The 144179-nt window shown below is 45.3% G+C and overlaps 1 protein-coding gene across 2 annotated transcripts; it reads right to left on the bottom strand.

Annotated features, from left to right (window-relative positions):
- Positions 1-53304: 53304 nt before the first annotated feature.
- Positions 53305-108499, bottom strand: LOC134911328 (uncharacterized). 2 transcript variants are annotated; one of them, XM_063919585.1, is made up of 4 exons: positions 108094-108499; positions 105315-105425; positions 61011-61223; positions 53305-54083 (listed from the first exon to the last, which is right to left on the bottom strand). In XM_063919585.1, exons 2-4 carry the CDS (start codon positions 105340-105342, stop codon positions 53395-53397), a joined length of 930 nt encoding a protein of 309 aa, XP_063775655.1. In that variant the 5' UTR covers positions 105343-105425; positions 108094-108499; the 3' UTR covers positions 53305-53394. The 2 variants fall into 2 exon arrangements, with proteins under 2 accessions (XP_063775655.1, XP_063775654.1); XM_063919584.1 differs by lacking the exons at positions 105315-105425; positions 108094-108499 and adding an exon at positions 61300-61994.
- Positions 108500-144179: the final 35680 nt, after the last annotated feature.

Genomic DNA, 144179 nt, shown 5'->3' with positions numbered 1-144179 from the left:
TGTCACAAGAAGACAATGAGCATCACTTCACAATGTCCAAAAACCTTTCTTTAGCACTGATTAGTGAAGCAGTTATCGCTAATTACTGGGCCTGCATAGGCCAGTTCCATGTTTTAAAAAGAAATGCAGAATGTTTTATGACAAACAACATATTAATGTAACATTTGACAAATATGTGCATACTATCCATTCAATCATCTTACTGTACAACTTGAATAATAGCAGAAGAAACAAAATAGAATTTTTGCTATTCCCTGGATTTTTCTACCAAAAATTTTTTTTTATGTATCTGTTATATCATAATTTGAAATCAAACTGATTGGTATATCAAAAAACTCTTCCCTGAGATACATTTCATTTTCTTTCAGCCCAGGAAGCTAATGCTCAGAAAATAGAGTTGTGTAAGCACCACAGCTTCTCACATTGATACAAATAAAAAACCTTTACAGGAGTCTACAGATGAATCATGCATTGAGACTTTCAGAATTAATCATCGTGCGATGAATTATCCTCTTGAGAAGTTACACTAGCATGAACACTTTTCCAACTTGGTAACAAGTTATGTGATTATTTTTGAAGAGCTTCATTGGTTTATTACTAATCAACCCATTAAGACCTTATAATACGTAACCAAATTCAACCTTATAAGTATAATTCAACTAATGACACTTACACAACTTTAAAATAGCTTACAGATTAAAATAACCAGCTAACTAAAACTTACATATAACTGAAATAACGACATAGACACAGAACAGCTTGGATTAAAGATCACAGCTTTATATTCAATTATAAATTAACCTAAGTGGAAAGGTGGCAAGGAGACACCTGCAATCTTAGTTCTAGCTTTATTCGTTGTACCAAGCCCTAGGGGATAACTACAATGTCCCCCCTCTACTGACGCACTTAACATCACGACTCACCTCATCTACCGGGTACAGTCTGAACGCTCCCGTACTAGAAGCGCCCAGCCAGGTTACCCCGCACAGAGCAGGACAAGCTGGTCAAGTAAATTAGAGGGTAGGTGCCCCACAATGATCTCTTGCATCACAGGAAGCCACTGACATACAGCGTTCTCGCGCAACGCTGCGCCTCCCCTGAATGGAAAAAAGAAAGTATCAACAAAGCAGTGACAAACAAGATTTGGGGCGGCAGGGCAGGACTCCAAACAAAACCCCATCAAATGGCTGTCTGCAAAAACAGCCCCCTTAAATAACCTTCAATAAAAATTCACGCTCCCTAGAGTTCTAATTGGCTCAAACAAATGATTGACAACAAACATAACACAATTAAATCTGTCTAGTAACAAACGCTGTCACACTCAGCCATTGGCAACCAATCAGCATTGATGTAACATTTATCATTTGCATACTATAACAGTATACAGAGCAGCTGATTGGTTGCCATGGGCAACTTCTCTACTAGCTCACATCTCCACTTTTAGCACTGCTTAGTACAAGTCCCCCTTAGTAAACAGACCCCATAGACTTTACTTTAACTATTTAAACCTACCAATATATTTATCAGGTGGTAGCAATATTACCCAGTAACATTGGGAATAATGTGGCTAAATGCAAAGGGAAGGTTTATTTAAGAAGATACAATACAAGGGGATATGTACAGTATTCTGATGTTGGGATCTTTTTGGTAGCCTTTCATCCTGTCAATGCAATGTCTGTTTTTCCCCAGATATTGTACATATATGTATAGTCGCTCGCTAATCAATATACTGTAGCTATATATAGTGACTGACAAAGGTCAGGTAGGCAGAGGCCATACTTGCCTACCTGACCCTCTCCATGAGGGAGAAAATGCTCTGTTCCTGGACTTTCCTGGTAATGTATGATTGCCATCACCTGTGGTGAGCTAGTTAATTGATAAGAAAGGTGTTTCACCACAGGTGATGGCAATCATACATTACCAGAAAAGTCCAGGAACAGAGCATTTTCTCCCTCATGGAGAGGGTCAGGTAGGCAAGTATGGCAGAGGCTTACAGTGACATTTGTGTAAGAGATAAGCAAAAATATCAAGATTAAAAACTGTCAGGAATCGCCGCCAGAAGCAGTGCTGCTTACCTGCGTGCTGGTGTACTTTGCTGTGGAGGTCATGTGTGCTTCCATGATGTCCCTTCACAGTGATCCCAGCATGGCACGCTAATTCCAGTTCCAGCTCTCCACAGTGCTCAGCTTCCATTTCCCCAGCATTCGGGCCTACTTCCTCTACACCAGAGTTCCCTCCTAAACACTTGTAATCAGCTGACCCTCAGCTACGGGATCTGCAGGTGTCACATGACTCTGCACACCAATCTGCTGCTGTTCTCTGCTTTACCAATCCCTGGCCTAGCAGCAGTCATCTGTCCGGTTCCTCCTATCTCCGCTCTCAAGGGGGGATATAAGGATTGCAAAGATAGACTGCAAGAGCCTTAAACAACGTCGCTACACTGAGCTTCATCTCTAGACTTCAGACTCTGACGCTTGCAGCTTGTGGAAGTACTGTGTCTGACCATTGGTTCCAGTCTGATACACTCTGCCATCGGTTCCAGTCCAATACTCTCTGCCAGTGGTTTCAGTCTGATATTCTCTGCCATCAGTTCCAGTCCAATAACCTAACCATGGGTTCCAGTCCGATAATCTGACAATCGGTATCCAGTGCATCTAATGGTGCCATTGTTTTCTGTGCTCAGCTTCTACCATCGGTTCTGCTCTCGCCTAGTACCCTCAATACTCAAGTCACCAGAGATTCTCAGGTGTACAGTATGTACAGGGAAAGCCAGACAGAGGGCAACAACCTGCTCATCTCGTGCAGGGAAACCCAAATCAGGTTAGACTCCACACCTCTGCTCTGAGTATTCGCTAAATCCTGAGTACCTACCTGTGACCTCATCATCTAGCATTGATACCACTCTGCAACCTATCTGTTTCAGTTCCTTACTCTCCTGCTCATGCACAAGAGCCACCTGAAGCCTCCAAAGTTTCTCTTCTTTGTATTCACCATTGGCCCACTGAAGTCACAGCCATGAACACAAGACTGCATAGATCTCACAAAAACAAGTAAGGACAGGAAGGAATGGTGGTAAGGAAAATGAAAGTCTTCAATAGCAATTCAAGAAACAATAACATTAGCAGGCCAACAGCATTATAATGATATGGACAGGAGAGAAGCTATACGAGAGAAACCCAGTGAAATGTCCATGCTCAGTCACAGTCAATGATTGGTACCCTGAAGAACTGAGCACAGGATGCAAGGAAGGCAGGGCCAAAACAAGGATTTTTGTACCCCCACCCCAGTATCGCTACAGCAGCCTTTGCCCCTCCCCTCCAGGCATCTCCACAGCAGTCTGTGGCTCCCCCTATCCCATATCCCCCTTATATCTTGCAGCAGCAGCCTGTGTTTGTGTTACCCCTTTTCCCCACCACTTACCTGGATATTCTCCTTGCTTCTCTATAAGGCAGTGGCAGCTAAAGGGCCCCCACACGCTGTTCTTCAGCACGTGTGATATCATGACGTCACATGTGCAGCACAGATAGGGAAATTTTTTCATTGTGCCAGGTGATCCCAGTCCCTCTATACCTGTGTCCTACTGGTCAGTCCAGCAGCACAAGCATGGAGTCCAGTTACAATCACCGGACTGGATATTAGCTAAAGATGGGTTGGGGGAGCTTTGGTTTGGGCTCCTGTAATAGGGGGACCTGGGGATACTCACCCCCTGTGTCAGTGACGTAACTACCTAGGGTGCAGGGTGTGCAGCTGCTATGGAGATCAAGCTGCTTTCAGAGCCTGCTGCTCCCCCTGCACCCAGTCATGAGCGGCCTCCAAGGCCCACCACTCCCCCTTCACCCCCACCCACAGTAAGAACGATTGCCAATAGCACCCCCCTTCCCCGCAGGCTGCAGCCATGAGGAGGATGTAGAGGGGGGTATGGGGCCCCTTCCTGACCAGGCCCAAGTTCCTGGATGCCGGACCCATGATTCACGGTTGTTTAGGGGGCGGGGCCTAATTCCATGCATTGCCCGGCTCCATCAGAGACCTCTGCTGCCACCAGGGCAGGTAATGTATCTTCTTTCATTTAACATACATACTTATTTTTCAAAAGTTATTTCATGGAGATCAAGAGTGAAATCAATGCATCATGTGCTACTGAGGTAGTTCTTTTTTTTTAGTATTTCTTCCTGGAGTTTCTATATATATGGAAGCCAGAAAAATGGGAAAGTGTAAGGATCTGTGAAATTTGACAAAGGCCAAAGTGTGAAGGCTAGACGACTGGGTCAGAGCATCTCCAAAACAGCAGGTTTTGTGGGGTGATTTCCTGTATGTAGTGGTACACACCTACCAAAAGTGGTCCAATAAAGGACAAAGGTGAACCAGCGACAGGATCACCAAGGCTAGCCCGTTTGGTCCAATCCCTCAGAAGAGCTACTATAACACAAATTGGTGAAAATGTTAATGCTGGGCATGATAGAACAGTGTCAGAACATTGGCTTGTTGTGTAAGAGGCAGCATAGCAGCAGACTAGTCTGAGTGCCCATGCTGATTCCTGCCCACTGCCGAAAGCACCTACAATGGTCATGTGGATGTCATGTAGCAATGGAATGAGGTTGCCTAGTTTGATTAATAATTTTTTCTTACACATCATGTGGATAGCCGGGTTTATGTGCGCTGTTTACCTGAGGACGAGATGTCACCATGATGCACTTTAAGAAGAAGGCAAGCTGACGGAGACAGTGTGATGCTGTGGGCAATTTTCTGCTGAAAAACCTTCGGTCCTGGCATTCATGTCAATGTTACTTTGACACGTACCACCTACCTAAACATTGTTTCAGTCCAAGGGCGATATGTATGCATCATACTTTGGAGAGAGATAAAGTGGATTGAGATAAAGTACCAGCAAATCAGCTTTTAACTGACACTTTGCAGGCTCTGTTTGAAAAATGTCAGTTAGGAGCTGACTGGTTGGTATTCTTTCTCCCTCCACTTTATCTTTATCCATGGTTTTATATAACTCACTCGAAGTACACCCTTTCATACCAAAAGTATTCCCTGATAGCAGTTGTCTCTTTCAGCAGGATAATGCACCCTGTCCAACACTGCCTAAAATTGTTCAGGAATGTTTTGAAGAAAATTACAAAGAGTTCAAGGTGTTAACTTGGCTTCCAAATTCCCTGGATCTTTATCTGAATAAGCATCTGTAAATTGTGCTGTATCTCAATCCGGTTGAACATTTCTGGGATATGCTGGAAATATCCAAAATATGGGGGCGCCACCTTGCAACTTACAAGTTTTAAAGGATTATTATTATTATTATTATTACATTTAATTTATAAGGCCCCACAAGGGGTTTGCAGTGCCGTACACGTGGCACACATTACAATACAGGGAACACAGAATTTAACATTACAGTAACTAAAAAACTGAAACAGAGCACTGATACTAGTGATGTGCACCGGAAATTTTTCGGGTTTTGTGTTTTGGTTTTGGAGTCGGTTCCGCGGCCGTGTTTTGGATTCGGGTGTGTTTTGGATTCGGGTGTTTTTTTACAAAAAACCCTCAAAAACAGCTTAAATCATAGAATTTGGGGGTCATTTTGATCCCATAGTATTATTAACCTCAATAACCATAATTTCCACTCATTTCCAGTCTATTCTGAACACCTCACACCTCACAATATTATTTTTAGTCCTAAAATTTGCATAGAGGTCGCTGGATGGCTAAGCTAAGCGACCCAAGTGGCCGACACAAACACCTGGCCCAGCTAGGAGTGGCACTGCAGTGTCAGACAGGATGGCAGATTTAAAAAATAGTCCCCAAACAGCACATGATGCAAAGAAAAATAGAGGTGCAATGAGGTAGCTGTGTGACAAAGCTAAGCGACCCAAGTGGCCGACACAAACACCTGGCCCAGCTAGGAGTGGCACTGCAGTGTCAGACAGGATCGCAGATTTAAAAAATAGTCCCCAAACAGCATATGAGGCAAAGAAAAAAAGAGGTGCAATGAGGTAGCTGTGTGACTAAGCTAAGCGACCCAAGTGGCCGACACAAACACCTGGCCCATCTAGGAGTGGCACTGCAGTGTCAGACAGGATGGCAGATTTAAAAAATAGTCTCCAAACAGCACATGATGCAAAGAAAAAAAGAGGTGCAATGAGGTAGCTGTGTGACTAAGCTAAGCGACCCAAGTGGCCGACACAAACACCTGGCCCATCTAGGAGTGGCACTGCAGTGTCAGATAGGATGGCACTTAAAAAATAGTCCCCAAACACCACATGATGCAAAGAAAAAAAGAGGTGCACCAAGGTCGCTGGATGGCTAAGCTAAGCGACCCAAGTGGCCGACACAAACACCTGGCCCAGCTAGGAGTGGCACTGCAGTGTCAGACAGGATGGCAGATTTAAAAAATAGTCCCCAAACAGCACATGATGCAAAGAAAAATAGAGGTGCAATGAGGTAGCTGTGTGACAAAGCTAAGCGACCCAAGTGGCCGACACAAACACCTGGCCCATCTAGGAGTGGCACTGCAGTGTCAGACAGGATGGCAGATTTAAAAAATAGTCTCCAAACCGCACATGATGCAAAGAAAAAAAGAGGTGCAATGAGGTAGCTGTGTGAATAAGCTAAGCGACCCAAGTGGCCGACACAAACACCTGGCCCATCTAGGAGTGGCACTGCAGTGTCAGACAGGATGGCACTTAAAAAAATAGTCCCCAAACAGCACATGATGCAAAGAAAAAAAGAGGTGCACCAAGGTCGCTGGATGGCTAAGCTAAGCGACCCAAGTGGCCGACACAAACACCTGGCCCATCTAGGAGTGGCACTGCAGTTTTCTAGCGAGAGGATGAGTGCTTCCATCCTCATGTGAATCTGAACCACTAGCCATGAACATAGGCCAGGGCCTCAGCCGTTCCTTGCCACTCCGTGTCATAAATGGCATATTGGCAAGTTTACGCTTCTCATCAGACGCTTTTAATTTTGATTTTTGGGTCATTTTACTGAACTTTTGTAGTATACTTGACGACACAGAGGTAGAGCAGTGGACTACTGTACCGTACTGCTATATATATACTGGTGGTCAGCAAAATTCTGCACTGTCTTCCTACTATACATATTGCGCACAACTAAAATGCAGCACAGGTATGGATGCATAGTATACTTGACGACACAGAGGTAGAGCAGTGGACTACTGTACCGTACTGCTATATATATACTGGTGGTCACAGCAACATTCTGCACTGTCCCCTCCTACTATATACTGCGCTCAACTAAAATGCAGCACAGGTATGGATGCATAGTATACTTGACGACACAGAGGTAGGTAGAGCAGTGGACAACTGTACCGTACTGCTATATATATATACTGATGGTCACAGCAACATTCTGTACTGTTACCTCCTACTATATACTGCGCACGGGTTCACTACGGCTGGCCGGCGGTCGGGCTCCCGGCGACCAGCATCCCGGCGCCGGGAGCCCGACCGCCGGCTTACCGACAGCTTGGCGAGCGCAAATGAGCCCCTTGCGGGCTCGCTGCGCTCACCACGCTACGGGCACGGTGGCGCGCTACGCGCGCCACACTATTTTATTCTCCCTCTATGGGGGTCGTGGACCCCCACGAGGGAAAATAAGTGTCGGTATGCCGGCCGTCGGGCTCCCGGCGCCGGTATACTGAGTGCCGGGAGCCCGACCGCCGGCAAACAGAAGACCACCCCTGCGCACAACTAAAATGCAGCACAGGTATGGATGCATAGTATACTTGACGACACAGAGGGAGGTAGAGCAGTGGACTACTGTACCATACTGCTATATAATACTGGTGGTCAGCAAAATTCTGCACTGTCCTCCTACTATATACTACAATGCAGCACAGATATGGAGCGTTTTTCCGGCAGAGAACGTAGATATTTTCAGCACACTGAGCACAGATATTTGCAAGCACACTGAGCACAGATATTTGCAGCACACTGAGCAGATATTTGCAGCACACTGAACACAGAAACTGAGAGAACGCTGCACGTCCTCTCGCTATCATCTCCAATGCACAAGTGAAAATGGCGGCGACGCGCAGCTCCTTATATAGAATACGACAGCGGGATAATGACGTTCGGGCACGCTCGGGTTAACCGAGCAAGACGGGAGGATCTGAGGCTGTCTCGGAACCGTGTAAAATGGGTGAAGTTCGGGGGGGTTCGGATCCCGAGGAACCGAACCCGCTCATCACTACTGATAACAATTAGCGCCACAAATCTCAGTACACAGTACAGCTGAGATGTAAAGAAGCAAAGGAGTAATTGGCATGCTACTAGGGTTGGGCAGCCGTTAGAAGAGATGAACAGTTGAAGTGAGAGGAGATGTGGGTATAGGCAGTCACCAGTGGTGGAACCTAGCGAGCGGTGGGCCCAGGTGCGACAAAATGCTTTGGGCCCCCCCATCCCATCCAAGTCCACCACCTCACCCCTGGAGAGGATCTGGTGAGGGGGACCTGCTCAGGGCCAGAGAAATGGATACCTGGCAACAGTGCCGTCACTGTGTGCAAGAAATGTCATCGGAGCCCCCCCACCTCCATGAAAAATAGGGGCAGTGCGCGCCGTAGGCACGCAAAAAAATATAGGGGCATGGCTTTGTGGGGAAGGGGTATGGTCATAAAATAATACCACAGCGTCCCCTTTCTACACATAACGGCAGACAGCGTCCCCTTTTTACACATTACGGGAGACAGCGTCCCATTTTGTACACATTTCGGCAGACAGCGTCCCCTTTTTACACAGTACGGTAGACAGCGCCCCCCTTTTTACACATTACGGCAGACAGCGTCCCCTTTTTACACATTATGGCAGACAGCGTCCCCCTTTTTACACATAACGGCAGACAGCGACCCCCTTTTTACACATAACGGCAGACAGTGACCCCCTTTTTACACATAACGGCAGACAGTGACCCCCTTTTTACACATTACGGCAGACAGCGACCCCCTTTTTACACATAACGGCAGACAGCGACCCCTTTTTACACGTAATGGCAGACAGCGACCCCATTTTTACAGATAACGGCAGATAGTGACCCTTTTTACACATAACGGCAGACAGCGACCCCTTTTTACACATAATGGCAGACAGCGACCCCATTTTTACAGATAACGGCAGACAGCGACCCCTTTTTACACATAATGGCAGACAGCGACCCCATTTTTACAGATAACGGCAGATAGTGACCCTTTTTACACATTGAGGCAGAGAGAATAGAAAGAAAGAAAGAAAGAAAGAAAGAAAGAAAGAAAGAAAGAAAGAAAGAGAATTATACTTACAGTCTCCGCTGGCTCAGGCTCCTCGTGCAGCTTCTGGCAGATGATGATCCCGGGCAGGAGAGAAGGTGGAGGAGGGAGGTGGAGGAGGGAGCAGCAGCAGTGCTGTGTTATTGGTGGAGGCGCTGCTGCTGCTGTCCCTTTCTTTTCCCATTGGCTGTCCTCCGCCGCTGTGAATGCTGGGATGCGCATCCCAGCAGTCACAGCGGCGGAGGACAGCAGCGCCTCTACCAATTACAGTGTGCTGCTGCGGCTCCCTCCTCCACCTCCCTCCTCCTCCTTCACCCCCGGAGCTGCTGCTCCTCTCCTGTCCTCGGCGGCGGCTGTGTGCTGCGGGTGGCGGTTGCCCGCAGCTCACAGCGGCATGTAATGAGTCAGTTTGACTCATTACATGAAGCGCTGCTTTGGGCCCCTAGAAAGTGGCGGGCCCCAGTGCAACGCACTGGTTGCACTGGCGGTAGTTCCGCCACTGGCAGTCACTGAGTAGGAGATAGCTGTAATTGAAGTGCGATAGTAGAGTGCTGTGAGAACAGGAGGGAAGAGGGCCCTGTTCCAAGGAGCTTACAATCTAGGTGGGGGGGAGACAAAAAGGTGACATAAGGTGCAAGCAAGCAGAAGGTGGCCTGATAGCAGGCAGTAAGCGAGGCAGAGATATCCAACGCATGAGGTAGGAGGTTGCGAGAACGGCCTCAAGACTAGGTTATGCGAAAGGGTACGTTTTGATGAACAGGTGGGTTTTCAGTGCCCGTTAGAAGCTTTGCAAGGTCAGGAGAGTCTAATAAAGCATGGGAGCTCGTTCCAGTGAAGGAGGGCAGCACAGGCAAAATCTAAGATTTGTCCATTTGATGCAGTGACCAGGGAGGGTAGAGGAAAGGTGATAGTCAATGGCCAACTGGAAGGGGCAAGAGGGAGTATGTAGGAATATGATATTATAAATACAGTATAAGGAGCAATGGAGTTAGAGAGGGCCTTGTATGTAAGGGTGAGGTGTTTCAAGAAGATTGTGTAGGGAAATGGGAGCCAGTGCAGATTTTGTCAAAGGGAAGTGGCAGATGTAGAGTGGCAAGAGAGGAAGATAAGTCAGACTGCAGAGTTGAGAACAGATCAGAGAGTAGCAAGATGGGAGCATGGGAGGGCAGTTGGGAGAAGTGAATGTTGCAATAGTCGTGCCGTGAAATGATCAGTGGGGGAATAATAAGTTTAGTTGCACTCTGGGAGAGGAACGGCCTGATGTGAGTGATGTTGCTTAGCTGGTACCGACTGGATTGAGCAAGAGATTTAATGTGGGGGGCAAAGGAGAGGGTGGAGTCAAGAGTGATGTCCAAGCAGTGGAGTTGGGGAATGGGGATGGTGATGGTATTGTCAACAGTGAAAGAGGTATTGTTGGGGTGTGGAGACTCTGGATGGGAGAAAGATGATGAGTTCGGTGTTGTCCATGTTAAGCTTCATAGAGAGCTCAGATATCCAGGAGGAGATGGTGGAGATGTAGCTGGATACCTGAGAGAGGACAGAGGGGGAGAGGTCAGGAGAGGAGAGGTATATTTGTGTATCATTGGCATAAAGGTGGTATTGAAGGCCGAAGGAGCTTATGAGTGCACCCAGGGAGAAGAGAAGGGGGGCAATGAAAGAACCCTGGGGGACACCGATGGGGAGGATTGAAGGGGGTGAGGTAGAGCCAGAGGCAGACACAGAGAAGGAGTGGTTAGTGAGGTAGGAGGTGAACCAGACATGAACAGTGTTAGAGCCAATGGTCTGAAGGGTGCAAGGGAGGAAAGGATGATCCACAGCATCAAAGGCAGCAGAGAGGTCCAGGAGGATAAGCAGAGAGAAGTGGCCCCTGGATTTGGCCAAAATGACCAGTTCATTGGTGACTTTGACCAGGGCAGTTTCAGTGGAGTGGAGTGAGTGAAAGCCAGATTGAAGAGGCTCACAAATGGAGTTGTCAGAGAGGTAGCTGGTGAGATTGCTGTATACTAGCCACTCAAGATGAGGCGGTAACTAGCGAATGAGGAAGGGTCAAGTTTGGGTTTTTAAGAATAGATGAAACAAGAGCATGTTTGAATGGTGAGGGAATGATGCCAGTAGAGAGTGAGCGGTTGAAGGTGAGCAAGGTGGGAGCAAAGAGTGGGGGAGAGAAAGTGGAGGAGGCAGGATGGGAGGGGGTCCAGGGGGCAGGTGGAGAGGATAACATGAGGGAGTGGACTTCTGTCTGTGGTGGGGTGGAAGGAGCACAAGATGGGATGACTAGACAGAGCAGGTGGTGGGGGTGGCAGGGCTGCCAAGGGGAGATGGGAGGAGTTTTATGTTGGATTGCCTCAATATTGGAGGAGAAGAAGAAGGCAAAGTCAGTGGCTGTGAGGGAGGATGGGAGGAAGGAAGGGGTTGCAAAGGAGAGAGTTGAAAATATCAAAGAGGTGGCAGGGACTGAGAAGAGATGAGTGACTGGAAAAAGGATTGCTTGGCAAGGGAGAGGTAGAGCTTTATTAAGTGAAAATAAACTTGAAATGGAGGATGTCTGCCAGAGAGCGACATTTCCACCAGAGGCACTCAGCGGTGTGTGACTGTTTTTGTAGGAACAGGGTCATTTTGGAGTGCAAGGCATGGGGTTTAAAATGACAGAGGGGGACATAGGAGATAGGGGAAACAGAATCAAGTGCAAGATGAGAGTGGAGTTATAGAGGCTACCTGGTAGATAAAAGATAAAGGAGAGTATCGAGGGAGGATTGGATAGCAGGGTTGAGAGACCTGAGAGTCTTGGCGTAGGGAGGAGAGGAATAGATGAGAAGGTGAAAGAGAAAAGATGGTGGTCAAAGATGTGAAAGGGAGAGTTGAAGAAGTCAGATGGATCACACTAGTGTGTGAAAACAAAGTCAAGGGAGTGGCCGAGACAGTGAGTGAGGGTGTAGGTCCATTGAGAAAGACCAAAGGAGAGGGCAAAAAGATCAGTGAACACTGGTTAAGTGATGTCAATAAGGTGTTAAAGTTAAAGGATGGTAGAGGGGAGGTCAGAGGAGGGTAAGTGAGGATAGCAGGCAGCAAAGTTGTCGAGGAATGTGGAGGAGCGGCCAGGGGAGTGACCACCACACAGAGGTGAATTGGGTAGAAGAGGCAGATAGAGTGGACCTCAAAGGTGGAAAAAGTGGGGGTGCGTTCGGGTGGGATGACACAAAAGATGCAGTTCAAGGAGAGGAGGATGCCCACTCAGCCACTTTGGTGGTTGTCAGGTCTGAAAGAGTGAGTAAAGGAAGCCCCCATAGGAGAGGGCAGCATGGGAGGTGGAGTCAGATGAGGAGAGCCAGGTTTCGGTGAAAAATGGAGTGGGTGAAAAAAAAACCCAGTGTTTAAAGCAAGTGTACTAAAAGGATCTGTTGATAACGTCTTGGTGCCACAAAGCACAGGACACCCTCAGATGCCTTGCAGGGTTCATGTCGCGATGGTTCAGAGCTGTTTTTGTGGCACAAAGGGGACCTACACAATATTAGGCAAGTGGTTTTAATATTTTGACTGATGGGTATATATCCACACTGATGTAATCAGTTTGGCTGTATTTGGATTTGTGCGTTTTTTTCCACTTTCTGTGTTTCACATTGAGTTTCTTGTAACACCCTGAAGACAGGACTGAGCAGCCCAGAAACATTGGAGTCAGTGTATTATTCATAATTTATTTTATTTTTAAAACCTTGAAGAGCGCCATCGTCAACACTTTGCATAACTGCCTCAAGACATACTTTGTATAGAGATATATGCTGTATTGTTTCAGGCTTCATACAAGATGTTTTTTGAATGCCTTGGACAGCAGTGGACTGAGGGTTTTTTTCAGGTTTGTTAGAAAACCAAAACAGTAATCAATTGGGAAAAACCATGTTGCACTTCAGTAAGGGCAGATGTAACATGTGCAGAGAGGTTTAGATTTGGGTGGGTTATATTGTTTCTGTGCATGGTAAATACTGGCTGCTTAATTTGTGAACTGCAATTTAGACTTCAGTGTGAACACACCCCACCCAAATCTAACTCTCTCTGCACATGTTACATCTGCCCCACCTGCAGTGCAACATGGTTTTGCCCAAGTGCTAACTGTGTTTGTTTGCTAACAAACCTGAATAAGGTCGTGAGATAGAAGTATAGTATTGTTTACTTAAAACACTTAAAACACAGTACTCTTTTTTCTTTGGAAAAAGATGCCGTGCTCACCTAAAGTAACAAACTACTACAAGATCAATAGTATCTTACACACTATGGATAAGTGTTCAGATGCTTATTTTTTTCATTTCTGAAACTATTTTACTGATTTCTTCCTGTTTTTGGAACTAGTTACGTCCTATGGGGGTTGAGCTATACCACAGAAGGCAGCTTTTAGTGTGTGCTACTGTACACGGCTAATGATCATAGCAAAAAAAAAATTGTCTACAAAGGACACTGATCTTTATTGCGAACTTATACCATAAGGAGATGTATTGTTATTCATTTACTTGTGGGACAAGAAAGATTATCTGTTGGATTTGAGCAGTGAAAAGACGGATCCAGTATGATATCCTGGCTGTCAGGATCCCGGCAGTCAGGAGACCGATGCCAAAATCCTGGCAGCCAGAATACCAGCGGCAAGCGCAGCGTGTCTCCTTGCAGGTCGCAACAGGGTTATGTTCCCAGAAACAGACACAGCGGTTTGGCAAATCCGAATCCAAACCTTAAACCGGACGACGAATCAGAGCCAAATCCAAATCCAGAAAAAATGGTCCTCCACACATCTGTAATAAAAACTATGTAATAACAGTGGAAGTGAATAAAATCTTAATACAAGTAGAACTGATTTAGATCTACAGTATGAATATTGCAAATCATAGTGTTTAAATTATATCTTATACGATATAGCAGAACTAGATAAGCATCCTCTCATAACTATTATACAAATGTGTTGGGAGTTTCTTTTAAATGTTAACGTAATAATATTTATGATAAACATCACTTACTATGCAATGGTGCTTATATGGATGATTACTCCAAAAAGAAAAAAGGATGAAAAGTGCATTTTGCCAATGATGTTAATTGTTACAACTGTAATCGTATGTTAATGGGTTCCTGAATGATAACACAGTTTGGTACTATGAAATATGTATGAGATTCAACTTGAAATAGTATTGCAGCAAATAAGGGATAACATACTGTACAGTATGTCTACTTTGAGAGCGTTAACTTCGTTAGGAGGATAATAGGTTTAGAATAGACAGCATAATTGTAGTCTGATTCATTTTGCCTATAAAAGACATGAATGCATCAACATTTGCTTATTGAGATTGAATACACTATAGTACAAGTAGCTGCAGAGGCGGAACTACCATTGGTGCAGCAGGTGCATTGCATCAGGGCCCCTAAGGACTAAGGGGCCCACTGATGCCCAGACCAACAATGAGTTATCCCCTGCCCCATCCCCCCCCCCCCCCAGACAATTTTGAGCAATATCAGATGAATGGCCCGGTGAAGGAGTAGAGTGGGCCCCACTGCCTGAGGGACCTGCCCCTTACCTTAGGTAGGCAGAGTTGACCTTGTGTGTGCCAGCCTGGGAGAGGAGTCCTGCCACCTATCAGCGCTGAAGATCACAGCCACTTAAAGTACTACCTCTAATTAACAGACAGCTGTACATTATTTCTGATTTCCTGCTGAATGAAAGGCAACTTCCAACCGACGTAACTGGTACTGTCTGAGTCTGCCTGATCGAATGCCAAACTGAGGCAAGCACCAGAGAGCGGGGACCTGCCACAGACAGAGCAGAGGCCTCTGTGTTCCTGTCTCAATCAAGGTACATGCCCCCTGTTCTCTGCACTGCTTAGGACATTGTGCTTGTACCCCTGTCACCCACTGTCTCTACCTGTCACCAACTGCCTCTCCCCTGCATTCAGCTGTCACCCTCTGCCTCCCCTTGCCTTCCGTAGTCACCCTCTGCCGCCCCCTGCTTTATGGTGTCACCCTCTACCTCTCCCTGTCACCCACATGTTATGAACTTGCACCTGGGCCCACCACTCACAAGTTCCACCTCTGAGTAGCTGATAAACTAACTGTAACTTAGGGTTTGGCATAACTAAATTCAATTTGACCCACACCTACCATAACCCTTAATCAAACTGCTGAGTTCAGAAGCATATATGCAAAAGGAGGTGCCCGGCATGCTAGCTTACTTTTAACATCAGTTTTTCACAATCTCAGTAGCATCACCTGCTTTCATGTCTGCTCACTCATTAACACCACATCTGGTATTCGGTCAAACGGGCAACAGTAACCATGTCATCATTAAAAAGCTCAACACAACAATGTCAACATCAGAATTGTCTACATGATTGAAATTGTCGAAAGTTCACCAGGCCGACAGGCACAAACTGTCGACAGGTCCACAAAGCTGACATCTGCAGTGACACCATGACTTTCTGATGATGCTAACGGTTAGGGATAGGAGTAGGCTGCAGGGGGAGATTAGGGTAGGAAGCGGAGGTAGAGGGGGGGGGCGGGGGTAGGCACTAGGGAAAGGGTTAGAGGATAAGGTTAGTGGTAGGGGAGAAACACTCACTGGAACCCCTATTCTCAGACGCCTGAGAAATGATCCTCACGTGACTGCCTGGACCCGGAAGAGGACTCTGGAGCCACCATTGCTGCAGGGAGAAGGTAAGAGACCACTAAGCCACCAGGGACGGTTTGTCAACAGTTCATCACATTGACATATCATCCTTGTAGAGATAATGAATGTTGATATGGTCACTGTCAGCATGCTGAGATTCTCGGCATGTTGCAAGTTGACAGGTCGACCACACTGACATTCTCATGGTGACCTGAAGACTGTCCACAAGTCATAGCACACCCCCTCATCTACCATTTCTCCTGCTCATATGCTGCCACCTCTGTATTTCCCCACTTGCCTCACCTGCACTCACACTGCACAATTGCTGCTGCTTCGGCTGCAATTAATCACAAAATACAATAATTGAATAGTATTATTTAGATAAGTTAACTCCACATTGCTCATGAAATGATTTAAATTATGGTACATAGTGGGCATAATATAAGTACATTTTAGGAAATATCAGATAAATTCTATAGGCAAGGAAACTGCTTGAAAAATACTGCATAACATTGTCATTGTTTCGGTTGGTATTTATGTAGCTTCTAGTTACTGGCCCATCAAACTGACGTGACAACAGTAATGCCAGCTTCTAGGATCGCTGAGTTATTTTTTTATTAATATTATTATTATTATTATTAGTATGTATTATTATTCCTAACGGTCAACGGCATGCCCATGTGATATCTGTGTAGTAATGAAATATATAGGGCCTAGTAGAATAAAATGTACCCTAAAGTAGAGATAGAATATGACTTTATAACTAATATATCCAGGCTGTTCTATGATTTCTGTAATAATAATAATAATAATAATAATAATAATAATAAAAAGAGGATATAATTATATGATGGTGAGTAAGGGCCAGTTTTGCTATGGAGCGGTGTTTATTATTTTTTTTAAATGTTAATAAAGCTGTTGCTGTTCTTTCTCGGGGTACCAGAATTTATGATACCTAGCCAAATACTTATTTTACAAATAATTATTATAATAAATAACAGATTTTACAAATAATTATTAGCTGTATATCATATGTCCATTGGTTTTATTTTTTGTTCAAAACATTGCTGAAACATGCAGTTGGCTCAAAGGACAGATGAAGACATTAAATACATCTTAAGAAAATGCTGAAAATCACAATGAATTTGTGATGTCATTACTCAGGGTAATAACAACATTAACAGTCCCATTGATAAATCTGGGTAGGGGCCCTGTGATACTGCTTTAGCCTCCTGGGCCTCCAGTTCTGTTTTCTACAGAGCATAGGTGGGCCCTCTTCTTAGCATGTGTGGACCACTGCCTATTCATAAGTGACCAGCACTTTTGGCCTCTGTAAGTGGGGGGCCATGGAGAGAATGGGGTAACCTCTATTTGAGTAAATTTAATGGGTAAGTAATTTTATATATGGTTTATAAGGTACTTTTAATAGGGACTTTACTTAGTGGGATACACACAGAAATGTCCCACCCTGTTGAAGAACATACATCTGGTGGTAGTGGTAATCAGGCACAACTTATACATTCACTGGAACAGTGTCTGCATGTTCCGCTTCCATCTGTTTTAAAAATGTATTTCACTAAAGTAACTAAAAAAAAAATTCACACAGGTGACAAATGTAATAAGGACAGTTCAATGGGCCTAATTCAGACCTGATCGCAGCAGCAAATTTGTTAGCAAATGGGCAAAACCATGGGGGTGATTCAGACCTGATCGCATGCAGGCTTTTTTTGCAGTGCTACGATCAGGTAGTTGGCGCCTACAGAGGGAGAGGGTAGTTGATGTGCAGGGGTGCGAACACTTGTGCAGAGAGCTGCACAAACAAAAATTTGTGCAGTCTCTGCACAGCTCAGGACTTCAGAGCCGGCCTTAGGTATAGGCAAACTAGGCAAATGCCTAGGGCATTTGGTATGCTTAGGGGCACCAGCAGCTTCTGCTGATTAAAATGATATGCGGCATGCCTATATTCTGTGTGTATTCCTGGAAATCACTGTAATGTAGCATTTCATATGCAGATACAGCTGCAATCGCACACAGAATATAGGCATGCTGAATATAATTTTAATCAGCAGAAGCTGCTTGTGCATCCTAGCCACATAGTAATGCAAATAAGATGCATTTTCATAAACAAAAGGCGCCCGACATTAGCAGAGCTGCCAGCTGACTCATGCCAGGCATCTCTTGCAGAATTAGCGGCGGTGCTAGGGGGCACCAGCCAAAATCTTGCCTAGGGCATCATATTGGTTAGGGCCGGCTCTGCAGGACTTACTCAGCTGCTGCGATGATCTGGCCAGGAGCTGATGTCACGAATGCTCCCTCCAAACGGCTGGGCACGTCTGCGTTTTTCCGGACGCTCCCTAGAAACGGTCAGTTGATACCCACAAACGCCCTCTTCCTGTCAATCTTCTTGCGATTGCCGGTGCAAATGCTTTCTTCGTTAAATCTGTCACTGTCCGGCGATCCCCGTCGCCGGCAGCCGACTTGCCTGCGCGTTGCGGAGCATACGCATGCGCAGTTCAGACCCGATAGCACAGCTGCAAAAAAAGCTAGCTGCGATCGGGCCTGAATGACCCCCCATGTGCACTGCAGGGGAGGGGGGCAGATATAACATGTGCAGAGAGAGTTAGATTTGGGTGGGTTATATTGTTTCTGTGCAGGGTAAATACTGGCTGCTTTATTTTACACTGCAATTTAGATTTCAGTTTGAACACACCCCACTCAAATCTAACTCTCTCTGCGCATGTTATATCTGCCCCTCCTGCACAGCACATACGGGGTAATTCAGACCTGATTACTAGGGTGCGTTTTTTGAATTCCCTACGATCAGGTAGTCGCCGCATACAGGGAGAGGGGAAATTTGCTGTGCAGGTGTGCGATCGCATGTGCAGGAGAGCTGCACAGCCCAGGACTTACTCAGCTGCTGTGATGATCGGGGCCAGAGCTGATCTCATGAATCCTCCCACAAAACGTCGTTCCCTCCTGCGTTTTTCCAGACACTCCCTGAAAATGGTCAGTTGTCACGCACAAATGCCCTCTTCCTGTCAATCTTCTTGCGATCTCCAGTGCAATTGGATTTTTCGCACCATCCCGTTGCTTTCCGGTGCTCCCCGTTGCTGTGGACCATCGCGCCTGCGCATTAAGCTGCATACGCATGCGCAATTCAGAACTGATCGCCCACTGTGCGAAAACGCACAGCAGCAATCACGTCTGAATTAGCCCCATGGTCTTGCCCATTTGCTAACAAATTTGCTGCTGCGATCAGGTCTGAATTAGGCTCAATGTCCCCTCTCTCCCTCTTGACTAGTTGAAAACATAAATGAGACTCCATCAAGGAGTATTTTATGTAAAAATCAGTAGTATATAAAAGTTGTATGCCTAGTGATATTTCACACTCACTCCACCATGAGCATTCCATTCATACTTATCATCCAGCAAAATAGGAATTCTGGGGACAGTGCCAAAAGTTGTGACCAGAAGTATAAGGCCCGTTATTGTGGCCTCTTAGAACCATTTGACCTTCATGTATTTTTAAATGAGCAGCACTGGAGAGTGCGCAGAGTTGAGAGAGCAGAAAGGCCAGTCAACAGATGTTGACCCAAGTGAGGATACGGTCATTAGGTCTACAAGACTTAGGTCGACAGTCATTAGGTCAACCACTATTGGTCGACGTGCATTAGGTAGACATGGTCACTAGGTTGACATCGTCATTAGGTTGACATGGAAAAAAGTCGACATGCTTTTAAAAAATAATATTTTTAAAAAAACGTTTTCATACATTACTATTCACGTGGACTACGATTGGGAATTGTAACCTGTGCCGAGCGCAGTGGTAGCAGAGCGAGGCACCTTGCCTGAAGCATGGCGAGTGAAGCGAGACACGTGAGGGGACACTTTAAGAAGAAAACAAAAAAAAAAGTAAAAAAAACCTCCTGTTGACCTTTTTCCATGTCGACCTAGTACATGTCGGCCTAATAACCATGTCGACCTAGTGACCTTGTGGACCCAATGCATGTCGACCAATAATGGTCCACCTAATGACTGTCAACCTAACTCTTGTCGACCTGATGACCCATACCCAATAAGTGTGGTGGGGAGAAATAACTGGGGGCAATGGGAGAGAACCTGGTGATCAGGAGTACAATGATGGCAATGACAGAGAATCAGAGTATTGGGATAGATCCGAGGCTAAGAGCATGACTAACAAAGGTGGCAATGACACAGATATGAGAGTATTGGAGGGATCCGATGCTATGAGCATAAGTAACAATGATAGCAGAGACAGAGAATCAGAGTATTGGGAGAGATCCAAGGCTATGAGCACGAGGTACAATGATGGCAATGACAAAGATATGAGAGTAATGTGAGAGATCCGATGCTAAAAGCTGAGTAACAATGATAACAATGACAGCGAATAAGAGTTTTGGGAGAGATCCGAGGCTACGAGCATGAGTAACGTGGAAATGACAGAGATACAAGAGTAATGGGGAGAGCCGAGGCTATGAGCATAAGTAACAATGATGGCAAGGCAGGATGACTGGGGTAATGAGCGAGATTAGAAATTAATAATGAAAGCGATACAAGAAATAAAAGCAGTCTGAGTGCACACTAATCAGTCTGAGGGTGCACTAATAATCATTTGCATATCACCGAAAGGTCATATGCAAATATGGCCACACAGAAAACATTTGAATCACCTCCATAGAATTTAACAACATATTAGAACCACTTGGCCCATCTATAGTGTGTTTTATATTGCATTTTGGTTAGTAGCATGATCCCTGTATTGTTTATAGGGCCTTAACCAGGTTTGTTAGCAAACCAAAAAAAGCACACTAATGGGCAAACCATGTGCACTGCAGGTGGGACAGGTGTAACATGTGCAGAGAGATTAGATTTGGGTGGGGTGTGTTCTCAAAGTGAAATCTAAATTGCAGTGTAAATATAAAGCAGTCAGTATTTACCCTGCACAGAAACGGGTGTGGTTCGTTTTATCGACAGTATCTAGGTCGACAATGTTTAGGTCGACAGTCACTAGGTCGACATGGATGGAAGGTCGACAGGGTTTCTAGGTCGACATGTGCTAGGCCGACAGGTCTAAAGGTCGACATGAGGAAATTTTTTTTTTGTGTCGTTTTCTTCGTAAAGTGACGGGATCCCAAATTAGTGCACCGCGTCCCTTCGCATGGCTCGCTTCACTCGCCATGCTTCAGGCATGGTGCCTTCGCTCCGCTGCCGCTTCGCTCGGCACACTTTACCGTTCCAATCGTAGTCCACGTGGATCGTTAAGTATGAAAAAATCCCCCCCAAAAAAATTTGAAAAACTCATGTCGACCTTTAGACCTGTCGACCTAGCACATGTCGACCTAGAAACCCTGTCGACCTTCCATCCATGTCGACCTAGTGACTGTCGACCTATAGTGGTCGACCTAAACATTGTCGACCTAGACACTGTCGATCTTCAGACCGGATCCCCACAGAAACATTATAACCCACCCAAATCTAAATCTCTCTGCGCATGTTACATCTGCTCCACATACAGTGCAACATGCTTTTGCCATTTTATGTGCTTTTGGTTTACTAACAAACCTGAATAACCCCTATAGTCCCTACAATGCTTTTTCTATTGGACAAATATTAAGAGAATTTTCTCTACATAGAGGTCCTTGTATGGAATAGAGGTTACTAGAAAAGTCTCTGCGTTGTCGGATCAGAATAGTAAATGTTATATTTTATTGTAACACTTTGACATAAGAAATTGTCATTATAAATCAAGCCCATACAGGTTGAGTCTCCCTTATCCATAATGCTTGGGACCAGAAGTATTTTGGATATCGGATTTTTCCGTATTTTGGAATAATTGCATACCATATGAGAGATATCATGGCGATGGGACCTAAATCTAAGCACAGAATGCATTTATGTTACATATACACCTTTTACACACAGCCCGGAGGTCATTTTAGACAATATTTTTTATAACTTTGTGTAGTACACAAAGTGTGTCTACATTCACACAATTCATTTATGTTTCATATACACCTTATACACACAGCCTGAAGGTCATTTAATACAATATTTGTAATAACTTTGTGTATTAAACAAAGTTTGTGTACATTGAGCCATCAAAAAACAAAGGTTTCACTATCTCACTCTCACTCAAAAAAGTCTGTATTTCGGAATATTCCGTATTTCGGAATATTTGGATATGGGATACTCAACCTGTATTAGACAAACTGCACATGCAGGGTTTGTGGCACATTCATTTGTCCATTGCTCCACGCTGTTAGAGGACCACTTGCTCCTGTTTGCAGTGCACCCCAGGTTAAGAGATCCGTACAGTGACTCACTATGAACAAAAATGGAAACTCAGATGTATGCATCCAGATGTATGCCCCTCTGCGTGCAACTCAGGCCTTGTATGTGTCATAACACCTGTCGTTGATAGACACATACTTTATAAATCAATCAGACATAATGCTCTATTTATTTTACCAGAAGACTTGCAAATGCACTATAAATGTGGATCACCTATGTAGGTAAAAGGTAATTTTACAAAATAAAGAGAATGTAACCTCTATGATTACTTCTTTCCAATGACAGGCATGAGAAATGATCAGGAAAAGTCAAGAGCTTACATTTATGTTCAGTATATATTAGTGGTGGGCAACGATTGATTTTCTCAGATTAATCGCGTTGTTATTAGAGATGAGCGCCTGAAATTTTTCGGGTTTTGTGTTTTGGTTTTGGGTTCGGTTCCGCGGCCGTGTTTTGGGTTCGAACGCGTTTTGGCAAAACCTCACCGAATTATTTTTGTCGGATTCGGGTGTGTTTTGGATTCGGGTGTTTTTTTCAAAAAACCCTAAAAAACAGCTTAAATCATAGAATTTGGGGGTAATTTTGATCCCAAAGTATTATTAACCTCAAAAAACATAATTTACACTCATTTTCAGCCTATTCTGAACACATCACACCTCACAATATTATTTTTAGTCCTAAAATTTGCACCGAGGTCGCTGTGTGAGTAAGATAAGCGACCCTAGTGGCCGACACAAACACCGGGCCCATCTAGGAGTGGCACTGCAGTGTCACGCAGGATGTCCCTTCCAAAAAACCCTCCCCAAACAGCACATGACGCAAAGAAAAAAAGAGGCGCAATGAGGTAGCTGTGTGAGTAAGATTAGCGACCCTAGTGGCCGACACAAACACCGGGCCCATCTAGGAGTGGCACTGCAGTGTCACGCAGGATGGCCCTTCCAAAAAACCCTCCCCAAACAGCACATGACGCAAAGAAAAAAAGAGGCGCAATGAGGTAGCTGTGTGAGTAAGATTAGCGACCCTAGTGGCCGACACAAACACCGGGCCCATCTAGGAGTGGCACTGCAGTGTCACGCAGGATGGCCCTTCCAAAAAACCCTCCCCAAACAGCACATGACGCAAAGAAAAAAAGAGGCGCAATGAGGTAGCTGACTGTGTGAGTAAGATTAGCGACCCTAGTGGCCGACACAAACACCGGGCACATCTAGGAGTGGCACTGCAGTGTCACGCAGGATGTCCCTTCCAAAAAACCCTCCCCAAACAGCACATGACGCAAAGACAAAAAGAGGCGCAATGAGGTAGCTGTGTGAGTAAGATTAGCGACCCTAGTGGCCGACACAAACACCGGGCCCATCTAGGAGTGGCACTGCAGTGTCACGCAGGATGTCCCTTCCAAAAAACCCTCCCCAATCAGCACATGATGCAAAGAAAAAGAAAAGAAAAAAGAGGTGCAAGATGGAATTATCCTTGGGCCCTCCCACCCACCCTTATGTTGTATAAACAAAACAGGACATGCACACTTTAACCAACCCATCATTTCAGTGACAGGGTCTGCCACACGACTGTGACTGATATGACGGGTTGGTTTGGACCCCCCCCAAAAAAGAAGCAATTAATCTCTCCTTGCACAAACTGGCTCTACAGAGGCAAGATGTCCACCTCATCTTCACCCTCCGATATATCACCGTGTACATCCCCCTCCTCACAGATTATCAATTCGTCCCCACTGGAATCCACCATCTCAGCTCCCTGTGTACTTTGTGGAGGCAATTGCTGCTGGTCAATGTCTCCGCGGAGGAATTGATTATAATTCATTTTAATGAACATCATCTTCTCCACATTTTCTGGATGTAACCTCGTACGCCGATTGCTGACAAGGTGAGCGGCGGCACTAAACACTCTTTCGGAGTACACACTTGTGGGAGGGCAACTTAGGTAGAATAAAGCCAGTTTGTGCAAGGGCCTCCAAATTGCCTCTTTTTCCTGCCAGTATAAGTACGGACTGTGTGACGTGCCTACTTGGATGCGGTCACTCATATAATCCTCCACCATTCTATCAATGTTGAGAGAATCATATGCAGTGACAGTAGACGACATGTCCGTAATCGTTGTCAGGTCCTTCAGTCCGGACCAGATGTCAGCATCAGCAGTCGCTCCAGACTGCCCTGCATCACCGCCAGCGGGTGGGCTCGGAATTCTGAGCCTTTTCCTCGCACCCCCAGTTGCGGGAGAATGTGAAGGAGGAGATGTTGACAGGTCGCGTTCCGCTTGACTTGACAATTTTGTCACCAGCAGGTCTTTCAACCCCAGCAGACCTGTGTCTGCCGGAAAGAGAGATCCAAGGTAGGCTTTAAATCTAGGATCGAGCACGGTGGCCAAAATGTAGTGCTCTGATTTCAACAGATTGACCACCCGTGAATCCTTGTTAAGCGAATTAAGGGCTGCATCCACAAGTCCCACATGCCTAGCGGAATCGCTCCGTGTTAGCTCCTTCTTCAATGCCTCCAGCTTCTTCTGCAAAAGCCTGATGAGGGGAATGACCTGACTCAGGCTGGCAGTGTCTGAACTGACTTCACGTGTGGCAAGTTCAAAGGGCATCAGAACCTTGCACAACGTTGAAATCATTCTCCACTGCACTTGAGACAGGTGCATTCCATCTCCTATATCGTGCTCAATTGTATAGGCTTGAATGGCCTTTTGCTGCTCCTCCAACCTCTGAAGCATATAGAGGGTTGAATTCCACCTCGTTACCACTTCTTGCTTCAGATGATGGCAGGGCAGGTTCAGTAGTTTTTGGTGGTGCTCCAGTCTTCTGTACGTGGTGCCTGTACGCCGAAAGTGTCCCGCAATTTTTCTGGCCACCGACAGCATCTCTTGCACGCCCCTGTCGTTTTTTAAAAAATTCTGCACCACCAAATTCAAGGTATGTGCAAAACATGGGACGTGCTGGAATTTGCCCATATTTAATGCACACACAATATTGCTGGCGTTGTCCGATGCCACAAATCCACAGGAGAGTCCAATTGGGGTAAGCCATTCCGCGATGATCTTCCTCAGTTGCCGTAAGAGGTTTTCAGCTGTGTGCGTATTCTGGAAAGCGGTGATACAAAGCGTAGCCTGCCTAGGAAAGAGTTGGCGTTTGCGAGATGCTGCTACTGGTGCCGCCGCTGCTGTTCTTGCGGCGGGAGTCCATACATCTACCCAGTGGGCTGTCACAGTCATATAGTCCTGACCCTGCCCTGCTCCACTTGTCCACATGTCCGTGGTTAAGTGGACATTGGGTACAACTGCATTTTTTAGGACACTGGTGAGTCTTTTTCTGACGTCCGTGTACATTCTCGGTATCGCCTGCCTAGAGAAGTGGAACCTAGATGGTATTTGGTAACGGGGGCACACTGCCTCAATAAATTGTCTAGTTCCCTGTGAACTAACGGCGGATACCGGACGCACGTCTAACACCAACATAGTTGTCAAGGACTCAGTTATCCGCTTTGCAGTAGGATGACTGCTGTGATATTTCATCTTCCTCGCAAAGGACTGTTGAACAGTCAATTGCTTACTGGAAGTAGTACAAGTGGGCTTACGACTTCCCCTCTGGGATGACCATCGACTCCCAGCGGCAACAACAGCAGCGCCAGCAGCAGTAGGCGTTACACGCAAGGATGCATCGGAGGAATCCCAGGCTGGAAAGGACTCGTCAGACTTGCCAGTGACATGGCCTGCAGGACTATTGGCATTCCTGGGGAAGGAGGAAATTGACACTGAGGGAGTTGGTGGGGTGGTTTGCGTGAGCTTGGTTACAAGAGGAAGGGATTTACTGGTCAGTGGACTGCTTCCGCTGTCACCCAAAGTTTTTGAACTTGTCACTGACTTATTATGAATGCGCTGCAGGTGACGTATAAGGGAGGATGTTCCGAGGTGGTTAACGTCCTTACCCCTACTTATTACAGCTTGACAAAGGGAACACACGGCTTGACACCTGTTGTCCGCATTTCTGGTGAAATACCTCCACACCGAAGAGCTGATTTTTTTGGTATTTTCACCTGGCATGTCAACGGCCATATTCCTCCCACGGACAACAGGTGTCTCCCCGGGTGCCTGACTTAAACAAACCACCTCACCATCAGAATCCTCCTGGTCAATTTCCTCCCCAGCGCCAGCAACACCCATATCCTCCTCATCCTGGTGTACTTCAACACTGACATCTTCAATCTGACTATCAGGAACTGGACTGCGGGTGCTCCTTCCAGCACTTGCAGGGGGCATGCAAATAGTGGAAGGCGCATGCTCTTCACGTCCAGTGTTGGGAAGGTCAGGCATCGCAAACGACACAATTGGACTCTCCTTGTGGATTTGGGATTTCAAAGAACGCACAGTTCTTTGCGGTGCTTTTGCCAGCTTGAGTCTTTTCAGTTTTCTAGCGAGAGGCTGAGTGCTTCCATCCTCATGTGAAGCTGAACCACTAGCCATGAACATAGGCCAGGGCCTCAGCCGTTATTTGCCACTCCGTGTGGTAAATGGCATATTGGCAAGTTTACGCTTCTCCTCCGACAATTTTATTTTAGGTTTTGGAGTCCTTTTTTTTCTGATATTTGGTGTTTTGGATTTGACATGCTCTGTACTATGACATTGGGCATCGGCCTTGGCAGACGACGTTGCTGGCATTTCATCGTCTCGGCCATGACTAGTGGCAGCAGCTTCAGCACGAGGTGGAAGTGGATCTTGATCTTTCCCTAATTTTGGAACCTCAACTTTTTTGTTCTCCATATTTTATAGGCAGAACTAAAAGGCACCTCAGGTAAACAATGGAGATGGATGGATTGGATAGTTTACTAGTATACAATTATGGACGGACTGCCACGGTTAGGTGGTATAAAAAAACCACGGTTAGGTGGTATATATTATAATAATAATACAATTATGGATGGACGGACTGCCTGCCGACTGCCGACACAGAGGTAGCCACAGCCGTGAACTACCGCACTGTACACTGGTTGATAAAGAGATAGTAGTATACTCGTAACAACTAGTATGACACTATGACGACGGTATAAAGAATGGAAAAAAAACCACGGTTAGGTGGTATATATTATAATAATAATACAATTATGGATGGACGGACTGCCTGCCGACTGCCGACACAGAGGTAGCCACAGCCGTGAACTACCGCACTGTACACTGGTTGATAAAGAGATAGTAGTATACTCGTAACAACTAGTATGACACTATGACGACGGTATAAAGAATGCAAAAAAAACCACGGTTAGGTGGTATATATTATAATAATAATACAATTATGGATGGACGGACTGCCTGCCGACTGCCGACACAGAGGTAGCCACAGCCGTGAACTACCGCACTGTACACTGGTTGATAAAGAGATAGTAGTATACTCGTAACAACTAGTATGACACTATGACGACGGTATAAAGAATGGAAAAAAAACCACGGTTAGGTGGTATATATTATAATAATAATACAATTATGGATGGACGGACTGCCTGCCGACTGCCGACACAGAGGTAGCCACAGCCGTGAACTACCGCACTGTACACTGGTTGATAAAGAGATAGTAGTATACTCGTAACAACTAGTATGACACTATGACGACGGTATAAAGAATGCAAAAAAAACCACGGTTAGGTGGTATATATTATAATAATAATACAATTATGGATGGACGGACTGCCTGCCGACTGCCGACACAGAGGTAGCCACAGCCGTGAACTACCGCACTGTACACTGGTTGATAAAGAGATAGTAGTATACTCGTAACAACTAGTATGACACTATGACGACGGTATAAAGAATGGAAAAAAAACCACGGTTAGGTGGTATATATTATAATAATAATACAATTATGGATGGACGGACTGCCTGCCGACTGCCGACACAGAGGTAGCCACAGCCGTGAACTACCGCACTGTACACTGGTTGATAAAGAGATAGTAGTATACTCGTAACAATTAGGATGACACTATGACGGTATAAAGAATGAAAAAAAAACCACGGTTAGGTGGTAGGTAAATAATAATAAATAATACAATTCTGGTCGGACGGACTGCCTGCCGTGTGCCGACACAGAGGTAGCCACAGCCGTGAACTACCGCACTGTACACTGGTTGATAAAGAGATAGTAGTATACTCGTAACAATTAGGATGACACTATGACGGTATAAAGAATGAAAAAAAAACCACGGTTAGGTGGTAGGTATATAATAATAAATAATACAATTCTGGTCGGACGGACTGCCTGCCGTGTGCCGACACAGAGGTAGCCACAGCCGTGAACTACCGCACTGTACACTGGTTGATAAAGAGATAGTAGTATACTCGTAACAATTAGGATGACACTATGACGGTATAAAGAATGAAAAAAAAACCACGGTTAGGTGGTAGGTATATAATAATAAATAATACAATTCTGGTCGGACGGACTGCCTGCCGTGTGCCGACACAGAGGTAGCCACAGCCGTGAACTACCGCACTGTACACTGGTTGATAAAGAGATAGTAGTATACTCGTAACAATTAGGATGACACTATGACGGTATAAAGAATGAAAAAAAAACCACGGTTAGGTGGTAGGTATATAATAATAAATAATACAATTCTGGTCGGACGGACTGCCTGCCGTGTGCCGACACAGAGGTAGCCACAGCCGTGAACTACCGCACTGTACACTGGTTGATAAAGAGATAGTAGTATACTCGTAACAATTAGGATGACACTATGACGGTATAAAGAATGAAAAAAAAACCACGGTTAGGTGGTAGGTATATAATAATAAATAATACAATTCTGGTCGGACGGACTGCCTGCCGTGTGCCGACACAGAGGTAGCCACAGCCGTGAACTACCGCACTGTACACTGGTTGATAAAGAGATAGTAGTATACTCGTAACAATTAGGATGACACTATGACGGTATAAAGAATGAAAAAAAAACCACGGTTAGGTGGTAGGTATATAATAATAAATAATACAATTCTGGTCGGACGGACTGCCTGCCGTGTGCCGACACAGAGGTAGCCACAGCCGTGAACTACCGCACTGTACACTGGTTGATAAAGAGATAGTAGTATACTCGTAACAATTAGGATGACACTATGACGGTATAAAGAATGAAAAAAAAACCACGGTTAGGTGGTAGGTATATAATAATAAATAATACAATTCTGGTCGGACGGACTGCCTGCCGTGTGCCGACACAGAGGTAGCCACAGCCGTGAACTACCGCACTGTACACTGGTTGATAAAGAGATAGTAGTATACTCGTAACAATTAGGATGACACTATGACGGTATAAAGAATGAAAAAAAAACCACGGTTAGGTGGTAGGTATATAATAATAAATAATACAATTCTGGTCGGACGGACTGCCTGCCGTGTGCCGACACAGAGGTAGCCACAGCCGTGAACTACCGCACTGTACTGTGTCTGCTGCTAATATAGACTGGTTGATATTTAAAGAGATATTAGTAGTATACAACAATACTATACTGGTGGTCAGGCACTGGTCACCACTCCTGCAGCAAAAGTGTGCACTGTTAATTAATATAATTGTACTCCTGGCTCCTGCTAACAACCTGCAGTGCTCCCCAGTCTCCCCCACAATTAATTATAAGCTTTTAATTTATACATTGATGACTGTGCAGCACACTGGGCTGAGCTGAGTGCACACAGACTGAGTCACACTGTGTGACTGACTGTGCTGTGTATCGTTTTTTTTTTCAGGCAGAGAACGGATATAGCAGAGAGAACTGAACGGATATATTATATTAAATAAAAGTTAACTAGCAACTGCACTGGTCACTGACTGTGGTAAACTAACTCTGTCTGCGACTCTGCACAATTTCTCTCTATCTAATCTATCTATCTCTATTCTAATGGAGAGGACGCCAGACACGTCCTCTCCCTATCAATCTCAATGCACGAGTGAAAATGGCGGCGACGCGCGGCTCCTTATATAGAATCCGAGTCTCGCGATAGAATCCGAGCCTCGCGAGAATCCGACAGCGTCATGATGACGTTCGGGCGCGCTCGGGTTAACCGAGCAAGGCGGGAAGATCCGAGTCGCTCGGACCCGTGGAAAAAAAAGTGAAGTTCGTGCGGGTTCGGATTCAAAGAAACCGAACCCGCTCATCTCTAGTTGTTATGTGCAAGATTCAATATGAATTCAAAAGTAGTGTATTGCGCACATTTAGAGAGCGAGAGAGAGAAAAAAGAGAGAGAGGTACACATACATACATACATACATACATACATACATACAGCATGCAAGTGTTCTATTGTGCAAAACTGGATCAGGCTGTGTAGTGCATGGCTTTATAACTGCAAATAGGTATCACAAAACAAAGCCTTCCTTTATGTATAAACAGGAGTCTGTCTCAAAAGAAACACTGCCTCTTAGCTCCTATTCTTGAGGCAGGACCATGAACAGATTGTGAGCAATGAGTGCATACTGTACCTTAGCAAATGTCCACCTCCCTGTGCAGCTCCAGACTCGTCGGTCAGCTTGGTGAGTCCCATGTGCTGATTTTGCTAGCCGCTGCTTCCTCTCGTCTCCTCCATCTTGCTGGGCGCCAGCTGCTTGGTGAGTCCAGCATGGGGATGTAGATGCAGCCACTACAGCCGTGATAAATGCTGCGTTTTGCTTCTTCTGGTGTGGGCCAATCTCGGAGTCATGGAGACCGTGATAGCGCCGGCGGCATTTCAAATGTGCCGCCAGCCATGAGCCAATCGGATCTTGTCACCCAGCATCCAATCAGGAGCCACCGATACGGCCGCTCCTGATTGGCTGCCAGTCCTCAAGTTCCGATTGGCTCGCTGGCGGCCAGCAATACACTTGAAATGGCACCGGCGCTGTCACGGTCTCCATGGCTGCCCGCAGCTAACCACTGTATGCACCAACAGCTGGGAGGACGAAGAGAGCTGATTACATCTGCACAGTGCTAGAAGCGAGATCGCCACAATCGTCCCCCGCTGTATCCGCCAATGACTACAGGGAGATGGAGAGGAGCTGCATGTCTTCCCCAATGGCCGCCAAGCGTTAAAATAATTTTCGGAGTTAATTTGTTAATGCGTTAACGCGATATTAATGCGTTAACTTGCCCAGCCCTAGTATATATACTAGATTACCTTGTATCAACCTCAGTCTAAATTATTTTAAAACACCAACAATTAAACCTACCAGCAGTGGCGTAAGTTCGACCCAGATGCCTGGAGGCAAGATAAATATTGGTCCCGGTCCCCCTTGCATTTAGATACATATATGTAATGTATGTATGTATGTATGTATGTGTGCCTCCTTTGGTTCTTGTGGGTTACATACCAGAACCGGATCATGAAGAGATGTAGCCACTTACCATTCTGTGTATTTTAATCTCCATCTGTTTATTGTATATGTATTTTTTTATAATGATTCACTATTTTTCTGTTGTCATTTCTATATGTTTTAGTTTATGATTTTATTCATTTATCACTAGTCACTATCATGAAATATTTTGATGCTTTTGCACTGATGATATAATATTCATACACACTGCTATTATGTTGCTAGGAGTGTTGTTATAGTAACCAGCCCTGTGTTCCCCTTCTTTAGCTGGCCCCCGGCGCTGCCCCTGAGATGACGCCGCATCCGCTACACATCACCGGAAGTGCAGCGAAGTCCAGGACCGGCGTTTGGAGGCAGGCGTGAGGCAGTGGGATCTTGTAAGTATAAATCTGTTCACTGTTCTTCTCACTTGTTATCCTGATGATGGGGTATCATTCCCCGAAACTTTGACATGTTGCACTGATGTCTGTGCACTAAAGTTCACTTTTTCAGAAATCTTGGAATGCCGCCTTGCTCTTTTCTCGTTGTACATGGGGTTGCCGCACCCCAGGAAGGCACACAAGCAAGTATTGTAAAGGGGGTTCTGCTGCCCTGGAGGAGTGCCGGGTTGGAAATATTGTATGTATATATATATGTGTGTGTGTGTGTGTGTGTGTGTGTGTGTGTGTGTGTGTGTGTGTGTGTGTGTGTGTGTGTAAAAAATAGAAGTAATCAGCACCTAATAATGCCTAGAAAATGACGGTGGGGAGATAGAATGATATTTAGTGAAAAAAATAAATGGGACAAGCACTTATCTCAGATAGGAATCTTCGGTCCTCAGACCAATATCATCACAGTAATATGCAAAAGTAATTATAAGTAAGTATAATTTGAGTGATCACCTAGTGCATGCAGATATAATAGGCAGATATATGCCTAATGTACCAAATGTATACACCAAGACACCAGGTTGCTATAGGTGAGTTAATTGTGCTACTTGCAGCCATTTAATAGTGTGCAAATCTTTTAGACATCCGCATAACAACAAAGTATACGACATTAGACATATCCTCACTTGCAGAAGGCAGGCAGGTTGATCAGCCTGTGGGCAAACATTTTAAAGAAAAAGGTCACTCCCTATCCTCCCTGAAGTATTTCATGATAGCTCATGTTCCTGTTTCATTGCGTGGTGGTGACAGAACTAAACATCTGTTAATTAAGGAATCCAAGTAGATTATGAGACTGGGGACTATTTACCCCATGGGTCTCAATGAAATAATCAACTGGATAACTTATAATCAAGTCACCTCCAAATAGATTAGTGTGATTTTACTACATGTAACCACTTTAATTCATGTATTTGTTTTTCGTTTTGATTGTATTGTATTATTGATGTATCACCTCTGTTCCCCCTCATATAGATACCCTGGCACATGGACATGCGCGGTGATCAGCGCACCAGGAAGACGTGGTCCCGGTTAGGTGGAAACGCACACCAGTGTTCACCCTGACTACGGTTCCGTCTTCTAGTGGATGTGCATCACCGCAAGCAGCCAGCGACGGAATTCTTAATGAGGCTAGAGGTACAGGTGAGTATCGGTAAGGGTATTTAGGGTCTGTTTCTCACTGTTATTATTGTCTGTGGTCCTGAGGAAGGGGCTGTGTCCCCGAAAATGTTCAACAAATTTCTATGCTCAATACAGCATTTTTGTGATTTAAAGAGACTCTGAGTGCTGTTCCTTTTGGAGAGATATGGTAATTTTTGAACTGGGATACTGGAGCAGTTGTTTTTTTTATGTGTGAGTGCCGGCTGAATTGGAGTATTATGTGTGTGTGTGTGTGTGTGTGTGTGTGTGTGTGTGTGTGTGTGTGTGTGTGTGTAGTGTTCTGAATTTTTTTTTTTGCATGTACTGTATATATACATTTCATTGTCTTTTATTTTAAATCACACATTTCTTAGTAATTATACCCAGGATTAGAACCCATGACCTGTTACACTGACAGCAGACACTTTACTGATGGAGCCATTTGCTCCTGTACAGGAAGCATGAGAATTCTAACTCTAACTATATGAAGTTACATGAAATTGTCAGAGAAGTAACTTCATGTAGTTAGAATTCTCATATTAACTATACAGGAGCAACTAACTTCATCAGTAAGGTGTCTGCTTCCAGTTTAGTTTCTAATCCTGGGTATGACACTTGTAAAATGTGTTTCTACAGTATAATAAAAAAGGATGTGATGAGACTTCCGGTGGGCAGTGCATCATGGTGGCCGTGTTTTAAACCAGCTCCTGTTCTTCCACCGACAATCTACCTGCATCCACACATAATCTGGATTCAATCCCTGCATATTGCTCCCTTCTTGTATGGAGGAGAAGGTGTTTTTTCACCCAGACTAAAAACGGGAGAAATCGGAGCTACACATCCACCGGAGCCTGGCCTGTAAGATCTCAGGCTTCCCTGTGATTCCACGCTGTGGTGAGGCGCCATTACCAATACTATCACGGCCTCAGTACAACGAACTGTTGCACACCTGTCCCTCCTTACCTCAGCTGGAGGCCGGTGCCAGTGCTGTCCCAGAATCGGAGCTGCTGGAGAACGGGTAATAGGGGGTTGGCTGCGACCGCATGGCACTTCGGTCTACAACGCGACCACCGCGGAGAACTGCTGCAATTGGAAACTCATCCCCTTCTTTCGTGGAAGTCAGCAACTGACCGGAGAGTACGGTCTGACTGTCTCGGACCAGTGGAGAGGTCGTGGCTGGGACGGGGCTGCATGCTGGCGTGGGCAACGCTCGCACCCCGGATTGGTGAGAGACGGAGGTCGCGGCGAGGTTGGCTGGTGGCGCTGGCTGCACTCGCTCCACAAAGCGGACCACATCAATCTTGGCTTTGCTAGCTCTCCCCTGGGCAGCGGTAACAGAGGTCCGAGCCGTGTACTTGTTCGCCGAGGATCCACGAACAGACTCCTGCGAGTTAGTTGTCGGGCAGGGGTCGGTGTCCTGGGAGTGTTGCGCCAGGGACTGGACCGCATCCATTACTAGAGTGACCAGAGGACTTCCAGATGTCCTCATCTGCTGACTGGTGCAGGCTCGCACAACGAAACAAAAAATTTGGCAGAGAGATAGAGGCGCTCCTGGTGAGTGAAAAATACCTGCTGCCTCTCCCTTACACCACTGGATTAATCCCAAAAATAATCCAAAAAGATAGAGCTTAAAAAGAGAAAATGTGGGTGTAGGGAATTGGCGCTGGAAGGAAGGTGGGGGAATAAAGCTGATGGTTCAGCTGGGAGGTTATGGTTTAAAATGAGTAAGAGAAATACTTATCTGAATGATTTCTCGGTGGGTCTCTGGACCTTTGGGGGGAGATGTCTTTCCTCCAGGATCCGTGAGATCATACGTAGTGAAGGTATGGAAAAAACAAAGTGATATTTCAGGGATAGGTCCTCAAACAAGTGAAGGAAGAGTATATATGAATATATAGACGTTTTTGTGATAACTGATGAATAATGTTTTCAGGTGAGATATTCGTACCTCACATACACAAAGTGAGCGGGGTATACAGCATATAAAGGTTTCTTTTACATGCAAGTGGGTAGCATACCTAACTTACAATAAAGAGGGGTGACATATACATATCATGGTATCTTTGTATGTTGAGCTGCGTACCGGTACTCACTGAAAGATGCGTATTTCGTCTGCACATCAAGGTATCTTTATCCAAGGCGTGTTCTTATTAAAATACCCATAAATGTAAAAAAAGGGATTTATTGAATAAAAACAACAGGGTTTATACTTGTGAGGAGTATTGGCCACAAGGAAAGAAAGCTGCCAGACAGGGGAACTTGTAGGACCATCAAAAGAAGATCCACCAGGCCTGGTACCAATAGGACTGAATAAAAAATGTTATAAGTGAATCTAGATGGTCGTACCTTTCCCCAGTCGTACAGGCAATAATCCAAGTGACAAGGATCCTCTTTCCATCCAACGCGTTTCGAGATAACTCTCTTTTTCAAGGCTGGTTGTTCATTTCATAAGGTGCATATTTATACTGAATTCAAGGGTTCTCTGATTGCATCACTTCCGGTTCTGGACCTGACCGGAAGTGATGTAACGTCTTAAACTTATTCTTTTTTAATATATAAAAACCTCAATGGTTGGGGTCCCTGGTAATAGGGACTGTTTATCTAATAGATACTGGCAGTATAATCTGAATGTGTAAAAGAAACCTTTATATGCTGTATACCCCGCTCACTTTGTGTAAGTGAGGTACAAATATCTCACCTGAAAACATTATTCATCAGTTATCACAAAAACATCTATATATTCATATATACTCTTCCTTCACTTGTTTGAGGACCTATCCCTGAAATATCACTTTGTTTTTTCCATACCTTCACTACGTATGATCTCACGGATCCTGGAGGAAAGACATCTTCCCCCAAAGGTCCAGAGACCCACCGAGAAATCATTCAGATAAGTATTTCTCTTACTCATTTTAAACCATAACCTCCCAGCTGAACCATCAGCTTTATTCCCCCACCTTCCTTCCAGCGCCAATTCCCTACACCCACATTTTCTCTTTTTAAGCTCGCACAACGAAAGCCCAGAGGACTTCATCCCCTGTTATATCTGGTATTTGTCTCCACCCTACTAATTACCCTTCCCTCCCCTCCTAGTGTGCTCTCCTACCCTCTCAAACGCAAACTCCACCCCTTCTCTTCTTATCCATCCCTTCTTTCTTTCTGAACTCTTAGTGGTGATAAATCTCACTCCAAATCCAGAACTACACCAGCTGTCTCCTTAGTCTTGACAGCCGAGTTAAGGGACTTCACAGTTGAACATTATTTTTATTCTCATACACCCACTACTGGCACATCTGTGCTTTGCTCAACAACTTGATTAGTACCACAGCAAAACATTTTTATTTTGTATACTCTACAGTGGCTATATGCCTACTATATATTTTGTTCCACAGGAACAGGTATCTCTGGATATTCTTCATCGTTACATGCTTGGTTTCAGTCCAATTTATCACTTTCTGCTGCTGATGCTTGCACAACAATATATTTAACTGAAGCAACATTGCCACCTAGTGGCCTAAAGTTTTAGGTTTGATTCTCATTTCATACAGTCATTCTTAAAATCCTAGGCATGCTGATTGATAATTGTTTCTTATTTTATCTCCTCAAAATCTATCTACTTCACGTTTCTAAGTATATCAGAAATATTATTTGATAGTTGTATATACTGTTTTTTGATTTTTTTCGGAAAATCTCTCTATTTTACATTTCTTCATATAATTCTATCTCTGAATATTTGAATAATACGTGCTTTGATTATGTGACTGCACAATGTGATGGGGGTTTTTTTCTGGCTCTTATTGGGATGCCCCTCTTGTGAGCTATGTGTTTTTTTGTTTTTTTTTTTTGTTTAACATAATAGTGTAACAGTATTCTACCACCCGAGACATTTTACCTCTAACTACAATATCTTCGGTGATTACCATACTTTTAGGCCTAAAGTATTGTTTACTCTTCTCCAACTCCCCTGGGGTATGGATAAATATCTTGGTAAAAATATGCCTCCAAAACATTCAAACCTCACAAACAAAGCTGGGAAGGGGAAAGAAGTGACCCACAAATCAGCCCCCCTCTCCTGTTAGCTCAGAGATAGACACTTCAGAGTCTCATGGGGATAGACATTCCTCCTTGACGGCTAAAGAAATTGCCGACTTTATGATGCCCCTAATGGACAAAAGATTTAATGACCCTCAAATCCGCTTGGATGCCGGGCTGGCACGTATTGATTCACATACGACCCACATCACGGCACTAGAATCTAGAGTAAGCGATATGGAGGATGGTGTCCACTCCAGTCAGGACGAGGTATCTACCCACCACCGTCCTATACAACAGTTACAGGATAAACTGGAGGACTTAGAAAATAGGTCCCGCCAAAACAACCTCCGGTTTGTAGGCGTAAAAGAATGATAGGATTTTCGTCACCCGGGGCAAGGTAGTAGTTTGGAGCCCACCCCCAAAACAAACCCTCCCCCCCACAAAAAAACCTTGTCAGACTAAAATACTTAGATTATGAAAAACTTTAAAGAATATAAAAAGGGGGATACTATTGGACAATATTCCCATATGTGCCTCAAATGCCCTATGCGTCACATGCCCCACTACATGCTCCCCTGTGTGTCTCCATACATTGCACTATATCATAACACTTCATCACTGCTCTACATTCCCCTATCCACTGCACTATATCGATATACTACATCCGCTACACGCTGAACTATATCACTACACTACATGCCCCTATACACTACACTACATACCCTATGTAATACACCAAATCCACTCATCTTGGAGACAAAGCGGAGGTTGATATTGCTACCTGGGAGCACAGTGCCGATAATAAAGTCTGTCTTTAAACTCACCACAAAGCTGCTGTAGTGATACTCGGTGAGAGTTGGAGGTTGTCCAAGCTCTAAGTTTCCACTGTCAAGTGGACAGCTAGCAAAGTGAACCTTTGATTTCTGTAACATCGGTGACTGCACCTTTTAGCAAGCATAAGCCTGGGGCAGTGTGGTGTAGCCTGCAGCTTGTTATCGGTCGGCGCTGGGCAGGCAGCCGGAATCATAGCCTGCTGAAAAACACAGCACCAAGAGCTCGCTTCTATAGCTTGTACAGTGCACCGCACACTAGCCGCAGCACTGCATGGCAAAGATGAGAGTTTAAGACAGTAGCCGACATAGGAGAGATCCCAGGTAATGAAGCTCACCTGCACAGCATCGGAGGCAGCTGCAGCCAGACAGGTGGGTGAGAGACACTGCCCCAGAAGCCGTCTGCTGTCTCACTGGAGCAGCACAGCACTGCCGATAAAAAAACAAAACAAAAAACCCTGCTCCCCTGTAACTCCTCAGCGGCCCCTCAAATCCTGCACCCGTGGCGCATGCCCCCTTAGCCCCCCCCCCCCCCTAGTTACGGCCCTGCCAAATCTATTGCAGAGTCGGCCCTCACATCTTTTCTTGATACAGACCCGCCCACTTCATTGAGGATCCTAGCTAATACTGAGATTCCTCATATTGAAAGAGCTCACAGATTAGGGGCCTTGAGAGAGGAGGCATCATGGTGATCCCGCCCAATTATTGCCCACTATCTCGATTATAGAGCTAAGGAACAAATATTGCTTGCTGATCGTAAAGCTAAGGGCCTAGTGGTCGGAGGACATAAAATTTTGATTTTTTTTTTTCCAAGATTTTTCTGCCGCAGTTGCCCAAAAGACAAAAGAATTCTCTGAGCTTTGCTCTTTTTTGCACAACAAAAATATCAGATTTGCCTTGCTATATCCTGCGAAACTGCGAGTGATGGAAAATGGCAGTCAAACCTTTTTTCAATGACCCAGAGGCGGCAAAATAACATTTTTTGACAGTTAGCCTACCACAGCGATCACCACGTAGATAGATTGTTATTTTAGCATCAACCTACCTTTGACTCACCGAGACTTCATCGTCTCGGGTGGTACCAATTGTTTCTGTTTTGTTTTTTATTTTCTGTATTTGTTCTTTTTGTTCCTTTTTGGGGTGGCATCCCAACACGATAGGAATTTATTCCTTTATTTAGCAGTGTTCAGTGTGTGCACCACTAGGCCTAGATGGTGCCCACCGTAGTTATTGTTGGTTGAAAATTTTTGAAAATAGAGTTGTGAGTCGTTATGGATCTTTGAAATTGTTCTATGTTTTGTTCACATTTCTGTTAACAACATATACTGTCTTAGCATACAGCCTTGGTACTGGGAGGGAGCTGCCGACGCGGGCCAAGTTATTTGGTCGATTTTCTTGCGATACATCTGCCACTGGGGAGGGTTAGTAGCCATGCCATCTTCTGTGAATAATCCCTCTGATGTCCTGCCCCCGAAACCCCTCCAGATAGTTTCCTGGAACATTAGTGGTTTGAACGCGCCTGTCAAGAGACGGAGTGTCACCACACACCTCAAACGCTGGCATCCAGATATGGTATTCTTACAGGAGACTCACTGGATAACAAGTGAGAATAACACACTGAAGGCTGCCTGGATTGGCTCCTGTCTATCTGCTCCCTTCCACAGGAAACATATGGGGAGTAACCAATCTATTTCGTAAAGATCTTCCAATAACTGTCTTGGATGAAATAATTGATCCTAACAGAAGGTTTATCATTCTTGACACTGAAATCTTCCATACCAAGTATACCTTGGTTAACATCTATGCCCCTAATGTTAACACGCATTTGTTCATTCAGGATCTCATGCATACTCTACAGGGTAGAACTAACTACCCTCTAATAGTAGGGGGCGATTTTAATATGGTGGAAGATCCCACGATAGATAGATCGCCAGCCATGCCCAGAACTACTGATTTCCACAGCAGGTTTTTGTCCTTTTTTAGACACTCCTTAGATCTTTCGGATCCATGGAGATTACTTAATCCCGGGGATAAAATGCACACTCACTTATCACTGGCCCATAATTCATTATCCCGTATAGACAAAATTCTTACAGCTGATGAATTGGTATCTCATGTTTGTCATGTGGACATACACGATATATTAATATCAGATCACGCCCCTGTCTCATTAGCTCTTACCCACTCCTCAATGCACCCGACCGATCACCTATGGCGCTTCCCACGTTATCTAGCTAACTCAGAAGACTTTAAATTGTATCTCACTTACCACTTGACGAATTTTGTTGATGAGAACCTAGACTATTGGGATAGGCCTGAGAACCTTTGGAATGCCTATAAGGCAGTGCTGAGGGGACATATCATAAATTATGTGGCCAAAAAAAAAGGAGACTAAGGCAGAATATATTGCATTAAAAACAATAATGTCAGACACTTTTTGGGCTTACGTTTCTACCCCATCGGAAAACACACTGTCTGCATACAGACAAGCGCGACAATTACTGGAAACTTATCTAGCGACACAAGCAAAGCATTCTATTGATTACACAAAAAACAAATTCTATAGGTAGGGAACAAGGTGGGTAGATTGCTTGCTATCATGTCTCGGCCCCCTAGGAAACATCATACAATAACCGCATTGAAACACCCTATAATTGGTACCATTGTAACCAAGTACAAGGAAATTGTATCTCTATTTCAAGATTATTTTACGACTTTATTCAATTCCTCACCTGTAGATAAGGATATTCAAAATCAGTTACTTACAAGCTCTGTGCTACCTCCTCTGACCCCTGAACAATGGGAAGCCTTTGCGGGCAAAATTACAATAGAGGAAATCAATCACACTATCTCACATCTACCTCATGGCAAGTCTCCGGGTCCGGACGGCCTTTCCGATGATTATTATCGCATACTACAAGCACATATTACCCCCTCATTATTGGAACTGTTCCAAGCTATACATGAAAGAAATTGTCTGTCTCCCTTTTTTAATGAAGCATATATAACCCTACTACCGAAGCCTGACAGGGACACAACGCCACTTTCTTCATATAGGCCCATCAGTCTCCTGAACGTCGATTATAAGATCTTGGCAAAAATTATGGCGACGAGGCTCCAAGTTATTCTTCCCGATATTCTCACTGTTACTCAAATGGGGTTTGTACAAGGCCGTCATGCAGTCAAGGCTATCCGCACGGCTTTGGCGGCAGTAGTATCGTCCCAACATTCCCGCGCTGACTCAAAAATGCTTTTAAGTCTTGATGCTAACAAAGCATTTGACATCATGTTATGGCCACATTTATATACAGTTCTAGAAAACAGGGGCTTTGAAACAAACTTTCTTGATTATATACGGTATATATACAATAAACCTTCTGCCTCTATCCTCATAAATGGAGTTAGAGGACCGCGATTTTATCTAGAAAGGGGCACTCGCCAAGTCTGTCCTTTATTCCCTCTCTATATTTAATCTGGCACTTGATTCTTTATTGCGTATACTCCAAGACTGGACAGCATTTCAGGGAATCAAAATAGGTACACAGGAAATTAAAATATCTGTTTTTGCCGATGATTTACTCCTTTATATCAGCAATCCTGAACGGGTCCTCCAACAAATACTCAACAAAATCCAAATGTTCGGTTCTATTTCAGGTTTTAGCATAAACTTTGACAAATCCAGGGCATTGTTGTTATGCGGCACTTCCACTAGCACCCGCTGGACTGCTCAATATCCTCTACATTTGGCCGACGCATATATTCCATACCTGGGAATATTGATACCAAAAAACATATATGCTTTATATAGATTAAATGTTAGTAAAGCTATATCCACCTTAACAACAGATATAAAGGGATGGGACCATCTTCCGTTATCTTATTTGGGCAGGGCCAACTTACTTAAAATGGTAGCCATCCCCCGTTTACTCTATCCGCTGCAAAGCCAAATTAATAACTTACGTTCCTTTCACACCAGAATGGGCAATATTGGGCATTATTGATCCGAATCTTAGGATGCCGTTGGAATGCAAAAAATTACTTGTAGCCCCTAGCGCTGCAGGGAAAAAGACTATTCTTCAGGGATGGATAGACACAGCACCTCCACAGATACCTTTATTTCTATCTAAAATATATCATTTGTTCCGGATGGACTAGGTGGAGGCAATATTAGACAAGGGTAAACAGGTGGATCGTTTTTTTACATTATGGGAATCATATATTTCTGTTCTTCCTCTTACCACACGGCAACAAATACATCATAGCCTGAAAAACACCACATGGTATTTAATGAGGTTGGCTTCACAGGATCTACCTGTTTCCCTGTGCTGATGCTTGGGGTTTGTTGGCAGCTCCCTTCGAGGCTAATACATTGCCTTTGTAGATTTGATGTAGACTTTACTTTCAAACAAATCGACATAATTAATGCGCCATAATAGAATACTGTTAATGTTTTATCTATGTTGACGTATGCTATGATATCTGACGCCAAGCTTATTCAAAACAAATGGCAACTGTTATTGACATGTTTATACTTGCTTTCTCATGATGACTTAATAAAGAAATAATAATAATAATAAAAAAAAAAAAAAAAGGATGTGATTTGTAGTGTGCAGGGACCAGTGAGGAAGTCGGCCATTGAAGAGATAGCTGCAGCTATCAATTAACTTAATGCAATGGTGTCACAGAATGGGAGGAGAGGTTCCCCCCTTCAGAGCAGGAGCCCGGTGGAAGATGACTCCATTGCCTCCTAGAGTTACGCCTCTGCCTACCAGTATGTTTCTAGGCTGTGAGAGGAATAGAGCATCAGGAATACAGGACAGAAACCACACAAATACAGGACAGAAATTGTCTGTTTAAGAAACTCCTTGTAATAACCTCAAACATCAAAGTTGGCCCTTCTGATTGCATTGATGAGTTATGAAATGTGCTGCTGTTAATTATTGCAGCAGTTTCCTCTGGATGTTAGCTGACCTATTTAAAGAGTTTGTAGTTACACTGAAAATCCTAAACCTCTTGGCACTTACAGGCAGTACAGCATCTTCAAACATGCATGAAGCTTATGCTAAGAGACGATTCTAGTCATTGATCCCACAAAAGCAGCCATCTGAGACCTGGTAAGTTACAGATTAGCACTACAGTAGATGCAACAGTTGCATGACATATAAATAAGACTGTGTTTTAAAATATAGAGCCTGAATTGTAAAATTTGCCTTCCGCCGGGTACACACTAGCCAATGTGTGTACCCGTTGATGTTGGCTGCGGCGGGTTCCCAGCAGGGTGCCAGCATCGGCAAGTGCATACACACTTGCCGATGCTGGCAGGGAAGGAGCAATGGCAGGGGGAGTGGGGGCCATGCTGCAGCATGGCGCTCATTAATGAGGTCATTCCTTGTCTGAACTGTTCAAACAAGGAAGGGGGTTGTTAACGATACGCGGGAGTGCACATTGTTAACGATGTTGAGTGTACACAATAGATGAGATAGTAGATGACCCTTCTTAGCGATATCTTTTACTTTCTCGTCTAGTGTGTATGGGGCTTAATGCTATGTACACATTATGGGATCCCATATGATATCATATTGGACTGGATCATGTATACACACTGCAAACTATGTCAAACGAAGTCTAGAAATGAAGTCATCACTCAAGTTAAAAACCATACAATATCACCTCAGCAAGACTGCATGCAGTACGACGTCGCATGCAACCCGCGGGAGAGCGCCTCGTACGTTGGATCGTGTGTACACATTATGCAATATCATTCAGGACTGAACAATATTGTTCGGCTCATGAACGATATCACTTAGTGTGTATGCACCATTAGTGTTGGCAACAGATATTTGCTATGTAGCATCTGTAGTGACACAACCTCACACTACATTTGCCTTATTTTTGTACTGGTGTACCAAGATGGTCTACTCAGCACATTTTATGATGTAGGACTGCTCTCTCTTGGGAGTCTAAGATTACTCCTGGAGAGGGAGAAAAACCTGAAGGGAGGCACTCTGCAAAGTGTAAACCTTGAACTATTGGGCCAAAGGCTCTTTATAGTGTACATCCAGTGTGCTTGGTTTGTGATCCATAAGCAAGGTCCAGTACTGAAACAAGTATGAAACAGTTAAGTGTGCCAATCTCTAGCATAGATGAGGTGCATCCTAACATGTCCCAAATAGAAAATATTTCTATAAATAGGGATATCTGAGAATGAGAGAAATCTTTGACAACTGTTTACAGCAGCATACGAGTATCCACTCTGTGACAAATTAAGTTACACATACAAAAATTATCAGCAGCGTAAGAGATACTTCAGACATGGTGACAGCTTGCACACTAAACTTTGAGTTTATCTCTAGATTTAGAAGGGTATGTAATTCTCAGGCCAAAAGTCAATAAACAGTATTAATATTAGCTAGGTGATGTGTGACCCACAGCCCTCCAGCGAGCAACATACTCCCCTGTCACGGGGATGAAGCAGCACAAGCTTTAGGCTGCTCCTGCACATGTTCTGCTGCATGTTTTATGTCTTATTTAAAAAGGTTAGTGCAGTATAGTTTTGTTTTGTGCTCCCTTCTTGACCTTTTGTAGCCAGTCTTATTTTTTACCTCCAACTTTCTGCAATAAACAGTTTTCAGGTTATTAGTTGGTAAGAAAAAAATTGTGATTATGCCAGAAAAATAGTACAATATATATGGCAACAAAGTATATACTGTTGCACCTTAGTATAATGCCTACATGAACCATTGGGTTCATACGTACATGTGTGTGTGTAGCTCTGGCTCTGATACTAGCCAGTGCCTCCCAGCCGTGCAAGTGTGGCGGTACACTTGGGTACGGTGTACCATTAATTATCTGTCCGCAGGTACACCGTACCACCACTGACTGTATAGCCGCCGTTAGTGGCTATTACTGTAAAATGCTGCAGCTCACCGAGCACCCTGGACTTGTTTGTTGGCAGCGGCACTTCCTCCTTTTCCAGCGCTGCTCATAGTGCATCATCACAGCAGGAAAGAAGAGTCTGCTGCTTCCTCCTAAAGCCTCTGTCTGGCTTCTCCATCTGACGGCACCTGGACACAGATTGAAGTGTGTGTGTGTGCATGGGGGGGGGTACGTAGGCTGAGAGACACAGAGTAATGGAGGGGGAGGGGTCACATCCTGAGAGACACAGTGTGAAGCATGGGGACACAGGCTGAGAGACACAGAGTGAAGGAGGAGGGGGGTGCAGGTTGAGTTACACAGAGTGAAAGAAGGAGGAGTGCAGTCTGAGCTACACAGAGTGAAGGAGTGGTGGCACAGCTGAGAGACACAGAGCAAAGGAGGGGGAGGCAGGCTGAGAGACACAGAGTGAAGGAGCGGGGACATAGGGGGCGGGATGTACTAAAGCAAAAATGCGGTAAAACCCCCGTTTTACCGCATTTTCATATTTACTAACACCCTACCGCCGCGTTTTCGGCGTCCAGGGTATCGCCATCTCTGGATGGCGATACCCTATAGAAGCCTGTGGGCTTCTTTTCGCTGACCGCCGCAACCCGCCGACACCGTCGACACCTCCGCAGACGCCGACCCCCCAGCTTACCTTCCTCCATGATGCCCCGGACCCGGAAGGTAATCTCCTCCTCCACCTAGCAACGCAGCCGGACGTCCTTCCGGCTGCAGGGGGGAGGAGGAGGCGCCGGGGGCAGCCTGCTGCTGCTACCCGGCATCAAGGCAGTGTGGGGACCCCATGGAGGTGACGGAGACCCCCCGCAGACCACCTAACAGGTATCGCGGGGGGCCTCCGTCACCGCATCGCGATGTTGATCGCATATGTTAGTACATACGCGATCAACATCGCTGCGGTAACCGGCGAGGTGCGGCGATGTATGTTAATACATCCCGCCCAGGCTGAGAGACACAGAATGAAGGAGGGGATGCAGGCTGAGACACCAAGTGAAGGAGTGGTGGGGAGCAGGCTGAGTTACACAGAGTGAAGGAGGAGGGGGGTGTAGGCTGAGTTAAACAGTGTGAAGGAGTGGTGGCACAGGCTGAGAGACACTAAGTGAAGAAGGGGACACACAGAATTAAAGGAGGCAGGCTAAGAGACACAGTAAAGGGGGGGTTCAAGCTGAGAGATGCAGTGAATGGCGGGGCAGGTCGAGAGATACAGAATTAAAGGGGCAGGCTGAGAGATGCAGGGGGAAGATGATGGTGTGGCTGAGAAATGCAAGGGGGAGATGACGTTGTGGCTAATAGCAGCAGGATGGAGATGATGGTGTAGCTGAGAGATGCAGGGGGGAGATGATGGTGTAGCTGAGAGATGCAGGGGGGAGATGATGGTGTGGCTGGGAGAGGCAGGGGCAAAGATAATGATGTAGCTGAGAGATGCAGCTGGCATGAATGCGGTTGAATCTCTGTTATATGATCTTGACTTTGGTTATATTCCTACACAAACAGGCATCTTACGGACCATGCGATTTCCTACATGAATAGTGAATACCAACTGAAGATGCTGTCTGACCAGGGAGAATACTGTACATTTCTTCAAAGGTTCCCCATTTTCATTGATCGCACATTGTTTGCGCACACTAAAGCAGTACCACTAAGACATTTTTTCTACTGGTGCCTTTCCACCCACTGATCTCACTGCACATCACTGTAAGGAACAATGTTACTTTTCTGGCACTGTGTTATTCTCTGAATTCTTGTAGATTAATCCTCTCCCCATGAGTAACATGTAAAAGAAATAAAAATGTACTTAACATAATTCTGTATAAATGAGGGCATTCCACCCAGGTGTAGATTTAATATGGATTCTGTGGACCTTCACTGTGGTAGTGGTAGTAACCTGTGAGGATTGCAGAAACAAACCTAAGATTTGCTGAAATGAAACTCTGGGGAGATTTATCACAGAGATAAAGTGGAGAGAGATAAAGTACCAACCAGTCAGCTTCTGGTAATTTATCTCTCTCCACTCCATCTCTTTCCAAGTTCTGATAAATATCCTCCAATATTACTAAAAGACTATTGTCCAATTTGTCACTGAGGCTGTGGACTGGCAGCCCATCACAGACTAGGGCGTGGATGTTGCAGGGTCATATTAGTGATCACTCATTCTATCTCTGGCCTGCTGGAAACCCTTCCTTCCTCTCCTTTTTGGATGTTGTATCTGTTTCTTGTTGTGTGGAGGTAAGAATGCCTGGTTAGATAAGATGTCAGTTATACCTTAGTTGGGTGCGCTCTACTCAGCCAATAATATATGATAATTGTCCCATCAGGGCATTTGACACAGCCCGCCCAGGGGGGAAATTTACTAAGCTCCCGATTTTGACCGAGATGGTGTTTTTTCTTCAAAGTGTCATCTCGGTCATTTACTAAACAGAAATCTCGGCAGTGATGAGGGCATTCGTATTTTTTTAGAAGTCAATGGGAAAAAATACGAATGAATACACCATCGGTCAAATACGCCTGTTATTTGGTAGAACTCGGTAATTTACCAAGAATTCGCATTTGTATTTCTCTAACGTCCTAAGTGGATGCTGGGGACTCCGTAAGGACCATGGGGAATAGCGGCTCCGCAGGAGACTGGGCACATCTAAAGAAAGCTTTAGGACTATCTGGTGTGCACTGGCTCCTCCCCCTATGACCCTCCTCCAAGCCTCAGTTAGATCTTTGTGCCCGAACGAGAAGGGTGCACACTAGGGGCTCTCCTGAGCTTCTTAGTGAAAGTTTTAGTTTAGGTTTTTTATTTTCAGTGAGACCTGCTGGCAACAGGCTCACTGCATCGAGGGACTAAGGGGAGAAGAAGCGAACTCACCTGCGTGCAGAGTGGATTGGGCTTCTTAGGCTACTGGACATTAGCTCCAGAGGGACGATCACAGGCCCAGCCTGGATGGGTCCCAGAGCCGCGCCGCCGGCCCCCTTACAGAGCCAGAAGGCAGAAGAGGTCCGGAAAATCGGCGGCAGAAGACGTCCTGTCTTCAACAAGGTAGTGCACAGCACTGCAGCTGTGCGCCATTGCTCTCAGCACACTTCACACTCCGGTCACTGAGGGTGCAGGGCGCTGGGGGGGGGCGCCCTGAGACGCAATAAAAAACACCTTGGATGGCAAAAAATGCATCACATATAGCTCCTGGGCTATATGGATGCATTAAACCCCTGCCAGAATACATAGAAAAACGGGAGATAAGGCCGCCGATAAGGGGGCGGAGCCTATCTCCTCAGCACACTGGCGCCATTTTCCCTCACAGCTCCGTTGGAGGGAAGCTCCCTGTCTCTCCCCTGCAGTCACTACACTACAGAAAGGGTTAAAAAAGAGAGGGGGGGCACTAATTACGCGCAGTATTATAGATACAGCAGCTATAAGGGGAAAAACACTTATATAAGGTTATCCCTGTATGTATATAGCGCTCTGGTGTGTGCTGGCAAACTCTCCCTCTGTCTCCCCAAAGGGCTAGTGGGGTCCTGTCCTCTATCAGAGCATTCCCTGTGTGTGTGCTGTATGTCGGTACGTTTGTGTCGACATGTATGAGGAGAAAAATGATGTGGAGACGGAGCAGATTGCCTGTAATAGTGATGTCACCCCCTAGGGGGTCGACACCTGAGTGGATGAACTGTTGGAAGGAATTACGTGACAGTGTCAGCTCTGTATAAAAGACAGTGGTTGACATGAGACAGCCGGCTACTCAGCTTGGGCCTGTCCAGACGTCTCATAGGCCGTCAGGGGCTCTAAAGCGCCCGTTACCTCAGATGGCAGATATAGACGCCGACACGGATACTGACTCCAGTGTCGACGGTGAAGAGACAAATGTGACTTCCAGTAGGGCCACACGTTACATGATTGAGGCAATGAAAAATGTTTTACACATTTCTGAAAATACGAGTACCACCAAAAAGGGGTATTATGTTAGGTGAGGAAAAACTACCTGTAGTTTTCCTGAATCTGAGAAATTAAATGAGGTGTGTGATGATGCGTGGTTTTCCCCCGATAACAACTGATAATTTCTAAAATGTTATTGGCATTATATCCTTTCCCGCCAGAGGTTAGGGTGCGTTGGGAAACACCCCCTAGGGTGGATAAAGCGCTCACACGCTTGTAAGGGCTCTACCCTCTCCTGAGATGGCCGCCCTTAAGGATCCTGCTGATAGAAAGCAGGAGGGTATCCTAAAATGTATTTACACACATACTGGTGTTATACTGCGACCAGCAATCGCCTCAGCCTGGATGTGCAGTGCTGGGTTGGCGTGGTCGGATTCCCTGACTAAAAATATTGATACCCTAGATAGGGACAGTATATTTTTGCCTATAGAGCATTTAAAAGATGCATTTCTATATATGCGTGATGCACAGCAGAATATTTGCCGACTGGCATCAAGTCTAAATGCGTTGTCCATTTCTACCAGTAGAAGGTTATGGACACGTCAGTGGTCAGGTGATGCGTATTCCAAACGGCATTTGGAAGTATTGCCTTATTAAAGGGAGGAGTTATTTGGGGTCGGTCTTTCAGACCTGGTGGCCACGGCAACAGCTGGGAAATCCACGTTTGTACCCCAGGTCGCCTCTCAACATGAGAAGACGCCGTATTATCAGGCGCAGTCTTTTCGTGGACAAGCGGGCAAAAGGTTCCTCATTTCTGCCCCGTGACAGAGGGAGAGGAAAAAGGCTGCAGAAATCAGCCAGTTCCCAGGAACAGAAACCCTCTCCCGCCTCTGCCAAGCCCTCAGTATGACGCTGGGGCTTTACAAGCAGAATCAGGCACGGTGGGGGGCCCGTCTCAATGAATTTCAGTGCGCAGTGGGCTCACTCGCAAGTAGACCCCTGGATCCTTCAGGTGATATCTCAGGGGTACAAATTAGAATTCGAGACGTCTCCCCCTCGCCGTTTCCTAAAGTCGGCTTTACCGATGTCTCCTTCTGACAGGGAGACAGTTTTGGAAGCCATTCACAAGCTGTATTCCCAGCAGGTGATAATCAAGGTACCCCTCCTGCAACAGGGAACGGGGTATTATTCCACACTGTTGTGGTACCGAAGCCGGACGGCTCGGTGAGACCGATTCTAAATCTAAAATCTTTGAACACTTACATACAGAGGTTCAAATTCAAGTTTGAGTCACTCAGAGCAGTGATTGCGAACCTGGAAGAAGGGGACTACATGATGTCTCGGGACATCAAGGATGCTTACCTTCATGTCAAAATTTACCCTTCTCATCAAGGGTACCTCAGGTTTATGGTACAGAACTGTCACTATCAGTTCAGATGCTGCCGTATGGATGGTCCACGGCACCCCGGGTCTTTACCAAGGTAATGGCCGAAATGATGATATTCCTTCGAAGGAAGGGAATTTTAGTTATCCCTTACTTGGACGATTCCCTGATAAGGGTAAGATCCAGGGAACAGTTGGAGGTCGGTGTAGCACTATCTCAGGTAGTGTTGCGGCAGCACGATTGGATTCTCAATATTCCAAAATCGCAGCTGGTTCCGACGACTTGTCTTCTGTTCCTAGGGATGATCCTGGACACAGTCCAGAAAAAGGTGTTTCTCCCGGAGGAGAAAGCCAGGGAGTTATCCGAGCTAGTCAGGAACCTCCTAAAACCGAGCCAAGTCTCAGTGCATCAATGCACAAGGGTTCTGGGTAAAATGGTGGCTTCCTACGAAGCAATCCCATTCGGCAGATTCCACGCAAGAACTTTCCAGTGGGACCTGCTGGACAAATGGTCCGGGTCGCATCTTCAGATGCATCAGCGGATAACCCTGTCACCAAGGACAAGGGTGTCCCTCCTGTGGTGGTTGCAGAGTGCTCATCTTCTAGAGGGCCGCAGATTCGGCATTCAGGACTGGGTCCTGGTGACCACGGATGCCAGCCTGCGAGGCTGGGGAGCAGTCACACAGGGAAGGAATATCCAGGGCTTATGGTCAAGCCTGGAGACATCACTTCACATAAATATCCTGAAGCTAAGGGCCATTTACAATGCTCTAAGCTTAGCAAGACCTCTGCTTCAAGGTCAGCCGGTGTTGATCCAGTCGGACAACATCACGGCAGTCACCCACGTAAACAGACAGGGTGGCACAAGAAGCAGGAGGGCAATGGCAGAAGCTGCAAGGATTCTTCGCTGGGCGGAAAATCATGTGATAGCACTGTCAGCAGTATTCATTCCGGGAGTGGACAACTGGGAAGCAGACTTCCTCAGCACGACCTCCACCCGGGAGAGTGGGGACTTCACCCAGAAGTCTTCCACATGATTATAAACCGTTGGGAAAAACTCGACAGGTATTGCGCCAGGTCAACTGACCCTCAGGCAATAGCTGTAGACGCTCTGGTAACACCGTGGGTGTACCAGTCAGTGTATGTGTTCCCTCCTTTGCCTCTCATACCCAAGGTACTGAGATTGATAAGATGGAGAGGAGTAAGCACTATATTTGTGGCTCCGGATTGGCCAAGAAGGACTTGGTAACCGGAACTTCAAGAGATGCTCACGGAGGATCCGTGGCCTCTACCTCTAAGAAGGGACCTGCTCCAGCAAGGACCCTGTCTGTTCCAAGACTTACCGCGGCTGCGTTTGACGGCATGGCGGTTGAACGCCGGATCCTGAAGGAAAAAAGGCATTCCGGATGAAGTCATCCCTATCCTGATCAAAGCCAGGAAGGATGTAACCGCAAAACATTATCACCGCATTTGGCGAAAATATGTTGCGTGGTGCGAGGCCAGTAAGGCCCGACGGAGGAAATTCAACTGGGTCGATTCCTACATTTCCTGCAAACAGGAGTGTCTATGGGCCTGAAATTGGGGTCCATTAAGGTTCAAATTTCGGCCCTGTCAATTTTCTTCCAAAAAGAACTAGCTTCAGTCCCTGAAGTTCAGACGTTTGTAAAAGGGGTACTGCATATACAGCCTCCTTTTGTGCCTCCAGTGACACTTTGGGATCTCAATGTAGTTTTTGGGTTCCAAAAGTCACATTGGTTTGAACCACTTAAATCTGTGGAGTTAAAATATCTCACATGGAAAGTGGTCATGCTGTTGGCCCTGGCCTGGGCCAGGCGCGTGTCAGAATTGGCGGCTTTATCCTGTAAAAGCCCTTATCTGATTTTCCATTCGGACAGGGCGGAATTGAGGACTCGTCCTCAGTTTCTCCCTAAGGTGGTTTCAGCGTTTCACCTGAACCAACCTATCGTGGTGCCTGCGGCTACTAGGGACTTGGAGGACTCCAAGTTGCTAGACGTTGTCAGGGCCCTGAAAATATATGTTTCCAGGACGGCTGGAGTCAGGAAAACTGACTCGCTGTTTATCCTGTATGCACCCAACAAGCTGGGTGCTCCTGCTTCTAAGCAGACTATTGCTCGTTGGATTTGTAGTACAATTCAGCTTGCACATTCTGTGGCAGGCCTGCCACAGTCAAAAATCTGTAAATGCCCACTCCACAAGGAAGGTGGGCTCATCTTGGGCGGCTGCCCGAGGGGTCTCGGCTTTACAACTTTGCCGAGCAGCTACTTGGTCAGGAGCAAATACGTTTGTAAAATTCTACAAAATTGATACCCTGGCTGAGGAGGACCTGGAGTTCTCTCATTTGGTGCTGCAGAGTCATCCGCACTCTCCCGCCCGTTTGGGAGCTTTGGTATAATCCCCATGGTCCTTACGGAGTCCCCAGCATCCACTTAGGACGTTAGAGAAAATAAGAATTTACTTACCGATAATTCTATTTCTCGTAGTCCGTAGTGGATGCTGGGCGCCCATCCCAAGTGCGGATTGTCTGCAATACTGGTACATAGTTATTGTTACCAAAAAATCGGGTTATTGCTGTAGTGAGCCATCTTTTCTAGAGGCTCCTCTGTTATCATGCTGTTAACTGGGTTCAGATCACAAGTTGTACGGTGTGATTGGTGTGGCTGGTATGAGTCTTACCCGGGATTCAAGATCCTTCCTTATTGTGTACGCTCGTCCGGGCACAGTATCCTAACTGAGGCTTGGAGGAGGGTCATAGGGGGAGGAGCCAGTGCACACCAGATAGTCCTAAAGCTTTCTTTAGATGTGCCCAGTCTCCTGCGGAGCCGCTATTCCCCATGGTCCTTACGGAGTCCCCAGCATCCACTACGGACTACGAGAAATAGAATTATCGGTAAGTAAATTCTTATTTTTTCACCGTGAAAGGTCCATTACGTTCGTGTTCAAGATAGAATCGTAAAAAAATACGCCAAAAAAATAGACCTGCTTTTGAAAAGCGTGTTTACATGTGTTGCACCCTCACCAAAAATTACACATATAATTGTGATACTTTAAAAGGTCAATAAGTACAAGATTAACATCTCACCCTCAGAAATGGTAGAAATAGCGATTATCCACAACATTTTTATGTTTAAACCACAAATATGTTTATTAAAGTGTGAAAGTGTGTACATTGCAAACGTCAACAGACAGTGTTAACCCCATTTATGCATCTGCCATCTGCAGAGGCTGGCTTTATTTTTTTCGTGTAGCCTTGGAGGCTTCAGAGGTGGGGCCAGGGACATGAGGTCTTGATCTGCTTGACCTCCTTATTGGGGAGGTCACTGGGGTATTTATTGGAGCTGTAGTTCCTGAGCTAGTGCTCGCTTGTTGGGAGTGTAAAGCACTTATGTTGTGGCTTAAGTTAGTGAGTGTAGCATTTAATTGGTTATTGGAGGCCGTGTTATTCTCTATAATTCTACCCAGACTTTCTGTAAGGCTATTGTTCCTTTCAAGGAGATGCAGGTAGTTTTGGTGTTGCCTCATTTGTTCATCCAGAATTCTCTGTAAAGTGGTCATCATGGTGCTGTTTTCTGCCCGCATTTGCTCCAGACAAGTCGCCACACGACTGGTTTCCAAATGTTCTCTGCTGAGATTTCGACTTATGCGTGGCATGAAATGTGGCAGACTTGCCAGCAGCTGATTTTGTCTTTGGAGACAGTCTGAATTGAGCCTCTGGTGGTTTGCCCAGTTGGCCCAAAATGTCTGCTCTTCAGTTTGAGCCAGTGGTGTACTTGGGCTCACTATTGGTTGCGGACTTGTTTGTTGTGGAGGCGTGGCCACAGGTACCGTGCTAGGTTGCGTTGTCTGTAATGGGCGGAGATCCAGATCAAACGTGGCATCAGTTTGCAGTGTATGCTGGTCCGTGGGCATGCTGTCATCATCTGTGTGTGGTATAAGAATACAACATTGTAGTAATATGCAACATGTATTTTATACTTCTATCATATTGCATTGCATTTATTATTCTGTTTGTCAAAAAATAACACACATATGTTTGTAACAAAAGCCACAACAAATATTTTTCTTAACGGAAGTCCCTATTTTGTTTTAGGTTCGTGGTTTTGATTGATTTAAAAACATTAGACAATCAGGAATAGACAGAAAAACAATCATGTACAAACCCTGTTGAAGTAAGATTAGGCAGAAAACACAACATGAATGGCATAGTAGACCAACATTATTTTCTTTTTTGTAAGGTCGCAGGAGCAGGGACTTCTTTCCTCATGTTCCTTTTCTTTAATTTTTTAAACTATCTTATACTCAATACTCCCTTTGATGGCACCTAACACCGGCTTTTCTAAACCTGTCCTATTTTGTCCTGTAGTATAACTGTGCTTTTCAAGGTTTGCAGATTTAATTATGTACTGTGTTATGGGCGCTGCGGATCCCTTGTGCCGCCATATAAATCAAGGAAAATAAACGTTATGGTAAGAACTTACCGTTGATAACGTGATTTCTCTTATGTCCACAGGTATCCACAGGATAACATTGGGATATTGTCGAGCGACAGCGAAAATGGCACCAACACGGTCACGAGCTTTCTGGCCTCCCAGGATGCATTGGGGCCTCCACTATATAGTCCCGCCCACTGACTCAGTCAGATCAGTTCTTTCCACAGCGATTATAGGCAGGAACATTAGGTAGAGACCTGTACAGGCGATAAGAACACACATGCACACCCTTCCATACAAGAAGGAAGAGGTTTTTAGTGTTTGTCTAGATCCTCAAATCAGATGCGTCAGGGTGGGATCCCTGTGGATACCTGTGGACATAAGAGAAATCACGTTATCAACGGTAAGTTCTTACCATAACGTTTATTTCTCTGGCTGGGTCCACAGGATTATCCACAGGATAACATTGGGATTCCCAAAGCCATTTTAGTGGTGGGGACGCTCCTGATTGCACAGGAGGACCTTTCGCCCGAAGTCTGCGTCATGAGAGGCAAAAGTATCCAAGGCATAATGTCTGATGAATGTGTTTATGGAAGACCATGTGGCTGCCTTACATATCTGTTCTGCTGATGCACCCTGTTGTGCTGCCCAAGAAGGACCTACCTTACGTGTAGAGTGTGCAGAGACATTAGCCGGAATAGGGAGATCTGCATGAGAATAAGCTTCAGATATTACCACTCGGAGCCATCTCGCCAGCGTCTGTTTACTAGCAGGCCAACCTCTCCTATGGAATCCGTAGAGGATGAAGAGGGAATCTGTTTTCCTGATGGCACTAGTACGATCTATGTAGATTTTTAAAGACCGGACCACGTCCAGTGACGCTTCTCCCGCAGATAGTCCCGATACCTGAAAAGCTGGGACTACAATCTCTTCATTCAGGTGAAACTTTGACACCACCTTTGGAAGATAACTAGATCTCGTTCTGAGAACTGCTCTGTCTGGAAAAAAACTTAGGAAAGGAGACTTACATGATAATGCTCCTAAATCTGACACTCTTCTGGCTGACGCCATTGCCAGTAAAAAAAGAACTTTAATCGTTAACCACTTAAGATCCGCTCTCTCAAGTGGTTCAAACAAAGGACCCTGGAGAAATTTAAGAACTAAATTCAAATCCCAGGGAGCTGCAGGAGGAACAAATGGAGGTTGAATATGTACTACTCCTTGGAAAAACGTACGTACATCCTGTAGGTCAGCAATCTTCTGCTGAAACCATACAGTCAACGCTGAGACTTGCACCCTCAAGGAAGCAACCTTCAACCCCTTATCCAATCCTGCCTGCAGAAAATCCAAAATTCTAGCTACTTTAAAGGCTCTTGGATTGTAATTTTTTCCAGAACACCAATGAATATAGGCTTGCCATATTCTATGATATACACGGGCCGAAGAAGGCTTTCTTGCTCTAAGCATGGTTTGGATTACTTGCTTTGAAAATCCTTTAGCCTCTAAGATAGAGGTTTCAACAGCCACGCCGTCAAAGACAGGCGATCCAGATGACTGTGACAACAAGGACCCTGCATTAACAGATCTGGACGTTGAGGGAGCAGTATCGGTGCTTCCACGGACATTCTCCACAGATCTGTGTACCAATGCCTTCTTGGCCAAGCTGGAGCTATTAGAATGATTGCTCCTTTTGCCTGTTTTATCTTTCTCACTACTCTGGGTAACAGAGATATTGGAGGGAACAGATATGCCAGCTGAAACCTCCATTCTACTGACAGTGCGTCTACCAGGACTGCTCCTGGGTCCCTTGTTCTTGATCCGTACCTCGGAACTTTGTTGTTTAGACGAGACGCCATAAGGTCTATCTCCGGTAGACCCCATCTGTTCACCAGTGTCTGAAACACTTCTGGGTGTAGTGCCCATTCGGTTTCCTGAATGGTGTGCCGACTGAGAAAATCCGCTTCCCAATTTAGTACACCCGGGACAAATACTGCTGACAATGCTGGGAGATGGAGTTCTGCCCACTTTAGAATGGGAGTTACTTCCTCCATCAGACTCTTGCTGTGAGTCCCTCCTTGATGATTTAGGTATGCTACTGCCGTCGCATTGTCTGAGCGGATCTGGACTGGTCTTCCTTGTAGATTGTCCTTTGCCTGAACTAGGGCCAAGTAAATGGCTCTTATTTCTAACAGATTTATCGGCAGGCGACTTTCCCTTGCGGTCCATTTTCCCTGGAACCATAGGCTTCCGAGTACCGCCCCCCAACCTTGCAGCCTTGCATCTGTCGTCAGGACTTGCCACTCTTTTATCCAAAAGGGTCTCCCCTTGTTTAAATGGTCTGTCTGTAGCCACCATGCTAGAGACCTTTTTACATTTACTGGAATCTTTATCATCTGCTTCTTTATTGTTTGATGATTTCCGTTCCATTTTGTCAAAATGAGATGCTGCAATGGTCTGGAGTGGAATTGCGCATATTCCACCATGTCGAACGTTGATACCATCAGACCCAACAGTCGCATTGCTGCATGGACTGACATTGTCTGGGCTTTCAACGCTTCCTGAGCCATGACCTGCATCTTGACTATTTTCTTCTCTGGTAAGAGAACTCTCTGTAGGTCTGAATCCAATATGGCTCCCAAATGAACCATCCGCTGTGATGGATTCAGGGACGACTTCTCCCAATTTATGAGCCACCCGTGTCTCTGTAAACAAACTATCGTCTGTTGGAGATGGCTCAACAGTAAATCTTGCGACTGTGCTAAGATTAATAGGTCGTCTAGGTATGGGAATAGCCTTATCCCTTGTTTGCGCAGACAAGCTGCCATAACCACCATGATCTTGGTAAACACCCTGGGTGCTGTAGCTAGCCCGAAGGGCAGAGCTTGGAACTGGAAGTGTTCCTTGAGGATGGCAAACCTGGGGTAACACTGATGTGATAGTGCTATAGGCACATGTAGGTAAGCATCCCGCACATCCAGAGATACCATATAGTCTCCCGGTTCCATAGCCAACATTATGGAGCGTAACGTCTCCATGTGGAACTTCGGGATCCATATGTAATTGTTCAACATCTTCAGATTTAGAATTGGTCGATATGACCCATTTGGTTTCTGGATTAGAAACAGATTGGAGTAATACCCCTGTCCCTTTTGTGATGGAGGTACTGGGACAATCACACCTGACTGCAGTAATTTTTGGACTGCTTCTTGCAGGGCATTGGCCTTCGACTCTATACGAGACGGGCTGGTGCAAAAAAATCTTTGAGGAGGCTGCCTCCTGAATGGGAACCCATACCCCTGAGATACTACCTTCTGCACCCAGGCATCTGTTGTTGACTGTTGCCATGTGGGTGCAAATTGCAGGAGTCGGCCCCCAACCCTGGAATCCTCCAGGCGGAGGCCCGTCTCTTTAGGCTGAGGGCTTTTGTTCAGGTTTGGAAGCTGGCTTTTTGCTAGCCCACTGCTTCCTACCCCTGGATTTAAACTGGGGTTGTTTAGGCTCCTCTTTACCTTTCGCTTTGCTTTGCCAGCGAAATGAGCGAAATTTTAAACCCTTGGACTTAGGGTTGTAGATAGCCGGAAATCTGACCTTCTTCGATTCAGCCTCTGACTCTAGGATATCCGATAAAGGTTTTCCAAATAATATATTACCCACGAAAGGCAATGCTTCCAATTCCTTCTTGGACTCCGCATCTGCCTTCCAGGTCCGTTGCCAGACTGCTCTGCGAGCGACTACTGCCAGGGCTGAAGCTTTAGAAGCAACAGTGCCTACATCAATGGCTGCTTCTTCTAAATACTGGGCAGATTGTCTTAAACGGCAAAGACGATCCTCTTGCTCCCTAGTAGGAGAGGGGATGTCATTCTCTAGTTCCTCTATCCATTCGCCCATTGCCTTTGCTACCCAGGCCGAAGCCATAGCAGGTCTTACCACTGCACCCACAAGAGAAAAAATATTTTTCAATAGGCTCTCTACCCTCCTGTCTGTGACATCATTCAAAGAGGTAGATGGCAGTGGCAAAGCAGATTTGTGCACTAGTCGCAGAACATGTGCATCTACTTTTGGAGGAACTTCTCTCTTCGAACAATCTCCAGCAGGAAATGGATAATAAGAATCCCATCTCCTAGGAATCTTATACTTTTTACCGGGCGCTGCCCAAGACTCATCCATCATTTCCGTCAACTCCTCTGACGCTGGAAATTCAGCTTTCACTGACTTTGTTCGTTTGAATACAGGTGCTTTTGCTTTTAACGCTGTCTTGGCTGGTTCTTCCAGAGAAAGCACAGCCTTTACTGCATTAATGAGTTCAGCTACATCATCTGAACTAAAGCTCTGCGACTGATCATCCTACGGAGTTGAATCTATTGTTTCCGCATCATCATCCGATGTATCCTCTTGTGTAGTCTGCCATACAGACGTATCTGTCTTAGTCTTACCTACCCCTTGGTTGCTTGTAGAGGCTACTGGAACCAAACCATAGGAAGGGAGCTGCATGTATGGGTTCATAGTGTAACCTAACCCTTGAGGTGGTGCTACTGGAGCTAACCTGTCCGCTATTGAAGACAGAGTCTTTGCGAACATATTCCATGGTGGCTCTACTGGAGGTTGAACTAACTCCTGTTTTTTACTTCGCTGAAAAGCGAAACAGTTTGCACACAAACCCTCATAAGTGACTAATTGAATCATATCAATTACCCCTGACTTACAAGATAAGCATGTTAGGGCTGTAGGAGTGCTTGACAAATTCTCCTCATCACTTTTGCCGCTCACAGACATTTTTTCTGATATTGACTACACAATTTTGTGACTGAACCACACCCTATAATCAGTATATAGAGGTGAAATCAATCTGACCACAGTGCACCTGATTTGAGGGTCAGAACAGGACTGACATTACACAGAAAAGTCAGCACACATACTAGCAGTCAGTCACATGTTAAAGCATTAGACATTGTCATATGAGAATACAACCTCCATAATAACTTATACATAAGTAGGAAAATTGTACTTCTGTTTAACTGGTTCTTTTTCAACATAACATGCAGAAAACACAGTAATATACAGGTCTCATATGCAATAGGTACTAAAAATTAACAGTGTACACTAAGAATTAGAAGGAATTTTTAGTACTGTATACCCTGCCTCCAGGGAGCGGGATACAGGGAGACTCACCACACTTCCATATCCAAGCAAAGAAGCCTCGAAAGACGCTGAGTGGATTCAGACGCTACTGGTGTACACTGCCGCTCTTGGTAACTGATAACGGACACGGACGCTCACCAACGGACACGGACGCTGAGCGACTCCACGTGCATGCAGACACTAAAGGCCTGCGACTCGGTCTGGGCGGGTTTATATCCAGTGTACACAACCGCAGCGTCTAAGCTGCGACCGAGTACCCTCGTGGTAGCGTCTGAGCCGGAAGTGAGGTCATTCAGTTCATGAAACGAGAGACCCGCGGGAACTGGTCATGAACTCGGAGGAGGGACGGCCAGGAGAGCGTCTGAAACCCCCTGTTGACTTAAACTCCCAGGATTGCGGCCTCACCTAGTCCTGGCGCCTATGATCCCCGGAGCGTAGCGCTGTCACACTCGAGGTGTTCAGCGCATCAACACGCTGTTTGTAGTCTCCACCAAATCAGCGTAGCTGTGTCCTGACCCCTCTAGTAAGAGGAAGTCCATATACTCACTGTCTCCCCATGCTCCGGCCACAGCCTGGTAACGTCTGCTGGACCTGCTAGAACATCCGACACAGACGCCCGTCGAGACAGCACTGTACCGCGAAGGTAAGCGTTGTTGCGACCCGGTGGGGAGTTGTTGGAGCGACTCTTTCTAATACACGTTTAAGACGCTGTTAAGAGAAGTCGCTCAAACCAAAACAGTAAGTCTATAAAAATAAAGTAATGAAAACTTGAGGCTGCTTTCACAGCAGCCCTGTGACCATGCGGCTTCCTGCCGCACCAAGCAAAAAACTGATCTGACTGAGTCAGTGGGCGGGACTATATAGTGGAGGCCCCAATGCATCCTGGGAGGCCAGAAAGCTCGTGACCGTGTTGGTGCCATTTTCGCTGTCGCTCGACAATATCCCAATGTTATCCTGTGGATAATCCTGTGGACCCAGCCAGAGAAATATTAATAATAAGATTAAAACACAATAAGCAATGATCCTCATGTGCTGAAGCTTGCCCAGCAGATTATGGTGTGCACTTTAATAAGCATTATATTACTGTATACCTCAAGTGTGCACTCATGTAGTTTGGCTGCCTTAGTGAGGAGGTGTTCAGCCCTTTACATTAATGTTTGTTTTAGTAGTAAAAAAAAATATACTGACGCTGCATTACTGTGTGTTTGTTTCGTTGACATAATTATCAGAAGTACACTGTGTTTGTAAGTGTTCAGATGTGTTATTTTATGGACTCACCAGCCAGATGAGGGGATTCTGCTTCCCGTGTTGGGGAAGGTGCCAGTAATTGTGATGGTGGCCTTGAGGACACAGTAGAGATGCATCTGTGAGGGGGAGATGCAGATGTGGGCATCGGGAGATCTGGCCGTGGTCTTTTCAACGCCACGTGTTTGCGGCTGGATGTTGGTTGTCCTGTGCGCATTTGCGGACTAAGGTGTGGCCTGGATGGGACTATGGAAAAACGCAATACATTAGTGTATTTTCAAAAAAATATTTTTGCAAAAAAAACCCAAAAAGGATACTTTACCTGTAGTAGCAGCAGCATCCTCCTGTGCAACATTTGTCCTGCTACTACGGGCTGCTCTTCTTTGTGACACTGACATTTTTTTAGCATTATGGTATGTATTTTTCCCAAAACATTTACAACATGATAATCAACATTAGCCATGTAGCCATTAGGAAAATCAAAACCATACCTGTGTTTTGAAAATTGTTATTAAAAATAGTCCGCCATATATTGTCGTCAGCAAGTACAGATATAATATACATCTTAAAAAAAAACAACATGACCACACCTGCTTACTTTACCAAAAACACCTATGCTTACTACAACATAGATGTTTGCCACAAACAAGGAATGTGCAGTAAAACACTACATAACAAATGCTATATTCAAATACCACATATGCTTACAACTTATACATACAGTAGAACTGACAAAAATCATTTGCAGCAAATATACCATCTGATACTGAAAACAAAAAACCATGCTAAGCACATTCAACATAAATGGATAAAGGTAATGGTTACAACTAGGAACACAACGCGTTTTACACACATCACTACTTCAACAATTTGTACCAGATAACTTAAGCCAATATTAATAGGTTTAAACATTAAACTATCAAACTGGGAACATACAAATTGCAAAAAATACAGTATGGTCTGAGCCCCATATGGCACACATAATCGTTCCTTTTAGATCACGTAAATGATGGTGAAAATCCCCCCCCCCCCAAAAAAAACAAAAAAAAACAATTCATATGTCATAATACATATCCCTCACACACAAACACATAAAAAACAACACATCCTCAATGCAACAAATATGCCAAACACTATAAACAGTTTTGTACACATTAAAACAAATTTTTAAAACAATTACACTGATAAGAAGAAACAAAACAATACTCACCATCCTGTCTGGGCCGATCAGAATCTCTGACATGAGTGGCACGGACAACTTCGTGTGGAATAATGCGACGCACGGGCTCCTCCCACTCAGCATATGTGGCAATGAAAGGATGGCCACCCCCAGTTTGTCGGGCTGACTTTGCCTCCTTGGCCATTTTTGCCTTTACCCTGCGCTTTATGTCATAAAATCGCTTTCGGCAAGTGTCCTCAGTCCGCCTCACCACACCCTCGCAGTTCACTGCCGAAGCTACTTGACCCCACAGCACAGCCTTTCTGCGAGATGTCACCTTGGAGGCCTGAGGGCCAAACAGGTGCCGATGATGACGCATTAACTCATTCACCAATGCCACATTTTCTGCGTGACTAAATTTTACATTTCTGCCTGTCTTCGTAGTGGTGCGTGGCTGCGGAGCGCCATCAGCATCACTCTCACTCTCACTGGAGGCCGCAGCAGCAACCTCACCCTCCTCCTCTGCCTCACTAACCTCCTCCCTCTCACTCACCTCCTCCACCTCACTCACCTCCTCCACCTCACTCACCTCCTCCCTCTCACTCACCTCTGACTGGGACATAATCAGGACAAACAACAAATAACACTGAGAAAAAAAAACAGTAAACACACTCCTCCACTACCACTACACACCACACACCAAACACACACACACACACACACACACACACACACACACACACACACACACTCACTCACAAACAATAACAATAGACGTTAAAAAAAAACAAGACAAAAAACTAGACAGACTTTTAAATAACTACACAACAAGTATGACAAGACTACTTACACACACAGTACAGCACTCAACAATCGCAAATAACCTCCTCCAGACCGCCAAAAACTCCAAACAACTCACCAACTTCTAACACACCTTCCTCTCACCTCTCCACTAACTAAACCCACGAGGTGCGGCCGGTTTGGGGCGGATTTATAGTAATGAGCACAGACACTCCTCCATCACGAAACAAACCAATCACGGACGAGTGACAAAAACGAAACTTAGAAAAAAAAACACGGCCGGGAACGGATAAACACTGCCGTAACCGAAAAATGACGCAGTCGGTAAAAAAAACGCATAACACGGCCGCAAATCTACAAAATCGGTCGCATTCTACCTTTGAAAAACACGAATGACATTGCATCGGAAAACACGAAAATTTCAAATACGACAGCTTAGTAAATGAGTCGTAATCCATTCAAAAAGTTGCACTTTTACACATTCAATGTCATTCGTGTTTGTACTTTAAGCTCATTCTGAAAAATACGAATTTTAGTAAATTTCCCCCCAGGTGTGTTTAATCTTGGGGAGTTGTACACCAATGATTGAGTTTGGAAAGCAAGGCTGTCTTGTTTTATTTAATCCTTTCCTCTTGTCTGACAGAATACTAACTTTAGTCAATTGAAAAAAATGTAATTGTCAAATAAACGTTTACCAAATATTCAGCCAACTCCTATTGTCATGTGTTTTATTTCAGTAGATAAGTATGTTATATATGTTTAAGGTATGTAACTGCATTAATATCAACCATTAGTTTGCTTGTTATGCTACTATACTGTATGTCAATTTTTTTTATGTTAGTTATGATGAGATTAATATTATACAAGAACAATAAAGAAGCAGAAAAATAATATTCATTATTTTTTTTAATGCTTTAAATTACAAGTTTTGATGTTACTTGTCTTTGATATTTATTCTAGGTGGTTAGTGCAGAATTCCACTGTCCACGTTTTTGTTTTGTTTTGTTTTTTTAAGTATTGACAACTATATTGTGCTACATATTAAAAGCTTAGTGTGTGCTACCCATATTTTAAGATAGTATGCCTTCATTGCATTAGATAATTGCTTTCATCTCTCTCATCACATCATCTTAGAAGTTCAGTTTGGTTTGACTTAGAAAGGTACTGGGGAAAATGTGTGACCATTACTAGAGAGTATATTATTAGCTGTTTTTGATCTATATATAGACTACATGTTTCTTTCATCTTAGTGAATCCTTTTAAACCTCAATTTCTAAATTCTCAAAGCGAAATGCATCCATGTGTGAATATAAATTGAGAATAGCACTCACTGAGGAATTATAATCTGAGTTTTATTACTTAAAAGCTAAATATAGCTAAAAAAAGAAAAAGCTCAGGATGAAGTGGAGAAACATGGTCAAACCAGAAAGCTTCAGAGAAAAAATATACAATGATTAAAGTGTGATAGTAAATAACACTAATGACACTAGGGTCCAAATGTAATAGAGTGAGAGTTTCAGAAAGTGAGAGATTTGGTAAGGTTTTGCAGTTTTTTTTTGTTTTTTTTATGCAAATTGTGTTTTATTAGTAAAGAAATAACAGTATACAGCTCGAGGAAATTGCATACAGTACAAGAATTATCGTAACATAAGCTGTCATAACAGTCGTAGACTAAACATACAGAAGACAAAAGCAATGTATGATATCGTCAGCCTACGTAACTTGAGGCAGTAAACTGTATTATCTTCAAGTAATAATAACAAGAAAAATAGGACATACATGAAACAGAAAGAACAGACAGAAAAAAGGAAGAGAAGGAGAAAAAAGAGGAAGATAGATAGACCGCTAACACCATCACAACCCTAAGATGTCGTAGGGGAAGAGAGAGTAGCAAAAAAGTTTTGTATTCCTGCGTCCCTTTGAATTCCAGCCAGTCAAACCAGACGGCTGTGAATCGAGACGCAGATTGTTCGGAAGAAGACGTCAAGTCTTCCATTGCCATATAGTAATCGATTCTTCGAAACCACTTGGCAATGGGAGGCTGTACCGGAGATCTCCAGAAGCAGGGAATGGTCGCCCTAGCAGCATTCATCAGATGTCGCAGTAGTGAATTTTTAAACTGGGATAGCGGGAGATCCATTAAATTAAGTAACCAAAACTCAGGTGTCTCTGGTATTGGGAGTCCCGTAACACGCCTAGTAATAGAATGAACCTGTTGCCAAAAGGAAGCCAGACCCGGGCATCGCCACCAGATATGGTAGGGAGTGCCACGAGACCGACCACACCTCCAGCAGATGTCTGGAACACTCGGAAACATGTGGTGGACCCGGTCCGGGCATCTATACCATCTTGAGACCACTTTGTATTGTGTCTCCAGAACTTGGAGTGAGGGTGAACTAGCAAATGTGAACTGCAAAATGCGAGACCATTGGTCAGTGGTCAACTCTTTACTCAGATCTTCATGCCAAGCCATAACGAATGCCAGAGAATGGGTGGGAGAGCTCACAAGGCATTGTCTGTACAGTAGAGATATTAGGTGTCGTGGCAAATTCTCAGAGAGACAAAAGGACTCAAAAGTCGTCGGCTTCCATCCCACCACACGAACTGGCGTTGCAGCAACATAATGCCGAATTTGTAGGTAAGCCCAGAAAGAATTAGTCGGTAGACTAAGGGATTGTTGCAGGTCCGCGAAGGGATGGAAGCCAGCCGAACCAATCAGGTGACTCAAACGAGAAATGCCGGCTTCAGCCCATACTGATGACGAAGACAGGGAGAGGGGATTTGCGGGTAGGTTCGGATTAAACAATAGAGGTGTCGGCAGTGAAGGGCGTGGGCTAAAAGAGTCTAAATACCTAAATTTCTTCCATATCTTAAGGGTCGGGTCTAAGGTGGGATGTGTTACGCGTGGAATTTGTTTGAGCCAAGTGAGAATATGGGAAGGAGCACCCACAGTCACTTCCGCTATGAGTGGCCATTGCTTAGGACATGGGGATCTAGACATATCAATAACTCTGGCCAAATGCACAGCATAATAATAGTTAATAAAATGAGGTAATTGTAAACCGCCTTCTCTACGAGTACGAGTCAATGTGAATTGGGAGAGTCGGGGCCCTCTCCGCCCCCAAATAAAACGACCAACAGACGACTGCAGCGTAGTGAAAAAGGAAGTAGGTACTGCTATGGGCAACGTTTGCAGTAGGTACAAAATTTTAGGGAGAATTGTCATCTTCACCGTGTTAATCCTACCCAGCCAAGTAAGATGGAGTGAAGACCATTTATTAAGATCAGTAGTAATCTTAAGAAGTAAAGGTAGACAATTTACCCTGTATAAATCAGTGAGGTCTTTAGTCAAGAGAACTCCCAAATACTTTAGCTGAGCAGGATGCCATTGAAACGGGAACGAATCCCGAATTCCGTCAAGTACTCGTGTGGGCGTTGAAATACTCAAGGCAACAGACTTAGTGAAATTTATCTTGAAGTTAGAAAGCGAATTGAACCTATCAAATTCCTGCATAAGAGCCGGAAGGGAAGTCACCGGATCCGACAATATAGCCAAAAGGTCATCCGCATACAGTGCCAATTTGTGCTCCCGCCCTCCAGCCCATACACCGTGAATATTCGGATTGGACCGAATCGCTCTCGCAAGTGCCTCCATGCAGAGAACAAATATGAGCGGGGACAGGGGGCAGCCTTGCCTTGTCCCATTTCGTATCAGGAAGGGAGCAGAAAGGGCACCATTCACACGGACTCTAGCGGATGGTAGCTTATAAAGAGTTAATATACGACTCAGGCAGGTCGAACCTAAACCCAAGTGCTCGAGAAGACCTTCCATAAACTGCCAATCTATCCTGTCAAAGGCCTTCTGCGCGTCAGTGGTCAGAGGACCGTATGGGCGGGCCCCGCCTGAGCAAGGTGGACAAGATCTATAACTTTGGAAGTGTTATCTTTAGCCTCCCGCCCAAGTATAAATCCCACCTGGTCCCCATGCACCACTGACGGGAGAAGGCGGCCCAAACGACCCGCAAGCAGCTTAGCCATTGCAGCCCGATGTACCCATGGCGACTGGATAGGTCGGTAACTCGAGCACTGAGCGGGGTCCTTACCCTCCTTTGGGATCACTGTTATATGTTCTTCCAGGGTCTGTGGAGAAAAGCCTTTCTCGGCAGAGATGGAATTGCACGCCTTCAAGAACAGCGGCAATAAAGATTGCTTAAAGGTTTTATAGTATCCGACTGGGAAGCCGTCCGGGCCTGGGCTCTTCCCAACCGGTGTAGCCGCTAAGGCTATTTCCAGCTCTTCTATGGTAAAGGGACGGTCTAAAGCATCCAGGTCTGATGCAGGGAATCTCGGAAAATTAACTTCCGCAAGATATCTCCGTATCAGCACCTTCAAATCAGAGGTGGCTTGGGGAGTGTGGTCCTTTCTAAGATTATAGAGAGACTCATAATAATTCTGGAAGGAGCGAGCGATCTGAGGCAATGTATATGCAGCACTTCGTCATTCCTAATTTAGTTTTATCCCATAAAAATGTATTAAGGGGTTGGCGGGCCTCGGTCAGTTCCAGAAAAACCTCTGAATCAAGGGAGGACTGGTGTGCGGCCTCCAAAGATGCTATTTGTTCAATGAGCTGCAGCCTCTGTGCCGCTCGCTCCTTCTTGAGCTGAGAGCCAAGCTGTATACATCTACCTCGAATTACACATTTGTGCGCCTCCAAAATTGTAACTGCACTAACATCTGGGGTGTCATTTGTATCAATATAATCCGAAATGGCTGAGGCGAGCTCAGCCTTCAAACAAGGGTCCCGAGTCAATGAATCATTAAGCCTCCATGACCACGGCGTGAGATATATACCGGGGCATGATCTGACCATGTAATGTGCCCAATTGTGCTTGAAGGAAATAAGTGTAGAAATCTATGCTCCACTAAGAAGTAGTCTGGGCGTGAACACATAGTGTGAGGAGAAGAAAAGAAGGTATAGTCCCTCCCCGTCGGGTGTTGAGTTCTCCATAAGTCCATCAACTGGAACTCACAAAGAAGTTGGCTCACCCGGCGGTGATCACGTGTCAGCCGTCTATTCAGGGAAGGAGAACAGTCCCTCCCAGGGTCCAAGGACCAGTTAAAGTCGCCCCCCATAATCAGTCTCCCTTCTTTAATAGGTTCTAACTGTCGTAGTATTTTGGTAAAAAACTGTCGTTGACATCGATTAGGAGCATAGATATTAACTAGAGTATAAACCTGATTGTATATCGTGCACTTACCAACCTGGCACCGGCCTTCCTCTAAAATTAGGTGAGAGACATCTGTAATCGGGACCCGACGTGTCAATAAAACCGCGACCCCCAAAGACTTGTTGACAGAGTTATTATTACAAAAAACATGTGGGTAATGATAATTTCCTAACCTAGTGGAGGCTTTACTTTTAAAATGGGTCTCTTGGAGAAAAACAATGTCTATGCGCTCCGCCCATAACTCCCGCAACAAGGTGGATCTCTTTTCAGGGATATTAAGTCCCTTCACATTGAAGGAACACAGCCTAAGGTCAGAGGGCATGGGGAAGGCTGGATTTGCTCCCTACCATGAGTAATAAAGGTAACATGGACTCAGCATAGATGAGAGGAAGGCACTGGGTCCAGTCGCCATGGGTACATCGGGCTGCAATGGTGATAAGCGGAGAGACCAAGGGAAAGAAGGAAGAGAGAAAGAACGAGAAAGAGAAGGACACAAGAAGAAAAACCAATACAGAGAGCATAGAACTATAGGACAATAGTAATACATCTTGTAAAATAGTAACTTTACTGCCGTTAAGTCGTAGGGAGGTTATACCCACGACTTAAGAGCCAAAACAGGCAGGCGGCCTGACCCAACTGGGGCATGGTAGTAGCAACACAACCTAGGACCACTAATAGAACAGTATATGACTAAGGGGACTCAAGAGTAAATCAGCTGACTGCAGTATTATACATAAAGCAGTTCCCCCATTATGTAGTGAATGCAACGGGAACAAGTATCGCTTCATAAACAATTGAAAAATAAAAAAGACTTGTAGAAGGCCAGGGAATGCATCAAATCCAAACAACAGGAATGTCAGGGAAAGGGAGGGGGTGTAAACAAGAAAAGGTAACATCACGGAGTGAATAAACTTTAAAGCAGTAACTCTGGTGCGTAGGAGGAGCAATGGCCTAGCATCAAGGTCCAGGATTGGCTCAACTAGACTTCCAAGAACCGGGCAGAGCCAATCAAAACTAGCCTATATCCGACCACTTTATATCAAAGGGAAAGAAATTGTTATAAATCAGGATCCAGCCTCGCCATGATTTGGAGATGACCAAATTGAACCCCGTTTCCTGTTGCTGACCGGAGTCCAGGAAGGCCGGGGGGCTGGAGGCGTCGGAGGATCAAATCGGTGATAAGATTGAGTCCAATCCGTTAAGGCAGGCTTAGGTATCGACAGTGCGGAGCAAAAGTTGTCCAAGTCGTCCGGCGTGTGCAAGACAACCTGTCTTCCCTCAAAGGTGGCTTGTATACTAACGGGAAAGCCCCATCGGAATCTTATGCCCTTCTCCTTAAGAGCCTCCGTCAGGGGCTTGAGGGACCTGCGTTGCTGGAGTGAATACCAAGACAAGTCTGGGAAGATCTGAATCACACTGTTATCGAACATCAATCGATACAATTTGCGGGCTTTATTAAGTATCTCCTCCTTTATATGATAATAGTGAAGACGACAGATAAAGTCTCTGGGAGCTTCAGAGGAAAGACCTTTCGGACGAAGCGCTCTATGAGCCCTGTCAAACAGTATGGTATTGTCCGGTTTCGCATCCAAGATCTCATTGAATAATTTAGTGAGGGCGTCCGCTATCCCCGACCCCTGTACATCTTCCGGCAACCCCCTGACGCGTAAATTGTTTCTCCGGCCTCTGTTGTCAAGGTCGTCCTGTCGGCGCCACAGCGCCTTCAGTTCCTGAGCCTGAAGTGCCACAGTATCACAAAGTTTCCGCTGAAAAGAAGAGACTTCATTGACGTGGTCTTTCATATCCGAAACTCGGTGGGATATTTGTGAGATGTCTGCCTGAAGTACGGAGATTTCAGATTTAACCGTGTCACGTATCTTTTGTTCCAAATCCAGGAAGTCTCTTTTGGTAGGCCGATCCTTCTTCGTAGGAAGTGAACGCAAATAGGTCAAAATATCAGCCATAGAGGCCTCAGGTTCTTTGTCCAACGGTGAAGGGTTGGCACCTGCCATTTCCCTGGTGTCGATGGGAGAGCCAGAAACAGAGGATGTTGAACGAGTGTCCTCACTCTCTATGTCCGGTTGGAGATAACGAAACAAATTAGATTGTTGAGACTTGTCACCAGATTTCTTAGCTGCCGACGATTGCCCCCCTTTCTTAGTTTTCCCCATCTGCAGACGTTATTCATAATAACATACAGTGAAACAAGGAAAAGTCACATAGGTGGATCAGAAGCATTCCAAGTCCGACTTGTAGAGTTCCCGCTGCGTTAAGAGCATCCCAGGCTACGCCATCAGCCACCAAGCCCGATAGTATGCGGGTGGTTCAGGGGGTCATGGCGCGGAGCAGGAACAAAATTCAAGGCATCAATGCTGCAGTGGGAAGGGCCGTGTAGGCTGCGAAATGAGCGTGCAGTTATCAACCAGAGGGTGCACCGCAGGCAGAAAGCACTTAAGGGTAGGTGCAGCCAGGGTATGACAGCAGCACTGGATGTACAGGTAATGTAGTGGTGTGAAATAATACAAGCCAGGCTGCTGTGTAAAATCACAGCCTCTGTACATATACTATGTGCTGCTGAGTGCAGGGTATAATGGCAGGCAGGGAGTCCCTAAAATGTACCTAGGGATAGCAGGTCCTCTGGGGGAGCCCCCTCCAAGGTGGGACACTTGGAAGGCCGAAGCAAGTCACTCCAGTGTGGAACCAGAGCTCTGAGTTCCCACAGCCCCGTTATCTGTAGTATGGGCGTGCAGCCCTCAGCCAAGATGGCGCCGCCAGACTCCCATGCAGGGCCCCAGCAGCCGAGATACCCGGAGCCCCCGGAGCGAGCCGGATCGTTGGTGGAGAGGGTGAGTATTACCTCAGCTGTGGTGGTGACTCGCGACCCTGGAAGGGAGAGGGGCTTAGCGTGCGGCCTCCCGATCTCAGGCCCGCCGCAGATGCGTCCGCGCCAAGCAGCGGGTCCCCGCTCTGGGCAGCGCAGCCGCAGGGGAGCCCCCCCAGTAAGCCAGGCAATCGGAGGACAGGTGCGGGTATGGTGGAGGGGGATCGACGGTCTCTTCAACGTCCGCAGGATCCGGACGCCGCACTTCCGGTCAGGGTCCTGGGTGAAATCGAGGCCCCGGCTTCAGATGGATGGGTGGGTGGGCCGCAACCCACACGGGAGCAGGAGGCACCCGCCGGCTCCGCAGACCACTCCACCCGGCACAGGCACACCTTATGGAGCAGATTATCCCTATTCTGCGGGAGTAGCAATCCACACTGGGTAGTTTTAATAAGCAGCAAGCAGGAGCTCAATCGCCTCACAACCTCCTAGCTCTGCTGCCAAGCCACGCCCCCCCCGCAGTTTTTTTTAAAGTGGCAATCATTTACACAGCAAGATCAACCTGGTGTTGCAGTGTAAATGATTGCCACTTTTAAAAAAAAACAAAAAAAAATGAAAAACCTTACCAAATCTCTCACTTTCTGAAACTCTCACTCTATTACATTTGGCCCCAGAGGTGGACTGCAACACCAACTTGCATGTGCACCAGTCCCTATATGGCATGTAATGTAAGGTTTAGTGTAAACATTATATTGCACACTGATTCCTCGGCGTTCCAGAACATAGAGTGTAAGGCAACTTGGCCTACTATCTTCAAGTCAGGAGTTTGAACTGGATTTGGACTTTTGTCTACTCTCTAACCTCAAATGAATCAATGTCTTAAACACTGTACCTCATGAATTCTACTACTCTACCTCCTGCAATTTCCCCTTGCGTCACATTATGTGTTATTACTGTTTTTTGCAATTTGTCCTCACTCATTTATCACCTTCGTTATCATTTTGTTGTTACCGTGGACTTCTTCCAGCAATACAATCACTGCTTTCCATATCTATCCATAACACCACAACACGGTCCCTCCCATTCCTGTGTTGATATCTTTATGTAATCATGTTACATCTGCCCCACCAGCAGTGCAACATGGTTTTGCCCAATTGCTGGTTTTTGCACAGCAGCCGATCAGGTCTGAACTGTGCATGCACCGGAGCCGCAGTGCACTAGCACATGCCAGACAGCCGACGGCCGTCTCAGCCCTTCTATTGCCTTTGCCTGATTGACAGGCAGAAGCGGTCGCTGGGTGGGAGGGGGTGGCCGGCTGCATTTGGCAGCCATTTTAGGTGTGCGGTCCAGGCAATGCAGGAGTACCCGGACCATGCGGGGGGCGGGCTGTGACGGCTGCGTGACGTCAACACAGACGCTGCGACCCGACAGCGACGACTAGCTCCCTGCCAGCATGCAGGAGCTGCGCTGGTAGGAAGCTACGCTTTAAGTACATTTCTCACTGTCCACGTTCTTGTGCTGACTGCTGGGCTATGCTGTGTCATGTCCAAAAGCTGCTGTGCTGTGCCCATCCACCCATGTGGCTGTGCTGTGTCCAATGGCTGCTGTGCTGTGTCCATCCACTCCCAAGTCGATTTGGTTAAATGCTGATCAATTTTTGGGTGATGTTTGGGTGACTTTTGATCGATTTTGTGTTTTAGGGTCTTAGTCACACATTTCCAAAAAGATCATTTAAAAAAATATGTAAAAAATAATCTGTTAGCAAATGTGGGATTTAGACACTGGCGTATCTATAATGGGTGCAGTGTGTGCACACACTGCAACCATTTCTTCTATACTCACCTTTCTCTAACAACCTAGAGGATGCTGGGACTCCGTAAGGAACATGGGGATAGACGGGCTCCGCAGGAGACATGGGCACTTTAAGAAAGACTTTGACTCTGGGTGTGCACTGGCTCCTCCCTCTATGCCCCTCCTCCAGACCTCAGTTTGATACTGTGCCCAGAGGAGATGGGTGCACTGCAGGGAGCTCTCCTGAGTTTCCTGCTAAGAAAGTATTTTAATTAGGTTTTTATTTTCAGGGAGCACTGCTGGCAACAGACTCCCTGCATCGTGGGACTGAGGAGAGAGAAACAGCCCTACTTCTCTGAGTTTCAAGGTCCTGTTTCTTAGGCTACTGGACACCATTATCTCCAGAGGGAGTCGGTACACAGGTCTCACCCTGGAGTTCATCCCAGAGCCGCGCCGCCGTCCTCCTCGCAGAGCCAGAAGATAGAATCCGGGTGAGTATAAGAAGTAAGTAGGCTTCAAAGGCGGCAGAAGACTTCGTGATCTTCACTGAGGTAACGCACAGCACTGCAGCTGTGCGCCATTGCTCCCATACACCTCACACACTCCGGTCACTGTAAGGGTGCAGGGTGCAGGGGGGGCGCCCTGGGCAGCAATATAAACCTCTATTATGGCATAAACACATATATACATGTACAGCTGGGCACTGTACATGTATATAAAGAGCCCCCGCCATGTTTTTGAATAATTTGAAAGGGACAGAAGCCCGCCACCGAGGGGGCGGGGCTTCTCCCTCAGCACTCACCAGCGCCATTTTACTCCACAGCACAATGCTGAGAGGAAGCTCCCCGGACTCTCCCCTGCTTACTGAGGTGACAGTGGGTTTTTCAAGAGGGGGGGGGGGGGGGCACATAATTGGCGAAAAACGTGTTAATTCAGCGCTACTGGGGAAACATTCTGTGTTTTGCCCGGGTTATATAGCGCTGGGGTGTGTGCTGGCATACTCTCTCTCTGTCTCTCCAAAGGGCCTGGTGGGGAACTGTCTTCAGATAAGAGCTTCCCTGTGTGTGTGTGGGGTGTGTCGGTACGCGTGTGTCAACATGTATGAAGTGGAAGGCTCACCTAAGGAGGAGGGGGAGTGTATGAATGTCAGATCTCCGTCGGCAGCGCCGACACCGGACTGGATGGAGATGTGGAATGTCTTGAGATTAGACAAGGCTGAGGCTAGGGAACAGTCAGGTAGTCAGACCATGCCTGTCCCTGTGTCACCGGGACCTTCCGGGTCTCAGAAGCGCACATTGTCCCAAATAATGGACACAGATACCGACACGGATTCAGACTCCAGTGTCGACTATGAGGAGGCAAAATTACAGCCAAAAGTGGCTAAGGGCATTCGATATATGATTATTGCAATAAAAGATGTTTTGCATATCACAGAGGAACCCACTGTCCCTGACAAGAGGGTACACATGTATAAAGAGAAAAAGCCTGAGGTCACTTTTCCATCCTCGTATGAGCTGAGCGAGCTGTGCGAAAAGGCTTGGGAATCTCCAGACAAGAGGCTGCAGATTCCCAAAAGGATTCTTATGGCGTATCCTTTCCCGCAAACGGATTGGATACGATGGGAGTCTTCTCCTAAGGTGGACAAGGCTTTAACACGTTTATCAAAGAAGATAGTGCTGCCATCCCAAGATACGGCTACCCTCAAGGATGCTGCTGATCGCAGACAGGAGGTTACCATGAAGTCCATTTACACACATTCAGGTACAATTCTTAGACCGGCAATGGCGTCGGCCTGGGTTTGTAGTGCTGTCGCAGCATGGACAGACTCCTTATCTACGGAAATTATCAAATGCAGTCCTTTCGTTCGAATCAAAGCAAAAGAGTACGAGGATCGTCCTTTCTTGCCAGAGGTAAGGGCAGAGGAAAAAAGCTGCACACAGCTGGTTCCGAGGAACAGAAGTCCTCCCCTGCCTCTGCAAAATACCCCGCATGATGCTGTGGCTTCCCTGGGGGAGTCCGCTCAAGTGGGGGCACGTCTTCGACTTTTCTGCCACATCTGGGTTCATTCACAGGTGGATCCCTGGGCAATAGAAATTGTTTCTCAGGGATACAAGCTGGAATTCGAAGAGGTGCCTCCTCGCCGGTTTTTCAAATCGGCTCTACCTGCGGCTCCCTCAGAGAGGGAGTTAGTGTTGAATGCAATACAAAAATTGTATCTTCAACAGGTAGTGGTCAAGGTTCCTCTACTGCAGCAAGGAAAGGGTTATTACTCAACCCTGTTTGTGGTTCCGAAACCGGACGGTTCGGTCAGACCCATTTTGAATTTAAAATCCCTGAACCTATGCTTGAAAAGGTTCAAATTCAAGATGGAATCGCTCAGGGCGGTCATCGCCAGCCTGGAAGGGGGGATTTTATGGTTTCCCTGGACATAAAGGATGCATACCTTCATGTTCCAATATTTCCTCCTCATCAGGCGTTCCTGAGATTTGCTATACAAGATTGTCATTACCAATTTCAGACGTTGCCGTTTGGGCTTTCAACGGCCCCGAGGATTTTCACCAAGGTAATGGCGGAAATGATGGTGCTCCTGCGCAAGCGAGGGGTCACAATTATCCCATACTTGGACGATCTCCTCATAAAAGCGAGATCTCGGGAGAAGTTACTGGACAGCGTGTCTCTGTCTTTGAAGGTGTTACAGCAACACGGCTGGATTCTCAATATCCCGAAGTCACAGTTAGTTCCTACGACGCGTCTGACCTTCTTGGGCTTGATTCTGGACACAGACCAGAAGAAGGTTTTTCTTCCAATGGAAAAAGCTCAGAACTCATGACTCTGGTCAGGAACCTATTGAAGCCAAAACAGGTGTCAGTGCATCACTGCACTCGAGTCCTGGGGAAAATGGTGGCATCGTACGAAGCCATTCCCTTCGGTAGGTTCCATGCGAGGACCTTCCAATGGGACCTACTGGACAAGTGGTCAGGGTCACATCTACAAATGCATCAGAGGATCACCCTGTCCCCCAGAGCAAGGGTGTCTCTCCTGTGGTGGCTGCAGAGTGCTCACCTCCTAGAGGGTCGCAGGTTCGGCATTCAGGACTGGATCCTGGTGACCACAGACGAAAGTCTCCGAGGTTGGGGAGCAGTCACACAGGGAAGAAATTTCCAAGGTCTTTGGTCGAGTCTAGAGACTTGTCTCCACATCAACATCCTGGAGTTGAGGGCCATATACAACGCCCTACGTCAAGCGGAGGCATTACTTCGCGACAAACCAGTTCTCATTCAGTCGGACAATGTCACCGCAGTAGCTCATGTAAACCGCCAAGGCGGCACAAGGAGCAGGGTGGCAATGGCGGAAGCCACCAGGATTCTTCGCTGGGCGGAAAATCATGTAAGCGCACTGTCAGCAGTGTTCATTCCAGGAGTGGACAACTGGGAAGCAGACTTCCTCAGCAGACACGACCTGCATCCGGGAGAGTGGGGACTTCATCAGGAAGTCTTTGCACAGATCGAAGGTTGGTGGGAACTGCCCCAGATAGACATGATGGCGTCCCGTCTCAACACAAAGTTAAAAAGGTATTGCGCCAGGTCAAGAGATACTCAGGCGATAGCTGTGGACGCCCTCGTGACACCGTGGGTGTTTCAGTCGGTCTATGTGTTTCCTCCTCTTCCTCTTATACCCAATGTGTTGAGAATAATAAGACAAAGAAGAGTGAGAACAATCCTCATTGTTCCAGATTGGCCACGAAGGACTTGGTATCCGGATCTACAGGAATTGCTCACAGAAGATCCGTGTCCTCTTCCTCTAAGACAGGACCTGCTGCAGCAGGGGCCCTGTCTGTTCCAAGACTTACCGCGGCTGCGTTTGATGGCATGGCGGTTGAACGCCGGATCCTAGCGAAAAAAGGTATTCCGGATGAGGTCATTCCTACGCTAATAAAGGCTAGGAAGGACGTGACATCAAAACATTATCACCGAATATGGAGAAAATATGTTTCTTGGTGTGAGGCCAGGAATGCTCCTACGGAGGAATTCCATCTGGGTCGTCTCCTTCACTTCCTGCAAACTGGAGTGAATTTGGGCCTAAAATTAGGCTCCATAAAAGTTCAGATTTTGGCCTTATCCATTTTCTTTCAAAAGGAATTGGCCTCTCTACCTGAAGTACAGACTTTTGTAAAGGGAGTACTGCATATTCAGCCTCCTTTTGTACCTCCGGTGGCGCCTTGGGACCTTAACGTGGTGTTAAGTTTCCTTAAGTCACATTGGTTTGAACCACTCAAAACGGTGGAGTTAAAATATCTCACTTGGAAGGTGGTCATGTTGTTAGCCTTGGCTTCGGCTAGGCGAGTTTCGGAATTGGCGGCTTTATCACATAAAAGCCCCTATCTGGTTTTCCATATGGATAGAGCGGAGTTGTGGATCCGTCCTCAATTCCTACCTAAGGTGGTCTCATCCTTTCATATGAACCAACCTATTGTCGTGCCTGTGGCTACTCATGACTTAGAGGATTCCGAGTCCCTTGATGTGGTCAGGACTTTGAAAATTTACGTGGCCAGAACGGCTAGGATCAGAAAAACAGAAGCACTGTTTGTTCTGTATGCAGCCAACAAGGTTGGCGGCCCTGCTTCAAATCAGACTATTGCTCGCTGGATCTGTAACACGATCCAGCAAGCGCATTCTATGGCAGGATTGCCGTTACCAAAATCGGTTAAGGCCCATTCCACTAGGAAGGTGGGCTCGTCTTGGGCGGCTGCCCGAGTGGTCTTGGCACTACAGCTGTGCCGAGCTGCTACTTGGTCGGGGTCAAACACCTTTGCAAAGTTTTATAAGTTTGATACCCTGGCTGAGGAGGACCTCATGTTTGCTCAATCGGTGCTGCAGAGTCATCCGCACTCTCCCGCCCGTTTGGGAGCTTTGGTATAATCCCCATGGTCCTTACAGAGTCCCAGCATCCTCTAGGACGTTAGAGAAAATAAGATTTTAAACCTACCGGTAAATCTTTTTCTCGTAGTCCGTAGAGGATGCTGGGCGCCCGTCCCAAGTGCGGACTACTTATGCAAGACTTGTATATAGTTATTGCTTAAATAAGGGTTATGTTATAGTTTCATCGGTTTTGGACCGAAACTATGTTGTTTTTCATACTGTTAACTGGTTAGTTTAACACAAGTTATACAGTGTGATTGGTGTGGCTGGTATGAATCTTGCCCTTGGATTAACTAAAATCCTTTCCTCGTACTGTCCATCTCCTCTGGGCACAGTTTCTCTAACTGAGGTCTGGAGGAGGGGCATAGAGGGAGGAGCCAGTGCACACCCAGAGTCAAAGACTTTCTTAAAGTGCCCATGTCTCCTGCGGAGCCAGTCTATCCCCATGGTCCTTACGGAGTCCCAGCATCCTCTACGGACTACGAGAAAAAGATTTACCGGTAGGTTTAAAATCGTATTTTTCGACGTCCATCGGTGACTGTGTGTGTGCCCCCTCCTCTCCTGTAGCCTTCACCACCACTGCTAGCGCACTGAGCACTAAAGACTCTGGCACACGTAGGACTCCGGAAAAATGGCACGGCAGACATTTTTTCGGAGTCCTGTGGACAGCCGCGGTGACTGTTACAGGAGTGGAGGGAGCCCACACACGGAGTCTGCACACGGGTCCTCTCCTCTCTAGAAACGCCTCTGGATTTAGATCCTGAAATACAAAATCGGGCAAACATCGACCTAGATCGATTTTTAGTAAATATACCCCCCTGTGTCCAGTGACTGTTGTGCTGTGTCCATCCACTTCTGACGTATCTGTCCAGTGTCCAGCCCAAAAATTAAAAAAAAGTAAAAAAGTGACAAAATATTAAACAATGTAAAAAATGTTTTTACATTTTTTTAAAGGTACAAAAAGTTAATAAAAAGTTAAGAAAAGTAAAATACAAATTATTTTTACAACTTGTGTGTGTGCTGTACCCCCCACTGTGTTCACATAACATATAAGCTGACCTCCTATCTGTCCAGTGTCTATATACTTCCTGTGTCCAGTGGCTACTTTTGTGTCCATCCACTCCCTGTGTCCATCCTCTCAAGTGGCTATGCTGTGTCAAGTGGCTGCTGTGGTGTATCCATCTACTCTCTGTGTCCATTGGCTGCTACTGCATCCATCCACTCCATGTCCATCCATTCAAGTGGCTGTGCTGTGTCCAGTGACTGCTGTCTAGGGTCCATCCACTCCAGTGCTGCTGACTTATTTGTCTAGTGTTCAAACACTCCAGTGCTGCTGACTTATTTGTCTAGTGTTCATACACTCCAGTGCTGCTGACATATCTGTCCAGTGTCCATCCAAAAGTTTTTTAAAAAAGGGTATAAAAGATTTAAAAAGTAAAAAAATAATATAATAGTTTTAAAAAATTGAAAAACAAAAAAGTTAACAGAAAGTTGTTAAAAGTAAAAAAAGTTTTTCATTACAACTTGTGTGTGCTGTACACAGTGTTACCCCCCACTGTGTTCACATAACATATAAGGTGACCTATCTGTCCAGTGTCCATACACTCCATTGCTGCTGACATACAGATGTATCCTCATACACCGTTGCTCATAGCGCGCTATTTAGGGTCCTGAATTGCGAGTTGTAATAACGTTATGGCGTGCGTTGTGTCCCACACCATGTAATACACAGTTTCACCACTAGATGGCGAATGCTCCATGTTAAGCGCGGTGCCGCGCGTTCACTAAGATTAGAACACATCATAACACATCATATATTTACCTGGAGTGCCAACTCATATTGTGGTCAGCAGTGGTATAACGGTTACAGTGTCCACCTGCAATTGTGCATCCCGTGTTCGAAACCAGAATTATTATTTTTTTGTGGATTTATTTTTATATATTTTTTTAAAGAAATAAACTTGTTTGGTCTGTTTATACTTTCCAGCTGAGCTCGTTGTAACAAAGCACTAACCCCAACCACGGTGCACCCGTTCACTATCAATATTGTCGTTACATTGGGGAAAATATATTTTATTGTGAAGCATAAACAGCATGTACATTTCGGACATCATTTCCGGTACATTTGCTTCAAATAGCCCTAAATATGTAATGCACAATGCCACTGGATCTCTATGTCATTAATGTGACATCTTGGAAGGCTCCATTATGGTTTGTACACAGACACCGGACAAAATCCGTTAATACTAGTACAACACATCAAAACACATCATACATTTACCTGGAGTGCCAACTTATAGCATGGTCAGCGCTGGCATAATGGTTACAGTGTCAGCCTGCAATGCGCGCATCCCGTGTTCGAATCCTGTCAAGACCAGAAATTATTATTTTTTTGGTGAATTTATTTTTTTTATTTTTTTTAAAAGAAATAAACTGGTTTGGTCTGTTTATTCTTTCCAGCTGAGCTCATTGAAACAAAGCACTAACCCCAACCACGGTGCACCCGTTCACTATCAATATTGTCGTTACATTGGGGAAAATATCTTTTATTGTGAAGCATAAACAGCATGTACATTTCGACATCATTTCCAGTTCATTTGCTTCAAATAGCCCTAAATATGTAATGCACAATGCCACTGGATCTCTATGTCATTAATGTGACATCTTGGAAGGCTCCATTATGGTTTGTACACAGACACTGGACAAAATCCGTTAATAGTACAACACATGAAAACACTAGAGAAGAGCGCCTGAAATTTTTCGGGTTTTGTGTTTTGGTTTTGGGTTCGGTTCCGCGGCCGTGTTTTGGGTTCGAACGCGTTTTGGCAAAACCTCACCGAATTATTTTTGTCGGATTCGGGTGTGTTTTGGATTCGGGTGTTTTTTTCCAAAAACACTAAAAAACAGCTTAAATCATAGAATTTGGGGGTCATTTTGATCCCAAAGTATTATTAACCTCAAAAACCATAATTTACACTCATTTTCAGTCTATTCTGAATACCTCACACCTCACAATATTATTTTTAGTCCTAAAATTTGCACCGAGGTCGCTGTGTGAGTAAGATAAGCGACCCTAGTGGCCGACACAAACACCGGGCCCATCTAGGAGTGGCACTGCAGTGTCACGCAGGATGTCCCTTCCAAAAAACCCTCCCCAAACAGCACATGACGCAAAGAAAAAAAGAGGCGCAATGAGGTAGCTGTGTGAGTAAGATTAGCGACCCTAGTGGCCGACACAAACACCGGGCCCATCTAGGAGTGGCACTGCAGTGTCACGCAGGATGGCCCTTCCAAAAAACCCTCCCCAAACAGCACATGACGCAAAGAAAAAAAGAGGCGCAATGAGGTAGCTGTGTGAGTAAGATTAGCGACCCTAGTGGCCGACACAAACACCGGGCCCATCTAGGAGTGGCACTGCAGTGTCACGCAGGATGGCCCTTCCAAAAAACCCTCCCCAAACAGCACATGACGCAAAGAAAAAAAGAGGCGCAATGAGGTAGCTGACTGTGTGAGTAAGATTAGCGACCCTAGTGGCCGACACAAACACCGGGCCCATCTAGGAGTGGCACTGCAGTGTCACGCAGGATGTCCCTTCCAAAAAACCCTCCCCAAACAGCACATGACGCAAAGAAAAAAAGAGGCGCAATGAGGTAGCTGACTGTGTGAGTAAGATTAGCGACCCTAGTGGCCGACACAAACACCGGGCCCATCTAGGAGTGGCACTGCAGTGTCACGCAGGATGTCCCTTCCAAAAAACCCTCCCCAATCAGCACATGATGCAAAGAAAAAGAAAAGAAAAAAGAGGTGCAAGATGGAATTGTCCTTGGGCCCTCCCACCCACCCTTATGTTGTATAAACAAAACAGGACATGCACACTTTAACCAACCCATCATTTCAGTGACAGGGTCTGCCACACGACTGTGACTGATATGACGGGTTGGTTTGGACCCCCCCCAAAAAAGAAGCAATTAATCTCTCCTTGCACAAACTGGCTCTACAGAGGCAAGATGTCCACCTCATCTTCACCCTCCGATATATCACCGTGTACATCCCCCTCCTCACAGATTATCAATTCGTCCCCACTGGAATCCACCATCTCAGCTCCCTGTGTACTTTGTGGAGGCAATTGCTGCTGGTCAATGTCTCCGCGGAGGAATTGATTATAATTCATTTTAATGAACATCATCTTCTCCACATTTTCTGGATGTAACCTCGTACGCCGATTGCTGACAAGGTGAGCGGCGGCACTAAACACTCTTTCGGAGTACACACTTGTGGGAGGGCAACTTAGGTAGAATAAAGCCAGTTTGTGCAAGGGCCTCCAAATTGCCTCTTTTTCCTGCCAGTATAAGTACGGACTGTGTGACGTGCCTACTTGGATGCGGTCACTCATATAATCCTCCACCATTCTATCAATGTTGAGAGAATCATATGCAGTGACAGTAGACGACATGTCCGTAATCGTTGTCAGGTCCTTCAGTCCGGACCAGATGTCAGCATCAGCAGTCGCTCCAGACTGCCCTGCATCACCGCCAGCGGGTGGGCTCGGAATTCTGAGCCTTTTCCTCGCACCCCCAGTTGCGGGAGAATGTGAAGGAGGAGATGTTGACAGGTCGCGTTCCGCTTGACTTGACAATTTTGTCACCAGCAGGTCTTTCAACCCCAGCAGACCTGTGTCTGCCGGAAAGAGAGATCCAAGGTAGGCTTTAAATCTAGGATCGAGCACGGTGGCCAAAATGTAGTGCTCTGATTTCAACAGATTGACCACCCGTGAATCCTTGTTAAGCGAATTAAGGGCTGCATCCACAAGTCCCACATGCCTAGCGGAATCGCTCCCTTTTAGCTCCTTCTTCAATGCCTCCAGCTTCTTCTGCAAAAGCCTGATGAGGGGAATGACCTGACTCAGGCTGGCAGTGTCTGAACTGACTTCACGTGTGGCAAGTTCAAAGGGCATCAGAACCTTGCACAACGTTGAAATCATTCTCCACTGCACTTGAGACAGGTGCATTCCATCTCCTATATCGTGCTCAATTGTATAGGCTTGAATGGCCTTTTGCTGCTCCTCCAACCTCTGAAGCATATAGAGGGTTGAATTCCACCTCGTTACCACTTCTTGCTTCAGATGATGGCAGGGCAGGTTCAGTAGTTTTTGGTGGTGCTCCAGTTTTCTGTACGTGGTGCCTGTACGCCGAAAGTGTCCCGCAATTTTTCTGGCCACCGACAGCATCTCTTGCACGCCCCTGTCGTTTTTTAAAAAATTCTGCACCACCAAATTCAAGGTATGTGCAAAACATGGGACGTGCTGGAATTTGCCCATATTTAATGCACACACAATATTGCTGGCGTTGTCCGATGCCACAAATCCACAGGAGAGTCCAATTGGGGTAAGCCATTCCGCGATGATCTTCCTCAGTTGCCGTAAGAGGTTTTCAGCTGTGTGCGTATTCTGGAAAGCGGTGATACAAAGCGTAGCCTGCCTAGGAAAGAGTTGGCGTTTGCGAGATGCTGCTACTGGTGCCGCCGCTGCTGTTCTTGCGGCGGGAGTCCATACATCTACCCAGTGGGCTGTCACAGTCATATAGTCCTGACCCTGCCCTGCTCCACTTGTCCACATGTCCGTGGTTAAGTGGACATTGGGTACAACTGCATTTTTTAGGAGACTGGTGAGTCTTTTTCTGACGTCCGTGTACATTCTCGGTATCGCCTGCCTAGAGAAGTGGAACCTAGATGGTATTTGGTAACGGGGGCACACTGCCTCAATAAATTGTCTAGTTCCCTGTGAACTAACGGCGGATACCGGACGCACGTCTAACACCAACATAGTTGTCAAGGACTCAGTTATCCGCTTTGCAGTAGGATGACTGCTGTGATATTTCATCTTCCTCGCAAAGGACTGTTGAACAGTCAATTGCTTACTGGAAGTAGTACAAGTGGGCTTACGACTTCCCCTCTGGGATGACCATCGACTCCCAGCGGCAACAACAGCAGCGCCAGCAGCAGTAGGCGTTACACGCAAGGATGCATCGGAGGAATCCCAGGCAGGAGAGGACTCGTCAGACTTGCCAGTGACATGGCCTGCAGGACTATTGGCATTCCTGGGGAAGGAGGAAATTGACACTGAGGGAGTTGGTGGGGTGGTTTGCGTGAGCTTGGTTACAAGAGGAAGGGATTTACTGGTCAGTGGACTGCTTCCGCTGTCACCCAAAGTTTTTGAACTTGTCACTGACTTATTATGAATGCGCTGCAGGTGACGTATAAGGGAGGATGTTCCGAGGTGGTTAACGTCCTTACCCCTACTTATTACAGCTTGACAAAGGGAACACACGGCTTGACACCTGTTGTCCGCATTTCTGGTGAAATACCTCCACACCGAAGAGCTGATTTTTTTGGTATTTTCACCTGGCATGTCAACGGCCATATTCCTCCCACGGACAACAGGTGTCTCCCCGGGTGCCTGACTTAAACAAACCACCTCACCATCAGAATCCTCCTGGTCAATTTCCTCCCCAGCGCCAGCAACACCCATATCCTCCTCATCCTGGTGTACTTCAACACTGACATCTTCAATCTGACTATCAGGAACTGGACTGCGGGTGCTCCTTCCAGCACTTGCAGGGGGCGTGCAAATGGTGGAAGGCGCATGCTCTTCACGTCCAGTGTTGGGAAGGTCAGGCATCGCAACCGACACAATTGGACTCTCCTTGTGGATTTGGGATTTCAAAGAACGCACAGTTCTTTGCGGTGCTTTTGCCAGCTTGAGTCTTTTCAGTTTTCTAGCGAGAGGCTGAGTGCTTCCATCCTCATGTGAAGCTGAACCACTAGCCATGAACATAGGCCAGGGCCTCAGCCGTTCCTTGCCACTCCGTGTGGTAAATGGCATATTGGCAAGTTTACGCTTCTCCTCCGACAATTTTATTTTAGGTTTTGGAGTCCTTTTTTTACTGATATTTGGTGTTTTGGTTTTGACATGCTCTGTACTATGCCATTGGGCATCGGCCTTGGCAGACGACGTTGCTGGCATTTCATCGTCTCGGCCATGACTAGTGGCAGCAGCTTCAGCACGAGGTGGAAGTGGATCTTGATCTTTCCCTAATTTTGGAACCTCAACATTTTTGTTCTCCATATTTTAATAGGCACAACTAAAAGGCACCTCAGGTAAACAATGGAGATGGATGGATTGGATACTAGTATACAATTATGGACGGGCTGCCGAGTGCCGACACAGAGGTAGCCACAGCCGTGAACTACCGCACTGTACTGTGTCTGCTGCTAATATATAGACTGGTTGATAAAGAGATAGTATACTCGTAACTAGTATGTATGTATAAAGAAAGAAAAAAAAACCACGGTTAGGTGGTATATACAATTATGGACGGGCTGCCGAGTACCGACACAGAGGTAGCCACAGCCGTGAACTACCGCACTGTACTGTGTCTGCTGCTAATATATAGACTGGTTGATAAAGAGATAGTATACTCGTAACTAGTATGTATGTATAAAGAAAGAAAAAAAAACCACGGTTAGGTGGTATATACAATTATGGACGGGCTGCCGAGTGCCGACACAGAGGTAGCCACAGCCGTGAACTACCGCACTGTACTGTGTCTGCTGCTAATATATAGACTGGTTGATAAAGAGATAGTATACTCGTAACTAGTATGTATGTATAAAGAAAGAAAAAAAAACCACGGTTAGGTGGTATATACAATTATGGACGGGCTGCCGAGTGCCGACACAGAGGTAGCCACAGCCGTGAACTACCGCACTGTACTGTGTCTGCTGCTAATATATAGACTGGTTGATAAAGAGATAGTATACTCGTAACTAGTATGTATGTATAAAGAAAGAAAAAAAAACCACGGTTAGGTGGTATATACAATTATGGACGGGCTGCCGAGTGCCGACACAGAGGTAGCCACAGCCGTGAACTACCGCACTGTACTGTGTCTGCTGCTAATATATAGACTGGTTGATAAAGAGATAGTATACTCGTAACTAGTATGTATGTATAAAGAAAGAAAAAAAAACCACGGTTAGGTGGTATATACAATTATGGACGGGCTGCCGAGTGCCGACACAGAGGTAGCCACAGCCGTGAACTACCGCACTGTAATGTGTCTGCTGCTAATATATAGACTGGTTGATAAAGAGATAGTATACTCGTAACTAGTATGTATGTATAAAGAAAGAAAAAAAAACCACGGTTAGGTGGTATATACAATTATGGACGGGCTGCCGAGTGCCGACACAGAGGTAGCCACAGCCGTGAACTACCGCACTGTACTGTGTCTGCTGCTAATATATAGACTGGTTGATAAAGAGATAGTATACTCGTAACTAGTATGTATGTATAAAGAAAGAAAAAAAAACCACGGTTAGGTCACTGGTATATACAATTATGGACGGGCTGCCGAGTGCCGACACAGAGGTAGCCACAGCCGTGAACTACCGCACTGTACTGTGTCTGCTGCTAATATATAGACTGGTTGATAAAGAGATAGTATACTCGTAACTAGTATGTATGTATAAAGAAAGAAAAAAAAACCACGGTTAGGTCACTGGTATATACAATTATGGACGGGCTGCCGAGTGCCGACACAGAGGTAGCCACAGCCGTGAACTACCGCACTGTACTGTGTCTGCTGCTAATATAGACTGGTTGATAAAGAGATAGTATACTACTAATATTATATACTGGTGGTCAGGTCACTGGTCACTAGTCACACTGGCAGTGGCACTCCTGCAGCAAAAGTGTGCACTGTTTAATTTTAATATAATATTATGTACTCCTGGCTCCTGCTATAACCTATAACTGGCACTGCAGTAGTGCTCCCCAGTCTCCCCCACAATTATAAGCTGTGTGAGCTGAGCAGTCAGACAGATATATAATATATATAGATGATGCAGCACACTGGCCTGAGCCTGAGCAGTGCACACAGATATGGTATGTATGTGACTGAGTCACTGTGTGCTGTGTATCGCTTTTATCAGGCAGAGAACGGATTATAAATAAAAGTGGTGGTCACTGGTCACTATCAGCAAAACTCTGCACTGTACACTACTGAGTACTCCTAATGCTCCCCAAAATTAGTAAATCAAGTGTCTAAACGGAGAGGACGCCAGCCACGTCCTCTCCCTATCAATCTCAATGCACGTGTGAAAATGGCGGCGACGCGCGGCTCCTTATATAGAATCCGAGTCTCGCGATAGAATCCGAGCCTCGCGAGAATCCGACAGCGTCATGATGACGTTCGGGCGCGCTCGGGTTAACCGAGCAAGGCGGGAAGATCCGAGTCGCTCGGACCCGTGAAAAAAAACATGAAGTTCTGGCGGGTTCGGATTCAGAGAAACCGAACCCGCTCATCTCTAGAAAACACATCATATATTTACCTGGAGTGCCAACTCATAACATGGTCAGCACTGGCATAATGGTTACAGTATCCACCTGCAATGCGTGCATCCCGTGTTCAAGACCATAATTTTTTTATTTTTTTTGGTGAATTTATTTTTATATATATTTTTAAAGAAATAAACTGGTTTGGTCTGTTTATTCTTTCAAGCTGAGCTCGTTGTAACAAAGCACTAACCCCAACCACGGTGCACCCGTTCACTATCAATATTGTCGTTACATTGGGGAAAATATCCCCAATAATAATAAAGAAATAAACTTGTTTGGTCTGTTTATTCTTTCCCGCTGGGCTCCATTATGTTTTGTACACAGACACCGGATAAAATCCGTTATGGGTACAACACATTGCAGGCGGTGGGGAAGCACATTCAGTTTGCACGCATTGTGGGCTACAATAGGTTTTGTACACAGCCAGCAGATTCAATCCACGGTTTGTGGACTGCATCCGGCGTCTTACATCAGGCAAAAATGGCAGGGAGACGCTACGTTAGAGGGGAGCTTCTGATCCTGCTTAGGTGGCGGGACCGGCCATTTACTACTAACTCGGAGAAGCGGCGGGCTTACAATAATGCCCGCCTTGAGATCCGAGCAAAATATGGCCAGTCCCGCAGCCTCAGGTCACTCCAGAGGAAGTGGAGTGATCTGGTCACCAGGGAGCCCAGGAAACTGGAAAAACTGCGGCTGTCCCTGAGGAGTAAGTACAGTCCAGTTCTGCACATTATTACTACTGTATTTAAGTAATGTACATTTCTCTAATGTCCTAGGGGATGCTGGGGTCCATTTAGTACCATGGGGTATAGATAGGTCTGTAGGAGCCATCGGCACTAAATTATTTTAAACGTGTGGGCTGGCCCCTCCCTCTATGCCCCTCCTCCAGGAGTCAGTTTAGAAATTGTGCCCGGAGGAATCCGTTTGAATGGGCGACCATGTTAAGGTCGACAGTCATTAGGTCGACCACTATTGGTCGACAGTGACATGGTCGACATGGACTCATGGTTGACACATGAAAATGGTCGACATGACAGGTCAGCATATGAAAAGGTAGACATGGCTTTTTTTTTTAAATAGATTTTTAACTTTTTCATGCTTTACCATACACGTGGACTACGATTTGGAATAGTAACCTGTGCCGAGCACAGCGGTAGCGGAGCGAGGCACCTTGCCCGCAGCATGGCGAGCGAAGCGAGCCATGCAAGGAGATGCGGTACACTAATTCGGGTTCCCCGTCACTTTACGAAGAAAACGACACCAAAAACAGTCCAAAAATCCATGTTGACCTTTTCATGTGTTGACCATTGCCATGTGTCGACCATGAGTGCATGTCGACCATGTCACTGTCGACCAATAGTGGTTAACCTAATGATTGTCGACCTTAACATGGTCGACCTTTACATACCGGAACCATGCCCGGACGCCACACACCATACCGCAATGCTCGTTATACCCTATGCCACACACCGCAATGCCCCTTATACATTATGCCACACACTGCAATCCCCTGAAACATTATACCAAATACCAGAATGCCCATGATATAGGTGTGGATCATAGAATCGACAGTAACTAGGTCAACAATGTTTAGGTTGACCACTATTGGTCGACAGTACCTAGGTCGACAGGGTTGGAAGGTCGACATGAGTTTTGTTTTTTGTTTTTGGTGTTGTTTTGTTCGGAAAGTGACAGGGAACCCCAATTAGTGCACCGTATCCCCTCGCAGTAGAGGGCTCAGACTCTACTGCGCATGCACAGATCTCTGGGAAAATGGCGCGGCGGCCATTTTCCCAGAGATTTCTCTACTGCGCATGCGCAGAACTCTGTGAAAATGAGTTTTAACAGCACCTGTGACGTTGGCGCGGGACTCCGGAGAGGTGAGTATTACCCAAATGGGTGCACTGTGTGTGGTGGGGGCCCCCTCTGCACACATTGCACCCATTATAGAAACACCAGTGCCTGTGACACATTATGACACACCGCAATGTCCGTGATACATTATGCCACACACCACAATGCCCATTAAACATTAAGTCCTACAGTAAGGCTTCTAATTACTTTTACATTACTGTACCTGCTCTTTGCCAGGGGTTTACTTGTACAGGGGATCCGGTCTTGGGGTTGACAATACTTAGGTCGACAGTGTCTAGGTTGACCACAATTGGTCGATAGTAAGTAGGTCAACAGGGTGTCTAGGTCATCAGGGCCTCTTGGTAGACATGTACTACTGTATATCGACATGACAAAAGGTTGACATGCATTTTTTGTTTTCATTTTTTGAACTTTTTCATATTTTACGATCCACATGGGTTACGAATGGGAATAGTGACCGGTATCCGATTATATGGTCAACCATCATTAGGTCAAAATTCATTAGGTTGACCACTAATTGGGGTTCCCGGTCACTCTGTGAAAAAAACGATACCCAAAAATGTCAATAGTACCATGTCGACCTATTTTCATGACGACCTAGCACATGTCCACTTATAGACCATGTCCACCTATCAACACTGTCGACCAATAGTGGTCGACATAATGACTGTCAACCTTAGTGTGGTGCACCCAATGACCGTTACCCCGTGTACCTAAGCACAATACGATGCCCACAGTAGTATTGCCCCTTATGCTATGGCCACTGTATAATGTATAAGGGGCATTGCGGTGTGTGGCATAGCATTGCGGTATGGTGTGTGGCGTCCGGGCATGGGTCCGGTATGTAAAGGTCGACCATGTTAAGGTCGACAATCATTAGGTCAACCACTATTGGTCGACAGTGACATGGTCGACATGCACTCATGGTCGACACATGGCAATGGTCGACACATGAAAAGGTCAACATGGATTTTTGGACTGTTTTTGGTGTCGTTTTCTTCGTAAAGTGACGGGGAACCCGACTTAGTGTACCGCGTCTCCTTGCATGGCTCGCTTCGCTCGCCATGCTGCGGGCAAGGTGCCTCGCTCCGCTACCGCTGTGCTCGGCACAGGTTACTATTCCAAATCGTAGTCCACGTGTATGGTAAAGCATGAAAAAGTTAAAAATCTATTTAAAAAAAAAAGCCATGTCTACCTTTTCATATGCTGACCTGTCATGTCGACCATTTTCATGTGTCAACCATGAGTCCATGTCGACCATGTCACTGTCGACCAATAGTGGTCGACCTAATGACTGTCGACCTTAACATGGTCGTCCATCCAAACGGATTCCTCCGGGCACAATTTCTAAACTGACGCCTGGAGGAGGGGCATAGAGGGAGGGGCCAGCCCACACATTTAAAGTCATTTAGTGCCGATGGCTCCTACAGACCTGTCTATACCCCATGGTACTAAATGGACCCCAGCATCCTCTAGGACATTAGAGAAATGTACATTACTTAAATACAGTAGTAATAATGTACAGAACTGGACTGTACTTACTCCTCAGGGACAGCCGCAGTTTTTCCAGTTTCCTGGGCTCCCTGGTGACCAGATCACTCCACTTCCTCTGGAGTGACCTGAGGCTGTGGGACTGGCCATATTTAGCTCGGATCTCAAGGCGGGCATTATTGTAAGCCCGCCGCTTCACCGAGTTAGTAGTAAATGGCCGGTCCCACCACCTAAGCAGGATCAGAAGCTCCCCTCTAACGTAGCGTCTCCCTGCCATTTTTGCCTGATGTAAGACGCCGGATGCAGTCCACAAACCGTGGATTGAATCTGCTGGCTGTGTACAGAACCTATTGTAGCCCACAATGCGTGCAAACTTAATTTGCTTCCCCACCGCCTGCAATGTGTTGTACCCATAACGGATTTTATCCGGTGTCTGTGTACAAAACATAATGGAGCCCAGCGGGAAAGAATAAACAGACCAAACAAGTTTATTTCTTTTAAAAGAATATAAAAATAAATTCACAAAAAAAAAAAAATTCTGGTCTCGGTAGGATTCGAACACGGGATGCATGCATTGCAGGAAGACACTGTAACCATTATGCCAGTGCTGACCATGCTATGAGTTGGCACTCCAGGTAAATATATGATGTGTTTTGATGTGTTGTACTATTAACGGATTTTGTCCGGTGTCTGTGTACAAACCATAATGGAGCCTTCCAAGATGTCACATTAATGACATAGAGATCCAGTGGCATTGTGCAATACATATTTAGGGCTATTTGAAGCAAATGAACCGGAAATGATGTCCGAAAAGTACATGCTGTTTATGCTTCACAATAAAAGATATTTTCCCCAATGTAACGACAATATTGATAGTGAACGGGTGCACCGTGGTTGGGGTTAGTGCTTTGTTACAACGAGCTCAGCTAGAAAGAATAAACAGACCAAACCAGTTTATTTCTTTAAAAAAAATATATAAAAATAAATTCACCAAAAAAAAATAATAATTCTGGTCTCGACAGGATTCAAACACGTGATGCGCGCATTGCAGGCGGACACTGTAACCATTATGCCAGTGCTGACCATGTTATGAGTTGGCACTCCAGGTAAATATATGATGTGTTTTGATGTGTTGTAGCTAGAGATGAGCGGGTTCGGTTTCTTTGAATCCGAACCCGCACGAACTTCACTTTTTTTTCCACGGGTCCGAGCGACTCGGATCTTCCCGCCTTGCTCGGTTAACCCGAGCGCGCCCGAACGTCATCATGACGCTGTCGGATTCTCGCGAGGCTCGGATTCTATATAAGGAGCCGCGCGTCGCCGCCATTTTCACTCGTGCATTGAGATTGATAGGGAGAGGACGTGTCTGGCGTCCTCTCCATTAGAATAGAGATAGATAGATTAGATAGAGAGAGATTGTGCAGAGTCGCAGACAGAGTTAGTTTACCACAGTCAGTGACCAGTGCAGCAGCTAGTTAACTTTTATTTAATATAATATATCCGTTCACTTCTCTCTGCTATATCCGTTCTCTGCCTGAAAAAAAAAACGATACACAGCACAGTCAGTCACACAGTGTGACTCAGTCTGTGTGCACTCAGCTCAGCCCAGTGTGCTGCACAGTCATCAATGTATAAATTAAAAGCTTATAATTAATTGTGGGGGAGACTGGGGAGCACTGCAGGTTGTTAGCAGGAGCCAGGAGTACAATTATATTAATTAACAGTGCACACTTTTGCTGCAGGAGTGGTGACCAGTGCCTGACCACCAGTATAGTATTGTTGTATACTACTAATATCTCTTTAAATATCAACCAGTCTATATTAGCAGCAGACACAGTACAGTGCGGTAGTTCACGGCTGTGGCTACCTCTGTGTCGGCACACGGCAGGCAGTCCGTCCGACCAGAATTGTATTATTTATTATTATATACCTACCACCTAACCGTGGTTTTTTTTTCATTCTTTATACCGTCATAGTGTCATCCTAATTGTTACGAGTATACTACTATCTCTTTATCAACCAGTGTACAGTGCGGTAGTTCACGGCTGTGGCTACCTCTGTGTCGGCACACGGCAGGCAGTCCGTCCGACCAGAATTGTATTATTTATTATTATATACCTACCACCTAACCGTGGTTTTTTTTTCATTCTTTATACCGTCATAGTGTCATCCTAATTGTTACGAGTATACTACTATCTCTTTATCAACCAGTGTACAGTGCGGTAGTTCACGGCTGTGGCTACCTCTGTGTCGGCACACGGCAGGCAGTCCGTCCGACCAGAATTGTATTATTTATTATTATATACCTACCACCTAACCGTGGTTTTTTTTTCATTCTTTATACCGTCATAGTGTCATCCTAATTGTTACGAGTATACTACTATCTCTTTATCAACCAGTGTACAGTGCGGTAGTTCACGGCTGTGGCTACCTCTGTGTCGGCAGTCGGCAGGCAGTCCGTCCATCCATAATTGTATTATTATTATAATATATACCACCTAACCGTGGTTTTTTTTTCATTCTTTATACCGTCATAGTGTCATACTAGTTGTTACGAGTATACTACTATCTCTTTATCAACCAGTGTACAGTGCGGTAGTTCACGGCTGTGGCTACCTCTGTGTCGGCAGTCGGCAGGCAGTCCGTCCATCCATAATTGTATTATTATTATAATATATACCACCTAACCGTGGTTTTTTTTTCATTCTTTATACCGTCGTCATAGTGTCATACTAGTTGTTACGAGTATACTACTATCTCTTTATCAACCAGTGTACAGTGCGGTAGTTCACGGCTGTGGCTACCTCTGTGTCGGCAGTCGGCAGGCAGTCCGTCCATCCATAATTGTATTATTATTATAATATATACCACCTAACCGTGGTTTTTTTTTCATTCTTTATACCGTCGTCATAGTGTCATACTAGTTGTTACGAGTATACTACTATCTCTTTATCAACCAGTGTACAGTGCGGTAGTTCACGGCTGTGGCTACCTCTGTGTCGGCAGTCGGCAGGCAGTCCGTCCATCCATAATTGTATTATTATTATAATATATACCACCTAACCGTGGTTTTTTTTTCATTCTTTATACCGTCGTCATAGTGTCATACTAGTTGTTACGAGTATACTACTATCTCTTTATCAACCAGTGTACAGTGCGGTAGTTCACGGCTGTGGCTACCTCTGTGTCGGCAGTCGGCAGGCAGTCCGTCCATCCATAATTGTATTATTATTATAATATATACCACCTAACCGTGGTTTTTTTATACCACCTAACCGTGGCAGTCCGTCCATAATTGTATACTAGTATCCAATCCATCCATCTCCATTGTTTACCTGAGGTGCCTTTTAGTTCTGCCTATAAAATATGGAGAACAAAAAAGTTGAGGTTCCAAAATTAGGGAAAGATCAAGATCCACTTCCACCTCGTGCTGAAGCTGCTGCCACTAGTCATGGCCGAGACGATGAAATGCCAGCAACGTCGTCTGCCAAGGCCGATGCCCAATGTCATAGTACAGAGCATGTCAAATCCAAAACACCAAATATCAGAAAAAAAAGGACTCCAAAACCTAAAATAAAATTGTCGGAGGAGAAGCGTAAACTTGCCAATATGCCATTTACCACACGGAGTGGCAAGGAACGGCTGAGGCCCTGGCCTATGTTCATGGCTAGTGGTTCAGCTTCACATGAGGATGGAAGCACTCAGCCTCTCGCTAGAAAACTGAAAAGACTCAAGCTGGCAAAAGCACCGCAAAGAACTGTGCGTTCTTTGAAATCCCAAATCCACAAGGAGAGTCCAATTGTGTCGTTTGCGATGCCTGACCTTCCCAACACTGGACGTGAAGAGCATGCGCCTTCCACTATTTGCATGCCCCCTGCAAGTGCTGGAAGGAGCACCCGCAGTCCAGTTCCTGATAGTCAGATTGAAGATGTCAGTGTTGAAGTACACCAGGATGAGGAGGATATGGGTGTTGCTGGCGCTGGGGAGGAAATTGACCAGGAGGATTCTGATGGTGAGGTGGTTTGTTTAAGTCAGGCACCCGGGGAGACACCTGTTGTCCGTGGGAGGAATATGGCCGTTGACATGCCAGGTGAAAATACCAAAAAAATCAGCTCTTCGGTGTGGAGGTATTTCACCAGAAATGCGGACAACAGGTGTCAAGCCGTGTGTTCCCTTTGTCAAGCTGTAATAAGTAGGGGTAAGGACGTTAACCACCTCGGAACATCCTCCCTTATACGTCACCTGCAGCGCATTCATAATAAGTCAGTGACAAGTTCAAAAACTTTGGGTGACAGCGGAAGCAGTCCACTGACCAGTAAATCCCTTCCTCTTGTAACCAAGCTCACGCAAACCACCCCACCAACTCCCTCAGTGTCAATTTCCTCCTTCCCCAGGAATGCCAATAGTCCTGCAGGCCATGTCACTGGCAAGTCTGACGAGTCCTCTCCTGCCTGGGATTCCTCCGATGCATCCTTGCGTGTAACGCCTACTGCTGCTGGCGCTGCTGTTGTTGCCGCTGGGAGTCGATGGTCATCCCAGAGGGGAAGTCGTAAGCCCACTTGTACTACTTCCAGTAAGCAATTGACTGTTCAACAGTCCTTTGCGAGGAAGATGAAATATCACAGCAGTCATCCTACTGCAAAGCGGATAACTGAGGCCTTGGCATCCTGGGTGGTGAGAAACGTGGTTCCGGTATCCATCATTACTGCAGAGCCAACTAGAGACTTGTTGGAGGTACTGTGTCCCCGGTACCAAATACCATCTAGGTTCCATTTCTCTAGGCAGGCGATACCGAAAATGTACACAGACCTCAGAAAAAGAGTCACCAGTGTCCTAAAAAATGCAGCTGTACCCAATGTCCACTTAACCACGGACATGTGGACAAGTGGAGCAGGGCAGGGTCAGGACTATATGACTGTGACAGCCCACTGGGTAGATGTATGGACTCCCGCCGCAAGAACAGCAGCGGCGGCACCAGTAGCAGCATCTCGCAAACGCCAACTCTTTCCTAGGCAGGCTACGCTTTGTATCACCGCTTTCCAGAATACGCACACAGCTGAAAACCTCTTACGGCAACTGAGGAAGATCATCGCGGAATGGCTTACCCCAATTGGACTCTCCTGTGGATTTGTGGCATCGGACAACGCCAGCAATATTGTGTGTGCATTAAATCTGGGCCAATTCCAGCACGTCCCATGTTTTGCACATACCTTGAATTTGGTGGTGCAGAATTTTTTAAAAAACGACAGGGGCGTGCAAGAGATGCTGTCGGTGGCCAGAAGAATTGCGGGACACTTTCGGCGTACAGGCACCACGTACAGAAAACTGGAGCACCACCAAAAACTACTGAACCTGCCCTGCCATCATCTGAAGCAAGAAGTGGTAACGAGGTGGAATTCAACCCTCTATATGCTTCAGAGGTTGGAGGAGCAGCAAAAGGCCATTCAAGCCTATACAATTGAGCACGATATAGTAGGTGGAATGCACCTGTCTCAAGTGCAGTGGAGAATGATTTCAACGTTGTGCAAGGTTCTGATGCCCTTTGAACTTGCCACACGTGAAGTCAGTTCAGACACTGCCAGCCTGAGTCAGGTCATTCCCCTCATCAGGCTTTTGCAGAAGAAGCTGGAGGCATTGAAGAAGGAGCTAACACGGAGCGATTCCGCTAGGCATGTGGGACTTGTGGATGCAGCCCTTAATTCGCTTAACAAGGATTCACGGGTGGTCAATCTGTTGAAATCAGAGCACTACATTTTGGCCACCGTGCTCGATCCTAGATTTAAAGCCTACCTTGGATCTCTCTTTCCGGCAGACACAGGTCTGCTGGGGTTGAAAGACCTGCTGGTGACAAAATTGTCAAGTCAAGCGGAACGCGACCTGTCAACATCTCCTCCTTCACATTCTCCCGCAACTGGGGGTGCGAGGAAAAGGCTCAGAATTCCGAGCCCACCCGCTGGCGGTGATGCAGGGCAGTCTGGAGCGACTGCTGATGCTGACATCTGGTCCGGACTGAAGGACCTGACAACGATTACGGACATGTCGTCTACTGTCACTGCATATGATTCTCTCAACATTGATAGAATGGTGGAGGATTATATGAGTGACCGCATCCAAGTAGGCACGTCACACAGTCCGTACTTATACTGGCAGGAAAAAGAGGCAATTTGGAGGCCCTTGCACAAACTGGCTTTATTCTACCTAAGTTGCCCTCCCACAAGTGTGTACTCCGAAAGAGTGTTTAGTGCCGCCGCTCACCTTGTCAGCAATCGGCGTACGAGGTTACATCCAGAAAATGTGGAGAAGATGATGTTCATTAAAATGAATTATAATCAATTCCTCCGCGGAGACATTGACCAGCAGCAATTGCCTCCACAAAGTACACAGGGAGCTGAGATGGTGGATTCCAGTGGGGACGAATTGATAATCTGTGAGGAGGGGGATGTACACGGTGATATATCGGAGGGTGAAGATGAGGTGGACATCTTGCCTCTGTAGAGCCAGTTTGTGCAAGGAGAGATTAATTGCTTCTTTTTTGGGGGGGGTCCAAACCAACCCGTCATATCAGTCACAGTCGTGTGGCAGACCCTGTCACTGAAATGATGGGTTGGTTAAAGTGTGCATGTCCTGTTTTGTTTATACAACATAAGGGTGGGTGGGAGGGCCCAAGGATAATTCCATCTTGCACCTCTTTTTTCTTTTCTTTTTCTTTGCATCATGTGCTGATTGGGGAGGGTTTTTTGGAAGGGACATCCTGCGTGACACTGCAGTGCCACTCCTAGATGGGCCCGGTGTTTGTGTCGGCCACTAGGGTCGCTAATCTTACTCACACAGCTACCTCATTGCGCCTCTTTTTTTCTTTGCGTCATGTGCTGTTTGGGGAGGGTTTTTTGGAAGGGACATCCTGCGTGACACTGCAGTGCCACTCCTAGATGTGCCCGGTGTTTGTGTCGGCCACTAGGGTCGCTAATCTTACTCACACAGTCAGCTACCTCATTGCGCCTCTTTTTTTCTTTGCGTCATGTGCTGTTTGGGGAGGGTTTTTTGGAAGGGCCATCCTGCGTGACACTGCAGTGCCACTCCTAGATGGGCCCGGTGTTTGTGTCGGCCACTAGGGTCGCTTATCTTACTCACACAGCGACCTCGGTGCAAATTTTAGGACTAAAAATAATATTGTGAGGTGTGATGTGTTCAGAATAGGCTGAAAATGAGTGTAAATTATGTTTTTTGAGGTTAATAATACTTTGGGATCAAAATTACCCCCAAATTCTATGATTTAAGCTGTTTTTTAGGTTTTTTTTAAAAAAACACCCGAATCCAAAACACACCCGAATCCGACAAAAAAAATTCGGTGAGGTTTTGCCAAAACGCGGTCGAACCCAAAACACGGCCGCGGAACCGAACCCAAAACCAAAACACAAAACCCGAAAAATTTCCGGCGCTCATCTCTACTATTAACGGATTTTGTCCGGTGTCTGGTTACAAACCATAATGGAGCCTTCCAAGATGTCACATTAATGACATAGAGATCCAGTGGCATTGTGCATTACATATTTAGGGCTATTTGAAGCAAATGAACCGGAAATGATGTCCGAAATGTACATGCTGTTTATGCTTCACCAATAAAAGATATCTTCCCCAATGTAACGACAATATTGATAGTGAACGGGTGCACCGTGGTTGGGGTTAGTGCTTTGTTACAACGAGCTCAGCAGGAAAGAATAAACAGAAAGAATCCACACAAAAAAATAATTCTGGTCCCGCTAGGATTTGAACCCCGTCAGCCAATCGGCAGGTGGCGCTACGAAAGGTCCGTTGGCTATTTGAGGCATTCGCCATAGAGTTTAGGAAAAACAACATCTGGTGGACAGAAAGTAGAATGCATGTTACAATTATAACGTGACGTCACATTTACAACGCAACTTATAACGGGAGTTATAGCGCAAGGAGCTGGCGCGAGTTGCATGGCGCCCGCTATGCGGTACGCAGCAACGATATATCAGGACATATTTGTATCTGTGCAGAGTTCATACACTCCAGTGCTGCTGACCTAACTGTGCAGTGTCCATCACTGTCCTGTGTCCATGCACTCCAGTCAGGAACATTTTTACAAAGGAGGGAGCCCGTGTGTAGACTCTGGGTGGGCACCCTCCTCTTCACAGCACAGTAGACTCTGGAATTGTGCTAGAGTCTTCTGCGCATGCGCAGGTCTCCGGAAACATGATGCCCACCATGTTACGGAGACTAAAACCCTACTGTGCATGAGCAGTGGCCATTATGCAGGCAATATTTTTTAGCGCAGCTGCAGTTCTGATACGGGACTCTGGAAGGTAAGTAATAAAACATGGGTGCAGTGTGTGCAGTGTAGCCCCCCCTGGACCCAAGGGCCCAAGTGCATCGCACACATTGCACCCATTATAGAAACGCCAATGTTTCCAGTGCTGCTGATGTACGGTATGTGTCCAGTGTTCATACACTCCATTGCAGCTGACATGTTTGTCCAGTGTTAATACACTCCAGTGCTGCCGATGTATCTGTCCAGTGTTCATACACTCCATTGCTGCTGACGTATCTGTCCAGTGTTCATACACTTTAGTGCTGCTGACATATTTGCCCAGTGTTCATACATCTCCAGTGCTGCTGACATATCTGCCCAGTGTTCACACACTCCATTACTGCTGACGTATTGGTTCAGGGTTTATACACTCCAGTGCTGTTGACATTTCTGCCCAGTGTTCATACACTCCAACGCTGCCAACGTATCTGTCTAGTGTTCATACACTCCAGTGCTGCACATATATCTGTCCAGTGTTCATATACTACAGTGCTGCAGATGTATCTGTCCAGTGTCCATACACTCCAGTGCTGCTGACATATTTGTACAGTGTTTATAGTACACTCCAGTGCGGCTGACATATCTGCCCAGTATTTATACATTCCAGTGCTGCTGATGTATCTGTACAGTGTTCATCCAGTCCATACATTCCAGTGCTGCTGATGTATCTATCCAGTGCTCATACACTCCAGTGCTGCTGATGTATCTGTCCTGTGTTCATACACACCAGTGCTGCAGATAAATCTGTCCAGTGTTCATATACTCCAGTGCTGCTCACATATTTATCCATAGTTCATACACTCCAGTGCTGCTGATGCATTTGTTCAGTGTCCATACACTCCAGTGCTGCTGACGTACAGTATCTGTCCAGTGTCAATCCAAAAAAGTTTAAAAAGTTTAAAAAAGTAAAAAAAATAGTACAACTTGTATGTGCTCTACTCCCCCCCCCCATGCATTCACATAAATAAAAATGCTGTCAGTCTGCAGTGTGACTTGGCATTTGCAAAACAAAATTAATAGAAATTGTTATATTACAATATTTTTTGTACAACTGGTGTGTGCTGTAGGTGCTGTACCCCATTGCAATTGCATACCATATAAGTACTGTGACTCCGCAAGACATACCCCACTGTGTTCACATAACATATAAATACTATGTCTCTACAGTAAGTATCAATTTTTTTGGAAAAAAATAAGTACATAAATACTATTAAACTGTAGTTGATTTTGTAAGAATTGTGTGTGTGTTTATTGATATGGATCAAAATGATCAGCAGAGAGAAGAGCAGGAGCAGCAACCAAATAATAGCACTGCAGCTGCTGCCAGACATAATAGTACAGCATCTACTAATGGTGGTCCAGCTGTCAGAAGGTTTAGGAAAGGGCATGTGAAATAAAAATCTTTCACAATATTAAAAAAGGGGTAGAGGTGTAATCTTAAAAATCAATAAAACTGAGCCCCAAAAAATGAAAATTAAGGCTTAAACTGTGGGTTTAGATTCAGAAGTTCCTGATGAGAGGCTAGGGATGTCCACAGTAGCTATATGAGAGTCTGACATCTCTCATACTGTCCTTGCAGAGAAGACTCTTTCACCTCCTTCTACCATTTCTGCAACATCTGCACATGTGGGGAGCAGTACAAGTAAAGATGGTTATAAAGACATAATAGAAATTGAGGATGCATGTGTGGAAGTGGAACAGGATGATTGGGATATATGTGTACTACTATTATCTGACACTGAGGATGAGGATGTTGATGATGTTGTTTAAGTCAGCCACTAGTAGCTGCATTTCTATCAAATGATAAAAAAATGTGATTGTGATGCCTAAGCATCCTGACGTCTGTGATTCTGATGCCTGAGCATGCTGACAACATCTGTGAAGGCATCTTCTCAATTTGTGAGGCCATAGTTAGTAGAGGTAGGGACATTAACCATCTAGGAACCTCCTCCATGTTATGTTATTTGTGGAGAGTTCATGAAATGTTTTTTTTTCTACAAAATTATAATGTAATTAACACCCTCAGCATCAAACTCTTCATTAGCGATCAGAGGTAGTCCTTCCAAAAATTGGTTTGTGTGGCCAAAACAAACCAAACACTTCTACCACAAAAGTGGCAGTCCCTGTTGCTGAAGTGCTTGGTTAGTTAACCTGTGCATGTCCTAGTTTTTAACATCCCACATAAAAATGGATATAAAGCCCAATGACAATTCCATCTTGCACCACTTTTCTTTTTATAAAGGGCTGCATTTTTGGAGTGCGTTGGAGATGTTTTAGCGCTGAAAAATATAAAATTGGCAACACTGAAATCCACCATTACAGAAGTCTCTGCATTGTGCGGCAAAGGTCTGCCTCATAGAATATGTAGTTCATTTTTATGAACATGTGTCTTTTTCTACATTTCATTATTTGCTACTTCAAATTTTTTATTTAGAAGTTTGCATAAAGCAGAGAGTATTCTCCAGTGTGTTGGAGTAAGGTACATTCCCCTTCCTCACCCTATGTTATAGCTTCTTCTTATGTAGGTTTTGATGGCCTCCATTCGCTGAAGCACATAAAGAGTGCAATTCCACCTGGTCACTACCTCTTGCTTCAGTTGCTGGTGTGGGAAATTGAACTGTTCATACAGCTGCTGCAATCTTCTACATGCGGTTGTTGAATTAATGCTGAAAATGGCCAGAATTTTTTTTGGCCCATAGACAGCATCTCCTGCATTCCTCTGTCATTTTAAAAAAAATCTGAACCACCAAGTTTAGCATGAGGGCAAAGCATGGGATGTGTTCAAATTCACCCAGTTGTAAATCTCCAACAATGTAAAATGCGTTATTGGAAATGACAAATCCTGAGGAGAGTCTTAGCGGGCTATGACATCCCTGGTATGCTAACTAATCGATCCTTCTTTCTTTATTTTAAAGGAACTAGGGCAGTATGGATGGTGTAATGGTTAGCATTACTGCCTCACAGCTCTGAGGTCATGGGTTCAATTCCCACCATGGTCCTAGCTATGTGAAATGTTTGTATATTCTTCCTGTACTTGCTAACTCCAGCTCCTGTAGTCGAGGTGCAGCAGCGGCCCCTGGGAACTGCGGTTCAAAGCTGGCCCCCTGTGGCACCACCTGGAGGCACAACGGACCAGATAAGGCCCACATGGCATGGGACAATGCCTGGCAGGTGCCCCGCAACCAAACTCCCAGCATTGGAGCAGCAACAACCAGGCTCAGTCCATCCAGGGTGTTTTGTGGCCAAAACAGTGGACAGGGTGCCTGAGTGGGATCCCAAGTGGACTGATTTGTGGAATGGAGCACACAAGAGGTGCGGGACCCGCAAGATGGGTTGCCATGTTGGGGCCCTAGTCAGGTGGAGATGCAGAGGCCACCGATCTGCTCTTCCAGCAATCCTACTCTCAAACACTCGATCCCTCACAAAAAATATGGATGAGCTATCCCTGCTCATGAGCGACGCAAGGACGTTACAGCCTCTTCAGGGCCGACCGCGATAAGGACCTCACCGGAAAAACCAGAGGTGGGGGCATCTGCTTCTACATAAACAAAGGGTGGTGCTCCAACATTACAATCCTAAGTAAATCAAGCAGCCCGCCATTTGAGACGCTCATCATTAACTGCAACCCATTCTACTCGGGTTGCAGTCCACCGGGTATTTGCCTCAACAGTGCTGGTGGGGGTGTATATCCCCCCAAGCAAACGCAAATGATGCCCTGCAACAGCTGTCCACCATGATAACATATACAGAACTCAAATATCCAAACTCACTGCTTATAGTACTGGGATACTTCAACAACGCCAACCTGAGCCAGGAGCTACCTAAGTACAAGCAGCAAGTCAAGTGCCATACCAGGGAAGGGTGAACCCTGGATCACTGCTATACCTCCATCAAGACAGCTTACTGGAGCCCTAGGCCTCTCTGACCACTGCATAGTCCACCTGCTCCCCACATACATTCAGAAGCTGAGGATGGAAAAGCCCGTGGTCAGGTCTGTCAAACGTTGGACAAGCGATGCAAAGCTGAAGCTTCAGACCTATTTTGATGACTTATTGGATTGGAGGGTTTTTGAAACTTCTGCTACCAACTTGGACGACATAGATGATGTAGTGACAACCTACTGTACATCAGCTTCTGTGAGGACACGTGTGTGCCAACAAAAACAGTCCGCACCTTCAAAAATAACAAGCCTTGGTTCAACTCCCAGCTCAGGAAGCTTAGTCTGGTCAAGGAGGAGGCAGCGGGGACAGGGCCCTGAACAAACAGGCCAGGAACTCTCTGACATGTAAAATCAGGCTGGCTAAAAACTGATTCTCCAACAAGTTGACTAACAACCTTTCGACCAACGACCCCACATCAGTTTGGAGAGGTATGCAAGCCATAACCAGCTACAAGAAACCCCAAAAACCCACTGTCATGCACCAGGAACTGGCGGACAAGCTGAACGACTTTTATTGCAGATTTGAGAAGGAGGCCCCCTGTCCCAGTCCTACAACTGTCCCGGGCGAAGTTGACCACCCACTCCCCTATCCTGGTCTCCACTCCCAGGCACTGCCGATGGATCAGAAAGAGGCAGAAGGAATGTTCATAGGGGTCAAACCTAGGAAAGCCACAGGCCCGGATGGAGTATAGCCATCTGCCATAAAGAACTGTGCTGTGCAGGTTGCCCCCATCTTCTCCAGGATCTTCAACACCTCACTGGAGATGTGCAAGGTTCCCTCCTGCTTTAAATGTTCAACAAGCATCCCGGTTCCAAAAAGCGCAGCTGCAAAAGACCTAAACGACTACAGGCCGATCGCACTAACATCTGTAGCAATGAAAGTGTTTGAACGGTTGGTGCTGAACCTCCTGAGAGAAGTGACTAATACCCACCTAGACCCCTTGCAGTTTGCATACCGAGTGTTGAGGACGCAGTTAACTTGGGGCTGCACTACATCCTATTGCACCTAGACCAACCTGGCTCTTATGGGTCCTATTTGTCAACTACAGTTCGGCATTCAACACAGTCATCCCCAGTATCCTGCAAGCCAAACTCCTCTCCTTATGGGTCCCAGAATCAACATGCTTCTGGATCATCAACGTCCTGATAGCAAGGAAACGGGTGGTGAGTGTCTAGTGGGCTCACGATCAGCACGGGGGCCCATCAAGGATGCGTCCTCTCCCCCCTGCTCTTCTCCCTATATACCAACGACTGCACCGTCATCGGCTTAATCAAGGGCAAAGATTAATCTGCATGCAGATGCGAAGTGGAACGGCTAATGCAGTGGTGCGGCAGGAACAACCTTGACCTAAATACCCTCAAAACAGTTGAGATGGTGGTGGACTTCAGAAGGAAAACCCAATGCCATACAACCACTTGTAGCCAACAGCGTGGTTTTGTTGGTCGACTCCTTCAAATTCCTAAGGTCAAAAATTTACCGAGACCTCAAATGGGGACCCAACATAAGCACTGTTGTAAAGAAGACTCAGCAGCGGATGTTCTTTCTGAGGCAACTCAGGAAATTCAAAATCCTGCAGAAGCTGCTGTTAATTTTTTACACAGCGATCGTAGAATTGGTACTATGTTCCTCGATCACAGTCTGGCATAGAGCTGCCAATGAGAGTGACAGACAGAGGCTGCAAAGAGTGGTGAGTACAGCTGAAAATATCGTTGGGTCTGACCTCCCTCCTGTCCAGGAATTATATCAGTCAAGGGTCAGGAAGCGAGCAGAGAAAATCATTGCAGATATGCATCACCCAGCTCACAAACTGTTTGAACCGCTTCCATCAGTCAGATGCTACAGGTCCATTGCCGCGAAGTCGACCAGATCCATTAAAATCTTCTTCCAACTTGCTGTCCACCAGCTGAACAATATATAAAAAGTCTAACATGTATAATATGTCTAATATGTTGAGTCTATCATACAGTTGCAATGTGCAGTATGAAATCATACGTGTAATCTTTGTAATGTATGCTATATTTTTTCCCCTTCTTATGTTATGTATTCCTCTTCATGTTGCTGCTTGGCGATGCATTGTTATGCAAAAAATTACTAGTGTACCTGAGTACACCTGGCCAGTAAAGCTGATTCTGATTCTGATACTTGCATGTTTCCTCCGGGTGCTCGGGGTTTCATTTCATCTCACAATCCCAAAACATACTGGTAGGTTGGTTGCTCACAACTAAAAAAAAAGTGTGTGTGTACATTAGATGGGCAAAGTGGTTCTCAACTGCCGTCAAATTTTAAGCTAATCTAAGCTTTCTTTCTATTAAAGCAACTCAGAAGAGAAAAGGCCATGAAAGAAGAATGTTTGATCATTACCATCCCTAATGTTCCCCTTGATTAACATTTTTTGGAATTAAAAAGTTAAATTAACTTAAAAATCAGTTTCCCTTGATTAACATTTTTTTCGGAATTAAACAATTAAATTAAGTCACAAATCAATCCTTCCTTACTTCTGATCTATAATGATTGATTAATAAAAACATTCTTCATTACTTTACATTTCTATTTATTAAATTGCCATCTTGTCTGTCACTGACCTGCCATTCTGTTTCCTAGATGTGCCATGTTTGAAGTTGAACTGCCACGTGATTGTGCCACCCTCTACTGTAGTCTAGTTTAGTCAGGCAGGCTTGGTGCAACTTTTTGGTCTAAACAGGATGAAAAGAATATTGTGAGCTGGAAGTGGAAATAACAGAAAATGAATGTCATTGAAGGTAAAAATGTTGTAGGAACAAAAAAAGTCCCAAATTATGTGATTTTAGCAGTTTTTATCAGTTTTTAAAAAAAATACAGATCCAAAACCAAAACCTGTGAGAGTGGTTAAGGCAAAACCAAAACATGCTAAAAAATAATAATAATAATATATCTCCAGAACCAAAACACGGAGGTCGGCAGACATCTCTAGTTGTAACCTATGTAATGCACTCAAGATGGCTGCCTCGCCTGGTACTCTCATGGTTAAGATGAATATTCCGAGGGGCGGAGCGATAAACACAACGAGCCGTGATTGGCTCGCGGCGGCCATCTTAGATTTTAAAAATGATGCATCTTGCCAGCCGGGTCCTGCCGCCGCTAACGCCACACATCCCGCTGCCCAACAAGTGATGACAGTGTATCCATCACTGGAAAGCTGTATCCAGTGACAGATCTGCTGTCCAATCACATCTTGGTGATTGACAGGGGCATGCTGTCATGTGCAGTGAAAGCACGCCCCTGTCACCGAGGCACTTATACAAGTGCCGCTTCGCATTCTATTTCCAATGGGCTTTTAATGCCCATGGCTTGGCCCTGCCCCCGCCCGCCCCCCGCTCCAGCAGCTTTCCTATTTTGAATGGGAGGCACCGCTATCGGTGCTTCCTAAACCTATTTTTAATGGAGAATTGGTTGTTATAATACAAAGCAGTTTCTTATGACACGTAATCTGTGTCATAAGTATCTTCTTTGTATTATTTCAACCACTAATGACAGGGGAGGCACTGCCTCCCCTGACTGCACGTCCCTGATGTAGTGTGCCTGGTACCTGGCATCTTAGTACCTTTCCCTTTGTAAATAATCTTTGAAATGTATTCTCCAAAATGGCTGCATCAACCCTATATTATGTTAATTGTTTCTGTATTTCCTGTAATTATTATTATTTAATAGCTGTACTCAGTGAGTCACGTCATTACAGCTGCATCTTCTAGAACATACAGTTCAGACATAGTCCCTTAAGATTTATCATTGCCAGAAGATGCATTAGATACTAGGTTTCCTTCAGATTCCAGGCACATTTTTTATCATTACCCAGTGATTTAAGTTGTCTTTGTCTTTTCAGATACCTGTTTTTTTTCTTTTGGTATATTATCCCTGTTCTATGTCACAGACTCTGCATCCTACAGTATTTGCTGGGCCAGCATCTGTGCTGCATGGCATGTCTGATTATTATCAGGATTGCCATTTGGTACCTTGCTTTGCCACTAGAGCAGTTCTTCACATTGCCAGCCTTTCCATTTTCCTTTAGCAAGATGTTGTTGTATACATGAGAGTTACAAAGAATGAATTAATCATGATTACCCTCTTTACTGTGATCCTAATACTGGAACAGAGAGAACACCTATCATGGGAAGCAGTAGCATACTTACAGGGATCTCCTAAACAAAGGAAAGAAATGTTCAGCACTAAGATATAACATTCTACAGGCTTATTTCTTTCATTATCATTGAAAGAGAGCATCAGCTGCAAGGTAGAGAAATTCTAGAAACGTATTTTAGTAATTGTATTTATTCTTACATAATTTAAGGTAAATTGTATTGTGCTCTGACCTATGCATTTGTTTGATGTATTCTTGACAATTTACTGGGGGCAAGATCAAGAAGAGGAATTTGTATAGAGTTTGAGGTTTTTTTATAAGTAACACAGATGTAAAATACATCAGAAAAAGTTACAATTACCCATGTATATTGAGTTGCACGTACTGTATCTCGAGATATGTACGACTGTGTATATTATGTAGAACAGTGGTTCTCAAACTCGGTCCTCAGGACCCAACACAGTGCATGTTTTGCAGGTCACCCAGCAAGTGCACAGGTGTATTAATTACTCACTGACACATTTTAAAAGGTCCACAGGTGGAGCTAATTATTTCACTTGCGATTCTGTGAGGAGAACTGCAAAACATGCACTGTGTGGGGTCCTGAGGACCGAGTTTGAGAACCTGTGATGTAGAACACATGTCCTGCATGGAGATACTGTATGTTTAAAAAGCATTTAAAGTGAATGATACCAGGGCCGAAACTAGGATTTTCGTCACCCGGGGCAAGGCATGAATTTGGCACCCCCCTCCCGCTTCTGTCAAATGGCCTCCCAGCAGCGTGTTCTATTATGTGCCCCCTGTGTGTCCCCATAAGTTACATTACATTATTATACTACATGCCCCATATGCTGCACTGCATCACTACACACTGTACTACATCACAAAACATGCCCCTATATGCTGCACTACACTAAATACCCTATATACTACACTTCACACACACACACACACACGCACACACACACACACACACACACACACACACACACACACACACACACACACACACCCCTCCCCTCCCAACTGCAGCTATGAGGAAAGCAATTAGGACCCAGTGGAGTTCAGAAAGTTGGGCCCAAAAATGTAGTGTATCAGATGGGGAGGCACAGGAGTTTCAGAGCAGCCAGCAGATCACACAAGTGACTGCCTCAAAATGGTGCCTCAGTTCTCACACTATAAGGCAGTCCAGTTACACATACACTAACAGCGAAAACTGGGGGCAGCCACTGGGGCTGGAGACTCACCACCAAAGCACAATACAGCAGGAGAAGGCAGAGAGGACTGCGGGCTGTGCCTCATGGAACCCTGATCAGACAGCAGAGCAGGCCCTGCACACAGCGGGATATAGAGCCGCAGGAAGATCCGGACAGAAGACCGGACATCAGGAGGGCTTCATACAGCAGCACATGAGAGGAAAGTCCGTGGTGGGCAGCAGGAGGGAACTCTTCCTTCTCATTCATTCTCTTCACTGCGCTTCCCGCTGTCCCTCCACAGCTGCCTCCTATACCCGGAAGTCCCGCTGCAGTCAGATGAGGGGAGGGGAGGTGGAACATCTGAAGGGCAGACTCGGACACGCTGCCTGCACCCGTGATCAATGTCTACGGCATCACTGCTGCAGCAGTAGGTCAGTGACAATCAGGGTGGATGCGCATTGCGCGCCCCCTCAACACCGGCGCCCGGGTCACATGCCCCCTTAGCCCTCCCCCTTAGTTATGGCCCTGATGATACAGTGCCTTGCTAAAGTATTTACACCCCCCCCCCCCCCCCGGCTATTTAACTATTTTGTTACATTACAACCTGTAATTTAAATTATTTTATTTTTTTATCTGAATTTTATGTGATGGATATGCACAAAATAGTCTAAGTTGGTGAAGTGAAATTAGAAAAATTTATATAAAAATTTTTTTTTTATAAATAAAAATTTGAAGATTTGCATGTGCATATGTATTCACCTCCTTTGCTATGAAGCCCCTCAAAAGTTCTGGTGCAACCAGAAACCTTCAGAAGTCACATAACAGTGAAATGAAGTCCACCTGCGTGCAATCTAAGTGTCACATGATCTGTCAGTATAAACACACCTTTTCTGAAAAGCCCAGAGACTGCAACACCACTAAGCAAGAGGCATCACTCCATGAAGACCAAAGAGCTCTCCAAACAAGTCAGGGACAAAGTTGTTTAGAAGTACAAGTCAGGTTTGGGTTATAAAAAAATATCCAAATCTTTGATGATCTCCCGGACCACCATCAAATCCATTATATTCAAAAGGAAAGAACATTTTACCACAACAAACCTGCCAAGAGAGGGCCAGCCACCAAAACTCACAGACTGGGCAAGGGAGGCTTTAATCAGAGAGGCAGCACAGAGACCAAAGGTAACCCTGAAGGATCTGCAGAGTTCCACAGCAGAGACTGGTGTATCTGTGCATGTGACCACAATAAGCTGTACACTCCATAGAGCTGGGCTTTATAGAAGAGTGGCCAGAAAAAAAGCTATTATTTAGTGTTAAAAATAAGAAGGCACATTTTGAGTTTGCCAAAAGGCATGTGGACGACTCCCCAAATGTATGGAGGAAGGTGCTCCGGTCAGATGAAACTAAAATGGAACTTTTCGGCCACCAAGGAAAATGCTATGTCTGGCGCAAACCAAACACATCCCATTTCCCCAAGAATACCATCCCCACAGTGAAACATGGTGGTGGCAGCATCATGCTGTGGGGATGTTTTTCAGCAGCAGAGACTGGGAAACTGTTTTGAGTTGAGGGAAAGATGGATGGCGCTAAATACAGGGATATTCTTGAGCAAAACCTGTTTCAGTCTGCCTGTGATTTGAGACTGGGACGGAGGTTCACCTTCCAGCAGGACAATGACTCGAAACATACTGCTAAAGCAACACTCGAGTGGTTTAAGGGAAAACATTTAAATGTGTTGGAATGGCCTAGTCAAAGCCCAGACCTCAATCCAATTGGGACTATGTGGTCAGACTTGAAGATTGCTGCTCACAAGCGGAAACCATCCAACATGAAGGAGCTGGAGCAGTTTTGCCTTGAGGATAGGGCAAAAATCCCAGTGGCAAGATGTGGAAAGCTCATAGAGACTTATCCAAAGTGACTTGCAGCTGTAATTGCCGCAAAAGGTGGCTCTACAAAGTACTGACTTTAGGGGGGTGAATAGTTATGCACGCTGAAGTTTTCTGTTATTTTTTCCTATTTGCTGTTTGCTTCACAATAAAAATAAAAAAATTCAAAATTGTAGCCATGTTCTGTGAATGAAATGATGCAAACCTTCAAACAATCCATTTTAATTCCAGTTTGCGAGGCAACAAAACATGAAAAATGCAAAGGGGGTGATTACTTTAGCAAGGCACTGTATGCTTGAACATAAAAACCATGGCCTTAGCTATGTGGTGTGTTTGTATATTCTCTCCGTACTTGCATGGGTTTCCTCCGAGTGCTCCAGTTTCATTTCATCCCACAATCCCAAAACATACTGGTAGATTGGTTGTTCACAACTAAAAAAAAAGTGTGTGCGGGCATTAAATCGGCAAAGTGGTTCTCATCTGCCATCAAATTCTAAGCTAATCTAAGCTTTCTTTCTATTACATGCAACTCAGAAGAGAAAAGGCGATGAAAAAAGAATGTTCGATCATTACCATCCCTAATGTCCCCCTTGATTAACATTTTTTAGAATTAAAAAATTAAATTAACTTACAAATCAGTCCTCCTTGATCAACATTTTTTTCGGAATTAAACAATTAAATTAAGTCACAAATCAATCCTTCCTGATTAATGAAATCATTCTTGATTACTTTACATTTCTATTTATTAAATTGCCATCTTGTCTGTCACTGACCTGCCATTCTGTTTCCTAGATGTGCCATGTTTGAAGTTGAACTGCCACGTGATTGTGCCACCCTCTACTGTAGTCTAGTTTAGTCAGGCAGGCTTGGTGCAACTTTTTGGTCTAAACAGGATGAAAAGAATATTGTGAGCTGGAAGTGGAAATAACAGAAAATGAATGTCATTGAGGGTAATATTGTCGTAGGAACAAAAACAGGCCCACAAGATGTGATTTTAGTAGTTTTTATCATTTAAAAAAAAATACAGATCCAAAGCTAAAACCCGTGAGGCTGGTTAAGGCAAAACCAAAACACAAAGCTAATATAGCTCCAAAACTAAAGCAAGCAGATCGGCACACATCTCTAGCTGTAACCTACGTAGTGCACTCAAGATGGCTGCCTCACCTTGTACTCTCGTGGATAAGATGAACATTGCATGGATATGATGATTTTGTAAGGATTCTGCATCTCACTTTAGTATACTGTAGCTTCCCAATTATGTGTCATTTCTTCCAGGCATTGCCTATTCTATCCAGTGTAACCTATGTAGTCTGCCCAAGATGACTGCCTCGCCTGGTACCTGGCATCTTAGTACCTTTCCCTTTGTAAATAATCCTTAAAATGTATTATCTAAAATGGCTGCATCAACCCTATATTATGTTAATTGTTTCTGTATTTCCTGTAATTATTATTATTTTATAGCAGTACTCACTGAGTCACGTCATTATAGCTGCCTCTTTTAGAACTAGAGATGAGCGGGTTCGGATCTCAGTGATCTGAACCCCCACAAACTTCCCGATCCAAGCCGGGAACCGGGTCCGGCTCGGAAATTCTCACCAGACTTGGATCCCAGAATGAGGCAAAACATCATAATCCCACTGTCGGATTCTTGTAGGTTTTGGATTCCATATAAAGAGAAGCGTGTCACCACCATTTTCACTCTGGACTTGGAGAGTGAAGAAGACAGACCTCTGTCTCTCTGTGGGTGGTGGCGTTAGGTGGGGTCATGGCTCTCTGAGGGTGCTGTCCTATGTGCTGTTAGGGGTGCTGTCCTGTCACTGTTGTGTCCTGTCACTGTGCTGTTAGGGCTGCTGCAGCTGTACATGGGTGTTGCTGTCCTGTCACTGTGCTGTACAGGGGTACTGTCTTGTATGCTGTAAAAATACAGGGGTGCTTGTTCTGTCCTGTATGCTGTAAAAAATATAGGGGTGTTGTAAAAGTACACTGGCCCTGTCTTGTATGCTGTAAAATTAAAGGTGTGCTGTGAAATAAATGTACACTGGCTCTATCTTGTTTGCTATAATAATATAGGGATGCTGTGAAAATAAAGGTACACTGTGCCTGTCTTGTATGCTGTAAAAATACAGGGGTGCTGTGAAAATACAGTGGTGTTGGCCCTGTCCTGTATGCTGTAAAATTACAGGGGTGCTGTGAAAATAAATGTACACTGGCCCTGTCTGGTATGCTGTAAAAATTCAGGGGTTTTATTAAAATACAGGGGTGCTGGTTCTGCCCTGTAGACTGTAAAAAATGCTGGGGTATTGTAAAAGTACACTGGCCCTGTCTTGTATGCTGTAAAAATACAGGGGTGCTGTGAAAATACAGGGGTGCTGGTTCTGTTTTGTATGCTGTCAAAAATACAGGGGTGTTGTAAAGGAACACTGGCCCTGTCTTGTATGCTGTAAAATTCAGGAGTGCTGTGAAAATAATGTACACTGGTCCTGTCTTGTATGCTGTAAAAATACAGGGGTGCTGTGAAAATAAATTACACTGGTCATGTCTTGTATGCTGTAAAAATACAGGGTTTATTAAACGTGCTTGTCCTGTTTAAACAACATAAGGGTGGATGGGAGGGCCCATCTTGCACATCTTTTCTTTGTCTGCCACATCATTCCAGTGGTGCCGCCCCTCTGCCCTTTCAGTCCAGGGGTACTGCCCCACTGCCGTTTAAGTCCAGGGGTGCTGCTGCCTGTCTGCTGTGCTGTGTAATTCTCCAGGTGTGCTGCCTATGCTGTATAAGTCCAGGGGTGTTGCCTATCTGCTGTATAAGTCCATGGTTGCTGCCTATCTGTTGTATAAGTCCAGAGGTGCTGCCGTATAATTTCAGGGATGCTGCTCTACTTGATCCTTGGTTTAAATTAAACCCTTGAGTAGAATATGAAACAAGCTTCAACATCACAACCAGATAATGAAAACATAGCCACACAGGTGGAAATGGAAATTGCAATTTTGATTAAGTGTTTTTTAATAAAGTGGGGAGAGACCACATTTGTGGACAAAGTCAGTCAGACTCAAAAGAGACAGAATCATAATCCAGGGGAATGTGACATGACAACATCTCCTACTTCATTTTCTCTGGCAACTGCTGGAGAAAACTAGATTTTCCAAACACACCTATGTCTATATGTCTGCCATATAATTCCAGGGGTGCCCTGTCTAAACCCACTCATCTCTAGTAAATATATCTTCTAGTGTGCACTGTGTACCCAGCAGTAGAGAGAGGTTCTTCTCATTTATTTCATGTTAGGGACTCAAATGAATGGCTCCAATTAGTCAACCTTAATTTTTATTTATTGATAATGTTCCACATTTTGGGATTATTTACAAGATGTGCATTTGTTGTACAGGGTTCTTTTGCTTTATTTTGTAAATGTTTTCTCCTTAATAATTGTACAATGTAAGGACTGCGTAGGGTTATCGCAAGACCTTGCTGTGTTAGAACAGAGTTTCAGTGATCTTGCATTGCATCAGCTTTCCATTGCACTGCAGCACTATATGGGCCAGGAGCTCCTGTGAGGCACAAACAGTTACTGAATAAGGGCCCAGTATGGAGTCTCATGGAGGCTTACAGCCAGGAAGATGTCTGGCTTGTCAGGCTGAGGCATGCTGTTGGCACAGAGGTTAGCATTGCTTCCTCCTACAGTCCTACTTGTAATATGAAATTAGTTTGGACTGTAGAGTGGTAAGCTCCACCAGGGCAAGGGCTGCTGTGGGGGATCATGAGGGGCTGCTAAAACATCTAAGAGGCTGCTTTATTTAAAAATAAAATATGAATAAAATAAACAAGATTTACAGGTATGCTCACATGCGTGTAACTGGAACACACAGGTATGCTCACATGCGTGTAACTGGTAGATGTGAAAAACAGAAATAAGGCATCTGCCACAAAATATGTAAATAAAAATGCAATAAAAAATGGAAAAAAAGAAACCCACGAGATTTTCACAAAATAAGTCTCCAGACTCCATGGAGGGGAAAATATCCAATCTTGATCCTGTTGTATACACCAGTTTATTTGCATCCCTGCATTAAATCAGAGATTATCTTAATCCCTGAAAATGGAGAAGGGAGTACAAATTCAAAGGCTTTGGCCCCTAGTTTTTCAGTTTGTCCAGTAATGTGGTAATTATATTGGTTATAGATTGTAATTGGTTAAAGACCTTTCTGTTCCACACCAATATAGGAGTGGAGGTGAAAGCCTGTTTGTTGTTTCTGATTGCATGTGCCTCTCTAATTTTTGATCACCTTCTTGACACTGTCTTTTTCCTCTTGCCTCTTCTCATAATGTGAAAAGTCATCAAATATGGAGGTGGTATGTTTGTAGCTAGCTATGATTTTTTAGGACTTGGTGAGCTTTTTCCAGGGGGACCACCTGTCGCTGAAATGATGGGTTTATTAAACGTACATGTCCTGTTTAAACGGGTTCACTACGGCTGGCCGGCGGTCGGGCTCCCGGCGACCAGCATCCCGGCGCCGGGAGCCCGACCGCCGGCTTACCGACAGCTTGGCGAGCGCAAATGAGCCCCTTGCGGGCTCGCTGCGCTCGCCACGCTACGGGCACGGTGGCGCGCTACGCGCGCCACACTATTTTATTCTCCCTCTATGGGGGTCGTGGACCCCCACGAGGGAAAATAATTGTCGGTATGCCGGCTGTCGGGCTCCCGGCGCCGGTATACTGAGCGCCGGGAGCCCGACCGCCGGCAAACAGAAGACCACCCGTTTAAACAACATTTTTCTTTGCATTATGTGCTCTTTGGGGCCTAGTTTTTATATCTGCCCTCCTGTCTGCCACTGCAGGGCCACTCCTAGATGGGCCAGGTTTTTGTACTGCCCACTTGTGTCGCTTAGCTTAGTCATCCAGCTATCTCGGTGCAACCTTTTGGCCTAAAAACAATATTGTGAGGTGTGAAGTGTTCAGAATAGACTGGAAATGGGTAGAAATGAATGTTATTGAAGTTAATAATACTGTAGGATCAAAATACCCCCAAATTCTGTGATTTTAGCTGTTTTTATAGGGTTTAAAAAAAAAATCCAGATCCAAAACCAAAACCCGAAAGGGTGGTTTTGGCAAAACCAATCCAGATTTAAAACACGAATGGAGATCCAGATCTAATACCAAGACACAAAACCCGAAAAGTGTCTGCCGCACATCTCTATTTAGAACATACAGTTCAGACATAGGGGTATATGCAATTCACGGCGAATCGCGGCAATTTTTCGCCGTTTTTTAATTCGACTAAATTCGCCAGGTGAATTCCGGAAGGTGGCTTCCGGAATTCACCATATTCAATGAAAAACAGATTCGCCAGAGTCGCTGGCGAAAATCGGCCGATTTGGCGGATTTTGCCGCGATTTTAAAAAACGGTAAAAAACGGGAAAAACCCGAAAAAAAAATGGCGTGGGGTCCCCCCTCCAAAGCATAACCAGCCTCGGGCTCATCGAGCTGGTCCTGGTTCTAAAAATCCGGGGAAAAATTGGCCAGGGATCCCCCGTATTTTTAAAACCAGCACCGGGCTCTGCGCCTGGTGCTGGTGCCAAAAATACGGGGGACAAAAAGAGTAGGGGTCCCCCGTATTTTTAACACCAGCATCGGGCTCCACTAGCTGGACAGATAATGCCACAGCCGGGGGTCACTTTTATGCCGTGCCCTGCGGCCGTGGCATTAAATATCCAACTAGTCACCCCTGGCCGGGGTACCCTGGGGGAGTGGGGACCCCTTCAATCAAGGGGTCCCCCCCCCAGCCACCCAAGGGCCAGGGGTGAAGCCCAAGGCTGTCCCCCCCATCCAATGGGCTGCGGATGGGGGGGCTGATAGCCTTTTGTGATAATAAAAAGATATTGTTTTTTCCAGTAGTACTACAAGTCCCAGCAAGCCTCCCCCGCAAGCTGGTACTTGGAGAACCACAAGTACCAGCATGCGGGAGAAAAACGGGCCCGCTGGTACCTGTAGTACTACTGGGAAAAAAATACCCCAAATAAAACAGGACACACACACCGTGACAGTAAAACTTTATTACACACTACCGACACACACATACTTACCTATGTTGACACGCCGACTGCCACGGTCTCCGACGATCCGAGGGTACCTGTGAAAAAATGATACTCACCTTCCAGCGTCCAGAGATAAATCCACGTCCAGAGAGATAAATCCACGTACTTGTAAAAAAAAAAGAAAACGCAAATACCCGCTCCATACTGGACTAGAAAGGGGTCCAATGCTTTCACATCAGACCCCTTTCTCCCGAATGCCGGGACATCACGTGACTCCTGTCACTGAAGTCCCTTCAGCCAATCAGGAAGCGCTACTTCCGTGGCGCTCACCTGATTGGCTGTGCGCTGTCTGTACTGTGACAGCACATCGCAAAGCCGCTCCATTACTTTCAATGGTGGGAACTTTGCGGGTAGCGGTGGGGTCACCCGCCGGTCAGCCGCTGACCGGCGGGTGACCTTACCGCTAGCCGCTAAGTTCCCACCATTGAAAGTAATGGAGCGGCTTTGCGATGTGCTGTCACAGTACAGACAGCGCACAGCCAATCAGGTGAGCGCAACGAAGTTGCGCTTCCTGATTGGCTTAGAGACCTTTCTGTGACAGCTGTCACTGACAGGTCTCATTCGTGGAAAGGTGTCCCATGTGTCAGCATGGGACCCCTTTCAGTCCGGCATGGAGCGGGTGTTCGGTTTGTTTTTTTGCCAAGTACGTGGATTTATCTCTGGACCATGGCTGAGGTGAGTATATTGATCTTTTCTTTTCAGGTATCCGTGGATTCTACATGGAGAAGAGGACCGATGTCGGCGTGTGAACATAGGTAAGTATGTGTGTGTCGACGTATGAAATAAAGTTTTACTGTCGACGGTGTGTGTGTCCTGTTTTTATTTGGGTATTTTTTTCCCAGTAGTACTACAGGTACCAGCGGGCCCGTTTTTCTCCCGCATGCTGGTACTTGTGGTTCTCCAAGTACCAGCTTGCGGGGGAGGCTTGCTGGGACTTGTAGTACTACTGGAAAAAACAATATCTTTTTATTATCACAAAAGGCTATCAGCCCCCCCATCCGCAGCCCATTGGATGGGGGGGGGACAGACTCGGGCTTCACCCCTGCCCTTGGGTGGCTGGGGGGGGGACCCCTTGATTGAAGGGGTCCCCACTCCCCCAGGGTACCCCGGCCAAGGGTGACTAGTTGGATATTTAATGCCACGGCCGCAGGGCACGGCATAAAAGTGACCCCCGGCTGTGGCATTATCTGTCCAGCTAGTGGAGCCCGATGCTGGTGTTAAAAATACGGGGGACCCCTACTCTTTTTGTCCCCCGTATTTTTGGCACCAGCACCAGGCGCAGAGCCCGGTGCTGGTTTTAAAAATACGGGGGATCCCCTGTCAATTTTTTCCCCGCATTTTTAGAACCAGGACCAGCTCGAAGAGCCCGAGGCTGGTTATGCTTTGGAGGGGGGACCCCACGCCATTTTTTTTTATGATTTCACCGTTCCAGCATAAAAAAAAAAAAATAATAATAATAATATTTTAAAAAAACTGTTTTGAGTTGAGGGAAAGATGGATGGCGCTAAATACAGGGATATTCTTGAGCAAAACCTGTTTCAGTCTGCCTGTGATTTGAGACTGGGACGGAGGTTCACCTTCCAGCAGGACAATGACTCGAAACATACTGCTAAAGCAACACTCGAGTGGTTTAAGGGAAAACATTTAAATGTGTTGGAATGGCCTAGTCAAAGCCCAGACCTCAATCCAATTGGGACTATGTGGTCAGACTTGAAGATTGCTGCTCACAAGCGGAAACCATCCAACATGAAGGAGCTGGAGCAGTTTTGCCTTGAGGATAGGGCAAAAATCCCAGTGGCAAGATGTGGAAAGCTCATAGAGACTTATCCAAAGTGACTTGCAGCTGTAATTGCCGCAAAAGGTGGCTCTACAAAGTACTGACTTTAGGGGGGTGAATAGTTATGCACGCTGAAGTTTTCTGTTATTTTTTCCTATTTGCTGTTTGCTTCACAATAAAAATAAAAAAATTCAAAATTGTAGCCATGTTCTGTGAATGAAATGATGCAAACCTTCAAACAATCCATTTTAATTCCAGGTTGCGAGGCAACAAAACATGAAAAATGCAAAGGGGGTGATTACTTTAGCAAGGCACTGTATGCTTGAACATAAAAACCATGGCCTTAGCTATGTGGTGTGTTTGTATATTCTCTCCGTACTTGCATGGGTTTCCTCCGAGTGCTCCAGTTTCATTTCATCCCACAATCCCAAAACATACTGGTAGATTGGTTGTTCACAACTAAAAAAAAAGTGTGTGCGGGCATTAAATCGGCAAAGTGGTTCTCATCTGCCATCAAATTCTAAGCTAATCTAAGCTTTCTTTCTATTACATGCAACTCAGAAGAGAAAAGGCGATGAAAAAAGAATGTTCGATCATTACCATCCCTAATGTCCCCCTTGATTAACATTTTTTAGAATTAAAAAATTAAATTAACTTACAAATCAGTCCTCCTTGATCAACATTTTTTTCGGAATTAAACAATTAAATTAAGTCACAAATCAATCCTTCCTGATTAATGAAATCATTCTTGATTACTTTACATTTCTATTTATTAAATTGCCATCTTGTCTGTCACTGACCTGCCATTCTGTTTCCTAGATGTGCCATGTTTGAAGTTGAACTGCCACGTGATTGTGCCACCCTCTACTGTAGTCTAGTTTAGTCAGGCAGGCTTGGTGCAACTTTTTGGTCTAAACAGGATGAAAAGAATATTGTGAGCTGGAAGTGGAAATAACAGAAAATGAATGTCATTGAGGGTAATATTGTCGTAGGAACAAAAACAGGCCCACAAGATGTGATTTTAGTAGTTTTTATCATTTAAAAAAAAATACAGATCCAAAGCTAAAACCCGTGAGGCTGGTTAAGGCAAAACCAAAACACAAAGCTAATATAGCTCCAAAACTAAAGCAAGCAGATCGGCACACATCTCTAGCTGTAACCTACCTAGTGCACTCAAGATGGCTGCCTCACCTTGTACTCTCGTGGATAAGATGAACATTGCATGGATATGATGATTTTGTAAGGATTCTGCATCTCACTTTAGTATACTGTAGCTTCCCAATTATGTGTCATTTCTTCCAGGCATTGCCTATTCTATCCAGTGTAACCTATGTAGTCTGCCCAAGATGACTGCCTCGCCTGGTACCTGGCATCTTAGTACCTTTCCCTTTGTAAATAATCCTTAAAATGTATTATCTAAAATGGCTGCATCAACCCTATATTATGTTAATTGTTTCTGTATTTCCTGTAATTATTATTATTTTATAGCAGTACTCACTGAGTCACGTCATTATAGCTGCCTCTTTTAGAACTAGAGATGAGCGGGTTCGGATCTCAGTGATCTGAACCCCCACAAACTTCCCGATCCAAGCCGGGAACCGGGTCCGGCTCGGAAATTCTCACCAGACTTGGATCCCAGAATGAGGCAAAACATCATAATCCCACTGTCGGATTCTTGTAGGTTTTGGATTCCATATAAAGAGAAGCGTGTCACCACCATTTTCACTCTGGACTTGGAGAGTGAAGAAGACAGACCTCTGTCTCTCTGTGGGTGGTGGCGTTAGGTGGGGTCATGGCTCTCTGAGGGTGCTGTCCTATGTGCTGTTAGGGGTGCTGTCCTGTCACTGTTGTGTCCTGTCACTGTGCTGTTAGGGCTGCTGCAGCTGTACATGGGTGTTGCTGTCCTGTCACTGTGCTGTACAGGGGTACTGTCTTGTATGCTGTAAAAATACAGGGGTGCTTGTTCTGTCCTGTATGCTGTAAAAAATATAGGGGTGTTGTAAAAGTACACTGGCCCTGTCTTGTATGCTGTAAAATTAAAGGTGTGCTGTGAAATAAATGTACACTGGCTCTATCTTGTTTGCTATAATAATATAGGGATGCTGTGAAAATAAAGGTACACTGTGCCTGTCTTGTATGCTGTAAAAATACAGGGGTGCTGTGAAAATACAGTGGTGTTGGCCCTGTCCTGTATGCTGTAAAATTACAGGGGTGCTGTGAAAATAAATGTACACTGGCCCTGTCTGGTATGCTGTAAAAATTCAGGGGTTTTATTAAAATACAGGGGTGCTGGTTCTGCCCTGTAGACTGTAAAAAATGCTGGGGTATTGTAAAAGTACACTGGCCCTGTCTTGTATGCTGTAAAAATACAGGGGTGCTGTGAAAATACAGGGGTGCTGGTTCTGTTTTGTATGCTGTCAAAAATACAGGGGTGTTGTAAAGGAACACTGGCCCTGTCTTGTATGCTGTAAAATTCAGGAGTGCTGTGAAAATAATGTACACTGGTCCTGTCTTGTATGCTGTAAAAATACAGGGGTGCTGTGAAAATAAATTACACTGGTCATGTCTTGTATGCTGTAAAAATACAGGGTTTATTAAACGTGCTTGTCCTGTTTAAACAACATAAGGGTGGATGGGAGGGCCCATCTTGCACATCTTTTCTTTGTCTGCCACATCATTCCAGTGGTGCCGCCCCTCTGCCCTTTCAGTCCAGGGGTACTGCCCCACTGCCGTTTAAGTCCAGGGGTGCTGCTGCCTGTCTGCTGTGCTGTGTAATTCTCCAGGTGTGCTGCCTATGCTGTATAAGTCCAGGGGTGTTGCCTATCTGCTGTATAAGTCCATGGTTGCTGCCTATCTGTTGTATAAGTCCAGAGGTGCTGCCGTATAATTTCAGGGATGCTGCTCTACTTGATCCTTGGTTTAAATTAAACCCTTGAGTAGAATATGAAACAAGCTTCAACATCACAACCAGATAATGAAAACATAGCCACACAGGTGGAAATGGAAATTGCAATTTTGATTAAGTGTTTTTTAATAAAGTGGGGAGAGACCACATTTGTGGACAAAGTCAGTCAGACTCAAAAGAGACAGAATCATAATCCAGGGGAATGTGACATGACAACATCTCCTACTTCATTTTCTCTGGCAACTGCTGGAGAAAACTAGATTTTCCAAACACACCTATGTCTATATGTCTGCCATATAATTCCAGGGGTGCCCTGTCTAAACCCACTCATCTCTAGTAAATATATCTTCTAGTGTGCACTGTGTACCCAGCAGTAGAGAGAGGTTCTTCTCATTTATTTCATGTTAGGGACTCAAATGAATGGCTCCAATTAGTCAACCTTAATTTTTATTTATTGATAATGTTCCACATTTTGGGATTATTTACAAGATGTGCATTTGTTGTACAGGGTTCTTTTGCTTTATTTTGTAAATGTTTTCTCCTTAATAATTGTACAATGTAAGGACTGCGTAGGGTTATCGCAAGACCTTGCTGTGTTAGAACAGAGTTTCAGTGATCTTGCATTGCATCAGCTTTCCATTGCACTGCAGCACTATATGGGCCAGGAGCTCCTGTGAGGCACAAACAGTTACTGAATAAGGGCCCAGTATGGAGTCTCATGGAGGCTTACAGCCAGGAAGATGTCTGGCTTGTCAGGCTGAGGCATGCTGTTGGCACAGAGGTTAGCATTGCTTCCTCCTACAGTCCTACTTGTAATATGAAATTAGTTTGGACTGTAGAGTGGTAAGCTCCACCAGGGCAAGGGCTGCTGTGGGGGATCATGAGGGGCTGCTAAAACATCTAAGAGGCTGCTTTATTTAAAAATAAAATATGAATAAAATAAACAAGATTTACAGGTATGCTCACATGCGTGTAACTGGAACACACAGGTATGCTCACATGCGTGTAACTGGTAGATGTGAAAAACAGAAATAAGGCATCTGCCACAAAATATGTAAATAAAAATGCAATAAAAAATGGAAAAAAAGAAACCCACGAGATTTTCACAAAATAAGTCTCCAGACTCCATGGAGGGGAAAATATCCAATCTTGATCCTGTTGTATACACCAGTTTATTTGCATCCCTGCATTAAATCAGAGATTATCTTAATCCCTGAAAATGGAGAAGGGAGTACAAATTCAAAGGCTTTGGCCCCTAGTTTTTCAGTTTGTCCAGTAATGTGGTAATTATATTGGTTATAGATTGTAATTGGTTAAAGACCTTTCTGTTCCACACCAATATAGGAGTGGAGGTGAAAGCCTGTTTGTTGTTTCTGATTGCATGTGCCTCTCTAATTTTTGATCACCTTCTTGACACTGTCTTTTTCCTCTTGCCTCTTCTCATAATGTGAAAAGTCATCAAATATGGAGGTGGTATGTTTGTAGCTAGCTATGATTTTTTAGGACTTGGTGAGCTTTTTCCAGGGGGACCACCTGTCGCTGAAATGATGGGTTTATTAAACGTACATGTCCTGTTTAAACGGGTTCACTACGGCTGGCCGGCGGTCGGGCTCCCGGCGACCAGCATCCCGGCGCCGGGAGCCCGACCGCCGGCTTACCGACAGCTTGGCGAGCGCAAATGAGCCCCTTGCGGGCTCGCTGCGCTCGCCACGCTACGGGCACGGTGGCGCGCTACGCGCGCCACACTATTTTATTCTCCCTCTATGGGGGTCGTGGACCCCCACGAGGGAAAATAATTGTCGGTATGCCGGCTGTCGGGCTCCCGGCGCCGGTATACTGAGCGCCGGGAGCCCGACCGCCGGCAAACAGAAGACCACCCGTTTAAACAACATTTTTCTTTGCATTATGTGCTCTTTGGGGCCTAGTTTTTATATCTGCCCTCCTGTCTGCCACTGCAGGGCCACTCCTAGATGGGCCAGGTTTTTGTACTGCCCACTTGTGTCGCTTAGCTTAGTCATCCAGCTATCTCGGTGCAACCTTTTGGCCTAAAATCAATATTGTGAGGTGTGAAGTGTTCAGAATAGACTGGAAATGGGTAGAAATGAATGTTATTGAAGTTAATAATACTGTAGGATCAAAATACCCCCAAATTCTGTGATTTTAGCTGTTTTTATAGGGTTTAAAAAAAAAATCCAGATCCAAAACCAAAACCCGAAAGGGTGGTTTTGGCAAAACCAATCCAGATTTAAAACACGAATGGAGATCCAGATCTAATACCAAGACACAAAACCCGAAAAGTGTCTGCCGCACATCTCTATTTAGAACATACAGTTCAGACATAGGGGTATATGCAATTCACGGCGAATCGCGGCAATTTTTCGCCGTTTTTTAATTCGACTAAATTCGCCAGGTGAATTCCGGAAGGTGGCTTCCGGAATTCACCATATTCAATGAAAAACAGATTCGCCAGAGTCGCTGGCGAAAATCGGCCGATTTGGCGGATTTTGCCGCGATTTTAAAAAACGGTAAAAAACGGGAAAAACCCGAAAAAAAAATGGCGTGGGGTCCCCCCTCCAAAGCATAACCAGCCTCGGGCTCATCGAGCTGGTCCTGGTTCTAAAAATCCGGGGAAAAATTGGCCAGGGATCCCCCGTATTTTTAAAACCAGCACCGGGCTCTGCGCCTGGTGCTGGTGCCAAAAATACGGGGGACAAAAAGAGTAGGGGTCCCCCGTATTTTTAACACCAGCATCGGGCTCCACTAGCTGGACAGATAATGCCACAGCCGGGGGTCACTTTTATGCCGTGCCCTGCGGCCGTGGCATTAAATATCCAACTAGTCACCCCTGGCCGGGGTACCCTGGGGGAGTGGGGACCCCTTCAATCAAGGGGTCCCCCCCCCAGCCACCCAAGGGCCAGGGGTGAAGCCCAAGGCTGTCCCCCCCATCCAATGGGCTGCGGATGGGGGGGCTGATAGCCTTTTGTGATAATAAAAAGATATTGTTTTTTCCAGTAGTACTACAAGTCCCAGCAAGCCTCCCCCGCAAGCTGGTACTTGGAGAACCACAAGTACCAGCATGCGGGAGAAAAACGGGCCCGCTGGTACCTGTAGTACTACTGGGAAAAAAATACCCCAAATAAAACAGGACACACACACCGTGACAGTAAAACTTTATTACACACTACCGACACACACATACTTACCTATGTTGACACGCCGACTGCCACGGTCTCCGACGATCCGAGGGTACCTGTGAAAAAATGATACTCACCTTCCAGCGTCCAGAGATAAATCCACGTCCAGAGAGATAAATCCACGTACTTGTAAAAAAAAAAGAAAACGCAAATACCCGCTCCATACTGGACTAGAAAGGGGTCCAATGCTTTCACATCAGACCCCTTTCTCCCGAATGCCGGGACATCACGTGACTCCTGTCACTGAAGTCCCTTCAGCCAATCAGGAAGCGCTACTTCCGTGGCGCTCACCTGATTGGCTGTGCGCTGTCTGTACTGTGACAGCACATCGCAAAGCCGCTCCATTACTTTCAATGGTGGGAACTTTGCGGGTAGCGGTGGGGTCACCCGCCGGTCAGCCGCTGACCGGCGGGTGACCTTACCGCTAGCCGCTAAGTTCCCACCATTGAAAGTAATGGAGCGGCTTTGCGATGTGCTGTCACAGTACAGACAGCGCACAGCCAATCAGGTGAGCGCAACGAAGTTGCGCTTCCTGATTGGCTTAGAGACCTTTCTGTGACAGCTGTCACTGACAGGTCTCATTCGTGGAAAGGTGTCCCATGTGTCAGCATGGGACCCCTTTCAGTCCGGCATGGAGCGGGTGTTCGGTTTGTTTTTTTGCCAAGTACGTGGATTTATCTCTGGACCATGGCTGAGGTGAGTATATTGATCTTTTCTTTTCAGGTATCCGTGGATTCTACATGGAGAAGAGGACCGATGTCGGCGTGTGAACATAGGTAAGTATGTGTGTGTCGACGTATGAAATAAAGTTTTACTGTCGACGGTGTGTGTGTCCTGTTTTTATTTGGGTATTTTTTTCCCAGTAGTACTACAGGTACCAGCGGGCCCGTTTTTCTCCCGCATGCTGGTACTTGTGGTTCTCCAAGTACCAGCTTGCGGGGGAGGCTTGCTGGGACTTGTAGTACTACTGGAAAAAACAATATCTTTTTATTATCACAAAAGGCTATCAGCCCCCCCATCCGCAGCCCATTGGATGGGGGGGGGACAGACTCGGGCTTCACCCCTGGCCCTTGGGTGGCTGGGGGGGGGACCCCTTGATTGAAGGGGTCCCCACTCCCCCAGGGTACCCCGGCCAGGGGTGACTAGTTGGATATTTAATGCCACGGCCGCAGGGCACGGCATAAAAGTGACCCCCGGCTGTGGCATTATCTGTCCAGCTAGTGGAGCCCGATGCTGGTGTTAAAAATACGGGGGACCCCTACTCTTTTTGTCCCCCGTATTTTTGGCACCAGCACCAGGCGCAGAGCCCGGTGCTGGTTTTAAAAATACGGGGGATCCCCTGTCAATTTTTTCCCCGCATTTTTAGAACCAGGACCAGCTCGAAGAGCCCGAGGCTGGTTATGCTTTGGAGGGGGGACCCCACGCCATTTTTTTTTATGATTTCACCGTTCCAGCATAAAAAAAAAATAATAATAATAATAATATTTAAAAAAAACTGTTTTGAGTTGAGGGAAAGATGGATGGCGCTAAATACAGGGATATTCTTGAGCAAAACCTGTTTCAGTCTGCCTGTGATTTGAGACTGGGACGGAGGTTCACCTTCCAGCAGGACAATGACTCGAAACATACTGCTAAAGCAACACTCGAGTGGTTTAAGGGAAAACATTTAAATGTGTTGGAATGGCCTAGTCAAAGCCCAGACCTCAATCCAATTGGGACTATGTGGTCAGACTTGAAGATTGCTGCTCACAAGCGGAAACCATCCAACATGAAGGAGCTGGAGCAGTTTTGCCTTGAGGATAGGGCAAAAATCCCAGTGGCAAGATGTGGAAAGCTCATAGAGACTTATCCAAAGTGACTTGCAGCTGTAATTGCCGCAAAAGGTGGCTCTACAAAGTACTGACTTTAGGGGGGTGAATAGTTATGCACGCTGAAGTTTTCTGTTATTTTTTCCTATTTGCTGTTTGCTTCACAATAAAAATAAAAAAATTCAAAATTGTAGCCATGTTCTGTGAATGAAATGATGCAAACCTTCAAACAATCCATTTTAATTCCAGTTTGCGAGGCAACAAAACATGAAAAATGCAAAGGGGGTGATTACTTTAGCAAGGCACTGTATGCTTGAACATAAAAACCATGGCCTTAGCTATGTGGTGTGTTTGTATATTCTCTCCGTACTTGCATGGGTTTCCTCCGAGTGCTCCAGTTTCATTTCATCCCACAATCCCAAAACATACTGGTAGATTGGTTGTTCACAACTAAAAAAAAAGTGTGTGCGGGCATTAAATCGGCAAAGTGGTTCTCATCTGCCATCAAATTCTAAGCTAATCTAAGCTTTCTTTCTATTACATGCAACTCAGAAGAGAAAAGGCGATGAAAAAAGAATGTTCGATCATTACCATCCCTAATGTCCCCCTTGATTAACATTTTTTAGAATTAAAAAATTAAATTAACTTACAAATCAGTCCTCCTTGATCAACATTTTTTTCGGAATTAAACAATTAAATTAAGTCACAAATCAATCCTTCCTGATTAATGAAATCATTCTTGATTACTTTACATTTCTATTTATTAAATTGCCATCTTGTCTGTCACTGACCTGCCATTCTGTTTCCTAGATGTGCCATGTTTGAAGTTGAACTGCCACGTGATTGTGCCACCCTCTACTGTAGTCTAGTTTAGTCAGGCAGGCTTGGTGCAACTTTTTGGTCTAAACAGGATGAAAAGAATATTGTGAGCTGGAAGTGGAAATAACAGAAAATGAATGTCATTGAGGGTAATATTGTCGTAGGAACAAAAACAGGCCCACAAGATGTGATTTTAGTAGTTTTTATCATTTAAAAAAAAATACAGATCCAAAGCTAAAACCCGTGAGGCTGGTTAAGGCAAAACCAAAACACAAAGCTAATATAGCTCCAAAACTAAAGCAAGCAGATCGGCACACATCTCTAGCTGTAACCTACGTAGTGCACTCAAGATGGCTGCCTCACCTTGTACTCTCGTGGATAAGATGAACATTGCATGGATATGATGATTTTGTAAGGATTCTGCATCTCACTTTAGTATACTGTAGCTTCCCAATTATGTGTCATTTCTTCCAGGCATTGCCTATTCTATCCAGTGTAACCTATGTAGTCTGCCCAAGATGACTGCCTCGCCTGGTACCTGGCATCTTAGTACCTTTCCCTTTGTAAATAATCCTTAAAATGTATTATCTAAAATGGCTGCATCAACCCTATATTATGTTAATTGTTTCTGTATTTCCTGTAATTATTATTATTTTATAGCAGTACTCACTGAGTCACGTCATTATAGCTGCCTCTTTTAGAACTAGAGATGAGCGGGTTCGGATCTCAGTGATCTGAACCCCCACAAACTTCCCGATCCAAGCCGGGAACCGGGTCCGGCTCGGAAATTCTCACCAGACTTGGATCCCAGAATGAGGCAAAACATCATAATCCCACTGTCGGATTCTTGTAGGTTTTGGATTCCATATAAAGAGAAGCGTGTCACCACCATTTTCACTCTGGACTTGGAGAGTGAAGAAGACAGACCTCTGTCTCTCTGTGGGTGGTGGCGTTAGGTGGGGTCATGGCTCTCTGAGGGTGCTGTCCTATGTGCTGTTAGGGGTGCTGTCCTGTCACTGTTGTGTCCTGTCACTGTGCTGTTAGGGCTGCTGCAGCTGTACATGGGTGTTGCTGTCCTGTCACTGTGCTGTACAGGGGTACTGTCTTGTATGCTGTAAAAATACAGGGGTGCTTGTTCTGTCCTGTATGCTGTAAAAAATATAGGGGTGTTGTAAAAGTACACTGGCCCTGTCTTGTATGCTGTAAAATTAAAGGTGTGCTGTGAAATAAATGTACACTGGCTCTATCTTGTTTGCTATAATAATATAGGGATGCTGTGAAAATAAAGGTACACTGTGCCTGTCTTGTATGCTGTAAAAATACAGGGGTGCTGTGAAAATACAGTGGTGTTGGCCCTGTCCTGTATGCTGTAAAATTACAGGGGTGCTGTGAAAATAAATGTACACTGGCCCTGTCTGGTATGCTGTAAAAATTCAGGGGTTTTATTAAAATACAGGGGTGCTGGTTCTGCCCTGTAGACTGTAAAAAATACTGGGGTATTGTAAAAGTACACTGGCCCTGTCTTGTATGCTGTAAAAATACAGGGGTGCTGTGAAAATACAGGGGTGCTGGTTCTGTTTTGTATGCTGTCAAAAATACAGGGGTGTTGTAAAGGAACACTGGCCCTGTCTTGTATGCTGTAAAATTCAGGGGTGCTGTGAAAATAATGTACACTGGTCCTGTCTTGTATGCTGTAAAAATACAGGGGTGCTGTGAAAATAAATTACACTGGTCATGTCTTGTATGCTGTAAAAATACAGGGTTTATTAAACGTGCTTGTCCTGTTTAAACAACATAAGGGTGGATGGGAGGGCCCATCTTGCACATCTTTTCTTTGTCTGCCACATCATTCCAGTGGTGCCGCCCCTCTGCCCTTTCAGTCCAGGGGTACTGCCCCACTGCCGTTTAAGTCCAGGGGTGCTGCTGCCTGTCTGCTGTGCTGTGTAATTCTCCAGGTGTGCTGCCTATGCTGTATAAGTCCAGGGGTGTTGCCTATCTGCTGTATAAGTCCATGGTTGCTGCCTATCTGTTGTATAAGTCCAGAGGTGCTGCCGTATAATTCCAGGGATGCTGCTCTACTTGATCCTTGGTTTAAATTAAACCATTGAGTAGAATATGAAACAAGCTTCAACATCACAACCAGATAATGAAAACATAGCCACACAGGTGGAAATGGAAATTGCAATTTTGATTAAGTGTTTTTTAATAAAGTGGGGAGAGACCACATTTGTGGACAAAGTCAGTCAGACTCAAAAGAGACAGAATCATAATCCAGGGGAATGTGACATGACAACATCTCCTACTTCATTTTCTCTGGCAACTGCTGGAGAAAACTAGATTTTCCAAACACACCTATGTCTATATGTCTGCCATATAATTCCAGGGGTGCCCTGTCTAAACCCACTCATCTCTAGTAAATATATCTTCTAGTGTGCACTGTGTACCCAGCAGTAGAGAGAGGTTCTTCTCATTTATTTCATGTTAGGGACTCAAATGAATGGCTCCAATTAGTCAACCTTAATTTTTATTTATTGATAATGTTCCACATTTTGGGATTATTTACAAGATGTGCATTTGTTGTACAGGGTTCTTTTGCTTTATTTTGTAAATGTTTTCTCCTTAATAATTGTACAATGTAAGGACTGCGTAGGGTTATCGCAAGACCTTGCTGTGTTAGAACAGAGTTTCAGTGATCTTGCATTGCATCAGCTTTCCATTGCACTGCAGCACTATATGGGCCAGGAGCTCCTGTGAGGCACAAACAGTTACTGAATAAGGGCCCAGTATGGAGTCTCATGGAGGCTTACAGCCAGGAAGATGTCTGGCTTGTCAGGCTGAGGCATGCTGTTGGCACAGAGGTTAGCATTGCTTCCTCCTACAGTCCTACTTGTAATATGAAATTAGTTTGGACTGTAGAGTGGTAAGCTCCACCAGGGCAAGGGCTGCTGTGGGGGATCATGAGGGGCTGCTAAAACATCTAAGAGGCTGCTTTATTTAAAAATAAAATATGAATAAAATAAACAAGATTTACAGGTATGCTCACATGCGTGTAACTGGAACACACAGGTATGCTCACATGCGTGTAACTGGTAGATGTGAAAAACAGAAATAAGGCATCTGCCACAAAATATGTAAATAAAAATGCAATAAAAAATGGAAAAAAAGAAACCCACGAGATTTTCACAAAATAAGTCTCCAGACTCCATGGAGGGGAAAATATCCAATCTTGATCCTGTTGTATACACCAGTTTATTTGCATCTCTGCATTAAATCAGAGATTATCTTAATCCCTGAAAATGGAGAAGGGAGTACAAATTCAAAGGCTTTGGCCCCTAGTTTTTCAGTTTGTCCAGTAATGTGGTAATTATATTGGTTATAGATTGTAATTGGTTAAAGACCTTTCTGTTCCACACCAATATAGGAGTGGAGGTGAAAGCCTGTTTGTTGTTTCTGATTGCATGTGCCTCTCTAATTTTTGATCACCTTCTTGACACTGTCTTTTTCCTCTTGCCTCTTCTCATAATGTGAAAAGTCATCAAATATGGAGGTGGTATGTTTGTAGCTAGCTATGATTTTTTAGGACTTGGTGAGCTTTTTCCAGGGGGACCACCTGTCGCTGAAATGATGGGTTTATTAAACGTACATGTCCTGTTTAAACGGGTTCACTACGGCTGGCCGGCGGTCGGGCTCCCGGCGACCAGCATCCCGGCGCCGGGAGCCCGACCGCCGGCTTACCGACAGCTTGGCGAGCGCAAATGAGCCCCTTGCGGGCTCGCTGCGCTCGCCACGCTACGGGCACGGTGGCGCGCTACGCGCGCCACACTATTTTATTCTCCCTCTATGGGGGTCGTGGACCCCCACGAGGGAAAATAATTGTCGGTATGCCGGCTGTCGGGCTCCCGGCGCCGGTATACTGAGCGCCGGGAGCCCGACCGCCGGCAAACAGAAGACCACCCGTTTAAACAACATTTTTCTTTGCATTATGTGCTCTTTGGGGCCTAGTTTTTATATCTGCCCTCCTGTCTACCACTGCAGGGCCACTCCTAGATGGGCCAGGTTTTTGTACTGCCCACTTGTGTCGCTTAGCTTAGTCATCCAGCTATCTCGGTGCAACCTTTTGGCCTAAAAACAATATTGTGAGGTGTGAAGTGTTCAGAATAGACTGGAAATGGGTAGAAATGAATGTTATTGAAGTTAATAATACTGTAGGATCAAAATACCCCCAAATTCTGTGATTTTAGCTGTTTTTATAGGGTTTAAAAAAAAAATCCAGATCCAAAACCAAAACCCGAAAGGGTGGTTTTGGCAAAACCAATCCAGATTTAAAACACGAATGGAGATCCAGATCTAATACCAAGACACAAAACCCGAAAAGTGTCTGCCGCACATCTCTATTTAGAACATACAGTTCAGACATAGGGGTATATGCAATTCACGGCGAATCGCGGCAATTTTTCGCCGTTTTTTAATTCGACTAAATTCGCCAGGTGAATTCCGGAAGGTGGCTTCCGGAATTCACCATATTCAATGAAAAACAGATTCGCCAGAGTCGCGGGCGAAAATCGGCCGATTTGGCGGATTTTGCCGCGATTTTAAAAAACGGTAAAAAACGGGAAAAACCCGAAAAAAAATGGCGTGGGGTCCCCCCTCCAAAGCATAACCAGCCTCGGGCTCATCGAGCTGGTCCTGGTTCTAAAAATCCGGGGAAAAATTGGCCAGGGATCCCCCGTATTTTTAAAACCAGCACCGGGCTCTGCGCCTGGTGCTGGTGCCAAAAATACGGGGGACAAAAAGAGTAGGGGTCCCCCGTATTTTTAACACCAGCATCGGGCTCCACTAGCTGGACAGATAATGCCACAGCCGGGGGTCACTTTTATGCCGTGCCCTGCGGCCGTGGCATTAAATGTCCAACTAGTCACCCCTGGCCGGGGTACCCTGGGGGAGTGGGGACCCCTTCAATCAAGGGGTCCCCCCCCCAGCCACCCAAGGGCCAGGGGTGAAGCCCAAGGCTGTCCCCCCCATCCAATGGGCTGCGGATGGGGGGGCTGATAGCCTTTTGTGATAATAAAAAGATATTGTTTTTTCCAGTAGTACTACAAGTCCCAGCAAGCCTCCCCCGCAAGCTGGTACTTGGAGAACCACAAGTACCAGCATGCGGGAGAAAAACGGGCCCGCTGGTACCTGTAGTACTACTGGGAAAAAAATACCCCAAATAAAACAGGACACACACACCGTGACAGTAAAACTTTATTACACACTACCGACACACACATACTTACCTATGTTGACACGCCGACTGCCACGGTCTCCGACGATCCGAGGGTACCTGTGAAAAAATGATACTCACCTTCCAGCGTCCAGAGATAAATCCACGTCCAGAGAGATAAATCCACGTACTTGTAAAAAAAAAAGAAAACGCAAATACCCGCTCCATACTGGACTAGAAAGGGGTCCAATGCTTTCACATCAGACCCCTTTCTCCCGAATGCCGGGACATCACGTGACTCCTGTCACTGAAGTCCCTTCAGCCAATCAGGAAGCGCTACTTCCGTGGCGCTCACCTGATTGGCTGTGCGCTGTCTGTACTGTGACAGCACATCGCAAAGCCGCTCCATTACTTTCAATGGTGGGAACTTTGCGGGTAGCGGTGGGGTCACCCGCCGGTCAGCCGCTGACCGGCGGGTGACCTTACCGCTAGCCGCTAAGTTCCCACCATTGAAAGTAATGGAGCGGCTTTGCGATGTGCTGTCACAGTACAGACAGCGCACAGCCAATCAGGTGAGCGCAACGAAGTTGCGCTTCCTGATTGGCTTAGAGACCTTTCTGTGACAGCTGTCACTGACAGGTCTCATTCGTGGAAAGGTGTCCCATGTGTCAGCATGGGACCCCTTTCAGTCCGGCATGGAGCGGGTGTTCGGTTTGTTTTTTTGCCAAGTACGTGGATTTATCTCTGGACCATGGCTGAGGTGAGTATATTGATCTTTTCTTTTCAGGTATCCGTGGATTCTACATGGAGAAGAGGACCGATGTCGGCGTGTGAACATAGGTAAGTATGTGTGTGTCGACGTATGAAATAAAGTTTTACTGTCGACGGTGTGTGTGTCCTGTTTTTATTTGGGTATTTTTTTCCCAGTAGTACTACAGGTACCAGCGGGCCCGTTTTTCTCCCGCATGCTGGTACTTGTGGTTCTCCAAGTACCAGCTTGCGGGGGAGGCTTGCTGGGACTTGTAGTACTACTGGAAAAAACAATATCTTTTTATTATCACAAAAGGCTATCAGCCCCCCCATCCGCAGCCCATTGGATGGGGGGGGACAGACTCGGGCTTCACCCCTGCCCTTGGGTGGCTGGGGGGGGGGGACCCCTTGATTGAAGGGGTCCCCACTCCCCCAGGGTACCCCGGCCAGGGGTGACTAGTTGGATATTTAATGCCACGGCCGCAGGGCACGGCATAAAAGTGACCCCCGGCTGTGGCATTATCTGTCCAGCTAGTGGAGCCCGATGCTGGTGTTAAAAATACGTGGGACCCCTACTCTTTTTGTCCCCCGTATTTTTGGCACCAGCACCAGGCGCAGAGCCCGGTGCTGGTTTTAAAAATACGGGGGATCCCCTGTCAATTTTTTCCCCGCATTTTTAGAACCAGGACCAGCTCGAAGAGCCCGAGGCTGGTTATGCTTTGGAGGGGGGACCCCACGCCATTTTTTTTTATGATTTCACCGTTCCAGCATAAAAAAAAAATAATAATAATAATAATATTTTAAAAAAAATATAAATAATATTTGTGCCTCAAAAAAAAAAAAAAAAGTACCTAATCCCTTCTAATATAAATAGATCTGCTATTCCCCCCCCAAAAGCACACAAAAAAACATGTTTAAAATTTTTTTATTTGTTTTCACCCTCCAAAGTGTGGCGGATTGAAAATGACGAATTTGCTGTCTAAAAGCACTGCTGTCGAATTTCCAAACTTGAATTGAATATGCTTTGGTCGAATTGCAGCACTTGTATCATTGCAGAAAAGTCGAATTTGCAAAAAGTCGAATTTCAAAAAGTCGAATTTTGAAAGTCCGTTTTTTGGTCGGAAAGCACTGAATTGCATAGGCGATTTTTTTTTTTGGTCGAAAATGACCCGAAATTCGACAATTTCGGGAATTCGACCGCAATTGCATATACCCCTTTGTCTTTTCAGATCCCTGTTTTTTCTTTTGGTTTATTATCCCTGTTCTATGTCACAGACTCTGCATCCCATTTGCTGGGCCAGCATCTGTGCTGCATGGCATGTCTGATTATTATCAGGATTGCCATTTGGTACCTTGCTTTGCCACTAGAGCAGTTCTTCACATTGCCAGCCTTTCCATTTTCCTTTAGCAAGATGTTGTTGTATGCATGAGAGTTACAAGGAATGAATTAATCATGATTAATCTCTTTACTGTGATCCTAATACTGGAACAGAGAGAACACCTATCATGGGAAGCAGTAGCATACTTACAGGGATCTCCTAAACAAAGGAAAGAAATGTTCAGCACTAAGATATAACATTCTACAGGCTTATTTCTTTCATTATCATTGAAAGAGAGCATCAGCTGCAAGGTAGAGAAATTCTAGAAACGTATTTTAGTAATTGTATTTATTCTTACATTTAAGGCAAATTTTATTGTGCTCTGATCTATGCATTTGTTTGATGTATTCTTGGCAATTTACTGGGGGCAAGATCAAGAAGAGGAATTTGTATGGAGCTTGAGGTTTTATATAAGTAACACAGATGTAAAATACATCAGAAAAAGTTACAATTACCCATGTATACTGAGTTGCACCTACTGTATCTTGAGATATGTACAACTGGCATATTATGTAAAACACATGTCCTGCATGGAGATATGTACAGAAAGCATTTAAAGCGAATGATATGCTTTAACATAACAACAACAAAAAAAACTGTTGACCCTTCCGTTGTAATTAATGATGAGTCACTTCGAGCCAGACCAAGGAAACCAAGCTACCCTGTAGGGCAAATGTTGGCAAATCCTTAGTGGCCCTGCCTTTGCCCTTGAAATACTGCATGAGTTGGTGGATCAGCTTGCAAGGCCTTATTACAGATCCAGATAAGATGCTGCTTGCGCTAGACAGTGAACAAGTGCTGTAGATCAATAATAACATCATGCTCAGTACTCTCTTAAAGGCCAGCAATTTATTTGCCACGTAGTCTTAAACTACCGATTCAGCTCCACAAATGATTTCAAATGACTTGCTTCATCTCCACTCCCAGAAAGCCTGTGGACCTCCCCTGAAAAACAAACACAGCCAGCTGGAACATCATGCAAGATTGATCTTGGGACAGTCAAAGAAGGGAGCATGTTAGACATCCCAGCCATTGGTCATTGCAGTTGACATGCCTGAACCCTGGCTACAACAGTCAAAAGAAGAGCAGGCCCACAAGCGTGCGTGGGTCACAGAGATAATAATGTACCTTCCACCAGGCAGGGCAAGGGAGCAAGCCACCAAACAGCCAACATCCAAGGCAGATGAACAGGAGCCCATGCTCCTGAACCAGACCAGCAATCACCCCACCTACTCACAGGAGGAAATAGCACACTGGCCAGTAGCCACAGAAGTGCCTGGAGAGGGACTGGAACTACCAGAATGGCAGAAGGGGAGAAGCATGTGCACATTAGCTGCAGACACCACTTCCGGGTGCCTGCTTTTTTAAAGAGAGCTGTCATCGGATGGGCACCGAAAAGTTGTATCCAATGGCTGGCAACAATTGAAAATCTACAGTTTGATTGAAAATGTCTTTCCATTAGATCACAAACATCAGTGTGTTCCAACCATTTCTAAACCAGAGCCCATTCAGTCTGATGGCTGCAGAACTCTTTAAGGTTGCAGAAGCAGAAAGCATGATTCTAGGCCTTGTGAGAGGAAAGTGGCATCAATGGTGCACTCAGCGTTAATGAGTGGAGCTTGATAACTCTGCCAACACACATGGAGGAAGAGAGGCACAATGGTCAGGTGGGTGTCTAAACAAAAAGAGGATAAAGATGAATAAACAAGGTAGGAAAAAAGCGAGACAATAGAAAAAGGAAAATAGAGAAGGAAGAAGGGCAGTATGGGCAGCAGGGGTGGGGGGTCTAAACAATGGAAGAGATAAAGAAGAAAAAGAACATAAAAGGTAGGAAAAAAGAGAGGCAACAATAGAAAAGGGAAAATAGAGAGCAAAAGAAAGAATGAAATAGAAAACAGGGCACAATAGGTAGAGACAAAGAAATAGAAAACGGGACAAAAAAAGCTGCAAAATGGATAGAAAAAGAGACAAGAAAAGACTTAGCGGGAAGGAACAGGAAGAAACAAGAGCAGGTGAAGGTGAGTAAAAAAAATGACAGTATAAATATAATAAGGTACAGCGCTCAAACTCAACCAGTCAGGAACATCCAAATAGAAAGAGTAAATAGCACGAAAAGTCAGAGAAAGTTACACCAGAGCATAAATGGATATACAGGTTGAGTATCCCATATCCAAATATTCCGAAATACGGAATACTCCGAAATACGGAATTTTTCGTGTGAGACAGATAGTGAAACCTTTGTTTTCGGATGGCAGAATGTACACAAACTTTGTTTAAAACACAAAGTTATTAAAAATATTGTATTAAATGACCTTCAGGCTGTGTGTATAAGGTGTATTTGAAACATAAATGAATTGTGTGAATGTACACACACTTCGTTTAATGCACAAAGTTTTTAAAAATATTGGCTAAACTTACCTTCAGGCTGTGTGTATATAAGGTGTTTATGAAACATAAATGTATTATGTGCTTAGACTTAGGTCCCATTGCCATGATATCTCATTATGGTATGCAATTATTCCAAAATACAGAAAAATCCGCTATCCAAAATACTTCTGGTCCCAAGCATTTTGGATATGGGATACTCAACCTGTATTAGAAATACTTATTCCAAAATGAAAACATGGCAGTGACGTTGCATCCTTCTCTCCTTTTCTCAGTCATGTAATATGAAAACCGGAAGAGAGAGAAATGTGCATAGTATAATATCATTTTAATATGTAACACATATTGGGGGAGATTCAATTATTTTCACCCCTTTCCACACTCATTCTATTTCTGCCCTCAGGGACGTTGTGTCATTATTTCAGCTCGCTACCCCTGGAGTAGCGAGGCACCCAACCCTTTACACAGTAAACCTGATTACTATGGGCGCAATAGGCGCGATAACGGAGATCATTTTAGAAAGGAAATTGGGCGTGATATGTCATTTGAATCTCACCCAAAATGTTTAAAAGTTCTCAACACATACAATAATTAAAAATCCAGCTGATACAATGTTTCTTTTTAAAAACACAGAATGTTGCACCAAAAAGCTTGTATTTTAATGCTGAGTAGAAAATACACAATTACCAATGGGGGTCATAATTCCGAGTTGTTCGCTCGCTAGCTACTTTTAGCAGCAATGCAAACGCAAAGCCGCCGCCCTCTGGGAGTGTATCTTAGTATAGCAGAATTGCTAACGAAAGATTAGCAATTCTGCTATTAAGTATTTCCTTGCAGTTTCTGAGTAGCTGCAGACCTACTCCTAGATTGCGATCACCTCAGTCCGTTTAGTTCCTGGTTTGACGTCACAAACACGCCCAGCGTCCGGCCAGCCACTCCCCCATTTCTCCAGCCACTCCTGTGTTTTCTACTGGCACGCCTGCGTTTTTTTAGCACACTCCCGGAAAACGCTCAGTTACCACCCAGAAACACCCACTTCCTGTCAATCATTCTCCGATCAACAGAGCGACTGAAAAGCTTAGTTCGCCCGTGAGTAAAATAGCATAGTTATGTGTAAAATTGCTTAGCGCGTGCGCCCTGCGGTGCATACGCATGCGCAGAACTGCCGGATTTTAGCCTATTAGCAATTCTGCTAAAAATAGCAGCGAGCGAACAACTCGGAATGACCACCAATGTCATATGAGAACTGTTTAGGAGTTCTCAAATAGGCACATGTACTAATTACTCCGTGTTTGGCAACAGCATCCACAATATGTTCAAATTCTGGGGTATCCTTAACGGGCTCGCAGAGAATATAATTACCAGTCTGATGAAAAAAACTGGCAATGGACAGTTCTTATAAGCATATGTAAAATGAAGTTCACGGACTGCAGCTCCAGGCTCCCCGTATGTGTCCACTCAAGCGGTCCACAGGTTCCCCCGTTCTGGCATCCACGCGTTCTGACCCTTCTCCAGGTAATCCTCAAAGGGTTAGTGTATCTGTGTCCTCCCGGAGAATTTTATAAACCTCCTACTCATATTCTGATAGGTCCCCCCATGAAAGTATCTATATCCTATGTTGCTTTTCCCATTGTCTTGGTAGCACGTCTCGTAGAGGATTATCTGTTTTAATCTTAACAAAAACATAGGCCCTCATTCCGAGTTGTTCGCCCGTTCTTTTTCATCGCATCGCAGTGAAAATCCGCTTAGTACGCATGCGCAAAGTTCGCACTGCGACTGCGCCAAGTAACTTTACTAACTTTACTATGAAGAAAGTATTTTTACTCACGGCTTTTTCTTCGCTCCGGCGATCGTAATGTGATTGACAGGAAATGGGTGTTACTGGGCGGAAACACGGCGTTTCAGGGGCGTGTGGCTGAAAACGCTACCGTTTCCGGAAAAAACGCAGGAGTGGCCGGAGAAACGGTGGGAGTGCCTGGGCGAACGCTGGGTGTGTTTGTGACGTCAACCAGGAACGACAAGCACTGAACTGATCGCACAGGCAGAGTAAGTCTGGAGCTACTCTGAAACTGCTAAGTAGTTAGTAATCGCAATATTGCGAATACATCGGTCGCAATTTTAAGAAGCTAAGATTCACTCCCAGTAGGCGGCGGCTTAGCGTGTGTAACTCTGCTAAATTCGCCTTGCGACCGATCAACTCGGAATGAGGGCCATAGAGCATATTCTTTTTAAAGAGATTACAGAGTTGCATATTAAAAATACTAAACATCCAGTGAATAGATAAAGACATTCCCCTCACCACATCACGTTCAATATATAGATCGTAATAGACATTCCCCTCCCCACCTTACAGGAGATACAGGATCATACCTTGTGGGTAGAGAAAAATAGGGAGAAGGGGAGTTCACAAGCTATTTATCGAACTCCCTCACAATCTCATAGCATCTCAACACTTGAACCAGCACGCATAAAGATCTAACAAGGGCCCTCATTCCGACCCGATCGCACGCTGCACTTCCTCGCATCAGTGCGATTGGGTCTGGAATGTGCATGCGTGGCGTGCACATTGCGCATGTGTGTCATTGCCCGGCGACAAGTGTCTGCTCAGCAGACTAGGCCCCAAGAGAACACATAATGCAAAGAAAAAAAAGAGGTGCAACGGGGTAGATGGATGACTAAGCTAAGTGACAAATGTGGGCGGCACAAACACCTGGTCCATGTAGGAGTGGCACTGCAGTGGCAGACAGGATGACAGTTTTAAAAACTAGGCCCCAAAGAGCACATAATGCAAAGAAAAAAAAGAGGTGCAAGATGGAATTATTCTTGGGCCCTCTCACTCACCCTTTTGTTGTATTAACAGGACATGCACACTTTAACAAACCAATCATTTCAGCGACACAACTGTGGCTGAAATGATTGCTTTGTTTGGACCCCCACCAAAAAAGAAGCAATCAATCTCTCCTTGCACAAACTGGCTCTACAGTGGCAAGATGTCATCCTCATCCTCTGATCCCCCACCCCCTTCAGTGTATACATCCTCATCCTCACAGAGAAATAACATTCACACACAACCACATCAGTTAGGTGTCAGTGGACTGCTTACGGTATTACTCAAAGTTTCTGAACTTGACAATGACTTCTGATGAATGCGCTGCAGGTGACGTATAAGGGAGGATGTTCCTAGTTGGTTAACGTCCTTACCCCTACTTATTATGGATTGACAAAGGCAACAGATGGCTTTACACCTGTTGTCCGGATTTGTGGAGAAATAATTCCACACTGAAGAGGTGGCTTTTTTTGTATTTTGCCCAGGCATGACAATGGGCTTTTTCATCCCATAGCCAACAACTGTCTCCACTGGTGCATTATTCAGACAAACCACATCACCATCAGAATCCTTATCGTCAACTTCTTCCGCAGCGCCAGCTATACCCATATCCTCCTCATCCTGGTGTACTTCAACAGTGACATCCTCAATCTCAATATCAGCAACTGGACTGGCGGTGCTCCTACCAGAACTTGCAGGGGGCATGCAAATGGTGGTAGGAGCCTCCTCTTCCCATACAGTGTTATGAAGGTCAGGCTGCAGACAGTGCCAGCACCCCTGTATTTTCACAACACCCCTGGAATTTTACAGCATACAAGACAGGGCCAGTATACATTGAGTCTCACTGCACCCTAGAATAATTACAGCATACAAGACAGGGCCAGTGTACATTGATTTTCACTGCACCCTAGAATAATTACAGCATACAAGACAGGGCCAGTGTACATTAATTGTCACTGCACACTACAATAATTACAGCATACAAGACAGGGCCAGTGTACATTGATTTTTACTGCACCCTAGAATTATGACAACATACAAGACAGGGCCAGAGTACATTGATTTTCACTGCACCCCTGAATTTTTACAACATACAGGGCCAGTGTAATGTTATTTGAACAGCAACAACCCTATATTTTACAGCATACAAGAGCATTGCGCTTTTAATTTTTAACAACTGCACCTCTGAATTTTTACAACATACAGGGCCAGCAGCACCCCTATATTTTACAGCATACAGCAGTGTGCTTTTAATTTTTAACAGCTGCACCTCTGTATAGTTACAACATACATGGCCAGTGTAATGTTTTTTGAACAGCTACACCCCTATATTTTACAGCACACAGCAGTGTGCTTTTAATTTTTAACAAGTGCACCCCTGAATTTTTATAGCATACAGGGTCAGTGTAATGTTATTTGAACAGCAACACCCCTATATTTTACAGCCTACAGCAGTGTGCTTTTCATTTTTAACTGCACCCCTGAATTTTTACAACATTCAGGGCCAGCAGCACCCCTACATTTTACAGCATACAGCAGTGAGCTTTTAATTTTTTACTGCACCCCTGAATTATTACAACATACAAGGCCAGCTGCACCACTATATTTTACAGCATACAGGACCAGTGTGCTTATCATTTTTAACAACTGCACCTCTGAATTTTTACAACATACAGGGCTGGCAGCACCCCTATATTTTAAAGCATACAGGAGGACAGTGCCCCTGCACCCTGTACAACACAGTGACAGCCAGGACAGCAACACCCATGTACAGCTGCAGCACATGAAACACCAGTGACAGCCAGGACAGAACTCCTAACACAACACAGGTACACCACAGTGACAGAGCACACACTTACCCAACCCGACACCACAGTTCCTATACTATAGGTACTTTTTAATCACCCATCCCCCTGTCAACCCTCGGCTCATGATTAGGACATCACATTAGTCAAAATGAGAATTTTAAAAACCCTTCTAGCTAAATGATTATCTAAATGTGTTTGTTGAGCATAAATATTAATGTAGCAATTCACTAAAGAAAGCAATGTTGCTCAGGGTTCACATGAAGTGAATATTTTGTGGACTGTTGAATGCAAGTTCCCTCTTGCTATAGAGATAACAGTACATTTTTACAAATATTACTTTTACAAATACTACTGTTACTGTAAATGTATTTTTGTTACGGTGCTGGCACTGAAGGCAGTGGTAAAATAACTGGTAGGAATTTATATTTATCCCTGCCATGGAAGGCTGTAGACTGTAAGGGTGTAGCCGAATATGTTGGGGGTATGGCTGTTCCCAGCTATACGTATCAAACCCCTTAGAGATGCTAAGCCTCGGACTGAGTGTTCATAGCGGACTTGCAACCACGTTTTCTTGGATCCCCTGACTGTATTCATATTATGGGTTTGCAGATTTTTATAATAAGTAAACACAGGCGGGAAAAAAGTCTATTCACAGCAATTATTAAAATGAAACCTTTGATCAGCTGAATATTTATCGGTGCTGAATGTGCACTTTCCCATCACTCAGAGGGAAACCTGAGCCAGACCATGGTGGGGTAATTACGCGACAAGATCGTAAATGAGAAAAGACACATCGACAGACTTCTCTGTGAATAACCGCAATATGAAAAATGAAGCAGACCAGAATGTGTATTGTGTTCTTTAGAGCTTAATTAAGGGGCACAAACAGTAATGTATTATGTTTTGCAAATTAGAAATGGATGATAAGAACACCGGAGGGAAAACAGAATGGTAAATATCACTCCTAGGATTAATTATGCCTGATCCATATTTATCTAAAGCACAAATTAACATGAGATCATGCAGCAGTAATTAAAGACAATATAATGCTGAGGAAAGCAGAACAATGGATTCTCTTGTCTACTCTGTAACTTACATATTGCTGTTGTATATTTAAGAAATTGAAGTGGTGACTTAATTGGAAGATAAATAAGGTGTACCGGTGGGATACAGTTGATTTGCCGACGTCAGAATCCCGACCGTTGACAATGCCGACAGCCAGAATCCTGGCTAACAGTGGCTATTCCTACTCGTAGGGGCCCACGACAACCATAGAGTGGGAGTAGAAGCTGGTGCGAGTGCAGCGAACCACCGAGCCCGCAAGGGGATGCTTTGCGCTCGCCCTGCTGCCGGCATACTGACAGCCAGGATGCCATTGTCGGTATATTGATGGCCGGCATCCCGACCATCGGTATATCATACTGATCCTGTACAGGTAGCAACATTACTGCGTTCATATTTACTAAACCAACCAAACCCGCAATGTAAATCTGCACTAATGAAAAACTGTAAATATGTGGCATGGTGTCATTGCTACTAGCATGCTAGCATGCATATTGCATCTTACTTTCCTACTTTTCTGGAATTATGGGAAGTTCTCCAGCACTCAGATTCCACCCAGGGGGTCCAGGTGCTTCCTGACACAATTTGCAATGAATTTCATTATCACAGTGCTGCCCCCATTTCAATAAATATTGAGCATACAGCTGCAAGGGTGGGTATAGTATCCCAGCAGCTGAGATTCCGACGGTCAGGATGCCGACAGCAACATCCCAACATTCAAATCCCGATGGATCCCAGTAAGCATTTAGTATTTTACTACATCCCTGTTCCTAACCCCGCGCACACACACTCAGACAGCCTAACCCAGCATCCCAGCTCCAATCATAGAATTTTCAGGGCATGTCTGCACGTCTTACTATGCAATTTGTTTCAACAAAGCCATATAGGATATTCATTTTCCACAGTATTTGTCCAAATTCTACAGAGCTGATCTCTTATTATATGCATAGTAAACTGTATATTGTACACATATCCTTTCATTGTTTATTTTGCACAAGATCAACCAGGGGAGATTACTCAAGCCTCAGAGAGAGATAAAGTGGAGATGTTGCCCAAAGCAGCCAACTATCTTCTATAATTTCATAGACTGTGCTACATAAATGACACAAGCTGGTTGTTTTGGGCTTAGTCTCTACTTTATCTCTCCAAAGTTTGATATCCTCCCCAAGTTATTTGCTCCTTGGGTTACTTTCAGTGCATACTTTTGCAGAGGAATGTAGGAGCTTTAAAATACTCCTTCTTGAACAGTACATAAGGCTATTAACAGTTACACCAATATACATCTCTTATCTCAAAATACTTCCCAGCTCGATCCCTCTGCTTTGTGTAAGATCTGCATCTCTTATTCACACTCATTACCTGCTCTCTTTCATGGTTACACAGGTTTTTTTGTTTTTGTTTTAGTGTACACCCACTCTGTGGAATGCCCTCCCTTGCACAACAAGACTTCCTTCTAGTCTCCAGACCTTCAAGCGTTCCCTGAAAACTCCTCAAGAGAGCTTAACAAATCCCAGAACCACCCACGTAACCCCCATAAGATATCCTACCCAATTACATTCTCTATATGTTCTATTTCTACACCCCCGAGTTCCACTGACCCTAGGCCAACATTCCTGTGTGCCTGGATCATAGAGCCCACCAAGAACCTCTGCAACCTGTCTGGACCAATGTGTAATAAGTAGTGCTATCCTTGTGTATCAATGCCTATTTCCAGAGCCAGATTAAAGAAGGGTCGACAGGGGGGCGATCGTCCCAGAACCCCACTCATTAGGGGCCCCCACACAGTGCTCCCAAATCAGTCCCTAGTAGTGGCACTATTAAAATTGGAGCACAGCAGTTAGCTGTGTCTCCATTACCCCCTATTCGTCCGCCAAAGAGTTACACTAGTGTACAGACAGTCTTGCGGGACGTCAAATCCCACGAGACACTCACTGCCAAAGAGCCGCCCGCGGCCAGCAGGGATATGAGAAAGCTGAGTTAGGCACCATTTTCCCACAGCTCAGTCTTCCTCAGTGGCGGCGGTGGCAGCTTGGCTTGGGCGGGTTCTCTGGACTGGTCTCCTATACCACCTCTGCAAAAATACACAGTACATACAGTATGGATATATAGCTAGAAATATATATTTGAACTTGAAATCATAGTATTTAGCTATACATACATATATACTGCGCGTGTGTGTGTGTGTGTGTGTGTGTGTGTGTGTGTGTGTGTGTGTGTGTGTGTGTGTGTGTGCAGCGGTGTA

The sequence above is a fragment of the Pseudophryne corroboree genome, chromosome 4 (assembly GCF_028390025.1).
Source record: "Pseudophryne corroboree isolate aPseCor3 chromosome 4, aPseCor3.hap2, whole genome shotgun sequence".
Classification (NCBI taxonomy): Eukaryota; Metazoa; Chordata; class Amphibia; order Anura; family Myobatrachidae; genus Pseudophryne; species Pseudophryne corroboree.
Note: the sequence above shows the minus strand (reverse complement) of the source record. Positions and strands in the feature narration are given on the sequence as shown.

What these genes read in the sequence shown, in the direction of transcription:
- LOC134911328 (XM_063919584.1), bottom strand. Translation starts at nt 61,375, where the DNA reads ATGTCAGTGTCACAAAGAAGAGCAGCCCGTAGTAGCAGGACAAATGTT. An exon ending in GGATGCTGCTGCTACTACAG is followed by an intron (nt 61,224 to 61,299) that starts GTAAAGTATCCT and finishes GTTTTTCCATAG; the next exon opens with TCCCATCCAGGCCACACCTT. An exon ending in AGAATCCCCTCATCTGGCTG is followed by an intron (nt 54,084 to 61,010) that starts GTGAGTCCATAA and finishes TACCACACACAG; the next exon opens with ATGATGACAGCATGCCCACG.